The following is a 144,179-nucleotide window of genomic DNA, read 5'->3' as shown; positions in this document are numbered from 1 at the left end:
AGTTGGCAGAGATTGCAACAAATTTGCCAACTCCTTTATGGAACTCATGTCATGGGCACAAAATTCAGAGATTCAGGAAACCCTGACTGATGTTGTACTTCCTATATCTTGAACCACTAAAAATCTTGTATAATAGCACATAATGTTTTTTTAACAGGTCTATGTGTTCTACCATCAGGAAATCATGTCAGATACAGTGAGTACTGCCAATGAACCTCATAAGGAAAAAATGTTCAGGCAGGCATAGAGTTATAGGAGTCCACTGGAGATTCACTCTTCTTTGGATGTGGGAGTTTAGCCAGTTTGGAAGGTTGACAACTATGCTTCAGTATAGTCATCCTGTTCCTATTGCTGACAGATCAATCCTGCCAGCTAAATAGATATAAAGTTTTTGGTCTGCAGGAAGGCTTGTCAAGATGGCAGATCTACCATTGAAATTCTAGTTTTCACAACAGCTGATATACTTTTTGGTTGTGATGTTCTAGAACTAAATCATGATAGTAAAGTGGAATCTTCTTCACAAAAATTAACTTTATTCAATTAAAAAACATTTAATTCCTTTTCTTTCCACCTCCTCCTTCCATGGAAAAGAAGAGGCTGAGAATTCTAAAAAGAATTAACACTCAGCAGATCTGACATTAATAATGTTGACGGGTTGACTGAAAATACTCCAAGTTTTTAAGATGAATGATAATGATGCATTTTTGGGGGACCTAGAGATCTTACCACAAATGTACCATTTCCTTTAAAGATCTTCTTCCCCAACATATAGTTTCTTCCTGCCTTGGTCAATTAATAGAAGCTGTTGCCATCTGGTAAAGATAGCCTCCACAGAAACACAAATGTTTTATTTCCTACAATGAACTATTCATGAAGATCAAAGTAGATTAAAATGTAAAACAAAGAAAACTGTTTCTAGATCTCTAGTAACCAGTGGAATCATTTAAAGTGTTTTCTGCAAGCTGCTATTGTAGGATTTAGTCTACAAGTTGGTAGTTGCCTACTAATGTAGTTCATATATATAAGCATCGTGATATAGAAAGTACTGAGTGAATTTGTTTGTTGTACCTGTAATATAAATATAAATATATATAAAATGAAGACCATCTGCAAAGAATTAAGTCTCCAAAGAAATTCAGGTTATTACCAACTTAAGGCACCATTTTTTATTTATTTTAATTGAAGTTCTTGGTCCAAACTACTAATGAACTCATGGGTTGCTAATCTCCAAGAGACTTATGGATAAGTGTTTCAGAGCTAAACAAATCCATCAGAGCAGGCCCAATAAGTTTGCCAAGTAATCCATGAGATGAGTAAAGCTCTTCCTCTTTTCTTTCTTTCTCCTTCAATTAATTTCAGTATTCAAATATCTTAAAGCATAGTTCTGGGAACAAAGGTAATAAATAGTCTCTTGTTTCCTACTAATCACTGTCCTAGATCACCCAGGAAGCAATAAGAGTTGGTAAAAAAAACATCAGTTATGCATATCAAAGAAGACATCTTTCCTGTATGTAAGAAAAGCAAAATGGAAAAATAAACTTGATAATTCCATACTAACTATTCTTCCAGGGTTACTGTCACACTTGTGAGATCTGTGAGAACACAGCTAGTAAAGACTATACTTAAGATTTATACTAAAAAATCATAAATCCCACTATTTCCATTCTTTGAACAGGTTCAGATGGCTGTGAAAAATATTCATCAATTCACTTCATTCAGTAATGTAAGCTTTATGCATGGGGTGTACTTTTCTCCTTGAATATACTTGCTTACCAAAAAACTAACACATTTAGAGAGCATTTATTGCTAAATAGTAGGAAAAATAAACAGCAAGAATGATTACCATTTCATTTCCAAATACACCCAGGAACCCTAGAATAGAACTACTTCAGCTGGGGATAGGTAAAATAAAAAACTTAAAAGACTTAAAAACTTGAAAATGAAGTTTCAGTACTGCAGAAAAATAGGAACCACAGATCTATCATTGCAGGGATTCTCTAAAGTAGCATGACTTTCACTTTATAGGTATCCATATATGTTTCTTGTAAGGCTATTTCATATCCTAGAAATTTAATATCCTCTGGAACTGACATGTCTCAAATTTAGCATATACTTAGTATTAGTACCTGATAGTCCAGACCCATTCAGCAAGCTATGATAAATCCTTGAAGTAGATTAAGGAAACTCCCATTTCAATAGGTCTTGATATAAATGGAGCTCATAAAACTGAAAACCCACAGGGACATTGCACTAATATAAAACCATAACTTGGCTTCCAAATAGATTATACCAAGTTGAGTATTATCAATGTAGAGTAGAAAGTATTGGACATGGATAATAACTCCTTGCTCTTGTTGACAATAACAGGTTCAAGAAGATAGGGAGGGGGCTTGATGATTCTTCCTGCTTATTCTTTTGAAGAACCCTTGGCCCACTGGATATGTGCCTTCTAGATCACTGGTCCAGACAAAATAGGGAGTCCATCTATTGTTTAACCTATTACAAGGTAAGTATGGGGTTGAAAAAGCCCTGGGACAAAAACCAAGTCCATATTTTGCTTAAATACAACCAACCCCCCAAAAACCTAGTTATAGATAAGTGAATTATCTGAAAGAAATTGATCAGCATAGAGATTATTGGATAAAGGGAAAGAATCAACATCTTTCCCAAGAAGAGCAGGTAGACTAGCACATAAATTACCCCAGTCCTAGGTGATTTTGACCCTGTTCGAGGGATGAGACAATCCTGAAATTTCTCTTGTTCCCCTGTCACACTGCCCAATAATTATTTGAATGTCAGATAATACAAGATGATTGAAGACAGAATTAATGTAATCACCTTATATTGTTGGTTGTGAGTAGGTTAGGAGTTACCTTGCTACACCTGGACTAATTTTTAATGGACAAGTATTAAATCATGGAACAATTTAGCAAAGGTAGCCTACTTGTATGCTATAATTTGCATGCCATGAATCATCTCCATGCTTTTGGGAAGGATATCATCCATACCTAAAATGTTTTTCTCTTTCCATCGATGTCTTGAAACCTCTAATTTTCTTCAAGACTCAGCCAAAATTACACCTCCTCCAATATTTCTTTCTTGATTTGGCTGTCACAACCCTCAATTTCTTGTTATTTATTTTAAATGTTTTTTGTCTTAATTCTCTGTATACATATTGTTTCCCTTCAGTTTAACATAACTCCTTGAAATCAAGGATGATTTTGTTTTTTTCTTTGTATCTTTAGCACTTAACACAGTGGTTGGCACAAAACCACCATGATATGAAGATGCTTGACTTGGTGGGCAGTAAAAGGGTATTCCTCCCCTTTTAATCTAAAGGATTGGTGGGCAGTAAAAGGGGAGGATTAAGACATGGTCTGAGAGAATGGTTAGGCTTAAGGTAACCTTAAGTCAAGTCAAAAAGTCCATAGTTGCTGACAAATCTAGAGCATAAAGCAGAAGCTAATAAATAGAAATCGGTGAAGGGCTAGAGAAGGTAGTATAATGGAGTTGGCGAGATTACACTGTGGAAAATTATATCAGACCTACATGCCTTCCAGGCTCAACCATCTCTCTCATGTACTAAATCCACTGACTTAAAAAAATTTCATATTGATGTCTTTTATTTTTTACAGCATTTATCCCTTAATATCTACCTCTGCTCACCAGAATTCTTCCCTGTAATAAAAAAAGAGTTCAGCAAAAACAACTGGAATAAGTATGTGCTCAATTTTTTAATTGGGAGATAGAAAATATATTTCATTATTTGTCCTCTAAAATCAGTATTGGTAATTTCCTTGAATTTTAAATGAGCTGTCTCTTTACTGAGGTCATTATGTATTTAACCAGGATCTTAGTCCCAGACATTTATAATTCTAACCCAGTGCCTTTCCTCTGAGGAGATTTGAGTGGCCTTCCTTATGACAACAATATTTCATTTCTCTTCTTGGCAGTTATCAAAAAATCCCCCTTAGTGAAGGATGGGTAGAAGAAACTGTAGTTATTGAACCAATTCTCTCTGGAAGCTACATCTAGGCAGACCCATGTGGATGCACACAACAACCTACATGAGCATATCAATACACCTTACATGTATTATTCCCCTGGTTCTGGTTTTTTCCCCCCAAATGGTATTCACCTATCCAATCTTACATATTTTTCATGATTTGCTCATTATTTGGATTTTGATGGCTCTGAGCAAGTTCTGTTCAGGCCAGAAAATCTGAGCATCTTCCCCTCTCACACTGATTCTTTTATGAAAGTACGCTAGGACATCTTTTACTTCAATTTTACTTAGCCTTTAATTACTGAATGGCAATTGGCTCAGACATTGCTTGAGACTTAGGAAAGACCTTAGATTAAAAAGGTCAAGATTTCCACAGCCATTGTCAGTCATCTCGACTTTTGTCCTGACACTGGAGTCCAATGACTCTGGAGGAGAGAATAAAGCTGATGACTTTGTGCAGTCCTAGCTCACTTAAATCCAAATCATTTGCAAGCCAAGACGTCACCCTCCTGATATCAATGGTACTCTTTGAGAACAAAGCACAACCAACAGCATATGATTCTCATATTTGTTTCTTTCTATTCACTTTGACAATGAATTCTTCTTGCAACCACCAATACACATAATCAATACAACATATAATAGCATAAATGTGTGCATAAATCATGTATCTGAAGGATTATGGAAATCAATAATTACTGATGCAATGGTTTTATGCAGTCTAAAATCATAAGGAGCATTCTAAGGGACTCTCTCTCCCAGGGCAATGTGGAGCAAAGCTTCTACTTGCTTCTACCTCTATGTCCCAAAACACCCTGTTCTCTCTATACATCTCTTTTGTAAAACTTTTCCTTCCTCACTTTTTTCTCATTGTGTAGGGGGGCAGTAACTATGGTCCTCTGAATAGCTTAAGGACATCTACAAATGATGAGATTTAAGGTGAATTTCAAAGAAAGAGAGGAAAACCAAACACACTGAGGAAATCAGTGTAGGACAAAGAGGTCAAGAAGAAGGGCATTGCAGGCATAGATGACTGGGATATAGAATATTATATTCAAGGAACAGCAAGTAGCCCAGTATAGCTTTAGATGTGTGGAGGTTAATAAAGTGGGGAAAGGTTAGACAGAAAAGAAGAGGTTGGTTTGTAAAGGGCTTTAAATGCAAAATGATATTTTTATCCTTAATTCTGGAGGTAATAGGGAATCACTGGAATTTTTTTTTTAACATAGAGGAGATGATATTGTCAGAAAACCACTTCTGAATAGAGAAGAGTGGAGTGAAACTATTGAAATTATCCAAGCAGGCAATTAAGGAAGCCAATACAAGGAAGAAAAGGGAATGAATGTAAGTAAGATAGATTGCAAAAGTAAAAATGACAAGATTTAACAACAAATTGAATTGTGAAGAATGTAGAAGTAAGAAATTGAGGATGGTGATAAAGTTTCAAGTCTGAGTAACTAGAATAATGGAAGTGTTCTTGATAACAATAGAAAAAGTTGGGAAGCAACAGGCTTAGAGCAAGAAAGACAATAAATTTTGTTTAGGACATATTGAGCTTGAGATGTCTTTATGGTATCCATTTCTAGATTTCTAAGAAGCAGTTCATGATATGAGACTGGAGTTCCAGAAGGAGAGATCAGGGATGGGTATCTAAATCTGCAAATCAGAGATGGAGATGTGGGAGATGATAAGATTACCAAGCAAGATAGTAGAAAAGGAAAAGATAAAAAGGTCCAAGACAAAACCTTGGGGGACACAGCCAGAAAACATAGGGAAAGGTTTGTAAAGTCTGTCTCTGTGCTTTCCTGTTAGTGCTCTCTGAATCATTCTGTAGATAGCCTCTTTAAACTTCTGAGAGGGCTGATTTGTGCTAATGTTCACTGCTATATCTTCTATTCTTTCTGAACCTTCAGGGTTTTGTCAAAGATAATGAATGGTTGGCTCCTGCACTTGCAACCCAAAGGTTCTTCACCTAGAACCGGAGGCCTGAACTGAAGGCTTAACACTCATTAGTTTTTGTTTGTGGCTTTTTTTTTGTTTTTTATCCCCCTAAACAAGGTCTACCCAGTTCTTTTCTTAGGATCTGATTCCCTTCAACACTTTGGCAGAAATGTTAGTGAAATCAGCTGCCACCTGATTAATTACAACTTCAAGTGCTCCTGATTTAATTACAGCTTCAAATACTTCAGTGCTTTCTTGGGTTGAATACATGGGTGGTCTTTTCTGGACAATGGCTTTTTCAACAGCTGAAGCCTGCTGCACTCGGCAAGATGCAATGGATGTTTGGAATTTTATTTGTAGGAACAAGGCTGAGCATTGAACCATGGTGCTGTGGGAGATTGGTCCATCTATTTCTTATGCCATACTGTCACTACCAATACAACCCCTATTTGGGGCAAACACTAGGAGAAAAAATGTTTGTATTAAGGGTAGTTTTATAACCTCTTTACTTGCTTGTTAACAGTTAATAGGGTTTTTTTTTAGTATATCACAACCTCTTGTAATCTCTTAGCTTGCTTGTTAAAAGTTTAATGGTTATTTTCCCCTCTTGCAATGTTCTTGAGCTCTGTGAGAGTCTCTCTGTGTAAAACCTCCTGCCCCCACCTTCTGCTCTGAAATAACAGTAGTCATCTTCAAGGCCTTTGCTAAGATTAGATAGCCTCATTGAGCAGGTTGTTCACCCTAGACAACAACTACTCACAAAGCCATACCCAAACATAACAAGGTGTGATAAAGTCTTGGCAAACTAAAAAGAAATGGCCAACTGTATTCTAGTCAACCATTGCTCTGTACCTCCCAGACTTCTTACATATAAATCAAATAGAAAAGGATTGTTATTTTTTTATCAAAAAAAGTCTCGTTTCTTTTTAAAACAATGGGGAATTTAGCATTAAAATGTGTTGTTGACCCCTACATATTGGGAGGATCTTTGGGGGCAGGAATTGTCTCATTTTTTCTCTTTGTATTTCCAGACTCTAATACAATCCTTGGGTCAAAGTAGACATTTATAAAATTTTTTCTCAAAATTATTAGATTACATAACATGCAATCCTTCTTAGGTTTTGTGCATGTATGTGTGTGTTTCTAAGAAAAATTTACACCAGAGAGAAGCTCCAAAATGGCAGATTAAAGGCAGCAACCCAAATTCCTTTAAAATCTGCCCCCCTAAAAAATCCAACAACTTTAAAATAATGCCTCAAATCAAGTGATGAGGCAGAAGAACCAACAAAAGATAGTTTGAGGCATTTTTTTCTGCCTAAGACAATTTAGGAGGTCAGCAGAAGAGAACTGTGGCACTGGAATGGAGCCTGTGCCAGTTCACAAACAGTGACAATGCAATCATCATTGGGCAGCTTCAAGAATTCTCAGCCCAGAGACAGTAAGGGATTTAGACAACTGGCCAGAGATTACAAGGGAAACTTTTTCCCTAGTTTGGCAACTGTATTGTCCATACAGAATTCAGAGTCTCAGTTCCAGGCCACAGAGGAGCATTTATGGTAGGTCACAAGAGATTAGGGGGCTGGTCAGAGTTCCAAGGTAGAGAGGAATGTTAGTGCTTGTGGCTGCAGGACTGTAGGGAAACTAGAAACAGACCCAAAAGGAGAATGGAGCTTCCAGCTTCAGGGGAGCCCCTACTGAGTAAAGACCGGAGACCAAACCAGAAAAGTTCTCTCCCCAGATGACAACACTTTGAAAGTACCAAAATCTTGTACACCCAAGAAGTAGTTCTTAAAACAGCAACATAAAAATATCTGACGTTTGAGATAGTTCCTCCCCATCCCAAGGTGAGTGGAATCCAACTTTAAAATAAAACTTAAAGTCAAGAAACAGACTGGGGAAATGAACACAAGCACACGTGCACACATACACACACAAACACACACACACACACAGAATTTCACCATAAAAAAGCTAGTAGGCAGGGAAAACCAAGACACAAACTCAGAAGAAAATGACAATGGGAAAACAATTATTAGTAAAGCCTCAAAATGAAGTGCTAATTGGACTCAAAGATGCAAGAATTCCTGGAAAAGTTAAGGAAAACGATAAGAATGGTAGAGGGAAAATTGGGAAAATAAATTAGAATGATGAGAAAAGAAAGTGTGAAAAGAGAAGTAACTGCTTGGGAAAAGAGGTACAAATAAATACTGAAATAAATAAAACCTCAAAAGACACAATTGGTCAAATTGAAAAAGAGGTACAAAATCTCACTGAAGAAAAATAATTCTTTAAAAGTTAGAATTGGACAAGTAAAAGGTAAAGGCTCCATGAGTTGTCAAGAAAAAAAATTCAAAAGAATGAAAAAATAGAAAAAAAGTGAAATATTTCTATAGAAAAACAATTAACTTAAAAATAAAACAAGAAAAGATATCTTTAAAATTATTGGACTACCTGAAACCCATTATCAAAAAGGAAACATCGTATTTCAATAAATTATCAAGAAAAATGGCCTGATATCTTAGATCCAGAGTGTAAAATAGAAATTGAAATAATCTGCTGATCATCTCTTGAAAGAGATCTCAACATAAAATATCCCAGGAATATTATTGCCAAATTCCAGAGTTTCCATATTAAGGTGAAAATACTTTAACCTGCCAAAAAGAGACCATTAAAATATCATGGAGTCACTGTAAGGGTGACACAAAATTTAGCAGCTTCCACATTAAAGACATGGAAGACTTGCAATATGATATTCTTGAAGGTAAAGAAGTTAGAATAGAATCAAGAATAACCTACCCAGAAAAACTGAGTGTAATCCTTCAAGGAGAAAATGGATATTTAACAAGATATAGGACTTTTAAAGATCAGAGTTAAATAGAGAATTTGCCATTTAAGAGAAGCATAAAGATGTTTTCATGAAAGAGAAATCACAGGAAACTCAATAAAGTTAAACTTTATATTTTATATAGGAAGATAATACATGTAATTCCTGAAATTTTTCTCATTATCAGGGCAGTCTCTATAAACAGACAGCATGAGAGTGAGTCAATTATGTTAGGATGAAATTTTATAAAAAAAACTTTACAGTAAGTTTCTATGATTGAGGTCTCATTTTTCAAATATATAGGGAACTGAGTGAAACATATAAAAATAAGAGCAATTTCCCATTTAGCAAATTGTCAAGAAATATGAACAGCTATCAGAAGATATTAAAGCTATCTATAATTATATGGGGGAAAATGCTCTAAACCACTATTGTTTTGCAAAATATAAATTAAAACTATGAGGTAACACCTCATAACTAGCAGATTGTCTAACATGACAGAAAAAGGAAAATGACAGATATTGGCGGGGATTGGCATATTGTTGATAGAGCTGTGAACTGGTCCAACCATTAGGGAGAACAATTTGGAAGTAGGCCCAAAGCACTATAAGACTGTATTTCCTCTGACCCAGCAACCAACAACAACCAATAACCAACAACCAAAGAGATCAAAGAAAAATCAGAAGGATCTATATGTACCAACATTTTCATAGCAAATCCTTTTATGGTGACGAAGAATTAGAAATTGAGGAAACATTCAGTTGAAGAATAGCTCAACAAACCCTGCTATATGATTGTGGAGTATTATTATACTACAAGAAATGATGACTGATGCAAAGTGAAGTGAACAGAACCAGATCATTGTAAATAGTAACAGCATTAATAAATCAATGCAAATGCCTTTAGCTACTCTCTTCAATAGAATGATTCAAGAAAAATCTAAAGATGTAGGATGAAAACTTCTATTTACCTCCAGAGAAATAACTAATGAACTTGAATACATATTGAAGTAGATTTCTCATTATCTCTCTCTCTGTCTCTTTTTTTTCTTTCTTTCTTTCTTTCTTTCTTTCTTTCTTTCTTTCTTTCTTTCTTTCTTTCTTTCTTTCTTTCTTTCTTTCTTTCTTTCCTTCTTTCTTTCTTTCTTCCTTTCTTCCTTCCTTCCTTCCTTCCTTCCTTCCTTCCTTCCTTCCTTCCTTCCTTCCTTCCTTCCTCCCTCCTTCCCTCCCTTCCTTCCTCTTTCTCTCTCTCTCTCTCTCTCTCTCTCTCTCTCTCTCTCTCTTCTTTACCCAATATAATTAACATAGTTGGGGAAGGTTGCAAAGGAAGAAGAGAATTTGGAGCTCAAAAGATTTTAATGTTAAAAATAATAAATATTAAAAAACCATTTGAATTGAAAAATATCCTCACCAATAAGCTATATAATGTTCAATATATATTGTGATTGTGTGTGAGAATGTTTGTATCTATAACAACAAATAAAAATGAATCTCATAAGCTCATAGTGTTTGTGTACTCATACTACCAAATTCAAAGATCTTTTCCAATATTGAAAAAAATGTCAGAATTTAAATGACACGTGTGGAGGCCAGCACAACTCCATGGGACTGAAACAATTCTGTTTAGGTATACAGCCAAGACAAGCCTCATATTATAGGAGAGTACCTGAACAATCACTATACAATACATTAAAATGGGACAACAGTTAGAAGCTAGTCAAAATAAAGACATTGAGAACCTACTGTATTATTCTCTCTCTTGTGCATTGCAGAAAATACACATTTTCACAGAAAAGCTTCCTTGGCATCACCATGAGTTTTCAATGACTTGTCAGACTCAAAATATGTACTGTCTGCTTTGCTCTCCAGGCAGCAACAGAGCTTGATAAAATGCTAAAGTTGGAAGGGAACTTAGAGAGCAGGGTGATTCTTTGATTACCCCCCTTGCCCCTGTGTTAATACATTTGCTTGGCTTTAGCCCTTTTGCATCCTGAAATGTCTCCATTCCTACTACCTGAAAATGATAAAAAATGTGTTTCCATAGGGCACAGTTTTAGTTTTTCTGCAACTCTCTTTAAAAGGTGCTTTGTCCTAAAGGTCTGATCTGTTCATGCTATATTAACATAAATTCAATTGCTGGAGAATTCTCTCTCAATGTTTTTTTGTCCTCTGGCTATGAAACCACATTTAGAATTGGCATTCTTTGGCAATGGTCTTTTATTGATGTGGCCCTTGAACATTTTGCTGGACATTTTATTCTATTAGACCGTTTTAATGGCTTTTCATTTCCTCAAACTGTGGATGGTCATTTTTACTATCTACTGGGCATTTTCAACTGACAGGTGGAAGCTTCCTTTATTGTGTTGGGAGAAATGATGTGCAACAACTCATATCTTCTTGAATTAATTCATCATCACTTTATTTTTGTATATTATGACCTGGTCCTTCACTCCCTCTTTTTGTTAAAGTGTCCCATGCTGCAGACCAGGCAGAATATGTTGGTCTTTTCCCATTGTATTGATCTAACTTTAGGATCAGTATCTCAGGGTCTTTATCTTTATTTCTTCTCAGGCAGGCCACTTTGATTTTTAAGATGGGGTAAGGAAGTGTGTACTAATTAAGTCTTATTTTTCAACTGAAGTGATTATCTAGTAAGTCATCTTACTGGAGTATTAAGATATTTTTGAACTTGGATAATGCTTCCAATGCTGCCAACGACTTTTAGTTCCTGATTGGTGAACACTCAATTTGCAAACCACTAGTAGGTTAAATTTGAATTTTTCCTGTTGGTTTGATCAGCTTACCTTCCATCAACATAAATTCAATAGTACTTAATCACTCTATCCCTTTATTAATTGTTGTAATATTTTACTAAATCAAGCAGTTGCAAGTTTGTCATTTAAACTCCCATTTGGGGAACTCATTTCACCAACACAGATTGTTATCTATAATGCATAAACTTAGCTGCTTGAAGAAAAAGGATGGGTATCTTATCCCTGGCCATAAAGCTAATGTATTATAAATTTGATTTGAACCAGGTCTTCTTGATTCCAAGTTTATTATTCTTCATCTCTCTTATGAGTATTAATTTTCTCCGCTGTTAGATTGCCATCTATTTGAGTTGAAGAGTCAACCTTGTATTTCCTAAAGAGCCTTATATGGGTTATTGTAGGTAATAGTTATTTTTTTAAGTTTATTGAATTGAAGCGAAGCATATTCTGTAGGTTCTTAATAAATAGTTGTTAAATAAATTAATCATAATAGTATTAATCACAAATTCTTCTTGAACCATTCTTTTTCTCTGATGTAGAAGTGCTATTACAATTTGATGTCTTTCAATTTGTGCATAAATTGGATTTGCGAGGCAAAGTTGCACAAAGTTTTCAACCTTACTCTCTCTTCCAAAACTACTGTCCAGTGGCAGGACAGAGTCAAGACCACTAGTGATGACTCAAGACTCAGCAGATGACTTTGGCATCTTTGATGTCTAACCCAGCACTCCACAACACCTGCTTTACCTGCCTTCATGACCATTGGAACAAATTTTTTTCATCTACCCATTCCGCCAGGGGAAGCTTTTATATGCTTGGGGTAGACACCCCCAATTCACCAGAGGGTTTGAGACCCCTCAGTTATCTTCAACCTAGTTTAGTCCATCTGCCAAAACAGTTTGCTGGGATGTGGTCTCTTGTTTATGCTACAGCTTTTTGGAGCCACGGGCATGGTAGCAAGAATATGTTTATAAATATTTATCAACAGGCTTACCATAAAAAAAAATGTATTTCTGACACACTTTTAAGTTTAATCTACTATAGCAACATTTTCTTCATTTTCTTAAGTCTAGACAATGAACAAAACAATAAACCCAGCCCTAATTTTTAGTGTTTAGTGTAAGTATAAATAGACTCACTGAAAATTAAAAATGGGAGCAGATTAGAACTGTATCTAGCACACTCTTTCTTATATAGGAACTTCGAGGCTGCTCTCTCCTTTCCCACCAAATCTGTAAATTAATTTAGCAAGTATAGTCATTTTATTTGGTACTGATTATAAAACTTAAAAGAAGATCAAACTATATGATTAAAATTCAGATACAAAGGGGGTAATTTCCAATTGATTCATATGGAAAGAAACCCACATGTCCTTGGAGCTCCTATAGAAAGCTGAATTTTCCTCTGAGGGAAATGGCTTGATTTATTTTCTTTTTTTTTTCTTTCCCCTTGTCCTTGTTGTTCCCCCTTTCTTCCCTTTTTTCTTTTCTTTTTTCAAGAATCAAAGGATAACAGAATGTGTCACACTCTCTGGAATTATTTTCCCATATGGCACTAGTAGGCTGGAGTTCCCAAAGAATGCTGACTACTTTCATTCTCAGGAACCTAGGAAAATACTAAAAGGTAAGATTTCTAGCATAATCATGAGCCCCAACTGGTATGCTTGCCTCTAACAAAATTTGTTAGACTTCATTACCTTTGTAGAAAAGGTCTGGGTGGATCTGGGACCCTATCTTCCACAAATATAAATCCTTGGAGTAGTACCCCAAGCAGATAGTAACTTATGATAATTTTGGGAATTATTTACGTTTCTTAAGCTATATTATCACATTTTTGGAAGTATGGAGAGAATGTTAATTTCTTTTTTTGTGTGAATCATCCGTATGATTTTTCTGATATTCTTTAATACACATCAGTAGAGAAAAACATTTTTATTTATTTATTTTTTTGTGTATTTCTCTCTTTTTTTTATTTAATAGCCTTTTATTTACAGGTTATATGTATGGGTAACTTTACAGCATTAACAATTGCCAAACCTCTTGTTCCAATTTTTCACCTCTTACCCCCTACTCCCTTCCCCAGATGGCAGGATGACCAGTAGATGTTAAATATATTAAAATATAAATTAGATACACAATAAGTATACATGACCAAACTGTTATTTTGCTGTACAAAAAGAATCAGACTCTGAAATATTGTACAATTAGCTCGTGAAGGAAATCAAAAATGTAGGTGGGCATAAATATAGGGATTGGGAATTCAATTTAATGGTTTTTAGTCATCTCCCAGAGTTCTTTCTCTGGGCATAGCTGGTTCAGTTCATTACTGCTCCTTTGGAAATGATTTGGTTGATCTCATTGCTGAGGATGGCCAGGTCCATAAGAACTGGTCATCATATAGTATTGTTGTTGAAGTATATAATGATCTCCTGATCCTGCTCGTTTCACTCAGCATCAGTTCATGTAAGTCTCTCCAGACCTCTCTGAAATCATCTTGTTGGTCATTTCTTACAGAACAATAATATTCCATAATATTCATATACCACAATTTATTCAGCCATTCTCCAACTGATGGGCATCCACCCAGTTTCCAGTTTCTGGCCACTACAAAGAGGGCTGCCACAAACATTCGTGCACATACAGGTCCCTTTCCCTTCTTTATAATCTCTTTGGGATATAATCCCAGTAGTAACACTGCTGGATCAAAGGGTATGCACAGTTTGATAACTTTTTGAGCATAGTTCCAAATTGCTCTCCAGAATGGTTGGATTCGTTCACAACTCCACCAACAATGCATCAATGTACCAGTTTTCCCGCATCCCCTCCAACAATCATCATTATTTTTTCCTGTCATCTTAGCCAATCTGACAGGTGTACAGTGGTATCTTAGAGTTGTCTTAATTTGCATTTCTCTGATTAATAATGACTTGGAGCATTTTTCCATATGACTAGAAATAGTTTCAATTTCTTCATCTGAGAATTGTCTGTTCATATCCTTTGACCATTTGAGAAAAACATTTTTAAAAGGACAATTCTATAACCTTTCCAGGTTATTAGAGAGAAATCTAGAAATAAGATTATGGACTTTGACAAAAGCACTCCAGTTTAATTGCAAATAAAAACAAACCTTTTTTGAGAGAAGGATTATAAGTAAGGTCCTACCCCCTACCCTAATTATTATAATTACAGGTGGTTCAGATTCCTAATTGAATCAATTAAAAGTATACACTAAGTATTTATTCAACTGAAAGAATTACAGCTCTGTGACCACTAGAAGACACAAGAAAAATCTTGTGATTGGCTGAAAGCATCAGACACATCTGCTGGATCTGTTTTTAAAAAGCTAGGACACTGGTAGACTCAGAGAAATGATGGAAGTATTCAAGTTTGAAGGATTCTAGTTCAAGAACTAGAGTCAAAACTTTATGAGGGAATTACTCTTAGGGAGAGAGGGAAGAATTTCTCCCCTCCTCTCTCTCTCTCTCTCTCTCTCTCTCTCTCTCTCTCTCTCTCTCTCTCTCTCTCTCCCTCAACCACCCCCTTATAGTCCATAGCGTCAGAAAGAGCTGAAATAGATTGTACATTCATGTGAAACTGAATCAAATAACAGTGTTTTCACTTGGGAGTGATAGTTTTCAAAGGGGAGGCAGCTTTAGGGAGTATGATTCTTCTTTGCCAAGAAAAGTGCTGTCGATGAACTTTGCAAAGGCACTGATACTTGAAGTTGAGAAGAGAACTTTACCTAAGGAGAACATAAGAGAATTTTATGAAGTAGGAAAAAAGTCTAATTAACAAGATTTATGAGTTACTCTTTTGTCAAATGTGTTTTCTCCTCATGTTCCTTACTCATTTTGTACTCTAACTTTGACCCTACTATCTCCAAGAACTCTGTATTTGTGGAAGAGCGGGCCCCAGACTTTTTGGGGGAAATGTTTTTGTAACTACTATCTCTACTATACCAGTTTAGTGAATACCTTTTCTACAAAGGCAATCAAGTCTGACAAATTATTAGAGGCAAACACACCAGTTGAGACTCATGAGTATGCTAAAAATCTAACCTTTCAGTGTTCCCCTAGGTTCCTGAGACTGGAAGTAGTCAGCACTCTTTGGGAATTCCAGTCTACTAGTGCCATATGAGAAAGTAGCTCCAGAGAGAGTGCTGCATTTATTTATCCTATGACTTTTGCTATTTTCCCACCATTTCAAAAATAATGGAAAAGATGGGGCTTTTATACACTATTATATTAGAACCTTGAAGTGCAAAGCCTTCCTTCCAAGGCCTGCCTGTTGAGCAATCAGGAGGGTTAGGCCATTGAGTAGAGAAAAATGTTTCCCTTGGCACCTGAGAAGCTATCGTGTTTAGCAGGTTAATTTAGAAATGACTGCCTTAAAGGAACAATGTTTAATCCAGAGGAGGAGGAAGAGAATTTGTAGTGTTTGAGTGTTGGAATGAAGGGTTGATTTAGTTGTGTTGGAGAGGAACACTACTTACAGCCATTGCATTAAGTTCAAGATGTGACATATCTTCCCTCTTTGATTGGTTGCTCAGACACCCCTGAGTGTCTGATCCAAGGGATCAGTCTAAGGTCCACTTTGGAGGACATTGATATAGTGACTTAAACTGAGAAAAATGTGGGCAAATATCCTGACTCAGACATTTAATGAGCTGCAGGTGACTCTGAGCAAATCATTTAACTTCTCTGATCCCAAAGGTAGCTCCTTTATAAAATGGGGATAATAATAGAACCTGTCTCACAGTGTTGTGGGGAGAACAATGTGATAATACGAGTAAAATGTTTTATAAACCTTAAAACTATAGAAAAATGGGTTAATATTAGATTAACAGACTTGCTGATGCTATTCAAAGGATAGCAGTTACTACTGGATGCAGCAATGACTGTTTTCCTGTGGACTACAGTTCATTCGGTCTCTCAGCCCCCTGTGTCATCATCATCATCAATATTATAAAAATCATTATCCTAATCAACATGTATTACATACATACTATGGGTGAGGCACCATGATAGGCATAAAGTAATCAAGCTCATTGTACTTTAGGCATTTATTCTAATGTAGGATATTATTTATTAGGTCAGTAGCATATTACTTTTTCTCCAGAGTAAAGGGAAAAAAACTTCTAATTTCCAATCTGAATAACACATTGTCTGTCAAATACACAAAGGAACATTTGGATTCATTTTAGGTAGCTATCTTCATGGCCTGATAAGGGGAAATGAATTTAGGTAACTGGCTTTCATAGTCATTAGACCGGATTGTTACACTGAGATAAATTCTTGCCAAGCCCTCCCTATGTTAGAGTGTCTTCCTGAGAGCTTTTGCATGGCACTAATTCCCCTATAGACACTTAATTTCCATTGTTCTATAAGATTTGTTGTTGTCATTATGAAAAGCAATAAAAATCAGTGAAGCTATGAAAATTTGAGGATTTCTGGCTCACTTTGATTTATCTAATCTAGGCTTGATTATCAGAGGTTTGCATAATTGAAGAGTCATTCAATTTGGCCAGTTGAAGCAGGAAAGCAGATTTGTAAAATCTGTTTGTGAAGAAATAATCATTAGATTTGCAATAGTATAGGAAAGACAACTAAATTTCCTTTAGCTCTGGTGGCAGTTAGTCATGTAATCAACAAGCATTTATTGAGTGCTTACCATATGCTGGTCACTGTGCTAAACTCTGGAGATGCAAATGTAACCCTGACTTTTCGGGTACTCATTTCCTGAAGGCCAGATAGGTTCTATTTCACACCCTCTCCAGGATTAACTGATACCTGAAGGAGATGGAATATGTTTGAGGGGTAGGGGAGTGCTAAATTCTTTATATATGGATCGAGATCTTATAAAGCTATTTTCTCAGTTGTAAGGAGAGGTCCCATGAACCCCAGTTCCATTATTCACTCATGGGCTACCTTGACATAAAAATATTTACTTCAAAAGGTATAATCATGAATACACAAACTTACTCTTCCCAACATAAGGGAGATATAACCACCTTCCTTGCCATATATTATAGTTCCTGGCTGAGAGTAAAACATCTCTCAGGCTCAAAAAAAAAATGATGAACAAGCTGATTTTAGAAAGACCTGGAAAGATTTACATGAACTGATGTTCAGTGAAGCAAGCAGAACAAGGAATACAAACAGCCAAATTGTAAGATGATCAACTGTGAAAGACATTTCTCTCAGCAGTTCAGTGATCCAAGGTTGTCCCAATAAACTTTCAGTGGAAAACACTGTCCAGGAGGCAGGGCCAAGATGGAAGAGTAAAGGCAGGAACTTGTCCCATCTCTTCCCCAAACAGCTCCAAATTCCTTTAAATAATGACTGTAAACAAATTTTAGAGCACAGGACATCCAAAAAGATGGAGTAGAACATTTTCCAGAGAAGGCAACTTAGAAACTCAGCAGAAAAAGTCTGTTACACCAGGGTAGGAATCCGGCATGCAACCCAGGACCCAGCCCCAGCCCTTGCCCCAGCCCCAACTTCTGAATTATTGCTCTACCTGAAAGTTATGATAAAAAAAAGATCCTGGAAATCCTCTTTCAAGAAATTATCAAAGAACAAGAATATCAAATCCTGATATTCTAGAACTAGAGAGTAAAATGGAAATTGAAAGAATCTACCGAATACCTCCTGAAAGAGATTCCAAACTAAAAACTCCTAGGAATAGTATAGCCATATTTCAGAAGTCCCACTTCAAGGAGAAAATATTGCAAGCATCCAGAAAGAAACAATTCAATTATAGTGGATTCAGAGTCAGGATAATAAAAAAATCAGCAGCTTCTATATTAAAGGGCTGAAAGTCTTAGAATATGATTTTCTGGAGAGCAATGGAGCTAAGACTACAGACAAGGATCACGTATCCAGCAAAAGTGGGTATAATCCTTCAGAAGAAAAAAAGGTCTCTCAATGAAACAGAAGATTTTCAAGCAATTCATGATGAAAAGATCAGAGCTTAATGAAAAATTTGATTTTCAAATACAGGACTGTGGAGAAGCATAAGGAGGTAATCAGGAAAGGATATTATAAGGGACTCAATAAGACTTATCTGTTTACATTCCTATATGGGAGCATGAAACTTGTAACTGATTAGAACACTCATTATTAGGATACTTAGGAATATATATATAGGCATAGGGCATGGGTGTGAGTTGAATATGAAGGGATAATTTTTTTCTAATTATGAAAAGAGGAATTTACTAGAAGAAAGGGAAAGGGAGAAGTGGAATGGTACAAATTATGTCATAAAAAAGAGGCAGGAAAAATTTTTTATAGTGGTAGGGAAGAGGGAGAGGAAAGGGGAAGTGAGTGAACCTTTCTCTCATCAGAATTGGCTCAAATAAGAAATAACGAACATACTCAATAGGGGTATAGAAATCTATCTTATCTTACAGGAAATTAGGGAGGAGAATGGGATAAGGGATAGGGGGAGGTTGATTAAAAAAAAAGAGGGCATATTGAGGGAGGGAGTGGTCAGTAGCAAAAGACTTTTGAGGAGGGACAGGGTGAAAGGAGAGAGAGAATAAATGGGAGAATACAATAAGCCATAGTAATTGGAAAAAATTTTTGAAGCAAGTTGTTCTGTTGGAATATTATTGTTACCTGGAAAATGATGAGTAGGAGTGTCTCAGGAAAAAACACAGAAACAAAAAAATACCTGGAAATAAGTGAAGTATAGTTTATACAAAATAATAGCAATGTTCTGGAATGACCAGCTATAAATGACTTTGTTATTTTCAGTAGTACAATCATCCATACCTAGTCTGAAGGATTTGTGATAAAAAATCCCATCTATATCTAGAGAACAAACTGATCAAGTCTGAATATAGATTGAAGCATTCTCTATTACTTTCTCTATTTCTCTCTTTATTTTTAACTTAATTTTTGAAGGTTTTTATTTTCATTAGGATGGGAATCTATGTTTTCTTTCACAACTTGACTTTAATGGAAATGTTTTGCCATAACTTCACATGTGGTTTCTTACTTGTGGGTGGGGAGAAGAGAGAAAATCTTAAAAAAGAAATATAAAAAATTGTTTTGAATGTAACTGGGGGAAGTATTAAATAAAATTTTAAAAAAGAAATAGGAAAACACCATCCACATCCAGCGAGAGAACTCTGGAGACTGAATACAATTCAACTCATTTTATGTTGTTTTTTTCCCTTTTTCTTCTGTTTTTTTTGTCTCATGGTTTTTCCCTTTTTTCTGATATTTTCCCCAACATGATTCATAAAGAAATATATATTAAAAATTGCATGTACATGTATAAACAGAAAAAAATTTTTTAAAAAGTCAAGAGAGAGAGGTACTAGAATTTTGAGGGCTAGAATTGACCAGAAGTTAGATAATGAGGAGCAGAATCCCCAGGAATTTAAGAGGTCAGTCCAAATATAGACTCATCTACTCATAAATGACATCAGTTCAATGAGGTTGTAGCATAGAATGTTGCATATGATTGGAAGAGATGAAGAAACAGATACATCTTTGTTGTCTTCCACCCACCCTTCTCCAAAGGAGACTAATTTTTGCTAGAATGGAACAGAAAGAAACTTAACTAATCTGTTCTCCTCAGAGTGAGAGGATATTAGGCAAAATTACATTCTCTCTCTTAAATATCGATAGTCTGGCTGATATAACTTTAAGGTTCATAACTCCCAATTGCTTTTCATTAATGGGAAAAGAGTAGAATGCCCCAAGATTTATAGTCAAGGTTTGATTCCCTGATAAATGCCAATTGCCAAATGTAAATATATCAGTTAAAATAAAGATAATTTCAAGGAAAGGAACTGCGAAAAGTCTCCATAATGAATACATATAACAAAGAAAAACAGTTATCCAAGTCAATTGCAAAACAAATAAGAGAAGTTATACATGTAATAATAATACCAGACAATACAGAGCCAAAGCACTGTCCCACTGAGAATGAGATATCTTAGTTCAACTATGAAAGAGTGTCCTAGTTCTCATCCAATAGGAAATTCCCATATTGTCTCTAGCACTTAGCAAATTAGAGATGGGGAAATAATGGAGAATTTTCATTTCTCTTTCTTCTCAGAATCTTTTCCTCCCTTCAACAACCGAACGTGGATTGGCATTGCATTTTTTTCTCTCTCAAAGCTGGAAACCAGGAGAACCTACAAAAGACTCAAGATAGCAAGTGTCTCTTTTCTTTTGCTCTTGCCAGCCCATTATTGGTTTACAGGGCAAGATGTTACCCACCACCAATGAAGAAAGAATCTCATATGATGCTTGGGCTTTGAGTTACATCAAAGATAGATTTATGTCAGGTTTGTTAGTATATTTGATGAGGTAAATGCTTTGTAGAAACCATACAATCTGAGCCCTCTTTCCCCAGAGCTCAGGTAGCAGAGTGTGCTTCTGGGTACTGAATGGACAGTTGTATTCTGTTTTTACTATAGCATCAAAGTAAAAGCTAGAACAAAACAAACCCAGAAGAGCTTTTCCTCCATGTGGAATGGGTTAGCTCTTTGAAATTAGAAAAATTGCATCCAACAATTCTCCAATTTCTATCAGTTTCCCCTTGACATATTCTCCCATTGCTTGCTGCCTGCCTCTTTCAAGCAATATATCTCACCTGAATTATTCTAATGGCCTTCTAACTGGTCCTGTCACCTCCAGGGTCTCAATTCTATTAGACAAGAAGCTGTGGAGGATGGAGTTGAGAACTAGTTAAGAGTAAAGAGATGCTAAAGTCAAGATGAACTGGTTGGTTACATAAAGAGTAGTTCTCTGAACAGAAATTTGTATAGTCCTGAGATATTGAAGCCCCTCCATATTGCATATATAGGGAACCACAATAATAACAAACATATATTATCTCATTTAGTCTTTATAACAACCTTCTAAAGTAGGGTTTGGAAACAAGGAAAAACACCAGGTCCCAAGGATATCAGTGGACAGATAAAGCATTAGCATGGCAATTACAGGAACATAGCCTTACGGTAGTGAACTTACTTCAGTGGGATGAAGTAGAGGTTCTAGGAAGTATTCATCTATCCTTTATGAACTTTATGAGAAGTGGTGCCATAGAGGAACATGGCACGAGCCTTTAGTCTGAGACTCAGGAAAAGGAGTTCAGATCCAGCTTCCAACAGCAGGCTTAGGCAATTCATTTAATTTCTGTCTGCCTCAGTTCTCTCAACTATAAAATGGGGACAAAGCAGTGCCTACTTCTCAGGATTGTTGTGAGAATCAAATAAGATATTTGTAAAATAATTAGCACATAATAGGTACTTAATATGTGATTATTTATTATTTATTAAGTTCTTAGAAAATTTCAAGTTGCTGCACTCTGTGAAGGAGTTCCTGAAACAAAATAAATCTCAAACCCAAGAACCAACAATGATATGTAAGAGCAAAACTAGACCTTTCTCTTCACAAGTATTATAGGCTCATTTATTTGCATTTTGGAAGTCTGTGGTAAAGAGACTGATTCTTTAACAACTCCCAGTGTTTTTCTCTTAAAGGAGAAACTGTATCCCAGACTCTCCCTGAACTCTTGAAGCCTATCTAGAAGGTACTGCATATATAGGGAACCACAAAAATAATAAATATATATCATCTCATTTAGTTTTCACAAAACCCTATAAAGTAGGTACTATACTTATCTCCATTTTATTGATTAGGAAGGAAAGGCTGAGAGACACTATAGAGCCTGGGGGGTCTATAAAGATCTCAAAAAGATGAATATCTAGAAAAGAGGGAGTGAGATTTATTTGATTTGTGTGTATTCTTTGAGTGTGTATTCTTTCTGTTCTGTGTTTTTTTTTAGCTTACATTAAACTTATCCTACATGTAATATCTTGTTGCATTGTTTTCAGTCATATCCAACTCTTCACAAATCCATTTGAATTTTTCTTAGCAAAGATATGGTAGTGGTTTGCTATTTCCTTCTCCAACTTATTTTACAGATGAGGAAACTATGGCAAATAGTATTAAGTGATTTTCCCAGGATCACAGGGTTTGTTTTTGTGACCAGATTTGAATTCAGGTCTTCCTAACTCTAAGTTTTGCACTCTATCCACTGTAGCAACTAGCCACCATAAGCTTAAATGTTTGTACAATAACTGAGATCTTCTCTTTTGGTTTTGGGATGCTAGGAAAGAACCAAACTTAAGTAGGAGAAGGAGACAAAGAGATTTTTGGAAGTTAAATCCAAGAGTGAATGTGGTCCATGTAAACCAAGAAGCTGGAATTCTGGGCCATGAGTTGCAATGCTAAGCTATTTTATTTTTTACAAAGTGCTTTCAAAATATTGCCTTGATCATACTAATCTTCTCTCTCTCTCTGATTAGTATTTCTCTATGACAAAATGGTGCCTCAGAGGACCATGCCATAAAACTTTGGCCTGGGATGATACTAGTCTTCTCTACATCAAATCCTGGGATATTGTCCATTGATGAGCCTATCTTGCTGTAACTCCCTCCACTCAGTGGCCTGAGTTTACAGGCAAGGGCCTGGAGTTAAGAACTCTGGAGTTCAAATCTGACCTCAGATGCTCATTAGCTATGTGAACTTGGTCAAGAAGCTTAACATTTCTCTTTCTTAGATTCCTCATTTGTAAAAGAAATAATAATAGTATCTATATCCCAGAGTTGTGAAACTTAAATAAGATAATAGTATACAGCATGTTATAGACACTAAAGTAATGCTTATTTCTTTCTTTCATGGGTCCCCTCACCCAGATTTCTTTCTTGCCCTAATTTTGGAAAATATCACAACTCATCTTTTAGGTCTTACTTCAAGGCTTTATAAACACATAATACTGGGAAATATACAACAAAAACAATTATGATCATTGTCATTTATACAAGGCCCTTAAATTATCATGTAAATTCCTTTCTGACCAGCTGTGTTCCCTGTAAGGAGGGTTCTCAGCAGTCATTATACCCTACTAAAATGATATGATAACAAAAATATACTTCTATAAAGACTTACAAAGATGAATTATGACAAACTTAGCCATACAGTAAAGGAGACAAGAAGCACTGCAAGCAAAATCTTGCATGACTTGCCTTTTTGCTTGTCCTGCCACTTTGGACCAATAGTGAGATGCCCTACTATTAGATGTTATATCAACATTTGTACTAGTAGAGGATTTGGATGGGAAAAACAAATGGTTGTTGAAATAAATCTACAAAGTCCCTCTAGGAAAATGTATAGTAGCTTCAGCAATATCATTCCAAATTCATCTTATTCTCGAGAAAACTATATGTACTGTAGAAGGGAAATAGCTCTAATGAAGAACTCAAGTTAGCTATCCAACTTTGAAGACTAGTTACTCCCATCATAAATATCTAAGGAGAAAGTTTAGGTCATTAGAGAGTATCAAAATAATTTAAAGAAATTAAGTAAATTAACTAAAGTAACTTGTTTTCCTGTGGTATGATCTAATGACCATTTTTTTTTTTGGAATCAGAAACAAGAAAGTAGAACAGAATGTGAGAAGAAGGAATAATCAGTGAGAACATTTAGTATAAAAATAAACAAGAAAAAAAAGAAATATTTGGCTGCCAAGGTTTTACATATCAATGGATCCTTGTCCTATGTGGAATTATACATGGAAATTTAGACTTAATCTTTCTAAGTTCTCTCTTTTATCTCTCTTTCTGATTGAGCTCTTTCTTCCAATTTTTTTTTTTTTTTTGCCTTCTAAGTCAGCTCAGTCCAAGTCTGATTGTCCCTTTTAATCTGCCCAGTTAGAATTTCCTGGAAGAAACCTGACTTTTGCAATAGGAAGCTGAATTGTCTTCTTTACTTGCTCTTCAGCTATTCTTCCATCTCACAAGTGTATCCCCAGTTGGATCAATAAGTATTGTCTGGATTTCTCTAAGTAATTTATTTTCAGTCAAGACCTTTCCAGACTGCTAGGATCCAGTTTCTTATTTCTCCATAAAGGCAGCATCAATAGACTTGAAAATAAAGTTTTTGGCAAAAATACTTTTAAGGATCACAGTGGATCTCTAGACACATGAACAACACATCTTTTAAAATACATACATTGTTGCAAATATATAGCTGATATCTCCTAATAGAATATAGTCGAGAGAATTTTTTAAAAAACCTAACAATTAATTTTGTGTACCTGGCCATTACCCAAGTGATTTCTCATTAAAGGGACTACTTTGGGCCATTAAATAAAAGCAATATTACATTAAAAAGATAGTAATATTTAACTTTTCAATAGATTCATTTTGCTCAGTTACTTCAGTGGATCTATGCTCTCTTCATTGTGCATAATCTTTCCATCAATGGAAGTTGCAATCCCCTATTGGCATCCTGTGAGATTCTTGACTAACTTCTTCCATAGATCTCTAATATAGTATATCTCTCTCTCTCTCTCTCTCTCTCTCTCTCTCTCTCTCTCTCTCTCTCTCTCTCTCTCTCTCACACACACACACACACACACACACATATATATCTGATCATACATTTTTTTGTTGATTTCCATTATATCAGTTCTTGAGTGTCAGCAATCATCAGAAATAAGAAAAAGATTCATTGAGGATGATGGTTATTCAAGACTTTTAACCACACAGCACTGGTGAGAGAACAGAGATATTGAAAAGATGAGCCTTTGTGTCAGATAGTAAACTAGAAATATTGCACTATGTAATTTCCAATATAAAATCTAGCCTGCTTTCATTTTCCTATTCAATACTGAGTCTAACTAGGGTATAATAATAGACAATATTCTTGCTTGAGAGTTAGAAAAGAAAATTTGATTCTATTAATTTCAGTGAATTTTATTATTATTTTTCACAATGACTGGCTTAAACAAAGGAATTTTTGAAAAGCCTTCTGGCCTGAGGGAAATAGTACAGTTTGTCTTCTCTTGTTCTTGTGGTAATTCATCATAGGTATCCTGAGCCTCATTTCAACTGTCTCTAGCATTTTTGACCTACTCACTTCTCTCTCGATCACAGAAAGAGATTGTCAGTCTAGCTACACCATGATTCTGGGGCTCATATGACTTATGAGTGGAAAAAAATGCAGGAATTTAGCTAAGCCCAGCTGTCTGAAGCTCAGGATGGAGAACTATCCTTGAAATCTTTCATACCCAGTCTAGCCCTCTGAGATTTCTCCCTCCCCTAGTATTTATTGAATGCAAGTCTCACTTGACTCTTCTCAGAAGTGTTTTTATGTGGTTATTTAACTTTTCAGGTACATCATTTGTAATTTCCTTGATTATGGGAAATGTGCTTTAAAGCTTATTGAATCCCCAGGTCCTCCAACCCTCACCCACTAAGGCATCATAGTGCCATGAGCACAGCAGGCCAGGGGTTGGCTATTTCCCAAAGTAGTATGCCAAGTTCTTTACCCATTTCATTTGGCCTGCCTAGAAAAATGGCAGATGAGGCATGAAAATGTTTCTGAGGGTTAAAGGTGAGGAAGGAAGATATGTGAATTACAATTATAAGTAGAATTATAGAATTAGAGCTAGAAAGGATTTTAGAGGTCACTTGGTTCAACCCTTTCATTTTACAGATAAAGAAACTAAGCCTCATAAAGTTTTAAGTGAGTTGTCAAATTTACATGGCAAAAATCAGTACTTGAACTCAGGTGCTATAATTCTAATTCTTTCATGCTTTCCAGTTTTCCATGTTTATTGATTTTTAAAATCAATTTTAATGCCTTTTCTTCTTTATCTCATAATAATTTCTTGGTCTCCTCACTGCCACTAAACTTTTGCTAATAACAGAAAATAGAAAAGCAAAACCTATAGGCAATGCAATTCCATCTGACAAGATATGTGGAATACCATGTCTGTGGTGCCTTCCTTCTTTATTGAGAGATGTGAAGTATATTTTTAATGATCTCTGACACCACATCTAATTGATCATTGAAATAGTCAGTAGGAGCCCAAATTGTTTCCAGATTTTTTTTAATTTTTAATTTGATTATTTTTATAATAGCTTTTTATTTTCAAAGTACATGTAAAGATAGTTTTCAGCATTCACCCTTGCAAAACATTGTGCTCCAAATTTCTCTTCTTCCCTATCCCCTCCCTCCTCTCCTAGATAGCAAGTAATTCAATATATGTTAAATATGTGCAATTCTATACATATTCCCATATTTATCATGTAGCACAAGAAAAATAAGATCAAAATAAGAAAAAATGAGAAAAAAGCAAGCAAACAACAGTGAAAAGGTGAACATGCTGTGTTATGATCCACATTCAGTCCCCACAGTTCTTTTTCTGGATGCATATAGCTCTCTCCATTATCTATTGGGATTGGCCCAAATCACCTCATTGTTGAAAAGAGCCACTTCCATCAGAGTTGATCATCATACAATTTTGTTGTTGCCGTGTACAATGTTCTTTTGGTTCTATTCACTTTTATTTAGCATCAGTTTGTGGAAGTCTCTCCAGGCCTTTCTGAAATCACCCTGCTGATCATTTCTTATAGACCAATAATATTCCATAACATTCATACACCATAACTTATTCAGTCATTCTTCAACTGATGGGCATCCACTCAGTTTTCAGTTTCTTGCCACTACAAAAAGGGCTGCCACAAACATTTTTGCACATATGGGTCCCTTTCCCTCCTTTATGATCTCATTGGGATATAGGTCCAGTAGAAACACTGCTGGATCAAAGGGTATGCACAGTTTGACAACTTTTTGAGCATGGATCCAAATTGCTCTCCAAAATGGTTGGTTTAATTCACAACTCCAGCAATGTATTAGTATCCTGGGTTTCCCACATTCCCTCCAATATTTATCATTATCTTTTCATGTCATCTTAGCCAATCTAAATCTAATGATTTAGAACATTTTTTTTCATATGACTAGAAATGGCTTTAATTTCTTCATCTGAAAATTGTCTCTTCATATCATTTGAACATTTATCAGTTAGAGAATAGTTTTTATTCTTATAAATTTAAGTCAATTCTCTATGTATTTTAGAAATGAAGTCTTTATCAGGACCCTTGGATATAAATTTTTTTCTCCTTTTTCTGCTTCTCTTCCAATCTTATCTGCATTGGTTTTGTTTGTACAAATATAATCAAAATCATTCTTCATAATGTACTCTAGTTCTTCTTTGCCCATAAATTCCTTCCTTCTTCACAGATCTAAGAGATAGACTGTCCTTTGTTCTTCTAATTTTCTTACAGTATCATTTTTTATATCTAAATCACAAAACCATTTTGAATTTATCTTCATATAGAGTGTTAGGTGTTGATCAATGCCTAATTTCTGCCATATTATTTTCTATTTTTCCCAGCAATTTTCATCAGAATAGTGGGTTTTTATCCCAGAACTCTTTGTGTTTATCAAACACCAGATTTCTACAGTCTGACTACTGTGCCTTGTTAACCTAGCCTATTCCATTGATCAGCTACTCTTATTCTTAACTAATATCAAATGGTTTTAATAATTGCTGTTTTATAATATAGTTTGAGGTCTGGTTATAGCCAGGTCATCTCTATTTGCATTTTTTCATTAATTCCATTGAAATTCTTGACCTTTTGTTCTTCCAGATGACTTTTTATTTTTTTCTAGTTCTATAAAGTAATTCTTCCATATTTTTGCTCCCTCAAGAAATGCTGCTATAAATATAATTTGTCTATATGACACTTTCCTGCCTTTTACCTGCTTTAGGTAAATGCACAATAGGAGGACCAATTGATCAAGTATAAAATTTTTATTAAGAAGCTATTATGTGGGGCAGCTAGGCACAGTGGATTGAGCACCAGCTCTGAAGTTAGGAGGACATGAGTTCAAATCTGGTCTCAGACATTTAACATTTCCTGGCTATATGACCCTGAGTAAGACCCCAATTGTCTCAGCAAAAAAAAGGCTGTTATGTGTTAAGTACTGTGCTAAATGTTGTGATAGAAAAAGAGGCAAAAGACCCTACCCTCAATGAGTTTACAATTTAATGGGAAACACAACCTGTAAACAAATATATTATGAAAAAAAAACTATATAAAGGATAAACAAAAATAATTAAGGCACTAAAAGAGAAGATACTAGAATTGAGAGGAATTAGAGAATGTTTCCTGTAGAGGGATGGATATTGGTTAGAAGAAAAAGGAAACTAGGGAGATTGACAGTTAGATTGGGAAAGGGGGACCATTCCAGGAATAGGATATAGCCAGAGAAAATGCTTGGATTACTGCATCAAAGCTTACGCATAATTTAATAATTTCCCTGACATGATTCCAAATTGTTTTCTAGAATAGCAAAGAATGGAGCGCCCCTAATAGTGTATTAACATACCTGTCTTCATATAACTCTATTAATAATGACTTTTTATCTTTTAAGGAAAGTCATAGACAAAAGTTCTTCATCACGGGGGGGGGCTGGGGGGGAGGATAGATGTCGCATTATCTGATTCATGTGTGCTATTGATAAGCAGACTCATGCCTATAGTAGATGCTCAAAAAGTATTTGTTGAATATATAACTGAATCCCATGATTCAGATTACTCTCAGAATTCATGATTTGAGATATTATGAGAAAAGATAGACCCTACCTTGTTCATTATCAACCAGATAAAAAACTAAAATCCAATCATGGAATTTTTATTACCTCCTGATCTTTGCAAAGCCAAAAGAACACTTGATTTTCTGAATAGAAAATGTCAGCAAGTCAGATTATCTACAAGAAAATTTTATTTTTTGCCTTTTAAACCTAGTCATGTGATGTTTTCTTTCTTTTCTCTTATTTTTGTTACCAGTATCAAACCCAATAGAGAAAAAGTGTGGAAGCTCAGAGAAGTTTTATAATTATTCCCAGTAATTTATATGCCACTTTAATATTCTCAATCATTAGTCGTGTTTCTCAAACTTTTTAAAGGAATGACTGAACTTTTGTCAAAGTGTTTTCCCTTATATATTGTTATTCTACCCTCTAAGCCTCTTGATAGCCTAAATATTAGGAAGTCAAAGAGGTCTTGTCTTTTATAGTACATTGGGAATGTCATTTGCTAATTCGTTGTGTGTGTGTGTGTGTGTGTGTGTGTGTGTGTGTGCCCTACATAGGCAATTAGATGAGGCAATGGATCGAGCTCTGGGTCTGAAGCCAAGAAGATTCATCTTCATGAGTTCCAATCCAATCCCAATCACTTGCTAGCTGTATGACCCTCAGAGAGTCACTTAATTTTGTTAGATTCAGTTTTCTCCAGCTGTAACTTTAGGTAGAGAAGGAAATGACAAACTTCTACAGTGTTGTTATTGTTCTTTTATCAATAAACCCCAAATAGGGTTAGGAAGAGTCAGACATGACTGAAATGCCTGAACAACAATACTACATGTAAAAAGAACATTCTTCTGTAGTAGCATTCTAAATTTTATTATCCCATACTAGTCAAATATAAACAAATACTACAACTCTAATTACAAGGTTATAAATTAATTTAAAATCTTCAAAGGTTTTAAATTTATCAAAATTTTCAGTGTTAAAAGTAAGCATTTATTAAATGACTATTATATATCAGAAGCTTTATCTTTTTTGATTCTCACAACAAACTTGGATTATAGATATTATTATTATCCTTTATTGCTGAGGAAACTGAGGCAGAAAGCCATTAAGTGCCTAGGGTCACCCAACTAATAAATATCTAGGACTTGGTTGAGCTTCAATGCTCTTACCTATGGGCCACCTAGTCATCTATAAGATTGTCTCTTTGATAGATTAGTCATCATATTCCATAATAAATTCTTGGATAGTTTAAACATCTACAAAATAACTGAAGAAGTGGATTAAATTACTTGACAAAGTTGCTTCTTTTTTCTGGTGATAGAAAAGAAGAACTCTTATGAAACTGTGATTAGTAGCCCAGATTTTAAATTTCTCCTACTGTGGTTGCTATTTTAGATAATTTAGTTCATTAAAATAAAGTATTTGTATAATAAAATCTATAATGACTATTCAGGCATAATATATATATTTTCCACAGTATGAGATGTCTTTTATACTTATGGACAAAATGGATAACTTTCTTCTCTTTTCCTCTAGCTTGACTCAGCACTGTGAGCATGTGGAGGAGATGTGGAATATGAGAAGGGAGTGTTATTTATATCACACTAATTTCAATGTCTGAGTTACTTGTATTACAATGAAAAAATGAATAAATGAATGGAAAATCATTTATTAAATGGTTGTTCTGTGCTAATTTTATAGAACACTTTGAATACAGTCCATACCAAGAAAGAATACAGTGGAACTATTACTTTCCTCAATCCAGACACAAGACTTTTTTCAAGATCTAGTAGATCTTTTCACAGCCATCTCTAGTCATCTTGATCTCTATCTAGCCACTCAACACAGATGGCTCTGGGAGGGAAAGTGAGGCAGGTGACCTTGCATAACTCTCCCTCATTCCAATCCAATTCACTTGCATATCATGGAATCAGCTCCCTGATGTCATGGTCCTCTTTTGAGAACAAAGGACAAACACCAACAATCACAACTATATCATACTCATAATGAGTTTTAAGTCTACTAAAAGTCTACTAAAAGCTCCAAGTCAAATGTCATAGACCCGTTAGGTGGATTGATGAAGCCTAGGGATCCCTTCTCAGAATAATGGCTTCAAATACATAAAATATATACAATTATAAATACATAAGATTACACATTATAGAAATATAGTCATCAAAAAATTGTAAAGAAAACAAGTTCTTAAATTCCAGATTAAGAATCCATGTTTTAGCTTTTGACTAAAGTCATTAATTAATATCCATTAGTTTTCTTGATTTTCACAAGTTTGCCAGTGGGGGCATAAATTCAAAAATCTATTTTTTATATTTTAAAAATTATGTTCAAAATCTAAACCTTTTAGAGGAAGGAGTAAATGGAGAGATAGGGGGGACATAGCTGATTAGCCCAGGCTAGAAATGAGTAGATGGAGTCAAGCATCCTGAGGTGGAAATTGTGGGGTGCCAAGATAATTCTGTTCTGTAGAGTAAGCAGCAAATCATTCCAAAGTCAAAGTCATAAAGTTCTGAAGTAATAAATACAAGAGAACAGCAAGTGGCATGAATGTAGTCTGAATCCAGGAGCAAAAGGTCCAAAGCTAGGAAATGAGGAAGTGGAAAACTAATCACACAGAACAAGGACAGCAAACACCATGATGTAGAAAGAAAGCCAAGACTTAACACTACTTTTTACACATAAAACAATCAACTAGAGACATTCGTGGGGCGTGCTAGCCATACCTCTTTCCATTCAACTGAAGGCAAATCTATCCTCTGTTGACTAACACTGGACTCTCTTGATTTTTCTTTTGCCTTGCTAACAGTTTCTTTCCCATCAACTTCATTAATACATGGTCTTTCTCCTGAAAGTTGGCATTATCTAAGCTTCTTCCCTTAAAACAGAATAGAATAGAAGAAATATTTATTATATGACCCATGGCTCAGTATCTTAGCTTACAAGCAGATCTCATTTTAAGAACTGATCAATCAGTCAACAAACAAACATTTTTGAGAATCTTAGGTATTGTGTTGAGTACTGGGGACATAAAGAAGAAAAAGACAGTTCCTGCCTCCAAGGAGTTTTCAATCTAAAAATGGGAAAAAACAAACAAATAGATAGATACAAACAAACTATTTAGCAGCATAAATACAATATGATTAGCAGGGCAAAGGCTCCTAATAGAAGATAAGAAAGAAATCAGGGAAGCCAGTAAGTGGAGTTAAAGGAGGACTCATAGAGCATTTTATTCGTGAAATAGAAAGGAGGCCAGGGTCACTGAAATAAAGAGTATGTTATAGGAAGTAAGAATCCTAAAAAAGTAGGAAGGGGACTAGATTATGAAGGACTTTGAATGCCAAACTCCTGGAGACAATAGGGTCAAGTGTCAATGACTGAGGAAGTCGAGTTATATGAAGATTGAGAAAAGATCATTGGGTTTGGCAATTAAATGATCATTAGTAACTTTGCAGAAAGGATTTTTGGTGGAATAATGATATTGGAAGTTTGACTATAAGGGATTTTAAAAAGTGAGAGGAAAGAAAATGGAGAAAGCTAATGTGCACAGCCTTTTAAAATTTAGCCAGCAGAAAAGCAGAAAGCCTTTATTTCACTCCCCGGGAAATACATACAATGCAAAGGACTCACAGAGGGCCATAAACAAAACCAGAAAATAGACACAGTGGTTCTCCTCAAAAGGAGTGATAATTCACAGTAACAACAAGATTGTGTGATGATATCTCTGAAGAATTTGGCTCTTTTCAACAATGAGGTGATTCAAAGCACTCCAATAAACATCCACATCCAGAGAAAGAACTATGGAGACTGAATGTGAATCAAAGCATAGTATTTTCACCTTTTTTTGCTTGTTGTTTGTTTGTTTGCTTGTTTTTGTTTGTTTATTTGTTTTATTTGTGTTTTTCCCTTTTAATCTGATTTTTTTTTACACAGTATGATGAATTTGGGGATATATTTAGAAGAATTGCAGATGTTTGACCTATTTCAGATTGTTTGCTGTCTTGGGGAAGGAGGAGGGGGGAGAGGGGGAGAAAATTTTGAAACACAAGGTTTTATGAAGGTGAATGCTGAAAACTATCTTTGCATGTATTTGGAAAAATAAAATACTATTTTAAAAAAGGAGTGGTGATTAAGGCTGCTATTAGGGCAAAGCTCTGACTTTGTGGGAAATCCCTAGATCTTCCAAAGAGTGTGTGTATGGATGTATGTGTATATATATATATATATATATATATATATATATATATATATAAATCACATTTATTGCAACAATTCAAGTTCCAAATTCTCTCCCTCTTACCTTCCTCTCCCCCACCCATTAAGAAGGGAAGAGATATAATACTGATTATACATGTGAAATCATTCAAAACATATTTTCAAATTAGCCATGTTGTAAAAAACAATGAAGAAAAGTAAAGGAAGTAAAAATAAATCATACTTTAATCTACACTCCGACTCCCTCAATTCTCTCTCTGGGTGGTGGTAGGGTTGGTAGCGGTAGTGGTGGTTTACAGCATTTTTTTTTATCATAAGTCCTTCAGAATTGTCATTGGTACAATGATCCAATCAGAGTAGCTAAGTCATTCACAGTTGATCATTGTACAACATCACTGATGCTATATACTGTGTTCTCCTGGTTATCTTCACTTTTTCACCAGCTCATATAAGTCTTCCCAGGTTTTTCTGAAACCATCCTGATTGTCATTTATAGCACAATAATACTCCATCACAAGCATATATCACAGTTTATCCAACCATTTTTTCAAATGATGGACATCCCTCATTCTAATTCTTTGCACTACAAAAAGACCTATTATAAGCATTTTTGTATATGTAGATACTATTACTTTTTTCTTTTGTCTCTTTGGGATACAGACCTTGCTAAGGTATTGCTGAGTCAAAGGGTATGCATAGTTTTATAGCTCTTTGGACATAATTCAAAATTGTTCTCCAACCAGCAGTGTTTTTTCATATCCCCTCCAATATTTATCATTTTCCTTTTCTGTCATGTTAGTCAGTCTGATGGGTGTGAAGTAATAGCTCAGAGTTATTTTAGTATGCATTTCTCTAATCAAAAGTGCTGTATTTTTTTCAAATGATTATAGATACCTTTGATTGCTTCTTCTGAAAACTGCCTGTTGATACCTTTTGACTTTTTATCAATTGAGGAATGACTTGTATTTTTATAAATTTGAATCTGTTCCCTATATAATTGAGAAATGAAACTTTTTCAGAGAAACTTGTAAATTCTCCCCTTACCCACCCAATTTCTTGCTTTCGTTTTAATCTTGTCTACTTTGGTTGTGGGATACTTATATGTCTCTCTCTAAAACTTGCAGTATCTCTTGCAGTTTGGATTTGCAGAACACAGGTTTAGGCTTCCAAATTAGCAAACCTCTTCCCATTATACCTGTACTATGCACCCAGTATAGAAAGGAGGGGAAAGGCCTTCTCAATCTTTCTCCTGATACCTTCCAGATGCAGAAACCATGTGGATGATCTTCCTCTTTCTTCAAGAGTTAAAATACTCAAAATGCTTTATTCTCTCTCTAGAAGGTCCAACCCCCGAAATCTCAAATGTAGATTTTCTTTTGAGGCAATTCCCAAGAACAATAGTGCCTCAAGAAGTCTCCTTTTTCAGTTGGTGGGCCACATTTTTAGTATCAGGCTGCCAAAGAAACAAAATCCCTTCTTCCTTATATAGGAAATCAGGATTTAAGGAATATTATTCTGAAGTTCCTATCTCAGATGGAGGGTAGAATCAAGTCTTCTTTGTCTCTGTGCACTTTTTCTACTCTGCCATATGAATCCCAAAGGAACTCTATGATTTCTCTAGCTGCTGCCCTTTCTTTGTCTGGGAAAGTTCATGTTTGGATAAAAGTAGATAGAAAGACTGAAGTTGACCAACAACTTCATATCCAGGAATTCTCCTTTCAGATCACCTGGACATGTACATTATTGTTCATCATGTGCTTCTGCTATAACAAACAAAAAAACCCACCACTATTAATTCTTACTAATGAAGGTAAAAGAGACTCTCTTTCCTCCACTCTACTAAAGACATGTATGCAAGGAAAAGGTGAAAATATGGGAAGGGTCAGGAAAGGATGCTGATTAATCTATTGGCTTTGCAACAGAGAGGTAGCTTCTCTGAAGGAATCTATTCTTCCCCAGAGTCCCTATCCTGGGTGCAGATGGCTTTCTCCATCACAAATGTATTGGAACTGGCCTGAATCACCTCACAGTTGAAAAGAGCCACGTCCATCAGAATTAATCATCATATAGTCTTCTTGTTGCCGTGTATAATGATCTCCTGGTTCTGCTCATGTTACTCAGCATTAGTTCATGTAAGTCTCTCCGGGACTTTCTGAAATCATCTTGCTTATCATTTCTTATAGAACAATAATATTCCATAACATTCATATACTATAACTTATCAGCCATTCTCCAACCGATGGTCATCCACTCAGTTTCCAGTTTCTAGCCACAAATATTTCTACACATGTGGGTCCCCATCCCTCATTTATGATTTCTTTCAGATACAGGCCCAGTAGAAATACTGCTGGATCAAATGAAATCCACAGTTTGATAGCCTTTTGGGCATAGTTCCAACTTAAGAGATGTAGTTGTCATCTTACTAAGGTGCTAGTAAGCAGTCTAATTCTCTATAGGGGGAGAAATATGCTCAAGCACTTGAATGGAAGAACTCTTCTGGGTTACCAACATTATAATATTCCAGTCATTCCAGCATTTCGGTGAGTCCCTCTAAGACTTATACTGCCTCCTGGAACTGCTAGATGAGCATCTCATTCCCCTTAGAATCACAAAATTAAAATAGCTCATAGGGGCATGTAGCAAATCCCAATGTCTTAAACTTTCCCCCAATCCCATCCAGTTCATGCCACTAGTGCCTTTACTAGTACTCTCATGGTTGCAAAAATAACATAAACAATTTTCTTTCTTTCTTTCTTTTTTCAGGAGGTAGGTTGCTCTGGAAATAGTTTTATTTTCTAACAATCCTAATCCTAAACTCTGGAACTTGGTTTTATTACAGAAAAACATCTTAAGACTGATAGTACTATGTAATAAGTCTGCATTCCAGAAAGAAATGATAAAAATATATAATTATTCTATACATCTATACATATATATTTATATACATGTGTGTATAAATATGTATATATATATATATATATCTGTGTATACATATACACATACCTATTTATATTTAATGGCTATTTCTGAGGCAGAGGGGCAAGGAAAAAAGGGGGAAGAATATTTTCAAAATTTGCAGTTTCATGTGCAATCATCTCTTTTATTGTGCTATGTTATGAAAATGCTCATTTTATACCACAAATTTTTTTTTAATTGTCACAATTATGCACCTCTGCACAGGAAATTGTGGCTCAGGCTATGTGTGCACTACTCCTTTCTCAGACCACACCTCCAATCATGTGTTGAAAAAAGATTCTGTTGCTAAAATGCAAAGTATAAGAGACTGAATCCCTGCTAAAATACTGTCATGGCCATTGTATTCTTCGAAGCTGAAAGAATCCTCAGGAACTTTCTTTATAGACTGAGTGGACAAAAATATGCCATTTAATATATATCTCTGCAATAAGTAATCATTAATTGTCCTGTGGGAGTGAAATCACCATCTTTCTTTGCCATATTCAGGATTTCAGGGGACTAAGGGATTCAAGTAGATGAAAATTAAATAAGTATAAAAGACTGAGCAAAGAGAATTGGATTTGAAATCAAATCCTAGATTCAAATCCTGTCTGTTCTACTAACGCCCATGTGATTACTGAGAAGTCACTTCATGTGACTTTCTGCTCTTCACAATCCAGCCAGATTATGCTTCCAAGTAAACTGAATATTTATCCCTTTCATGGATTCTATAGTGCAGCCAAAATTGGTGGTTCTCCACAACCAGCATTTCATATTTGCACAGAATGCTTTGAATATGCTCAGGTCTCATCTCACCTCTGTTCCTTGGAATCTCTGGTTAATTCAAATGCCACCTCCTGCCAGAAAATTCCTTGATGCCCCAGTTATTAGAGCCCTCACTACAAATTGCTTTGCATTTTGTAGAAATATTGTCTTTTTAATATGAATGGGGATATATACAAACACACAACCAGGTCACATATATCTACTTAATATACACATGGGACTCAGAGATATCATCAGCATTCATACATGGTAATTCAGACAGTTGATAGATAAAGGACACCAGTCTATGTTTTTGCCTAGAGAAAGTTCTTCAAGTCTTGCCTTTGCTTCTTGGTAACTCATCCTTTTAATAGAATCTTGTTAGTTTGATGCTTAACCTGTAAAGACAAAGATTGGATGGTTGTACTTCTGCCCTTATTCACAAATCAAGCCTTTAAAATTTGCAGACATATTTTATGGAAGAGTAGAGGCCATAGACAATAGCAACAAAAGACAGATGTGACATTATTCTCACTTTCATAAATGCCTTTCCCAACAAGAAAAATCATGAAAGTCAGTCAAAGAATATGCTTTGAGCAAAGTACTAGTTTGTAGGAAATTGCAAAGGAAAAACAGGAAATTTTTTTAAATTAAATTTTAAAGAGTTTACCACTTATTGTACATGAATAATAAGAAGAAGAATCCCACCTCAATTTTATGACATTTTAAGTTTTTTATTTGTGTTTTACTTGTATTATTTTATTTGATCCTTATAATAATCCACTGAAGTAGAAACTATTATTATTCCCATTTTGCAAAGGAGGAAATTGAGACTCAGATATGTTAATTGTCTTGCCCATGTCCCTACATCTAGTGTCTTCCTGCTTCCAAGTTCCGCACTCTATTCATTTCCCCACTTTGATGAAAACCTTTATAGTGAAATTTATAATCAAATGTAAATATATTATAAATTGAGTGAAGGGCTGATGGAATATATTAGTGTTAAAAATTTTACTCCTGATGGACTTAATGAAAATTAAAGCATATTTTTATTTTTCTTGCTTTTTAAAAAAACAACTTGGCTAATATGGAAATGTTTTACTTGACTTTGTATGGATATCGGTTATCTTATTTCTTACCTTCTCTATGGGTAAAGGACGGGATAGAGGGAAGAAGAGAATTTGTAACTAAAAACAGAAATAGAAATATTTTAAGAGAAATTTTACTCTTCATATTCCATTTTCTTCATCTTTATTTTCCTACATTTTCCCTGATTTACACTTGATAAAAATCTCAAGTCAAAATTGCCTTTGGATAGTAGGGCTGTATTCCTATTGTTTGTTTGTTTACACTAAGTACCATGGACACCATCACTTAACTTTCCTATAAATTCTATTCTTATTATTAGGATGACTGATTTAATGATACAACTGATGTACATCGGAGATAGCCTTATAGCCACAGTGTCCCATTGCCTCAAAACCAAAAGGGAATACATATTTGTATCTAAAAGATGAAATACCACCGTACTCAACGGCAATAAAAGGTAATATTGCATCACAGTGCTTACCTTGGGCATATTTTTGATAGTAATGCCTCATCCTTTTTTGTTCTAAAGGAAACACCACCAAATAGCAAAATTAGTAGAGAGAAGGAGAGGCAGCTCGATGGTACAGTGGCTAGAGTGCCATGCCAGAGTCAAGACTCGGCTTCCTGAGTTCAAATCTTGCTTCAGGCACTTGTTAGCTGTGTGACCCTAGACAAATTACTTGACCTGATTTGCTTCAGTTCCCTAATTTGTAAAATGAGCTAGAAAAGGAAGGTGCAGACTACTCTAGTATCTTTATCAAGAAGATGGGGTCATGAGGACTCATACGTGATTGGACAGAAATATAACAACAAGAGAGAGGGAGAGGAGACAGGAGCAAACATTTAAGAGCCTAATATGTTTCTAGGCTCTTTGCTGGGCATTTTTCGAACATTTGAGCATAGATTTAGAGTTCATGGTTATGTTAAAGGCTATGTATGGTCCAGCCTCTTCATTTTATAGATCAGAGAACTGAGACCCAGACTGTGTAAATGATATGTGCAAGGTTATAAAGGAGGCAAGATCTGATACAGGGCTTCACCCCGACTCCAGATTCAATGCTCATCCCACTGCATTGAAGCTCTTATGTCTCAAAGTCTACAGCAGAAATGAAGGAGCTCTTTGATTCTCTCCTTTGATTAAACATCCTCAGCAACATCATTCATATTCATCAGTCTCACTAAGGCAGTGAAACATTCCTTTCTAAAAAAAAATGCCTGTTTTCACGGCACTCTTTCTTTCTCTTCTGCCCTTTCATTTTCAATGGTCTGAGCTCAGTGTCCACTTTGCAGAGGTGATGGCAGGTGTGGCTGGGGAGAGAGTCCAGGATTGTTACCATTCTTGCTTCGGCGCAGGCAGTCGGCATGTCCTCAGCACCTGATTCTCGTTCATTTTCCCTCATCTCTCATTTTGTTCAAACCCTGCAGTGTTGAACCACCTCATCTCAGCCTCTGTGAAGCAGTCCCTAATTAAAGAGGGTCTGCTTGTGCCCCATTTCTCATGGCATCAAGGACATGCTGTTTCTTGATCTGCAGCAGGAGCATTTCCCTTCATCTCATGTAGGAAGGAGCTCATTGCCTGTTTTCCATAGGTCATCCCATCTGCAAACAACTTGTGGAAGGGGCAGAGAAGGAAGAGGCAAGGATGGAGTCTGCGGGTCCTTCATACACAGAAGCAGTGCCTTTCGGCATGGGTTTCTCTTTACTGTTTCTCCTGATCTCTCTATTCACTCTGCAGACAGCTTTTCAGTCTGTCAAGCATTAACAGAGAAGCTCACCCATCAGTCTATGGATTTCTTTCCTTTTCCTGCAACAATAGGCTTCCTTTCTGGCTGCCTTTGTAACACAGTGCAGCTGTCATCTGATCGTTACAGCAGGTCCTATTCTCTTAAAACAAGGACTCTGTCAGGTATCAGGCAGTAGAAAAAAAGCTGTCTCAATTCCCTGTGTGGGACTATCCTGCAGGGGGTGGGATAGAGGTGTGTTTATCCAGAATGGACTTCATACCAATATTCAGGAACAGTAAAATTAGCAGCAAAGGCTGCTCCAGAGAGAGAAGTCAAGTCCATCATGTCATGAGTGTTGAGACCATGGTAGCCGTCCATTACTGCATGCAAATTCAATTCCCCTCACTTAAGCAAGGTCAAATCAACTGTTTTAAAATACACACACACACACACACACACACACACACACACTCACATATACAAACAGGGGAATGCTACTTGTCTTTTTTTTTTTTTTTTGCAGGAGAAGATTGACAAAGCAGATGGGATAAATTCACCTGTACATAAATTGTTAGAAGGAGTCTCCAGCAGTGACAGGACAAGGCTGCTTCCTTAGTCCCACTCCTCAGAAAAGTACCAAAAATGTTCATTTATCTTTAGCCATTAGAAAGCAATAATTGGGCATATATAAAAAGAATTAAGCAGGAAGCAAGCCAGTAGGAGAGAGGAGTTGGGATGAATGTTATTGTCTGCATATGCACCTGAGAGGCACTGCTGGTAAAACTGGGTGCTGATAGTGATCACCCATATGGAACTTTCTTGGCAAAGATAATGAAGTGGTTGGCCATTTCCCTCTCCAGTCCATTTGTCAGATAAAGAAACTGAGGCAAACATAATTAAGTGACTTGACCAGGGTCACATAGTAGTACGTGTCTGAGGCCAGATTTGGACTTAGGAAGATAAGACTTCTTAGGCCAGATGCTCTGTGCACAATAGTGTCATCTCACTGTTCTATAATAAGTACAATCTGAGATGTATACTGCTTTCTATAACTACCATCCACCATCTCTCTACTGAAATCACAGACGATCTTTAAATTTATCTAAATCCTGAAATCTTTCAAGATTGGTTTCCTTTTCATTATTGAAGAGCACATAATGATGATACAGGGATTCTAAATTTAGTTGCAATTGCATTTTGCTATCTTTAAATCCATCTGTAGCTTTTTCAAAAAGTTTTATTGATGGCTTTTGTTTTTAAAGCACATCCATTTCCTGACAGACACTAACTCCCCTACACATACTCACAAAGGAAGCTTCCTTTGCAATTAAGAAAAAAAATGACCGAGCAATCTTGTCTGTCAGCTTGTGGATTCATACCCTTTAACTTAAGATTCCTTTAATGGACTTATATCCCAAAGAGGTTAAAAAAAACAAGAAAAAAATTTCACATTCTAAATACAATTTGTTGTTGTTGTTGTTGTTGAATTTGCTTCAGTCATACCTGGCTCTTCATGACCTCTTTTGGAGGTTTTCTTGGCAAAGGTACTGGAGTGGCTTGCCATTTTCTTCTCTAGCTCATTTCACAGATGAGGAATCTGAGGGTTAAATGACTTCTGAAATCCCTTCATCCCATCTCTACCGAGAAGAGGAAGTTGTCTTTTATTATCCTTTGGGAAACAATATTGGCCATTGACTTTAATTTGAGTTCAATTGTGTTATTTTAATTCACATCACTCTACACAATTATTAGAGTTCTTCTCCTTTTATTATTATTAGATTTATTATACTTATAAGTATTAGATTCTTCTCCTTTGCTCATTCTATATCAGTATATACAAGTTTTTCATATTTACCTCAATTCTTCAAAATCTCGTTTGCTTAGAGCATCATATACAATGATACTCAACAATATTCATATAGAGTGATCACAAGGCCACACCTGGAAGGTATTTTAGAGGTCATCTAGTCTAACCCCAGCATTCAGAAGAGGAGGAAATTGAGACAGAGAGATTCCCCTACTGCCACAAAAGAAATATTAGAATTGAGATATAAATCCAGGTCCTCTGATTCCCGAGTTAGTGATCTTTCTTTTCTATCATTGACTTCCACACAATGCTTAATTATTTTCAAAAATACTCACCCACTTTCTTCCTAGTGATTCTCTATCATAAAAACACTATTATCATATTTAGAATGGGTGGCACAGTGGATGAAATATTGAATTTGGAATCAAGAAAACTCAATTTTTTTATTATAGTTTTTTATTGACAAAACATGCATGCGTAATTTTTCATCATTGACCCATGCGAAACCTTTTTTTCCAACTTTTCCCTTCCTTCCCCCCACCCCCTCCCCTAGATAGCAAGCAGTCCAATACATGTTAAATATGTTAAAGTATATGTTAAATATTATATATATATATATATATATATATATATTTATACAATTATCTTGCTGCACAAGAAAAATCAGATTTAGGAAGAATGTAAAAATAATCTGAGGAGGAAAATAAAAATGCAAGCAGACAATAACAGATAGAGTGGAAATGCTATGTTGTGGTGCACACTTATTTCCCATAGTTCTTTCTCTGGGTGTAGCTGGTTCTCTTCATTACTTAACAATTGGAACTGATTTAGATCCTCTCATTGTTGAAGATATCCACTTCCATCAGATTTGATCATCATATAGTATTGTTGTTGAAGAGTATAATGATCTCATGGTTCTGCTCATTTCACTCAGCATCAGTTCATGTAAGTCACTCCAAGCCCTTCTGAAATCATCCTACTGGTCATTTCTTACAGAACAATAATATTCCATAACATTCATATACCACAATTTACCCAACCATTCTCCAATTGATGGGCATCCACTCAGTTTCCAATTTCTAACCACTACAAAGAGGGCTGCCACAAACATTTTTGCACATGTGGGTCCCTTTCCTTTTTTTAAGATCTCTTTGGGATATAAGCCCAGTAGCAACGCTGCTGGATAAAAGGGTATGCACAGTTTGATAACTTTTTGAGCAAATTGCTCTCCAGAATGATTGGATCAGTTCACAGTTCCACCAGTAATGTATCAGTGTCCCAGTTTTCCCAATCCCATCCAACATTCATCATTATCTTTTCCTGTCATCTTAGCCATTCTGAGAAGTATATAGTGGTATCTCAGAGTTGTCTTAATTTACATTTTTCTGCTCAACAATGATTTGGAGTACCTTTTCATATGACTAGAAATAGTTTCAATTTCTTCAGCTGAAAATTGTCTATTCATATCCTTTGACCATTTATCAGTTGGAGAATGGCTTGATAAGAAAACTCAGCTTCATGAGTTCAAATCCATTCTCAGATCTTAATAACTGTGTGAACCTGGACAAGTCACTTAACTTTGTCTGCCTCAGTTTCTTTGTTTATAAAATGAGCTAGAAGCAAATGGCAAAGCACTCCAGGATCTTTGCCAAGCCAAAAGGGTAATGAAGAGTTGGGTATGACTGAAACAATTCAACAATAACAACAACAAATTATATTTAGAATATGAGGGGTTTTTTTCTATTTTGACCTTGGGATATACACCCATTAAGAGGATTACTAAGTTAAAAATATGAATAATTTAGTGACTTTCTTTCATAATTTTAAATTGTTTTCCAGATAGGCTAGACCAACTCAGACTTCCACCCACAGTGAAAGAGCCCCTTTTTGCAGTTCCTTCCACATTGACTATTTCTGTCTTAGCTTCTTTACCAATTTACTGAGTGTGACATGGAAACTCAGAGTTACTTTAATTTAAAAGAGTGAGTTAAATTGTTTTCAATGGTTTAAATGGTTTAGTGTACATTTCTATATTTGGAAACTATTTGAATCCTTTAACCATTTATCTCTTGTGGCATCTTAAAAGTTGGAATGATTCATTAAGTTATTCTATCATAAAAATTTTTTGCATAGGTTTTTTTCCTTAATTTTCAGAGGGATCCTCTTATTGCAAGTCGAAAATCTAATCCATTGTGCCACCCAACTGTCAAGCAAAAAAAATAAGAATTTTGAACTATTTCAAATCTGTAGAACGTTTCAAAATTATTATTTTAAGTGAGAAAGAAAAGAAAAATTCAAGTTATAAAACGGAAGAATTCCCTGGTAAAATCTTGTATTTTAATTAATCTAGGAATTAATCTAGATATTCACAACAATATCAGAAAAGATCCTGAAAGGCAAAGTAGAAGCAATAGACTAACGTTTTCCTTAGACATTAGACTTAATATGTTCTACTTCTTATTTCACAATTATTAGTGAACAGAGAAGTACCCAATAAACATTTGTTAATATGATTTATTTATGCCATTTTATACTCAGTGTAAAAAATGAATCTCTGTAATTTTGAAGTAATTTATTAAGGGAGCAAATTTATTGTTACTCATTTTAATCAATAATCTTAATCAGTAACAGTAACAGCAACCAAAACTATATATGATTTGTTCTCTTGCAAAGATAAAATACTAAATTTAACATTTCATTTTGGTGATATCTTCCACATATTTACTTCCACATCACTACTCTTTTCATGATTCTTTTTCTGTTTTTTCTCACTACATTGTGTAAGTTGCACTTTCCCATCTTGAGCATATCCCTAAGCCTATACGACTGGTTCTATTTTCTTTCTCTCCATTCAGGTTTCTTCATTCTCCAGTATGCATCCTTTATACTGCTATCAAAACAATTGAACAAAACTGATTATGTAATTATCTTGCCTAAAAAATATCATTGTTCTCTGCTGCCACAAAATAAACAAACAAGTAAACAAACAAAATTTCAATCTGATATTCAAGGTTCTCCATAAGCTGTTTTCAACTTAACTTTCCAACCTTATTATATACAGTTACCATTCATTCAATCTCTTATAATAATAAACAAATTATGATGATAATGATGATAGCATTTATATAGTACTTTAAGGTTTTCAAAGTCATAATTTTTTTAAAATATAAAAATTGATGCAAAAATTTATTTATAAAATAATTAAATTATTTAATATAAAATTTATATCTAATACATTAATTGTAAAATCTTATAAAATAATATAAAATTATATTTATTAAAATTATAAAGTATTAAAATGTATAAATATGATCTCAGTGCTCACAAAAACTCTGGGAGTTAGATATTTTTATTTCCTTCATTTTACAAATGAGAAAACTAAAGCAGATAATACAAGATTACACAATAATTGTAAGAAGACAAGATTTAAAGTCAGGTTTTCTAGATTCCTGGCCAGGATTCAAATCATGGGGCACCAAACTAATAGTCAGGCCTTGTCATCAATCTACCTTCTTTGCTTCATGCATTTATACACATATTTACTCATCTTTGGGATGGTCAGTATCCTCATTTCCTCTTAATGAAACCTTTCTCATATTTAAAGAGCTGCATAGATATGACTACCTTCATAGGAGTCATCTGCTTTCTTGATCTCCCAGTTAAAGGAACCTCATTCCTTTTAGACAATTATTATGTATTTTTGTCATTTTAATTTCCATTATGTTGGTTTGGGTACATGCCCCATGAGCCCTCCTATTAAATTGTAAGCTTCTTGAGAATTGGAGGTGTATTATTTTTCCTCGTTGTATTCCTATTAGTCACTACTGAACCCTGTCAGAGACACTAATGAAGACTTATAAAATTGAATTTTACCTATTTTTTTTTTTTTTTACCAAATCAAGAGCAGGAATGTGACCCTAATTAAGCCTATGCCCCTGAGTAGGAAGATGTCTAAAACCTTCCCTGAAAATGTTTATAACCATGAATAAACTAACCCACAGAAGGATCAAGTATTTTTTCTTTTTATTCTCTATTAATTGTTTAAAGTCAACCATATAAATTAATAAATTAACCATGTTTTGACATCAAGATAAATGAAAAATATCAGGATTTTTTAGACTTCATATATAAAGATCTCAGACCTCTACCTTGAAGTCTGCTCAAATTATGCTATGTGGTTCTTGGACAGTTAGTTTAGATAAATACATAATTAATTTAAGAAGTCTGTGAAGATTTAAATAATGGGTAAGTACCCATGGATTGAGGCAGCTAGATGACAAAGTGGACAGAGTGCTAGACCTGAGTTTGAATTCAACCTCAGATACTTACCAGCGGCATGACTCTGGGCAAGTCACTTAATCTTATTTCCCTCGGTTTCCTCATCTGTAAAATTAGAAGGGAAGGAAATGGCAAAGTATTTTGATATCTTTGCAAAGAAAACTTGAAATGGGGTCACAAAGAATTGTACATCACTGAAAAATGACTGAACAACAGCACCCATAGAGCAAATGTGATATGAATTTGAATATAAGGACTTGAATTGGAAGCCTGAGACTTAATCTGTCCCACAAGAGCTTACAAAACATCTTTTATGGCTATACACCTCACTACATACCATATATACAAGGACAAATATGAAAATTTATCCCTTCCCTCAAGGATCTTATATTCTTTTAAAGTTTACGATATGCAAACAGGTTTTGCTTAATTTTCAGTGTTACACATTTTCAGTGTCTCTGTCAACAGAAGGATGTTTTTTCTTTGAAATTATCTCTAAAACTCAAGTGATTAAAATATCTTATGCTTTCATAACATAATATAATCCACCCCTAGGTTTTGTAAATGGTTTAAATGTAAATGATTCAATGTAATTTTTAGAAACATGCTAGATAGAATAAGGCTTGCAATTGATGATTCTTAATTTTAGAAAAGACATACATTATTTTGATTGTAATCAGAGCTTTTTGCAAGTACAGTCAGAACACCCTGTGTTATATACAACATTAAAAATTTCTTATTAATGTTCAGCTAAGTTTTCAAGTTATTCTCATTCTTCTTGCAGTTACTGGTACAAGTCAAATGACAACATCATTCATGTACGAAGATGACACTGTTGATACCCACTCTTTGAGGCCTGAGTATGGTTCTTTTTTCATTCATGGTTATTATTTCATTCTGTCATTCATACAATTCCCCATTGTGAGCAAAAGCAAACCTTTATAAGTTTGACATGTAGGCTTAAAAGGGCAGTCTGAAAACATGATATAGAGAAATTGTAGGTTTTGGTTTTGTTATTATTTATTCCGCTATTTCTGTTCCATGTTAATTGGCTTATAATTAAACCTATGACCTTGCTCTCATTAATGCCATGTTCTACCAGCTAGGATGAAAATGTCATTCTACATTATTCAAATAATTGAAAACACTGGATCACAAAGTATTATTTATAATTCCTAAGAAATGGCTTGGATAAAAGACTCGAGTTCTACTGCTTTTTAAATCATTTATTTGTCTCCAAGGCCTCTAAGAACAAATGGTTCAGATTCTGGTAGAACTGGTGGAGCATGAAGTAATCTAGATGAGCTCCGATTAAATTTAATAAGAAAAAAGCACTATTGAGGAATAATAACACTAATGAAAGATAGGGGAAATGATAGAAAAATAAGCCACTTAAGAAGAATATTCCTGGTGTTCTTACTATCTTCAGGGATCCATTCACAAACATATATTTCCAGAATCAAGCCTTCCTTAAGGCTACAAAGAAAGAAAAGAGGAAAAATGCAGAGAAATATAAAAAACCCAGGAAGGAAGAAATGAAAGATTGAAGGGAGAGAAGCAGAATTGGTTACAAGTATTTAATATTCTACTTGAAGACATGGGAAGACAACAGAAGAAATGAGATATAATTGTAAAGTTTCTCAGCATTATTTTGGGAAATCCTACTCCCAAACCTCAACCAAATTTTTAGAACTGGGAAACATGGAGATAAGAGCCATGAAAATTCTACGGGGGACTTTAGCTTTGCAAATGTTTTCGTATATCTTTTTTTTTTCTCCTTCTAAGTTTATGTCTTGGTCTTCCCTGCCACCATAGTAGCTTTTTATGGTCAATTTTTTTTGTTATTTCCTCATTTTCTTAGACTTTGAATTTTATGTGAAACATGAGTTATGCTACTATGGGAGTGGTGTGGTGCACTGCCAAGCTTCAAGATACTTTTTGGTGAGGAACTGATACAAAATAAGTGACCAGGAAAATACTGCTCACAGTAACAATAATAACAATAATGTTGCTTCAACTATGAATGGCTTAACTATTTTCTGTAATACAACAATCCAAGACAACTCAAAATGCTATTCACCTCTAGATAAAGAACTGATTTAAATTTAAATTTAATTTTTTATCTGTTTTCATTCACAATATGATTAATGTGGAAATTTGTTTTATAGAACAGTACATTTATTACTACCTATATTAAATTGCTTGCCATCTTTAGGGGGCAAGTAAGAAGGAGGAAGAGAATTTGGAATTCAAAATTTTTAAAAAATAGTATAATAAACTTTCATGTAATTGGAAAAATATTTAAGAATTTCTTTAAAAGAAGCATCCCACTGTGGGAAAACAGGGACATTAGTACATTGTTGGTGGAATTGTGAATACATCCAACCATTCTGGAGAGAAATTTGGAACTATGCTCAAAAAGTTATCAAACTGTGCATATCCTTTGATCCATCAGTGTTACTACTGGGCTTATATCCCAAAAAGATCTTAAAGAAGGCAAAGGGACCTGTATGTACAAGAATGTTTGTGGCAGCCCTCTTTGTAGTGGCCAGAAACTGGAAACTGAGTGGATGCCCCTCAATTGGAGAATGGCTAAATAAACTGTGGTATATGAATATTATTGTTCGGTAAGAAATGACCAGCAGGATGATTTCAGAAAAGCCTGGACAGACTTACACGAATTGATGCTAAGTGGCATGAGCAGACCAGGAGATCATAATGTATTTCAACAACAATACTATATGATGACCAATTCTGATGGACCTGGCCACCTTCAGCAATGAGATGAAGCAAATCAGTTCCAATGGAGCAGTAATGAACTGAACCAGCTACACCCAGCAAAAGAACTCTGAGAGATGACTAAGAACCATTACATTGAATTCCCAATCCCTATATTTTTGCCTACCTGCATTTTTGATTTCCTTCACAGGCTAATTGTACAATATTTCAGAGTCTGATTCTTTTTTATAGCAAAATAACGGTTTGGTCATGTATACTTATTTTGTATTTAATTTATACTTTAATATATTTAACATGTATTGGTCATCCTTCCATCTAGAGAGGGGGTGGAGGAAAGGAGGGGAAAAATTGGAACAAAAGGTTTGGCAATTGTCAATGCTGTAAAATCACCCATGCATAAATAAAAAGCTATTAAAATTTTTAAAAAATAAAAGGATTCATATACATAAAAAAGAAGCATCCCACAATGATAAAATTTATTTGAAAACAAAAAATCTAGAATTTCAAGGGAAAGTATAAGAAAAAGCATGAATGAAGAGAACATAACAGTAACAGACTTCAAAGTATGTTATAAAACTGTTATAGATTAGCTAAGAAGTAAAAGCCATTAGAAAAGTTGGTCAATATGTGATTAATTCAAGTTTCAATTCATAAATTATTGGAGGAAAGAGTCTTTTTTGTTTTAATGTGCTTGGAAAACTAGAAAAGAATTTGGCAGAAATGGAATTTTAACTAGAATCTTATACTACATATCACAAACTCAGAATGTATGTAGGATATAAAAATAAAAGCTCATATTAAAAAAAAGAACTAAAAAGGAGGTACCTCCCAACTGTGGTAGGAGAAAAAAAAATGTCAACCAAATAAAGAACAAAAAGAAAACTTAAAAGAATTTTTATTCTTGATTTTTTAAATCAATTTGATTATTTTAAATCAATAAATATTTACACAAAATGCAAAAGTGAAAATACAATAAGAGATCATGGAAAAGTGGAATATTTGCATCAAATATCAGATAGGAATTTGATGTCCAAGAGTTATATAGGTAGTTGTTACAAATATGCACCACCAAGATCCATTTTCAATAATTAAATTGTCAAAGCAAATGGTTTTCAAGGTAAGAATTGTATACTACAGATGATGATTTGAAAATATGTTTCAAATTACTAATATTAGGTTTAGATCAAATTAAAACAAATATGAGATCTTACCTTGTACCTTGAAAATTAGCAAAAATGACCAAAAAAGTCAATGTTAGAGAGTGCTTCTCCTCTATTTTTTACCAGAGAAGATATCTTATGAAATGGGTAGCAGGTAGAATAATAATTCTGGAGACCTTAACTTTAGTATTTGTTCTAATATTAACTAACTAAATAATCTAGGGTAAGAATTCTATCCTTATGGGATGAGGTTTTTTACTTGTAAATTAAAGAATTGAAAAAGATGACCTTTAGTACCTTTCATTATTAAAATTTGGTGATTCTTAATTCCTTATATGTCAAGTTAACATTTAAATTTCATTTTCTAAGAGAAACATTATTATTCATGGTAGCTAATGTATATGAGCCCAATTTGATAATCACCAATTTATCATATAAATTTTTGGAATACAACATTTTTATAAACTGAGAACAATTTGTATTTTCAGAAGTCACTTGCATTTTCCCTGCTACAGAGATAGCCACAGAGATGGTGTTGAGCCAGTAAACAGAAAGATTAACCCTTAGACATAAGAAGGAAGCTTCACATTCATATGAAAGCTGTGGATTGAAAAATAGCAAATGGTAAGACAAAACTCAGAAAAGCATGGAGAAATGCTATGGAAACATTTTCTAACTTGAAAACTGTAGGCTGTTTAGTGCTAGAGGTTTACACTATAAATTAATGTGGGCACTGAACTGACTCAGTACAAATAAATCTTGGATTAATGAGATAATATTACAGAAGTATTTTATGGTACATAGTTGAGAGGCAATATATAAATAGCAAAAATAATTATTATAATTGTGCAAAATCCTTATCCTTCATTGTGCCCATATATTTATCATCCATAGGTAGTTCATCTTTCAAGCCAATTGAGATTTTAATGAATGTATTCTTTTTAGATAATAGAATATTTAGTATATTTATTTTGTTTAGCTCAATAAATTAAAATGATTTTAATTTAGATTAAATGTTTGAAAAAGGTTAATACCACAAGTGAGAAGATCCCCTAGAAAACCTACTTGGGCAGCCAAATTATTTTTAGGTCAAATAAGTTTAAGATACACTGCTCCTGCTGATTTGGGAATAGGAGATAATGTCAGAGTCTTCTCCTCTTCTTTTTTTCAAAAGAATTTCATGTCAGTAAATCACATTGTCTCTTTGAGAGTTTTTTTTTTTAATTAATAGGAAAAGTCTTGTAGTCTTATGTTCTAACTTCTAAGATAAAGATTAATACTTAAAAGACAAAAGGATCTTGTGATCTTAATTTTGTCTTTCTTTTCAATTAAAATCCCCAGAGGAGGGCAACAAGTATTTTGGCCCCCTGTTAACATTTAAAAGTGTGAAATGTTACCATATTAATCTAGTTCATCTTAAGAGTTTACCAAAAAAAAAAAATTATGCCTGTGTGACAGGCATCCCAGGCTACAGCTGAATGTTTAGAACAATTATTGTATCAAATAACAGCAAAACAAAGAAGTTCTCCCTGATAAATTCATCTGGATTAATTTCATTTCTTATCATATTATAACCCATGATCTAGACTCAAACAGACTGGGTCTGGGCCCCTGGTCTCTTTGACTTGTTATACCACTAAGATCTTACTTATGTAAGTTTCTGTCATCTCTAGACTACAGGGTTAGGTTCCCAGGAGATGAGCTTTTTCTACAAATAATTATATTGGAGACTATCTTTGGAAATGCTAGTGTGGTATTGTGTATGAGTGTGAAAGAGAGGAGGAAGCAGCGGAGAAGGAAGGGAGAAAGAAGGTGGAATAAGAGGTAGGGAAGAAGAGAAGAGAAGAGAAGAGAAGAGAAGAGAAGAGAAGAGAAGAGAAGAGCAGAGAAGAGAAGAGAAGAGAAGAGAAGAGAAGAGAAGAGAAGAGAAGAGAAGAGAAGAGAAGAGGAAAGAGAGAGAGGAGGGGGGAAACGGACAAAGATAGAGAAACAGACAGAGACAGAAAGACAAAGAGAGAAAGAGAAGGAGGGAGAATTAAATGACCACGATTTAAGTTTTCCTTTCATATTTGGTGCTCAAGAATTTTGGTCAATTGGAGAAAAGTTCAGGCAGCCACTATACCCAGTCCAAACTCCCTGTCCTAGTATCTTCTGCCAGGATTAGAGATGTCCTGTTCCTTGGCCTTTCACTATGGTGGGCAGCAGTACTCAGCCAGCCAACAAGCCTACTATGTGCCAGGCACTTCACAACTATTATCTCATTTGATGCTCACAACTTTGTAAAATACGTATGATTATCCACTTTTAGAGCTGGGGAAAATTAAAACAGTCAGAGGTTAGAGAACTTGCTCAGGATCACAGTTTGAATCTGACTCAAGTCTTTCTGGCTTCAAGACCAGCACTCTATCCTGCCTAAATGTCTTTAAGCAAAGGAAAATAGATAAAGGCTTTTGACAGAAGGTGGAATTTTATCTGGGACTTGAGGGAATTCTCTCTTAAATTGTCTCAGAAACTTTATTATTACTGATCAACAGACTGGTATCTAACAGCCAGCATTGTTTGTGGAACCACAGCAGTTCTGGCTCACTTAAATCCAATTCATACACAAATCAAGTGATCACTCTGTGAAATCATTTGTTCTGTTCAGAATGAATAACAACAAAGGTAGCTCAGAAGCTCAAGAATATACTGAAAATGTGAGGTCATGTCACTTGCAAGGGCTGGCAGAGGACTAGAAGAACCCTGACCTGAAATAAAAGGCAGTGAGAACAGGAAGGACAGGGCTTTACTCTTCCTATATCTAGCACCACTCCTCCCCACTTTCCCATCACTGCCTTTTGGGACTTTCTGGAGTAGCCAAGAGTAATAGAATCTTCATTTTTGGAGGGTATTGACATGTGCCCTCCTCCTATATTTGCTAGGACAATTTGGCATCCTAAATTTCAAGACAAGATCCAACTTGACCCACACTATATTGAGGGAAAGATAATTAACTAGGAGTAAAGAAACAAATGAAGATTTTCAATTATTTTACTTCATACAGGGTAATGTAAAACAGCATATTCTGCTTTGTTTGGGAAAAAAAGTTTCCTAAGTAAAGTGTGCTGCCACCAGCTATGACACAGATTGATGTCTTAAAAGTTCCTGGGAAATCTCTTCTGACAACCACCATTGTTGTTCCCAAGAAGGGGACACCCCACCCCTCCAATAAAATGAAGTGGAAAGAATTATTCAGGGGATGTATTTTTCTTGATGATCCTAGTTAAATGGAAAGGAAAGAGAATATGCTAAAAAAGACAGCTACTGCATAAGTAATTCATCAGGGTATTTTGTTTTGCAAAGATATTTTTCCAGTGAAAAAAGATACATGTTTTAAGAGGATCCACAGTAAGTTAGAAAACACATGTATTCTTTAAATAGGATATTTCTTCCTGGGTACACCCTACCTCCCAAGGTAGTTACTTATGTCAAAGTTCTTTGTAAATCCTAAAGCATCATTATGTGAGTTACTGTCCATTAAGATTCAGAGTCTCTATCCCATAAGGTAGTAATAACTCTACTCATGGATGGGGTAGATGGGTGAGCTGTTCGAGAATTCTAGGGAAATATATTTCTTCAAATATGTCTCTTATTGATCTGATACAGTTAATTTTCACAATTAAAGTATCACTTCTTTAGATTATAAGGCATAATGTTTCCATAAAATCTCCATTAAAATTGAAACTCTTTATAATTATTATCACACATAATTATAAAACCTCAAAGTAGGAAGGAGTCTGAAGGAAGAGATTCAGCCTACAATATACTTGTCAAGAAGTCATTCATCTTCCACTTAAAGAATTTCAACAGAGAGAAACTCCCTATATCAAGTTCATTTTTATCTGGCTCTAATAAGAAAATTATGGAATCAAAAATCTCCCAGGAGGCAGATAGCAGGCATTGTCATGGGGTCTTCTGGAACTGGATCATAAAATTCTGTGTTCTGACTAGGGCAGAATATAGAAGGATAATTAATATTTCCTTAATTCTGAACATTATTCTTCTATTGATGCATATTATGAACACACTAGCTTTTTTTTTTTTTTTTTTTAGTTTCCAATCACACACATTCACACATAAATTCCTATTTAACCTGGGGTTAACCAAAAAATCAACAAACAAATTAAGTGCTTACTATGTATCAGACTAAATGTTCAGGATACCAAGAAAAAATAAAAACAGCAATAAGAACAACAAAAACAACAGTCCTTACTTTCAATAATCTTACAGTCTAATAACAGAGACAACATATGGAAATCAGTATATATAAGATAAATACAGAGCAGATGGAATATAACCTGAAACAATATATCCTTAAAATAACCAAGGTTTAATCTAAGCACCATTGCTGCCAATTCAAATTTCTCCTTATCCTGCACAGTGTATTGCTTTATGCCAATTACAGAACTTTAAATTTATTCTTCTTAAATTCCATTATATTTAATTTTCCCATCAATCTAGCTTTTCAATTTTTTTTTGGATTTCAATTCTGTCATTAAATATGTTAATTCACTAAAAAAGTTAATTCAGCTTCATGTCATTCACAAATTAAAAGTCTTCATCCAAATCATGGGGAAAAAGTTATTGGAATTGGACCATGTCAAGGTTGCTAATACTTCATTAGCAAACAGTCTTTGGGGCTAGTCATTGAACTAATTCCAAATCCTACAGCTGTCCATCTTAAAAACCTCCATTTCGTCTCCAAGAATAGATAAAATCTTGTCAATTTGCTTTTTGAATTCTAGACATAATATGGTTAAGATATTCTATGATTCTGCTTTATCATCCCCATGAGCTTCACAAAAATGCAAATGACAACAGTCTGGCATGTCTTTTCCTTTAAAAAAATTAAATTTTGTTTTTACTTTTTCCATATTACTTTCTCTCCTTTTTGTTTCTCATGCTGAGTCATTCTTTATAACAAAGAATCTAAAAGAACAAAAAGCCCCATTTCATCAAAGGTAACCAACATATCAAAATAAAAGCAAAAACTGACATTATAGTGTATCAAACCCAGTCCTTTACCTCCTATAAAGAAGGGAAGAAAGTGCATTCTTTTCATTTTTTTTTTTGGTTTGTCTATTTGTTTTTTTTTTAAAGCTTTTTATTTTCAAAACATGCACAGATAATTTTTCAACATTGACTCTTGCACAGCCTTGTGTTTCAAATTTTCCCCTTCTTCCCCACCCATTCCTTCCCCTAAATGGGAAACAATCCAATATATGTTATACATGTTAAAATATGTTAAATCCAATATATGTAAACATTTATACAATTCTCTTGCTGCATAAGAAATATCAGATCAAAAAGGAAAGAAAATGAGTAAGAAAACAAAGTGTAAGTGAACAACAAAAAGTGTAAAAATGCTATGTTGCGATCCACACTCGGTTCCCACAGTCTGGGTGTAGATGGTTCTCTTCATCACTGAATAATTGGAACTGGTTTGAATCATCTCATTGTTGAAAAGAGCCCCGTCCATCAGAATTGATCATTATATAGTCTTGTTGTTAATGGGTACAATGATCTCCTGGTTCTCCTCATTTCACTTAGCATCAGTTCATGTAAGTCTCTCCAATTCTCCCTAAAATCATCCTCCTGATCATTTCTTACCGAACAATAATATTTCATAACATTCATATATGACAATTTATTCAGCCATTCTCCAATTGATGGGCATCCACTTAGTTTCCATTTTCTTGCCACTACAAAAAGGGTTACCACAAACATTTGCATATGTGGGTTCCTATCCCTTCTTTAGGATCTCTTTGGCAAGTAGGCCCAGTAGAAGCACTGCTGGATCAAAGGGAAGAAAGTGCATTCTCAAAATTCTTCTTTGGGGCCAAATTTATTCATTATCATTTCAGAGGAATGTGGTTCAAGTGTTTTGTTGATGTTCTTTCAGTGTACATTGTTGTAGTTAGTTTACATAAGTTATCTTGAATCTTATTTCACTTTCCTTAAGTTAATATAAGTTTTTCCATGTTTTTCCACAGTCATACTAATTTTTCTTATAGAGCAATAATATTCTATTATATCCATATTTAATAGCTTGTTTAGCCATTCCTCAATTGACGAGCAACTATTTTTTTCTAGGTTTTTTCTTCTTTATTCTTTTTGTTATATATGTTGTCTTTTTTTTTTAATCATTGATCCTCTTACACTATATGTCCAAATCCCTAGGTCAAATTATACACATATTTCAGTAACTTTCTCCTAATAATTTCAAATTGCTTTCCAAAATAGTTGTACTAGCTTGATCATCAATGTATTAATAGGTCTGTCTTTCTATAGCATTTCCAAAGTAGATTAGTCCCACCTTTTGTAATTTTTGTAAAATAAAACCTCAGACTTGTTTTGCATTTTATTGGTAGTGGTGATTTAATTATCTTTCATATTGTTGTTAATAATGAATAATGCAAGATCTTTAAGAGTGGGGATTGTGTGTGTGAGTGTGTGTGTGTGTGTGTGTGTGTGTGTGTGTGTGTGTTTTGAGGGGGGTGGAAAAGACAAGTTTTTGCTTTATATCCCCAGCACTTAGCCTGATTCATAGAAAGTGCTATTATTTGTTGATTGATTGACTCACCCCAAGCTAAATGCAAAACAATAGTGTGACATGAAACAATCAAACAAGAAAGTTAGTGAAATCTTAATATATATTAATAGAAATATGATATTCAAATTGAGATTCTATGGTTTTAATTCTTTTATCCTTATCAATCATTAATTAAGGCTGATTCCTATTAAGTACAATATATTTCATATTCTGTCAGACATCATTAGTCAATCACTAATCAGCTAGAATGTATTAAATATCTATTATATGCTAGTCACTGTGTACTAGACTCTGGTGGGTACAGAATCAACACTAATAGTCCCTGTCCTCAAGGAGCTTATATTCTATTTGGGGAAAACACATGTTCATCAAGCATTATAACTCAATTTTATCAGAAGTCATTCATTCATTATTAATTCATTCATATTCATTGATGCCACAAGCACTTATTGAGCATCTCATACCATGGAAACTACAAAGGAAAGGCAATAAGGGAACCACAAAGAAAGCAGAGAGACCTTGTCTCAGGTCAGTGAGATGCCACGGATATTGTGCTAGAACTGGAGCTAAGAAAAGCTGAATTTAAATTCTTCCTCACAAACTTACCATCTGTGTGCCTCTAGGCAAGTTGAGCTCTAAAGCTGGTAATAATAGAATCTAACCCAAAGAGTTGTTGTGAGGTTCAAATGAAATAACATATAAAATGATTTGCAAATTAAAAGCTCTATATAAGTACTATTATTCTCATAACTACCATTTCTGATGAGTATTTTATATATATATATATATATATATATATATATATATATATATATATAATAGACTTAAACAGAATGATAAAACTCCCATACAGAAAAAAATTAAAAAACATAAACAAGTATCTGATAATGTAACACAAATTATACACAGGTGATGATTATAATAGAGTTAGTTAGGGTAAAAGCAGCTAGGTAGCTCATTGGGAGGTGTCCTGAGTCTGGAATCAGGAAGACCTGAGTTCATATGCAGTTTCAGACACTTACTTTGGCAAGTCACTTAACCCTGTTTGCTTCAGTTTCCTCATTGGTAAAATGATCTAGGTAAGGAAGTGGCAAATCATTCCACTATCTCTACAAAAAAAAATAATAAAAAGATGGAAATTTTGAAATAACTGAAAATAATATGCAGGATAAACTTCATGGAGGAGGTAAGTTTAAGCCATACTTAAATGATTATGTTTATTCCTATCTTCAAAATCTGAGCAGATGTTGTAGTTTATAGATATGTGCCCTTAATTTTGATTAAGTGTTAGTGTTACTTAGCTACATATTCATCAGTTCACATTATCTAAAATGCTCCCTTTTTCCACTTGGAAATCCTTTAACCAGATTAGAAACCCATGGGTCCCCACATTGAAAATGATTTTCCAGAAAGGATCTAGAGTAATTAGCAATTAGCAGGGTTTAGGGACCAAATGTTTGGCAGTCTGAGACAGTTAATCCATAAGCATGTTAATTGTATTGGGCTATGTGTAGGTAAAGAATGAAAAGCCTGCTGAGTGGGAGAATTACCCATTTCTTCTCATTAGTGGAATTCATGGTGTCGCTATTTAAATGTCTTAAAAGTAAAATATTGTCAAATTAGCCTCTCAGCTTCTGTGTCAGGGAATTCTAGATAGAAGTGAATTGTCTCTCTGAATATTTTCTAAGATAGGTGTATTGATGTACTTAATATAATCCCAATATTTTCTGCTGGGAAATAATCCTAAAAATCAATAGAAACATAAATTACAAAAGACCAGCAATTAGTCTTGTGGATTAGAGCATCTGTCTGTTGGCCAAAGATTTACTGAATTCTTGTTGATTGTAAGCTAGCTGTGCAAAATACCCTGTTGTTAACGCTAATAGTCCAGGGTTTGCTTCTTCTTCTTTTTTTAACACCCCCAAAAGGATTTTTATTAATGGAATAATCATACATTATCCAAAAGATGATGTTATTTTTAAAAAATTTAATGGATTCTCCTCCCCTTTTATTTTTTATACAATAATCATTCCCATGGCCCATTTATTAGGAATTTACTCTTACAACAAAAAGAAAGATAATAAGCTCAAATTGTGCCACTAAATGACCACATCTATCAGTATAGCATTCTGCTCTACTTGTTTCATCACTTCACTAAAAAGAGGAAACTGTTTGCATATCAATTCTCCAGAAACAAAATAGATTGTTATAATTAAAATAATTCTGGATTGGTATGCTAAAAGATACCAATTATGCTATTAATATTTTTCTCTATCTGTCTCTTTCTATCTCTGTCTCCCTCTGTGTTTCTTTGTCTGTCTGTGTCTCTAATTGTATGTCTGATATGTCTTTCTATCTCTCTGTCTCTTTTTGTCTTTCTGTCTCTGTCTCTTTCTCTCTGTCTTTATGTCTGTCTGTTTCTGTCTTTCAATCTCTATCTCTTTCTATCTCTTTCTTTGGGTCTCTTTCCCTCCATCTTTGTCTCTCTCTTCCTCCCTTCCCCATTTCTGTATCTCTCTTTTTTTTAAAGCTAGGAAGAATGTAACAACATTTAGAAGTTATGACTTATCCAAGTTCACAAGGATAGTTAATATTACATTTCTGTCATGCAGCCAAGTAAATAATACAAAATATGAAATTATTTAATAGGTTATGGAGTATAAAGAGTTGTAGACTGAGAGATAGGAAACATAAGTTAGATCCCTATGTCCATAACCAATCGTGATTAGAAGATCTCATTCTAATGAACTCTTTCTAATAAGTTTTGTACTGTGTAATCTTAAGAGTGGTCATTTATTCAAATCATTCAAAAAGCATTTATTAAGCACCTATTAATTCCAGACACTGTGCTGGAATTATAAATATTTAAAACAAAACAAACAAATTAATAATCTCTGCTTTTAAGGAGCTCTTTTTAGTTTAGTTTAGTTTAGTTTATACATATACACTCATTTTAAAATATTTTTATATGGGTTATGGTGGGAGAAAAAAATCAAAATAAAAGGGAAAAACTACAAGAAAGAAAAAAAAAAACAGAATAATATGAAGACACTATGCTTCGATCCACATTCAGTATCCATAGTACTCTGTTGTGAAGACCATGTATTTTAAAATCAGCCAGAGTCAGGAATTCAGGTTAGGGGAAAATCATCAATCTTTTATTCTTAGTAGAGAAGGAGAAAGATTGGAGGTAGAAGGTAATTGGCAATAGCAATGTGTGCAGCTGATTCAAGAAGCTAGCCAGACCAGAAGCCACGAGACCAGCAGCCACCAGAGCAGAACCCAGCCAACAGTCTCTCTCTGCCTCTCTTCCTGTCTCTCTTCCTCCACCCACCAAAATCATCATTTCCTATACAACACATCAGGACTTGCACAGAGAGTGGGTGGGGGCCATTCTTTCTCCAAGCATATCTATTAATAGAGTATGGTCCAATTACTACTATTTAGCCTCATGTGCTTGGGACCTCAGTGCATCAACTCAAGCCTCAGCCCATTACACTCTATCTGGATACAAATGTTATTTTTCATCCTATGTTTATTGGAATTGCCTTGGATGGAGAGGAGCTAATCTGTCATAGCTGATCGTTACACAATCTTATTATTCCTCTGTATAATGTTTTCCTAGTTCTGCTCACTTCACTCAGCATTAGTTTATATAAATCTTTCTAGGCTTTTCAGAAACCAACCTGTTCATCATCTCTTCTAGAACAATAATATTCCATTATTTTAAGATATCATAACTTATTCAGCCATTCCTCAATCGATGGACATCCATTAATTTTCCAGCTCTTTGCTATCACAAATAGAGCTACAAATGTTTTTGGACATGCAGATCCTTTCCCCTCTTTTATGATCTTTCAAAGGATATGCAAAGTCTTACCCTTTGGGCATGGTTTCAAATTGCTTTTTAGAATGGTTAGATCACAACTCCACCAACAATGAATTAGTGTCTCAGTTCTCCACATCCCCTCTAATATGGATCATTACCTTTTCCTGTGACCTGAGGCAATTTGATTGGTGTGGTATCTGAGAGATGTTTTAATTTGCATTTTTCTAATCAATAGTGATTTAGAACATTTTTTCATGTGATTATAAAAGGCTTTAATTTATTCATCTGAAAGTATCTGTTCAAATCTCAAGAGACTCTCTGTGTCTGTAGAATGCCAAATGTGTATCATATTCAAACATGTACATACACTGATACAACAGATATAAGACAACAGAATACAATTCAAAATAGAGAGAAAGGGCCCTAATAGTGAGCAGTATGTGTGTATGGAGGGTGTAGTTCAGAAAAAGTCTCTCACAGAAGGAAGAACTTGAACAGCCTTAAAAGAAGGAAAAATAATAATAATGGTTCTTTCCAGTACCCAGGGTAGGATGTACTGGGACATTCTGGCATGATTTCTCAAAGTTCTATCAGCAAATACAAGAGAAGTTCTAAAACTTAACAAAAGAAAACTGAGGTCTTCAAGGTCAAGCTGGAAAATATCTTAGAACCATTGAGGCCCCCTTGACTATCACTAAGCCCTTTGGGTCAAATTCATGCTCATATTGGTTTCCTGTTCATAACAAATGAATGTGATAAAAGGACTTAAATTAAGATTTGCACTCCGTTACCCAAGGGCCAGGGCTGTGAGAAATGAAGCCAATGTGGTCAGGGAGAAGTATGCATTTTTGCAAGCAAGGTTAAGCCTCATATGCAGCTCACATTTATCTAGTTCTTCCTGTCTAGGCTTCTGGTAAGATAGTGCATGATTGTATTGCCAAATATGGTACAGTGATAACTTTTTTTCTGGCACCTTAGGCATGCAAACCTGATTGCTCAGACACTGATGTAGTCATTAAAGGAAATAGTTTATTATTTAGGTATTCTATTTTGATACATAGGATGTAGATTTAGAGCTACAAGGGACATCAGAGACCTCTAGTGTTACTCCCTTGACAAAATGAGTGACAAAATGGAAATACAAAAAGGTAAAATTATGTGCCCAAACTCACACAGATAATAAATGAAATTTGAATCCCATACATTCATTGTGCCTCCCTTTGCTGAGTTCATTGTATTTTCATTTAATTTAATGTTATTTGGTCAACTTTTAAATGTCTCTCACAAACTGGGATTAAAAAAAAAACACCACACTATTACTTACATTAGTCTTTCTTCTTAGCAGATGTTTGCTTTAGAATTATCACAGATTACATTGGTTGTTGGTAGAATCTTAGGGTAAGAGCTAGAAGAATCCTTAGAGATAATTTTTCTAATGTTCAGGTGAGAAGACAGAGGAACAGAAAACTAAATTAAATTTAATTCAATATTTATTGTTGTTCATCCTTAGAAGAGGCCCTGAGTGATGTCTTCACTTGTACATTATTTGGATTTAAGTGAGGCAGAGTTATACAAAATTTTCAATCTAACTCTCTTAATTTTATGGAGTTAGATTGAAAACTTTGTATAACTCTGCCTCTCTTAATTTTATGGAGGCTATTTTTATTTTTTCATATTTTATATTTGTTTATTATTATATTAAATATTTTATTATATTTATATTTATTTTTTCTCTGATTTCAACCTAACTTCCTGAGTCATCAAAATTCAGTGGCAGGACAAAAGTCAAGACAACCCATGATGGCCCAAGATGCAGTGGATGACCTCTGCTTCTTCGATGCTTAACCAAACTCTAAGTGCTCATAACTGTATTCTCATTTGCCCATTCTACCAGGAAAAGTCTGCATATGCTTCAGATCCTCCTGTCTCATTGATGTGTTTGAGGCCTGTTGGTTATCCTCAACCTGGTTTAACCTATCTGCCTACATGGGTTTATTTGGATATGACTGGGGTGCAGGCTACTGGTTCTTGAAGCCATGGGTGAGATTTGGGAGATGGTTGGACACCAAAGGTACATGAACAAATCTGAAAAGGACACACCAGAGTTGCTAGTCCTCCCTGAAAACCCAAACATCCTTATTATCTATTATGCAATTACGACATACATTTTTAGTGGAAGTCTCTGGGGATAAATTTGAAAAGTGATACAGTCCCTAGTAAGCAGTTTAATAATACAATATGGACTTATATGTTCCATAGTATATTAGAGGAAATACTTGTTTTTTGAGTCAGAGGAAATACTTTTGAATCCTACTGTTTCTTACCTGAGAGGCTGTAGGAAAGTCATTAAACTCTGAATCTTTATTAACTCCATTTCAAAGTCACACAGGACTAAATGATATCTAAGATGGCTTCTGCTTCTAAATCTTATGATCCTTTGTCTATGAAATATTTTTATATTTCAATAGGTTTATGGAATTTCAATATAACTATTCTATTAATAACAATCAGAATTCATTCATGCCTTCTCAATAGGTATAATTATTTTATGGAGGCTATTTTAATAATATTTTATTTCCCCAATTACATGCTAAAACAAATTTTCAAGTTCTGAGTTCTAAATTCTATCCTTTCCTCCCTCCCTTCCTCCCTTCATCAATTCTGAAATAGTAAGCTATCTAATATAGATTATACAGGTGCATGTATATACATGTGCAATTATGTAAAACATTTTCACCAGTCATTTTATAGAATAAAAATTGGCCAAAAAAAGAAAAAAAGTGAAAAATAGAACACTTCAGTCTATATTCAAACAATATCAGTTCTTTTTTGAAGACAGATAGTATGCGCCTTCGTGAGTCCTTTGGGATAGTCTTAGATCATTGTATAGCTATGAATGGCTAAGTTTTTCACATTTCTTCATTATATAATATTGCTGTGACTGATCTGGTTCTGCTCATTTCATTTTACATTCCTGCATTTCTAGGTTTTTCTGAAAAATCCAGCTTGTCCTTAGGTGTAATTCTTTTCCCTGTCCTCCCATAAATGCACCATGGGAGTATATTTGAGGTTTTTTTCTAAGATTTAAAAATCCCATAAGAAATTGCTCAGTACTTGGGTTATCACAGAATTTAAGGAAGGAGTCTCAGTAATCTTCTAATCCAAGCTCCTAACAAATGGACTTGACCTTACAGCAGTCCAGTTAAGAGGTTGTCTGTAGGACAGCCAAGGGCAAAGCTCCTTATACCCTACCTCAGTACCTCCCTTTCCTATCTAACTGTTATTCTGGTAAGGGATAGAGAAAAGGCCATTCATTTTCTGGTGTGGTAAACCTGTTATCAGACTATCCACAGAAAAACAGTTTCCTTTTTCTCCCTCAACAAATTTTCCCCAAGTGAAAAATTTCTATTTATACCCCAGCTCACAAGGCAAAGCAAATGAAAGGAAAATTTTTCCAGCCTAGATATGCAACTAAATAGATAACCTATACAAATAGTTTATTAGCAGCCTAGAATACACAATAGAGTGTTGAGCTTAGAACTAGGAAGACCTGAATTCAAATATAGACTCAGACATTTATTAATTGTGTGATCCTGGCAAAGTCATTTAACTCTCTTTCTATCACAATTTCTTCAACTGTAAATGGGGATCATAATAACATATACCTTGCAGTGTTATTTGAAGAACAACTGAGGTAATATTTGTAAAGTACCTAGCACAGTGTCTGTAGTAGATACTTAAAAATTCTTATTTCCTACTCCCTCCTCCATTTAGTACACATAAACTGGAGAGATACTCCAAATGGATTGAGCCCAGAATTGAATGGAGAAGGGCTATATTACATTTAAGATATTACATTATATCAATTGTGATGGACTTAGCTCTTCTCAACAACATATGATTCAAGGCAATTCCAGTAGACTTGGAATGGAAAATGTCATCTGTATTGAGAGAGAGTGAGAACTATGGAGACCAAATAGTATTTTCAACTTTTTTTTTCTTTCTCTTTTTCTTGTATCTTTTTGATCTGATTTTTCTTACACAAGATGACAAATATTGAAATGTGTTTAAAAGGATTGTATATGTTTAACCTATATCAGAATGTTTGTTGGGGACTTGGGAAGAGAGAGAAGAAAGAAGAGAGAGAGGAAGAAAAATTTAGAACACGAAGTTTTACAAAAATGAATGTTGAAAACTATCTTTACATCTGTTTTGAAAAATAATTAACTATTGAAACTATTGAGAAAAAAAGATACTACATTATGCTTTCAGAGATACCAAGTTTCTTCCTTAAATAAAGATCTGCCTTTCCATCATTAACATTTTTCCACTAATGCTGTGTGGCTACAAATCATAGAAGATCTTAATCTCCAAAAATATCAAGTTTGTGGGTCACTCAAAAGGCAATAGATAAATGCATGGTGGAGGGAAATATTCTCAAGTGGATGGAAATCACCCTCAATTTCAACAATGAATTGTGGTCAATAATCAATGTGAAAAATATTACTAAAAATTGTCTTGAAAGTAAGTGGATTATTGAGAAGTAGCCTGTGTACTACTCTGGTACCTATTTAATATCACAATACCTAGGGGAAAGAATTTACCATGTTGGGTAAAGTTTTCAAGGAAGATTTATGGGAAGACCTGGATGAAAGTTGTTCATGAAAAGAAGAGATGGAAAGATTGTGATCTGCATTATTAGAGGGGATGTAAACATGTTGATGAGATTACAGATGCATTGAAATATTGACTTAAAAATCAACAAGACATAGAAATTGATTGGATTTGAGGGATTAGAAGGGATAAAGCCTGGGGTACTGTGAGTAATTAGATAGAATTGATATCTAAACTCTTTGACGAAAATTTGATATTTTGATATAGCTTCACCCACCTTTTGGTCTTCTGGGATTCAGTCAGCACAAACAGAATATTCGATCCCAAAACATTAGACCCACATAACCCCAAAATGACAAACGAGTCTTTAATGTTAAAGGCAAGAATCTAAAGAGACATAGTGGTAACTTAGATACAAGTTTCTATGCTTTCTTAGCACTATATTTATGATAGTCAAAGGATGCCCCACAAGTGTTAGCCATTGCAGTATTTGAATTATGCCTATTTTCAGTGCTGGAGTATGAGTTAGACCTTATAGTACAGTTCCCAGAAAAGTGATTCTGGGTTCCTATTTAAAAACAGTCATAACTGTGAAAATCTTTCACATTTCTCTAATATGTTTTAATTCAGTTCTAAATTAACAATGTCCAGCTCCTATTTCATGGGCAAATAGAGAAAAAGGTGTTGTATTTCTGGTTAGCTCACATTCCTTCTCTTATGCTATCATTAGGAGATTCAAGGGAGAGGAGACAGACTCGATCAGAAAAAGGTCCAGCCCTTGGGAAAGAGTTAGATCTGAAGACTGGATGTAGTCTAAGCTACATTATTATTAATGTTTTGTTTTCACTGTGTAGTTGCTAATCTGATTTAAACTGTGTTTGAGTCTTGACCATGAATGAAGGGGGATAAAAGAAGGGAAATAAAGGGAAAATAATTTATAGGGTATGGTTAAGTAAATAAAAATTGAGTTAGAGATTAAATTCATCATACCTCTAAGTGAAAATCCAGAGGTAAACAGTACTGTAGCAATGGAATTATTTGTCTATCTGATAGTAATATGGCTATTGAGTTTTTATTCTTTCTAATTGATATCAATAATAGCGAATAAAGATTTATTAAGCACATATTATGTGCCAGACATTCTGCTAAGTGCCAGGGATACAAATAGAAAAGACAGTTCCTACTCTCAAGGTACTTAGAATCTAACAGAACAAAACATTACACAAAGGATGGCTGTAAAGATAGAATGGGGTAGGGAAAAGATAGAGGATTGAGGACGGAATGGTCAATTTAAAGAAGTCCAAAATGAATGAGACCCAGACTGTTATATTTGCTAAAACTAGTTATACTTAAAATCACAACTCAAGAACCTATAATTGTAATTCAGAGGCCATTTAGTTTGACTTGTAACTAAAAAGGGAATTCCTTTTTCAGAAGTGCCAGAAGACATTTATTCAGCTTCTATTTAAAGACTTTAAGTGAAAATGGTAGCACCACTAGCAGAAACAGGCAAGTAGAGAGAAGGACAAATCTGCGAAATGAGGTAATGAATTCTATTTTGAACTTCTTCAGTTTGAGGTAATGGTTTATGAAACTTAAAGATGATAGAATAATAGGATGATAGACTTAGAGCTGGAAGTATCCTTAGATATCATTGAAAATTTAGTCCTCTCATTTTAAATGACAGATCGTAGAGGGGAAACAACTTGCACAGAAATACCTAGCTAAAAAGTTACTAAAGGTGAACCCAGGTGTCTTCCTGACCCCAAATCTAATGCCCTATCCACAATACTATCTCTAATGTCCAGCAGGGAATCAAAAATAAGGGACTGGAACTCAAAGTAGAGATTACCCTTTCACTTTAAGAACTCATTTGTCATTTTAGGCCAAATGGGTCTAATGTTTTGGGATCTCATATCCTGTTTATGCTGACTGGAGCCCAGAAGACCAAAAAGGTGGTCTATATAAGAAGCTATATTAAAATATCAAATTTTTGTCAGTGGACAGAATACATGTTACATCTAATTATTCAACAGTTACTCAGGCCTAAAACCTCAGAGTTAGCAATGAATTAATTTATACCTACTAATTCTCCACACCTAATCAATTACTAGGTCTTATTAATTTTTATGTCAATATTTCAATGCATCTGTGATCGCATCAATATATTTATACCACCTTTAATGATGAAGATCATCACCATCTTTACATCTCTTTTTTTTCATGAACAACTTTCATCTAGGTCTTCCCATAAGTACCTCATATATATAGATATAAAAATCCCTAGAGGTCCTATAACTAATTAGTGGCAGAGCTAGGACTCATTATCACACAGGTCTGCTGACTGAGTCCAGTGCTTTTCCCAGAGTACCATATAATATGTGATTGACTCAGAAAATATTCCTAGTTTTTACACTGCCAGCTCCTCTTCAGAGTCCCACATCCTTCAAAACTTAAGGAGTAAAATTAGGGAGCTCTCTGTCAGTCCTTACCATAGAGATTTTGTGGTCTCAATACGGTTTCAGCATCTGATTTATTTTATCTGTCCAGTAAAAGCTACTTTAAAAAATCAGGTTATCATTTTGCCTTAATTGTCATTGTGTACTTCTAATTTGCAGTTATAAATCTCTGAACTCAGAAATATGTGGGAGATAGATCTTAGTCTATAGCAGTAAGAAAAATAGAAAAATTAAATTATAGAATCACAGAATGTTGAAAATGTATGGAACCTGAGATATTATCTAGTCTGACTCTCTCTTTTGAAAAATGAAAAAAAAAAATAGGATTTAGAGTGACTTGCCAAAATCCTATATTTTATTTCTAAGTATCTAATGACATATCTAAAGGGAAAAACCTACAGACTCCCATTTGTATTTTTTTAATTGGTTGGGACATTGGGGACAATGTCCCAATTGGTTGGGACATCCCAAGCCTTGGACTTGATGGAGTCCATCCTTTGCTCTTGGCTCTATACCTAGAAAACCATTTCTTACATCCCTATCTTCATCTGAGGAAGGAGAGGTAGTATTTATTCTAGAGCTACCTAGTACAGTGCTATTAAGTAGGGAATTTGTGTTCCTTTCACTCTCCTTTTGAATTATCTCTGTCCCCTCCCAATTCCAACCTTTTTTTTTCTTTACCACATGTAGTTTGAATATACACAACACCCCACTGTGACTCCTGTATTCCAATTTGGATGTTTCTTCCATGAAAGAACTGTGTACTCTCTATTTCAGTGTGGACATGACTCCCCTGGAAAAATTAAATATTCTGAATATTTCTATTTGGATATGTCAAAAGGGAGATAACTAATTGACGGTTAAGATTCCATAGAAAATAGAAAGAGGGCAGGAATAATAATCTCAAAAGAATTAAGAAATCACTATTTTAGCAAATCTTCAACTTCCTTCTTTGATGTGCCATAGCCAGAACCTCTTAGCAACACTCACCCTTTAGGTATGTTCATTCAGCATTCCACCTACCATTTGGACCCTTCCTCCTTCTCCCTCCCTGCCTTAACCCTTTTAGAACATAACTTAGAATTTAGAATAATTATGTCCTTTCTGATGATTGAAGGGTCTTTCATAAAGACAATTGGTTTAATTGGCTGTCAGAAATGGTTTTAGGACCCCTCTTGCTCCTGTCATCAAAGCCCCTAAAAGGTTCTTCCCATATCTAGGAAAGGGAATACTAGAGAGGGAGAAATGGGGAGGGGGAACAATTTTATTTCCCAATCAATCATTTATATCCATGAATACATCCTATTGAGTCACCACATCCTATGGGTCACCTCTTGCTTGTGTTTTTCTGTCCTTTACAAAGGGCTTTAGGGAGATCCTAAAAGGCAGCTGGAGGCTTCCTTTGTGCTAGAGCAGCAGGAATCAGGAGGGGGTTAGCTCCAAAATAGGGGCTACTGAAATAAGAGAAATGCTACACAAGCAGAAGCAAGCAGGCGACAAAGGAAGGAGTTGTAAAGCTGGACCAGAGAGGCCATCAGATCAGTTTACCTGTTTGATAAGAAAATGCTAATACAGAAGTGAAATTTTTAAACAACTAATTATCAGCTTTTCAGACAGTGTAACAATGAACTGATTTTTATCTTTATTGCTTTGCATTCCCTTTTCTGTGTAGGAATAAACTACCCGTCCCATACCTGATTTATGTTGATCCATTAGATACCTTTGCTTACCAGGGGAGAAAATTCTAGATCAGAAAAGAGGTAGCTTTGTTCTTTAGGAACCCTAGGCAAGAGTGGAATAAAGTACCAGGGAGTGTCATTCCCAAATTAAGAAGCAATAGCACAAAATGCAGGTACTGCACTGGGGTTGCCACTGGCCAGCCGACTAGCCATGGTGCTAGAATAGTTAGATTCATATTATCAAAATGTTTTTGATTCATTAAATAATTATATTCAATAAAGGGGAAGAAAATTCCCTTCTTGCACTGCAGAGGTAGGAAAATAATGGATCATCTCTTGGCCAGGTTTCCTTGCACCTCTCCCTTTGTTCATTTTATTTTTCCAGGCAATGGGACTGGCAATTTGAAGGAGCATGTTTGACTGGGGAAAATAATAAGGATTATCTTAGGGCATGAGCTCCAAAAAAAGGCACTTTTTGGAAGCTGCCAGCCCACACATAGAAAACAGAATTTGTGAAGCCCCAAACTGAAGCAGGTAGGGGTTTTCATGCCACAGGTCAATTTCCCAAACAACCATATTTGTTTGTTCAGAAGTCTTTTTACCTGAGAAAATGCCCTTTGCCTACCTGGAGCTTTTGTCCTCTTTCAATACTAAAATAAATAATGGCTGGTATTTTTCCTTTAGGCATTTCCTCCCCAAGATAACAAACCTTTAGTTTGTTCCCTTTCCATGATTTCTATTCTGTTTTGCATTGCAGTGACAGAGACTTGCTGTGTCTGATTTGTCTCTCAGCATTCCACTGAATGCAGCCAGAGAAGGTAGCCTCTGACAAGCTAAAAACCATCACAAGTTTCCGCCCGAGGATTCTTCTGAAGTGTTTGGGTGAAAGGTCAAGGCTGGAACGTGTTCTACTAAAGTGTATTTTCTGCAGTAGAAAAGGAAAGAACATTTGATTTTCAGTTTTAAGCAAGAAATTGAGTTTTAAAACCTGAGGTCTAGAAAAATCCTATTGGCCACATCCCAGTGAATCATGAGACTAGAAAAGACTCATTTATTTGAGCCTCATTATGTAAATGGAAAACTAAGACACAAGCCAAAGGATGAAAGAGAAAATATTATGTCAATATTAGTAGCAATTATGTAGATGTGGCCTTTTCTCCAATTCCTAATGTCCTCTGCTTTTTCCATCTTCTGCTTTTCCTTTTTTGTCCTTTCCTTTTCTATTTTTATCTATTCCATTTATTATCCTTATCAATTTTTAACATTTTTCTTCTCATCGTTTGCTCTTTCTTGCCTATACATTTTCTTTGCCTATTTTCCTTTATCTCTTTTTCCCTTTTCTGCAATCTTCTTGACTTTCAGTTAGTCTAATAGATTCCTCTCTCATCTTATTTTAGAAATTCTGCTTTTGTTCTTATTGTTCTTTCTATATCCTCTTTCTCTATTTTATTATATGTTTGTGTGTGAGAGACAGACACAGAGAGGTAGATAGAGATAAGAGCTCAGTCTTTCATTAGTTTGCTCAATTAAAATGATTCATGACATTCTTTTCCCTTCCCACTATCTGACAAGTGATTTTTTCCTAGTGCTTTGTACCTCATAAAATTGTTATGTCTAGCTGTATATTATTCAACCTGTCCCTCTAATGATGACCCTCAAGTCCCCATGTTCTAGGTATTTTGTGGATCAGAATCTTAATTTGATCATAGATCATGAGCCCCCATCAATGTGTTTTTATTAGTCAATCAGCCAGAGAACACATTTAATTCATGGAAAAGGTATTTTATTTGGATAACAATACAATAGCTGCAACAATTGAACACAACCCCCTCCTTATTTTCTGCCATAAATTCTGTGTTCACTGTGTCACAAATACACATAAAATCTAAGTATGAAGATTGAACTTGCATAAATATCACATCTAAATATGGGCAGCAGCAACGGACAGGTTCTATTTAGATAGGGAATAGAAGAATCTCTATTTCAAGGAAGGTCAGATGATTCCCTCACTAAATGCTTTTAATTGTCTCAGGAAGATGCCCCCAACTGCATTACCATCAGTGCAAAGTCTTCCATTATACATGGAAAGAAAAAATGTTTGTATTATAACAGTCCACCTGAGGAAGCTCGGTGATTAGCATCATTACCTCATTCCCACATAGTTTGAAATCCTATCTGTTCCATAACCTAGGAACTTCCTTCTTGAAATTCTGTCTGCTTCATAGGCCTGCTTACTTGGTTTTAATATATCTAGTCCTGGTCATATCCTACCACAGAGCATATTTCTCAGTCCTACTTCTTTCTTCCAACTACCAAAAATGAAAAAGTCATTGAATCTCAGACTTTTTGAAATCTGATCTCACTCCAGCTCATTTTGGCCCTGAATATGACAGTGGAACAAGAAACAAATGATGTTTGAATAGTAGTCACTTAAGCTAGAAGGAAATGCTGACTCTCAGCTCCCTCAGGAAAAAAAGACAGAGCTGCTATTATATTCACCAGATCTTTGCAGCTACTACTTTATGGATTCTGTGAAATGGTGAAGTTATTTATTCTATACCTACTTCTCACTATGAGAATCACATTCTGAGAAGGCTGTATGTCAGGGCTTGATATCTGAAGCAGGAGCCAATCCTCTCAACTGTATGTTTAGTGTCTGATCAGTCTTTCATTCTAGTACTGTTGTTGCTGTGTTATCAAAAAATGTGGCCATCATCAAACTAAAGAGATTTTAGCATGAAGGAAAATACTGTGACTTGTGCTGTCTATGCTGCTTGAGTTACTTAAGATTGACAGTCTATTTATGGTAATAAAAAAAAATCCCTGAAAAACCATTTGCATAGCTTATACTCAAAGGTCTTTAAGATAAATTGTAAAAAAGCTGTCTTAATAGTTGCTATACATAGACATTCTATTGTTTAATTATTTAAATAAGTTATATGTAATTGTTATTCAAATGTAACCCCCCCATAAGTTGGGTTTTTAAGATAGAAAGGGAATTTTAGTTTAATATGGTCTCAAAATAAAATTATGCAATTAAATTCTGATAAATGTCTTATCTAATTAGCTGAGTATTTGAATTTGACGTAGGATGAATATTAACTACTAATGCAGCATTTGACTTTTTGAAAAATGGCAACTCTGTCCGTTCTTAGCTGTCTGAAACAGATAGTTCTTTGTAATTATTCTGTGGACACTTATGGTGAATTCTTACTCTGTCTTGCCTGCATGTGATATCTTTCAGTTCAAGACTTCTTCATTTTTTACACAAAGAACAGAATATATATATATATATATATATATATATATATATATATATATACACACATATATATGTAATAATGTTTTATACAAAAGAATGCTGATGCACACAAAAGAGAATAGCAATCCACAATAAAAATAATAACAGAAAACATTTATAAGTACTTCATGATTTCAAAACACTTTTCATATGTTAGCTCATTTGATCCTTACAACAATTTTGGGAGGTGTTGATCAGTCATTTCAATCTTGTCCAACACTTGTAACCCCATGTTTCTTAGCAGAGATACTAGAATGGTTTGCCATTTCCTTCTCCAGCTCTTTTTATAGATGAGGAAATTGGGGCAAACAGGATTCAGTGATTTGCCCAAGGTCACACAGTTAGGAATTGTCTGAGACCACATTTGAACTCCAATCCAGCTTCAAGTACGGTTCCCTATCCACTGTATACCACTTAGTTGCCCAACCGTGGGTGTTTCTATTTAAAAGATGAAGTAACTGAGACAGGGAAAGATAAATTGCCTGTTCAGTCACACAATTAATAATTGTCTGAAGCAGAATTTGAATGCCAGTCTTTCTGATCCTTAATTTGAAATCCACCATTCCATATATTGCACTAATTGTATCAAACTTAAATAGTGCAGATAATTATAGGCTGCATGTTGACTTAGAAAACCAGAGATTAACATTATTTATGTTGTAGTATATTTTTATTTATTTTGTTAATTATTTCCCAATAATATTTAATTTGATTGTGAGCCTCTGGGTTGTGAGCCTAATGAAGCCATCAGCCCTAGATACACAATTGACCAATATCAAGATCAAGAATTAGTTTTTAGAAATTTCATCTACCTACGAATTGATTTCTGGTTATTTTTTGGCTTTGAATATAGTTTCTGTAATATTTTTTTAAATAGCTATGGTTTGGTAGAGTGTTCCCTCCACTGATTTTCTCTCAATGGTATTTTATTTTTTCAAATCCATGTAAAGACAATTTTGAACATTTATTTTTGTAAGAATTTATGTTCCAAATTTTTCTCCTTTCATCCTTTACTTTCCCCCTTTACAAGACAGCAAGCAATCTGACATAGGTTAAACATGTACAATCCTTCTAAACTTATTTTCATATTTGTTGTGCTGTATAAGAAAAATAAGACCAAAAGGGAAAAAGTCACAAGAAAAAAAAAAGCAAACAAAAGAAAAGGTGAAAACAATATGCTTTGATATATATTCAGTCCCTATAATTCTCTCTCTGGATGCAAATTGCATTTTCCATCCCTAGTCTATAGAAATTGTCTCAAATCACCACATTTCTGAGAAGAGCTAAGTCTATCATAATTGATCATCATATTATTACTGTGAATAATATTCTCCTGGTTCTACTTACTTTATTTAGCATCAGTTCATGTAAATTTTTCCAGGATTTTCTGAAATCAGCCTGCTCATCATTTCATATAGAACAATAACATCCCATTACATTAATATATCATATTTTATTCAGCCATTCCCCAACTGATAGAGATTCATTCAATTTCCAGTTCCTTTCCACTACAAAAAGGCTGCTACAAACATTTTTGGCAACTTGTTTGGTAAAGAATCTTTAATTGCTACAGGGGCCAAAACAAAATCAATGATTTGAATGAATGAAAAAGCATTTAAGTATCAGTACTACCTGCAAAGCCCTGGCTAGGCAGTAAGGTTATCAGTAGAAAACTGTAAAAAGTCCCTATTCTCCAGGAATAATTTGAGCCTAGTAGCCTTCTTTTTAGCAATGAGCTTCTCTCTGTCTATCTTGGTCAGTCCTTGAACAAAAGATGCCATTTGTTTTGTAGAAGACCTATTCTCAAAGCCTTTTTACCTTGGCACCCTTTCATAACTCATCCTCTTCAGTCACCATCTTCAATAACTCTAACCCTAGATCACCTGGACACTTATATTTAAAAAGCAATGCCTGTGAGAAGGCTGACAAAAACAGAGAAGTAAGCAAATGAACAAAAAGTTGGTTATTGATGCACTTTGTAGATTTTTTATAATCCCAGATCTATTCCTCATTACTGGGAGAGACACTTCTAGCAAGAATTAGGAGTAGGTATAAATATTAGAATCATGTATCTGAATGTAGTTGTGGCCACAACCTTGAGTTGGAAGGGAATTTTGAGATTAGCTAGATAACCATATACTAGAGAGGAAAAATTGCCCTAAAAGTCCAGTGAAATTGACTTGCTCACCTTCCAAATCACCCATCTTTCCACACTAAATTTAAACTACAAAAGTGATATCAAGTCTGAGATCCTGCTCAACTTAAGCCCTAAAGCAATAAAAAGGATACGCAGGAAAACTGAATTATGAAAATATTAGTGAGAATAACAGAATAGATCCATATGATATAATGACAGACTGGGGTGAGATTTTAGAAATTATCTGTATTTTAATTTATTTATGTTCTCCCTTTTATTATATGTTATAGTGGATAATATATATTATATATTATAGTGGATAGAGAGCTGTTGTCTTTTAAATCAAGAAAACTTGAGTTCACAACCCTATTCTTTGATACATATTGACTATGTTATGTTGGAAATTCTTGGGGATCTAGGTAGCTTTTCATTACTAGAAGTTGTAGAAAAAGAGTTGACTTGCATGGAAAAAGGGTACTTCTATTTGTTTTCATATCAGTTCCCATACCAGCTGCTCCTTGGATGAATAGATTTTTTTGAAATGAAAGTTTTATTTGAACAGCTCTGGTTACACACCATTGCATGAGATTGTCCATCTTATTTGGGGAGAGTTCTAATTGTTAGATTTTTCTTCCTCGTTGAAACATGCTCTGTCTTTAACAGACTTAGAACTCTTAATAGCAACTGTGATTTGGAGAACTCATAATGTAACATAATCTCATAATCTATCTATTATCTATCTATCACCATCTATATGTATGTGTGTATATATATATATTTTTATATATATATACACATATAGACACACATACAAATACAGAAAATATTTCTCTATTTGTTTGCCTATATATCATTTATATCTCTCTATACAGATATACATAGAAGAAGGGAGAGAGAAAATGTCTACAGTGGTAAATTTTTTTTTTTTTTGCTTGATGATATATAACTCTTTCAAGGATTTTGCTTTTCTTTCTTTTTTCAGTCTGGAAGGTGAGGTGAAAAAGGAAAGAGAAAAGACAGATTTTTGTTAATTGGAAAAATGTATATATACTTTTAAGAAATATAATCTAACTCCTAATAGCTACCTTTCTAGTTCTCTTTTCAATAGCAAGAGAGAATTTCTAACTCTTTTTCCACAGGAGAACCTCCGAATATATATAAAAAAGGAATAACATCCACCCTAAAACTTTCTTTTTCCCAGCTAAATATCTTTAGTTCCTTCAATCAAACTTCACAAGAACATAAATTGCCTCAAGTCCCCCTCATAGAATCTATTTTTTCAATCTGAATAAAAACTAAATATGATTAAAAATAGAATAATTTATGAACACTGAGCTATAATCCAAGGAGTCCGATCATATCAATACTAATTTCTGTTCCAATATGCTTCACATTTATATGGTATTTTCAGTTTTGAAAAACACTTTATGTATATTATCTCACTGATCTTTCAGTATCCCTTTCTGTGCCAACATCTATTATTCCCAATTTACATATGAAGAAAAATTGAGTCAGAAAGACGTTAAGTGACTTGTTTAGAATATAGAATTTACACTAGGTTAGTCTCAGAGGAAAGATTGGACACTGGTCTTCCAAATCCATTGCGCATCACTTCCTGATTCCTGTCATCTTTTCCCCTGAGAATTATAGCCACTGTTATCAAGAATCCACCTTTTCTATAGCTTTCAGAAACTTGTAAAAAGTTTCATATAACTCACTGCAATTCATTTTCCTGAGTGCCTCCATGGAAATTTGAAAGACCAATCCATACTCTTTTTCTGTCAGTTTATAGTGTGGTTCAGTTCCTACCGTCTTCTAAAATGACACCTTGATTATAATGTAATTATCTTTTGTGGTGAATCGAGTGCATAATTTTATTTCCAGATGGGTTTATGTTGCTTATATTTAAACTCATTACTGAAAAGACGACTTTACAGGAGAAAATAAATTAAATAAAAGCAAACAATCATAAATTCCTTAAAGGAAAATAGTTATATGGGGTGTGAACCAGAGAGAAAGAGCTACATTCTATATGGTGTCACACTGCAATATAAATATTTATGTTGGCTTTGTCAAGATCAAGAGACTTGACAGTCAATGGAGACTTTTTTTTTTTTTTTAAGGAAAATAGAAAATTAAGACTACTACCAAAAAAGAAAGCTACTTTCAGCTGACATGACTTGACTGGGAGGAATGAAGCAGGGAAAGCTCACTGACCCAGCAAAGAGTTACAGGTGAGCTGGGATAAATTCCAGATAAATTGAAGATATTTGAGTAACAAAGAAATAAATGAAATAATCATATAATTTATACTGCCTTTTTTTTTTTACTCTCAAGGAGAACAGATTTAGTGTCTCTTCTATATACCTTTACTATATTTTGTCTTCCTAGAGGTGGGAAGAGAAAATTAGCAGTCTAGGATTTGCTAGGAAACAATTATTGGGAGCTCCTCTTTACCCATCATACTGTGTGCTGTCATTACTGCTGCTTAAGTTTTCAAAGATAAGTATTTCTTACTATTGGCATTAATAGGAATACAATTAGGGATTACATAGGATATGTTTTTGAGAGTAATAAGGTTATAGAAAACTACATTAAAAGAATGATGCCCCCAAACTGTGACTTCCAGACATAAAACAGATAAAAATTGAATGATTATGCTTTCAGCTGTTGTAGTTGAAAGAATGTCATAAATTGAGAATTGGAAAGGACCTGTTCCAAGCTTTCCATTTTACAGATGGGGCAACCGAGACACAAAGAAGTCAAAAAATTTTCTCAGGGTCACATAGCTAATATGTGATATACAATTTGAACTCTTGTTTTAGTGCCATTCCAATGTCTTTTCACTATTCTGTGCTGCCTTAAAATGACTCTTGTTGCCATACTTTTGCACTCCTAATCCACATGTCTGGAATGGTCTTTCTCTTCATCTCCCTCTCCAAGAAGCCCTGGTTTCCTTAAAAACTAATTTTAAGTGTCTCCTACACAAGGCTTTCCCTGGTCTCCTCCAGATGCCAGTGTCCTCCCTTCCAAGGTTATCTTCTATCAGCTTTATATGGTTTGTATATAATCATGCAGACAATTTGTGAATGCCTTTGAAAGACCACATTTTCTCTTTGTTAGTATATAAGTTCCTTGAGGGCACAGTGTTTGTGTTGGGTACCCAATAATTGGCATTTATTAAGTGCTTACTTACTTAATTACCATCTGCTTGATCTTGGGTAAATCACTATTTCTTTGGCCAAAGTTTCCTTATTTATAAAATCAAATTTACCAAGTTTGGATAAAATTATCTCTAAATTTCATTGCCAACTATGAGAGGAATGGACTAATCAGATACTCAGAACCTTGCAACTCCTAAAACCTGTGCATTTAATTTTATACAACTCCTTACCACCACTGCCACCACCATGATCCCATGACTGCCTCCTTTTACCAACTAGAGTGATTGGGAATTAATTGAACCCAGTCCGTGGCCTCTGGAGGGCTAGCATAATTTACAAGGCCAGCAGAGGGCAGCAATGTCATTCTGCAAGTACCATGACTGAGTGGTGGCTAGAGAATAAGGAGCAAAGATTTAAAGCCAGAAGGGGCAATCCAGGAATTTAGTGTTCTCAAAAACAGCCGGGATAGGATTTGGTAGAACTGAGGTCAATGAAATATAAATGTAAGATAAATGAACAATGAGGTTCATGCTCTGGAATTAGGCAAAAGGTCAGAAGGGGATGGGATGTGGTCAAGATCTATTAGATCTTAGAGATCATTTAGTCCTGGTCCCTGATTTTATAGATAAAAAACAGACTCAGAGAAGGGTAATGATTCTTAAAATTAATAACTGGTAACGAAAGAAAGATGGAAGGAAGGAAGGAAGGAAGGAAGGAGAAAGAGGAGAAAAGGAGAAAAAGGAGAGAGGGAAGAGAGAAAGAAAGAAGGAAGAAAAGAAGAAAGGAGAAAGGAAGGCAAGAAGAAAGAGAAAGAAACAATAAAAAAGAAGGAAGGAGGAGAGAGAGAAAGGAAGGAAGGAAGGAAGAAAGGAAGGAAGGAAAAAAGAAATGAAAGCTTACTCTAAGACCTCATAAAACACATAAGGGAGTTGATAGATAGGAAGGAGTGTTTTGGTAGCATTGCTTTAATTATTGGTTTTTAACCCAGAATTTCAAAGGGTTACTCATGCAATGTCAGCAGGTAGTATGTTGGGTCTGGGTCTGAATGGGGCTAGATAGGGTGGAGTCTCTATCAGAAGCCCAGTCTCAGAGCCTGAGTTTGAAGGGACAGAAGGACATTTCTGGGAAACATCTAGGTGATTAGAGTCTAAGTCCTACTTAAACAGAGCTCTAAAGAACTTCTATTTAAACAATGGCTGTTGACTCTTTTTTTTCAGGATTCTTTTGCATCACTCTCATTTATTTCCCTAGTTTTTTTTGTACCTCTCATTTTATTTTAAAAATCTTTTTTGAATTCTTCCAGGAAGATTTTTAGGACTTGAGAGCAATACATATTTCTCTTTGAGGCTTCTCATGTAGGTGTTTTGACACTGTTATCCTCTTTTGAGCTTGTGTTTTGATCTTTCCTGACACCATTGTAGCTTTCTATGGTTGGGGCTTTTATTATTGTTGCTTTTCCACCCCATTTCATGACTTTTAAAGTTGAACTCCACTTTTAGGGTACAGTGGTCACTGTCTCAAGTTTTTTGGACTGGGGGCTAAGCAGGCATCATTGAGGGCTGACTGTTCACCCACTGTCAGAGCTAGTCATGTTTGCTGTACTGGGGGGAAATCTGGGGCTGGCAGTTCACTTGCTCAGCTGGGGCTGCAGGTTCCACTTGGTTTGCTGTGGTACTTATCTTTTTGATGCAGAACTGCTGGGGCCTCTAGTACTAATTTGTGCTGAGACTAGGAGCCTATGCTGGATTACTATACACCACCTGCACAGGGCTGTCTTCCCCTTTTACCTAAGTGAGACAGACCTTTCCTGCAGTCCTAAGTTATCTTAGACTCAAAAAATTTCACTCCATCTTTTGATGGGCTTTGTGCCCAGAATTTGTTTTGGGGCTTGATTTAAAGTTGTTTTGAGAGGAACTGTAAAGAGCTCAGTCAACTTCCTGCATTTTCTCTGCCATCTTGACTATGCCCTCTAAATAAAGCTTTAAGTTTTAAAAGAACTCATTTCCATATCATTTGAGCCTCAAAATCCTAGAAAGATTGATACTATTTTTATCCCTCTTTTATTATTGAAGAAACTAAGATTCAGAGAAATGAATATATTTGCTCCTAAGAGTGTTGGGCAAGATTTGAACTTAAGTCCTTCTGACTTCAAATGTAGCACTCTGAGCATTATACCACATTGCCTTTAAATGGAACCAATCATTTGGAACCAATACTCAACTGGATCATGCCTTGGTGAGACTCTAATACTCCATAGAAAAAGAAGTTATCAATTCCTTTTAAGCTTTTCTACTACTTATCATTAAAGTTCTGAACAAGTTGGGACAACTGACTCAGTACCATGGGGACTCATGTCTACTGACATTAATAAGGATAAAAATGATATGGGTAGGGAATAGAACTCAATTTACCTCCCAGTGTTTTTCTTAATTTGATTTTCTAGATCACTTTCCCATTTTCATTCTGACTTGGAGAAAATATCTCAAGGGATAGTCACTGTCTACCAATAGAGATTCTTCAAGGAATTTCAACCAGTTCTAGATAATTGTTGAAAACAAATCCAGCAATTGAGACATAAAGGTATCTATCTCTTTTGGTCTAGAGTTATGGTTTCTTGGGCATGGGGGTCTCTTAGGTAGAAACCTTCCTATCCCACTCAGACAAGCAACTACTCTGTACCTCATAACCTTAGAAGGGATGTTGTGAGGCTTGAATTAGATAATGGATATAAAAGCATTTTGCAAGCCTTAAAGCAGTACATAAATGCCAGTTATTATTATTATTAGCCCACAATCACCAGGCCTTTAGTCTGGTGATAATTTAATTCCCTGAGCTTCTACTGCTGAGCTAAAGCATTATTTATGGAGTAATACAGAAAAAAATGTTTATCAAAGATTCTCTCAAAGAGAAAAAATGCACATATACTTTAAGTATAACTTTCATTATTAATACTTTTTCAATCCTAGACAATAAAATCATAAATCAAAATCTAATTTGTAGCAGTTACTAATTTCTTCAATATAAATATATTGAAAATTTAATAATCAGCTTTTCCATTTGAGCTGCTTCTAGAACACTGCTGTCTTATAGAGTTGCCAGGGGATAATGAGAGATTAACCATCTTGCTCACTGCCATATAAGCAGTCAATATCAGAGTCAAAGACTGAGCCTGTCAACTCTAGAATGTGAACTGTCTAAAGAGAACCACGCATCCCATCACAGGATGTAGCAACACTAGGCTAAAGCACAGCTACATGGTACTCATTCTGCCTTGACAAATAAAGATTATCTCCAACATACTTATTCCAGGACTGATTCTATCTGAATTCTATTGAAAAAGAAGAGAAAATGAAATAATAATAATAATAAACTGGTAATATGTATATTATGAAAAGGACTACTAACTACTATGCTGAATTGAAATCCTAAAAGGAAGATTCTTTTTAGAACAATTAATATCTAAGTGATATGTACTTCTGGAAGGGCAAAATGAACAGCAACAGATCTCAAAAGATATCAAACAAAAATCCATATAATATGAATAAACCACAGGATTCATTGCCCCAAAGTATTGAAGAAAGTTGAATATTTCCAGTGAGCTCAATGATCTTAGAAAAACATGCATGAAGTAATGAAAAATGAAATGAGCAAAACCAAGAGAAAACATTGTTTACAACAATAGCAATATTGTTTTAAGAATGACTTTGAGCCAATAAATTATTCTGAATACCCAGATAACCATAAAGGACACATGAAGAAAGATGTTATCTACATCCAGAACAAGAACTAATAAATAAAAGTTTGTATAGAATAATTACATATATATATATATACATACATATACATCCCTATTTCTTTCTAATGGTAGCCATCTCTAGGTGAGAGGCAGGAAGAAAAAATAAATTTACATGCCAACTTTATTATATGTATTTTTAAAAATAGCAACTTGTACACAATAGATTTATAATTTCAAATGCAATCATTTTTAATTATGCTATATTATGGAAATGCTTTTTTATTTAAATTAAAATTTTAAAATGAGCAAGAAAAAATTGAGAGACATTCTCAGGCAATATACAAATGTACATACACACAAATAGCTTAGAAATTTGTAGTAACTTTTTTTCAAAACACATAGATATGATTTTACAAAGTGATATGAAGGCTAATATTAGGCTTCAGCATTGGATTTGGTAAATGTGGCTTCTCTTCTAACAAAGCCTCTAAAATAGCCAAACTTCAAGAGTAGAATCGCCAACAGTATTTTTAGAAAAGGACAGCTAAGTGGTACAGTGATTCTGAAATCAAGAAAAGAAGTTCAAAAAACAGCCTAAGACACTACCTGTGTAATCCTAGACAAAATGCTTAGCCTCTGTTTGCCTCAACTTCCTTATTTGTAAAATGGGGAATATTGATAGCACCTACATCATATAGTTGTAAGAGACAAATGACAGAAACTTTGTAAAATATTTTGCAAACCTTAAAACAGTATATAAATGTTAGATGTTATTAAAGAAGCATGAGCAAATGACTGAGTCAAGGACATTTGTTGAAATAGAGGGAATGGTTTATATGTCATTTTAGGACTGTATCATTTCCAATGGGAATTATGAAAAAGATAACTATTAAGGAGACTGGATTTATCTAGCAATATAAATTATTAAAGGAAATTATAGAAATTATGCAAAATATTACTGTGAGTGGTAAAAGCTTAACATATAACCAACATCTACAAAGACATGGTCAGTTATCTAGAAGTAAGCATCTGAAACTTACTTTCCTTTTTTTAAAGTAACAAAGTGAAAATCTTCATATTATAAATGAAAATTCCCCATATTTCCTCAAGAATTCAACAATTAAACTGTAATAAGACAGAATATTGTCATATTTAAGTGTTTACAATTACCTGAATATAACATTGATCTTTAAAAATTAACAATAATATTTTAATAACTGTTACCTTACCAAACGTACAAATTCTAAGCCATATGGAGAAAAAAAAGATTTTCAAAATATAGAGACACAGCAAACAAAATTAAAATCATGTAGTAATAAGATGACTTTACATACCATGCCTATTATTCTGTCTGCTACTGAATGTTTTCAGGAAACCATGAAAGATGAATTTCCATCCAACACTGTTATTCAAAAGTTACTTTATCTGTGCAGTAAAACACAGAAAATTAAATATAAAAGAATAATAGCAGAATAGAAACTTGCCTTGAAAATTTCTACTGGAATTCCATTTAAAAAATACATGAGCATAAATGATAAAACAAAAATAAGATCATCTTCATACTTCTGTCTGCTCTTGTTAGCTATTTTATTCACCTATATAAAAGTCTACAAAACATTAATATCAAATATCTTGGAGTATTCAATCAACAAACTGGAAAAGTAGATCATTACCACAGACAGAATTCTTGCTCATAATCATCTAAATATTTCATTATTCCACAAAAATTAAGAACAACAGTACTTTAATAGATACTACCATGTCAAATGTTCATGACCAATAAGTTAGACCTAGCAGATCAAAAACATGGGGTAACAGGGTAAGAATATCATCCCTATTCTGTCTGCTATTGAAGTTATATGGCACTTTCAATGAGACTACAAAGGATTAGTTTACCCAGCAATATTTATTTTTCTCACCTATAGAATAATCTTTATATTAGTAAACAGAAAAGAAAGATACAAGGATGGTGACTTCTTCCCAAACTGTTTCTATCTGAACCAAATTGAAGACAGGAGAATGAGGTGAATGATAATGAAACAACCACTGCGTTTTATGAAATACTTTCACAAATATTATCTCTTTTCATCCTGGTTCATTCTGGTTTGCAACATTCTCATTTGTAAGGAAAAGAATCTTTAAAATTTTCAGTTATTCCAGAAACACTTTACATTAAATACATTTTCCAAATCTCTGAAAGGATCTGCATAGCAAATCCAGGAGTTTCCCTTCCCCAGGTTCTCAGTCCTACTCCATCTCCAAGCCCAATTTGATACATATCCCATCTCATCACATCCATTAGAATTCATCTACTCCTTTGTTCTTTTCCCCTTTCTCCATGTAAATACACAAAAAGAATAGGATGTAAAATCTTTGCCAGAATTACTCATTTGATAGGAAATGAAGAATATGAGTTGATATGAGTGGAGCTGATGTCTTAATATGGGCTTGTCAATACATTGTATTGAAAGAAATGACTTGAGGCTACTGTAGTTTTTATGGTCAGATTTATGTCTAAAACCTTCAGTCATTAATGCAGTCATTTATTCTCCAAAAACATATCTAATTTCATAAAGGTTATATTGGATTGACCTTTCCTTCCCCCCAATCCTTCCCTCCAAAAACCAAAATTGGTCAAAATAATCAGGGGAGAAAATAATTGACAAAATGAATAATATATTTCTTTTGTATGTTTTTGTATAAATGTTCTTTGTGCTTCCTTTAAAAAATCCCCTCTCCCCCAAAATCCCTTTAAAGTTACCAGCAAAAAATTCCAGATATAATGACCCAGGAAAAAACAAAAAATGAAAATATAACACACCAGAAGAAAACTGGACAGTCCATTTTCATATAATTTATAGGTCCTCATTTCTTCAAATAATGAGCTCAAAAGGGTTGGAAACCTAACATCTGTGAGATAATCTGGATAAATTCCAAGTTTTGTGGTCCCAGATGATGTCAGTATAAGAAAGGAATACATGTTAATAAGCATTAAGAGATAAACACATTTGAAAAACTGAGCTGTATTCTTCCAAACTGATTTAGTGACAACTTTGGTTGGAATTACAAGAGCAGGGTGGGGGTGGAGAAGGCAACCAGAATTAGTTTCCTGACTCATTCTGTTTTCAAGCTAGTAAACAGTGACATTTATAAAAATGGTTAAGATTACTAATAGTACTTATCATCTAGACATGCAAAACTCAAAAAAAATCTTTATAAAAGGTTAGTTGTCCTCATTATATGGAGAGAGTAATGGAAGAACAAAGAAGGGGTAACAATTTGCACTTTATTAAATTTATAAAGTTAAGAATAGGGCCCAGATCTACAATCTTGCATTTGGATTCTATAACATCATAAGATAAAAGCTATCTTGCCTAGTGAACTCCAGGGATACCTTAAGTATGAAGGTTGGGGAGGGGGGAGTTTGACAAGGGAGACCACAGGAGGACATAACAATACCCTGCCTCCCCCTAGAATGTCTGCTTAGGGTTCTGCTGCCCAGATTTGTCCCACACCCACCCAGGAGGTGGGAGAGATCCTACAAAGCTTTGTCAGTTGGTGCAATTCTGAAGTCAGCAAGCCACTTGTGTCTCTGAAACTACAATGAAATACGGGACAGGCTCTTCTGCAAATGACCAGCAAATAATCAAGGCCTTTAGAGGAAGTGAGGGTTAGCTTGGAGATTCTCCCACGATTTATGGTGGAAATTTGACTTAACTTCTTTGTCTTTACTCAAGCCATGAAACATTTTCCCTCCTATAAAACTACTTAGTGATAGACAAATTTATAGCATTGTTCCATTCTTATCTTTCCTTTTTTTTAACCCCCATTCCCCAAAAGGGAAGAGGAATCTTAGTAGAGAAATCTTTCAAGTACCAAGTATCATGAGACTCAATTAACAAGGACAGCATGTTCTTGGTCTCAGTAGTATATCCACATTTATATCCCAATGCCTCAGGACTGATGTTAGCCATGAAACTAACTCTTACAGACTAAGACTCTCAAACAGCTGGAAATTCCTGATGTTCAGAGTGCCCCCATTGCATCTCCTGATGTTGGAAATTCACAGCTGAAATTATGTGGAAGGTGAGATATTTCTTAAAAGCCTGCCAATCAGGTAAGAGAAAGGGGATGCTGAGCCACCCCACCTGGCCAAGTGCCTGATTGTTCCACTAAAGTACCCGTGAGTAATGACCACGTTATCATCTTCAAACATGTTATTAACTTATTAAACCACACTACAATTACTCCAGCTAATAAAGTGCCCGTATAAAACATAATAGAAGCCGTAATTGTGTGGCAGGATGATTAAGCAGTAAGCTGTGATAATTATTCTAATCCATCTTTAGAGATGGAGTCAAAGCCCGAACAATCAAATCAATCAATTAGGGAGCTGTCAGGGGAGGGGCAAATGAGGGAAATTGATGCAAAACAAGTTTTCACAACAAAGTGATAAATCAATTCCAAATAATCATGTTGTTTCAGTGGGAGGAATATAGTGAATGACAACAGTAGGCAAGTATGCTTACTTGGATGGCTTTGTTATCTCATAGGTGCTAATATCAATCAATCAATCAACAAACATTTGCTAAATATTTCCTATATTCCAGACCTATGCTGCATACTGGGGATATATAGGAAGACAATAGCCTAGTCACTGCACTCAAGGACTTTATTTTCTATTGGAGGAGGGAACAGCTAATTGACAGACACATACAGAGTAAATGAGAGGTGAACTTGTGAGGGAAGCTGGGGGATTGGGAAAGACTTCTTGAATGTAACATTTGAGCTGAGTCCTGAATAAGGAGGAGATGAGAAGGGAGAGCTTTCCAGGCATGGTACCCACTCAGAGCAAAAGTGAGAGGGGCTCTCAGGTGGGAGGCAAAGTGAGTAGGGCTGGATAACTATAGAGTGTGTGAGTGGAAATAATGTAAGAAGAGTAGAAAGGTAGGAAGAGGACATTGTGAAGAGCATTAAATGCCCAATTAAATTGTTCTGCAAATGGGGAACCACTGGAGTGATACCATGGTCTATCTATGCCTTCTCATTCTGTTCTGTGCTTGTTCATGTTGTTGTTTAGTTGTGTTTTTTTTTCAGTTGTATCCAATTCTTTGTGACCCCATTTGGGGTTTTCTTGGCAAAGAAACTGAAATGGTTTGCCATTTCCTTCTCTAGCTCGTTTTACAGGTGAGAAAATTGAGAGGGTGAAGTGACTTGCTCAGGATCACCCAGCTAGGAAGTGTCTAAGGCCAGATTTGAATTCAGGAAAAGGAATCTTCCTGACCCCATGTCCAGTACTCTATTCACTATACTACCAAGCTGCCCCATGCTTGCCCATGTCCTCCTATAAATCTTCCCCCAGAAATCCACCCAATGCACTGACAAAATTCTAGATCTTCTACATCCAGGACACCAATGTAGCACATGAACTGTATTTGCTTGTCCTTCACTCTTGTCAACTGTATCATCTGAAGATTATTCATTTATGCCATAGACATAGAAATGGGAGGACTTTTAAAAGCCATCAAATTCAGCCCTCTAATTATATAAATAGACTAAGTCATGGAGATGTGATGTGCCCAAAGTCATACAAGTTTTAAGGGAACCAGGATTCAAACTCAGGTCATCTGCCTCCAAACCAGAACTTTTCCCACTGTACCACACACAATTCTCCAGCACAATTTTTCAATGGTCATACGTTGCAGCCTGCTCACACCCTCCATATATATATCTAAATTGCCCTTTGAGAGAACTATAAGTTTCATTCTTCATGATTAACAGTTATATGCATCACTGGGAGACTATTGAGGCTAAAAATCTGGGCCTTTATTTTAGGGAGATGCTTGGGGTCATTGAAAGCAATGGGAAATTTCCCAAATTCAGTCCTCCAATTTTCCTGCTCCTTTTCAATTTGGGGTCCAGATAATTATTCACCCAACTGCTGAGAATAATTACTGCAATCTCCAAGCCAAATCATTGGCTCTACGGTCTGTTTTCCTGCTTAGTGCATGGTGCAGTGGATCCAAATTCTTTTGGGGAAACTGGCATAGTGAAAAGAACATGGGAATTGTAGACAGAATACCTGGATTTTTATCCTGGCACTGACACCTTTTAGCTTTGAGATTGTGGGTAAATCACTTAACAGTTTAAACCATATTTTCTTTAACTGCAAAATGAAAGAAATAATATTGCATTATTTAGTATACTGTATGGTTATTGTGGGAAGACCATGCTAAAAACTTTAATGTATTCTAGAAATGTGAGCTATGAAATGACAGCTAAACCCATTCCTAGAATCTGTTTGGTATTTTTCAAGTATAAGGTCACAAGAGTAGGCTCTGGAGGGAAAGTAAGGCAAGTCCCCTGTCTTATTCAAATCCAATTCACTTACATGTCATGGTATCACCTTCCAGATATCATGGTCCTCTTTGAGAATGAGGGACAAACAACAGCTACTTTTCCAGCCTCCCCATGCAACTGTAAGTTCCTTTTGTATTTATTCAAATGATGATATATCCCTGTTTTATTTTTCCTTTGATTATAACAGTCAATCAGTGGTATGCTTTTTTTTTGCTCTTTAGACCTGAGTTCTCCTGAATGAACGAGGGCTTATCCCCTTCTATTTAAATAAAGGTGAGGTATAGAAAGAATAGGACATCACCAAATTTACCTTTCTTTCCCAGAATCTCAGTGGGGCAGAGAGAGCTAGATCATTTCTGGGGCAGATCCAGGAATCTCATTCAATACCATAATCCCTAAATCCTCTCAAGACAGGCTAAAATAGGCTTAGATTCTGGTATTAATTTAAGATCTGACCAGATTACCCTGAGTTACACTGGATCTTTCATAACTTGCTTTGATCCATCTTTGTATTTCCAGGGATGCCTCCAAATTAACTCATCCTATGTCGTGGATGATTATTTCAGCATACTATAATCTTTAGTTGTGAGTTAGATTCATTCTTCAAGTTGCTTTTATAATGATGATGCAAATAATGTCATTATGTTTACAGAATGAGAAGCAATATGGGAGAGTAGCTAGAGTTAAAGTCACAGTCAAGTAGCTTAAGTCTCTCTGATGTGTAGTAGCTGGTTAATTCTAGGCAAGTCATATAATCACTCAGTGGTCTAGGCAGCTCTCTGAAGGGCAGCCAGGTAGTACAAAGGATAGAGTTTGGAATCTGCAATCAGGAAGACCTGAATTCCAATGTGACCCCAGACATTTATAAACTGTATGACCCTGGACAGATCATTTGGCTCCAGTTTCCTCATCTATGATAATAATAGCATCCATTCCCCAAGGCTGTTGTGAGGATCAAATGAGATATTTGTAAATTCCTTTAGCATAAAACCTGGGTGTATGATAAGCACTACATAAATGTTAGCTATTATTAAGAAGAAAGATTTTATAGTAGATGTCTGTCTATGGTATGAAAGGAGCATCTCGGATGCTGGTGGTCTACAAAACTGAGAGCAGCCTGAAACTAATTAAAATAAAATCAGGAAATGTTTAATAAAATAAATAAAGATGCAATCTATCATAGGTAAAGCTAATTTGTAGTCTTCTCTAAATAAATATTCTACCCATAAGGATCTGTTTCCATTTACATTAGATACCTCTATTATAAAATAGTACTTCACTGTAAATATAGATTAATAAAATCATGAGACTTGTTTACCACACCTCCCCAAATATAATATCATATTATGTTTTTGTAGATTTTTATTGGCAATAGTATTTACTTTACTGATGCACAAACTACAAACCCTCATTTCTCTTATTTCTCATATGTCTTTTCATAAATCCTCCATAGGGTACTCATTCAATGTATGTGAGACCTTTCTCTGATTCTTTTAATATGGCAAAGATACCAGCATATTCTTGGGTCAATATGACTAATCAACCTCCTTTTCTAGTCACATAATACTGTCTTTTATGCCAGATGTCCCATGTGATTTGTCATGAATAACATCCTATGTATCTTGCTATTGATAGCTGGATCATTTGCAATCTTGATTTTCTAGGTTGTGGTATTGCATGATTCAGAGTCATATAGACTTGCAGAAAAACTATTGACATTATAGAAATAAACTTTGTGATAGAGAACTATTGAGATTATTGAAAAAACTGCTGTTTTATAAATGAGGTCCAGTTCAATCTCCTACTCCATTGAATCTATCTTATTTGTCATCTTCAGATAAATGACTCTAACAGGCTGTTCATCCAACTTCATTCATCTGGTAGTCTGGGAAAATATCATTTTCATACTCTTTGTTTTTGATGAACTTATGATTATTTATATCAAATGAAACATAAAGTAAGGAAATATTCACTAAAGTCATGAACCATTTTAATGGGAAAGCAATAGCACTGACCCTATGTCTAAGGGGGATTTCCTGTAGAGCAAGGTTCCTTAACAAGGTCCATGAACTTGTTTTTGTAATGTCTTCTTTCCTGTATTTCAATATAACTAGTTTTTTCTTATAAACCTCTGTTATTTTTAAAAATACATTTAAAAATATGAAGAATGTGTCACCAGATTGCCAAAGGTATCTATAAAACAACAACATAGTTAAGAACACATGCTCTGGGTGAGCATTCCTGTCTGTGAATGACTTTTGTACAGATTGTATCAAATTTCAGAAAATACAGAGACTTCTCAAAATGACCTGTAATAGCTTAGCATTATTTCAGTCTTATCCAACCAGTAAAAGCCATGTGGATCAACCATGCTTATTGGCCAGAGAATGTTCTATAGCTGCATGACTAATTATTGACCTTATCCATCAATAAATATATTTTGGACATATACCATAAATGGATGCTGAGATATCCTGAAATTAAACATGAATGAGGAGTGGGACAGATTTCCTTTAGGAGGCTTCAAACTTCTTATAAATGGTCCTTAGTTTTTTTCTGAAACAAATAGGAAGGAAATAAGCGTTTTTATAATACATACTAAGTTCCAAGCATTTTGCTAAGCATTTATAACAAGTTTTTTTTTTCATTTAATCTTCACAAGACCCTGAAGGAAGTTGCCATTATTTTCCCATTTGACAGTTGAGTAAACTGAGACAAACAGAGGTTGACTTCTCCATGGTTAGATAGCTATTAAGTGTCTGAGGCCAGAATTTAACTCGGCTATTCCTGAATGTAGGCCCAGTGATCAATCTGTAACACATCTAGCTGCCGCAGTTGTCCATCTTTTTGATATTAACATTTTTCTGGGGTTCTTGAAAGAATACAAATTAAAGAATACAACACCCTTCAAAAATTGAAGTTGAAGGTTTCCCCACAAGAGAGAGGTACAGAGTGTATATAAGCAAATGTTAATATATTATGAATAAGACATTTTGCAGAGAAGGTGATATTAAATAAGTTACTAAAGAATTATTTGAACAACAAAAAAAAGAAAATAGACTATTACAGTGAGAATAGTTAAGAAACAATAATAGGCAACCCTATGGCTAAAAGGGAAGATATGTTCAAGAGTTTGAGAGAATGAATGAGTAATTATGGATGGTTTATAATCTATATCATCATAAAGTGTTTTTCCAATGTGAAAAGGAAACTTTTTTGGAAGAGATTATATAACATCTCATATAATATAAATTTTCATAAAAAGTCATTCCCTATTTTTCTGAACATTCTGAAAGTTCATTCTTTCTATGCCAAATCAAAGTTGATGGATATAAACTTTAGTAAAAAAATCATTGAAATATATAATCTCACCTAGCAATTTATAAATTGGAAATTTTATTTTATTGAATCTTATTGAATGATAGAAAGGTGGTTTCATTTATTTTAAAAGACTTAAAATAACCTATTAATATTCTTTTCTTCATTCATTCATTTCAAAATATTTATTAAGAGCCTGTAGTGCTGGTCTTACATTAGGTGCATATGACATGGACCCTGACCTTGAGTAATTTACCATTTAGTAAGGGAGTGAAATCCTATACCCAAATAAATACAATCCAAATTAGAATATTATAAATGCAGATGAGAGAAATAAGAAAAGTACTATAAACATTCCAAGGATTCAGAAATCACTTTTGGCTAAGTATCAGATGATTTCTGGGAAGCTGGGGTATTAAAAGTCAAATCTTGAAAAGTAAGTAGGATTTCAATAGGCAGAGATGGAGTGAGGGCAATTGAAAAGCAATGGGGTGAGCAGAGACATTGAAATGGGAAAGGACAGGATCTGTTAAGAGAATGTTAAGTAATCCAGTAGAATGTGATATACATTATAGCTAGAAATATAATTTGAAGCCAAATAGTGAAGGCTCTTGACTGCCAGACTAAAAATTTCCACTTTGGGGCTGAATGGTGGACTTAGCCTCTCCTGCTTCAAAGACAAGTGGCAAAGGTTCCAAAGAAACACAATGCTTTGGGAGGTGATGGTGTTTAAAAAGAAAGGAAATAATTGACACTTTAGAAAAACTAGTCTATCTAACTCTGCAAGTAGTAGCACTAGGTGGCAGCCCCGGATTAGCCTTTAAAACCTCCTCAAAACTCAAATATGGAGGCGCTGGAGGGTATGAAGAAAAGAACAGACTTGAGGGCATAGAATTCCCTTCATATTGTGGAAATATTTGAAATAAAAAAGAAAAAGTTCTTTTTTTTAAGAAGATTTTTTTTAAAAGAAGAACCCTTGTTAAAGTCACAGAAGAGATCATGATTAAAACCAAACAGAGAACCTGGAAAAAATATAAAAAAGAATTTAAAGATTTCTTGAAAACCATATTTTATTGTGAGAATTTTAAAAACATTCTATTTGTTTTTCTTTTAAAATTAATTTTACTGTGTTTCATGAATGTTTTAACATTCTTCTTTTAATAATATTTCCTTTGTGATTACTTATGTGATCTTAGGCAAATTATCTGACCCCTCTGAGTCTCAGTTTTGCTAACTGCCAAATTCAGTGGATTTAATGATATCCAAGAACCTTTCTTAGCCCTGTTTGTAGAGGCAGGGCACAGGAAGCTAATGAAACTGCAGGAAGCTGGAGATCCTAATAATCAATTGATTGTTATCTTCCATTTTCAAAGAGGACCAAAATGACATCAATATGTTAGGGTCAGACTGTGGCTGATCAGACCAATAGGGTCTTGGAAGACATTATCACAAGTTGGCCACAAATAATTCATATGAACATAGAAATACTGACAAGTACCTTTCTGTGGATGAGGAAAGAGGGTAAATTTTACACTTGATTTCTGTTGAATAATATTGACAAATTAATAACATCGAGGATAAAATATTTATTTAGTGATTCAAGGATTTCTAATTGTCTCATCACAGCAACCCTATGAAGTAGGTAGTACAAGATTCATTTTCATAATGGAGTAAATAGTATAATGTGACTTGAAGTCATGAAGACCCAGTTTCAAACTTTGTCATCTTGAGCAAATCAATTTACATTTACGTGCCTCAGTTTCTTCATCTGTAAAACAAAGGGTTTGAATGTGATTGTCTTTAAGTTATTTTCTAACTCCAAAGATATAGTCCTTGCAGCTTAGATTCTGCTGTATTCTATCTATTCCTTTTCCTTTTGTCATACCTCAGTAATAGATATTACTCTGTTTCTCCACTACCCCCTTTCATTTAAATGCTTTTCTATTTCTGGGTTTGCCTTTTGAAACAACCCATCTTTATCTCTTTAACTCCTACATTCTGGATCTCCTCTATACACCACTAGAGGCCTCTGAGATACTGGCTTATTGTCAAAAAATATTATACTCTGGGCATTCCTGGCTTGAAATTAAGCTCTATGCTTTTATACAATAGAAAACATTATGACATGTTTCTTAAACCTGATTCACAGACCTGAAAATGACATGATTGGCAAGCCTACCATTGTACAATGAACTACTTTATAAAAATGTTTTTAACTTTTTTCTGCTGTGCTGTATTCAAAATACTTTAAAAACATAAATTGTTAGAAGAAGAAAAATATATTTTTGAAGAAAAAATTTTAGATGCAATTGAGAGATGGATTGTCACATGTGAGGAACAGCAAAAAGATTAGTATAAATGGACTATTGAGAATATGGTGGGAAATAAAGTGGAAGAAGACTGCAATGAGAGAGAGAGACTCTCTGTCTCTCTGTCTGTCTGTCTCTCTCTCTCTCTGTCTCTGTCTCTCTCTCTGTCTCTCTCTGTGTCTCTCTCTCTTCTCTCTGTCTCTCTCTGTCTCTCTCTCTCTCTCTCTCTCTGTCTCTCTCTCTCTCTCTCTGTCTCTCTCTCTCTCTCTCTCTCTCTTCTCTCTGTCTCTCTCTTTCTCTCTCTCTTTCTGTCTCTCTCTGTCTCTCTCTCTCTCTTTCTCTCTCTCTCTCTCTCTCACACACACACACACACACACACACACACAAGTATGTAGTTATTTAATTATTTGCATGTTGTTTCCCCTAACAAGACTGTAAGCTCCTTGAAGGTTTCCCTTGTGTCCCCAACACTTAAAACAATGCATGGCACATAGTAAGCACTTGATAAATGCTTAGTGACTGATTGAAATGGTGGCTGTCTGCTGCCATGTTTTATTTAGTGCAAATTGGACTCACAAAAAGAGAAGACAGAAAACAAGACAGAGTTATAGGTTTTTCTCTTCTGGGCACAAGCTGGGAAGCCAGCTTGAGTCTCCTCTAGAGAGGGAATCAAAAGTAGCTCCTACCCCTAAAAGACATGAAGCTAGAGGCATCTGGAGGATTTTTTTTGGTTTGGTTTGATTTTCATTTTTTCCCTCTCAAATCTGATGTCAGCCATAATCTCAAGGAAATAAAAAGTATCTTTTCTCCATTAAAGGCTCAGAGACCCCTTGTTTTAAAATTGACTTATAAGTCCAGGAACTGGGTGTGACAGGAAATATTTCAAACATTGTTAGAAGAGAGATAACAATGAAGTAATCCAGTGAACTATTAATTTTTGTCAGCCTCTCTATTGTAAGGTCAATCCTGATCCAGTTTAATGGCAGTAAATGATGGAAAATACAGAAACACAGCCATAGCATCCATTATTAGCTTTTCTAAATTGATCCAAAAGCAGTGTTAATATAATAATTCCATTTCAAATAAAAATAAATGCCCTTATACTAAGATCTCTAAGGTGATAAAGGTTCTGTAAACTTTCACCATATTCCCAGTGAAAAAAGATCATTCTACTTCTTAAATTATCATTCTGGGAATTGATGTTGAGTGATAGGAGGAATACTATCACACATTTGTAGGAATGATAGACTGACTAGGAATCAGTAAAGACCTGAATTCAAATAATGATTTAGTCTCTCTGATCCTCATCTTCCTCACTTGTACAATAGGAATGCTAGTAATTACACCAGCTTTATCACAGGGATATTTTAGGAAAAGGAATTTGAGTATCATAAAGCTCTATACAAATGCAATCACTATTGCCTTATAAGCTACTAGTGTTACATCAGTCATTTACTCTAGTGTACAGGTCATGTTACAGGAAGCATGATTCTACCAACAAAATAATCCAATTTCCTGTAATAATAAGCCACATTATAATGGAGTTGCACTAGTTTTGGTTCTGTTACTGCAAGATAAATAAGTTAACTTGGCTAACTGTCAGTCAAACAGAATGAACCATTACCCCCAGTGATGAGGAGTTGGCTTCAGTTTGGATGGATAACATTTTCGATGAAAACAGAAAATTGGTAATGAAAATAAAAGACCTAAGGAGCAGGGAATTTCCAATAGACATGTCATGGGAAAGACAGAGGATTAGTAGTCATGGAAACCAGAGCCTTTATTTATCCATGAAGCAATTGTGACATGGTCATGTGTAGCCAGGTTATCCCCCCCCCCAAATATTCTGCCCAATCAAACTCTTAGCGATTGCCAAATCTCAACAACAAATTGGATATTTGATCTGGCACAGTTGTCAGTCAGTTAGTATTTGTCGAGTACTCAAAGGGATGCGGAGTTCTGTATGATACGCTAAAGCCACTAGGGATTATAAACAGATATAACTCTCAATCATTTCTACTTACTCTCTATAATAAGACATTGGGACTCTCACTTAACCTTCCTAGACCTCAGTATATTTATTTATAAAATGAAATATTTGGGGGAAATGATCTTCAAGGTCCCATTGCAAGTAATATAACCCAACAAACAGATATTAATTGTCTTCTATGCTATAAGGCACTATGCTAAACACTGGGGATACAAAGATAAAAATCAAATAGTCCCTGACCTCAAGAAATTGACTATAACTCTATGTAAGAAAGTTAACAGTGGGAAATAAGATATTCTCATATTTATGGTGATATGAATACTTTCTATTATAACTTCCCTATTGAGTAAAGTGAAGTTTTTCCCTCTTTTCCCATATCTTTTGGTCTCTTTGTCTCTCATATTCTTATAGCACTATGCTAAGCTAAAGAATCAGTATAGACCAATATCTGGAAACCAGACATATCTATTAAGATTATAGCTATACATCTACTGTCATTTTATAGTCTCATTGGAACTAAAATCTCAGGTTATAAAAATCCATATAGATTTTTCATCACACAATATGTTCCTTAAAAGTGTCACTTGGTCTAAGACTTCTCAGACTACTCTCTTTGTAATCTCCCTGATATTAGGTTTTCTCCCTAAGAACTGAAAACTTTCTTTATGCTAAAGTATAAATGACTGTTAATTAATGCCCCTTTCTATAGGATTTCAAAAGCATATTTGAAAGAATCAGAGCTTTATTAAGCTTAAAAGGATAAAGTTCTAAGGGTAGACTTGAATGTTTGAGTCCAAAGATGGTAAATGACTGGAGGGAGATATCATGATCCTTCCTAGCACATACAATTTCCATCCTTGAATTCTATTAATGGAACTGCTAGAACCTTTCTCTCTATGTTTATCTTCCATCTACTCTGAATACATCTTGTGTATATAACTGATTGTTTATATATCTCTCAGATTGAAATATAATCTCCTTGAGAGGATAAGGACTGATTTTACCTTTCTTAGTATCTCTGGAACTTAAAACTGGCCTGCTACCAGAGCACATTAATAAATGCTTGTTGACTGATTGGTGATAATGGCATTTCCATGTATGGAGTCACCAGGGAAGGATCACACACATGATTAGTAGAAGATTCTTTTGTTGTTCAGTCATTCTGACTTTTAATGGCCCCATTGGGATTTTCTTGTCAATGATACTGAAGTGGTTTGCCGTTTCCTCCGCCAGCTCATTTTACAGATGAGGAAACTGAGGCAAACAGGTTTAAGTGAATTGCTCAGGATCACATAGCTAGTAAGTGTCCAAGATCAGATTTGAAATCAGGAGTTCAGGATTTCAGGCCTGGTATTCTATCCACTGTGCCACCAAGGTGCCCAAATAGAAAATGGGAGACTATTAAAAAATCCTTGCTTAAACCAAGTGGGTCCTCATAGAATAGCAGTGACAGAACACAAAAAAGATAAGCACTTGACTCAAGACCTGACTTTCTAAGGATTTGCTTTAATATGATGTGAGGCAGAGAGTAGGCAATTAATAAATATTGCATGCATCAAATTGAAGCTCAATTTCTTTGAGCGTCTCCTTCCTGCACATCAGTTGTTCAGGACTGAGAGCCAAACAGAAAGGCTTGTTAGTCTTTGATTAAAATTGAAAAGATAAAAATAATTCCAGAAAAAAACAATAAGTAGTTTACTCAGAATATCAGGTGTAGAAATGCTATTACATTCTGATATTCTGAGGTGGGAGAGGATGTCAAGAAGGGTGTCTTTCAGCTCTTCTGTGCAAATACTGCCTTGCCGTCAAAACAGAAAAGCAAGTAAGGGAGAGCCAATTTCACTGCTTCCCTAAGAGTAATATTTTGAAACTTGACTTGATTTGCATTTTTAATTTACTGTGTTCACTTGATGTTGCCTTTACCTCTGAGTAATTGGATTTTCCTGATGGCAGCCTGTAATTTGCCAAATCTTTTACAAGTGAGATAATTGTATTCATGAGAAAAAGTAAAACCCTGCTAATTATTTTTCTTGTGGTTTCATAGGTTTTGTTGTTGTTGTTGTTTGTTTGTTTTTCCTCCAGGATTTGTGATTTCATCAATATTGGGAACCCCTAATGAGAAATCTCCTTCTACCAAGAGAACTTCTAGTCTTAGTTGCCTAAGCCACTGAAAAGTTATTTGATTTTTCAAGGGTCATAAAACAAGTATGTTTTAATGTGGAGCTTCAACTCAAGTCTTTCTGGTTCTGTTGCCAGGACTCTACCCCACAAGACAAGCTATCCTTTTGTTTTACTTTGTTTTGTTTTTTAATCCATGGTTTCTTGGAGATGCTGTGTTGGTGCCATGTATTTTGAGTTGCTGTCTCTACTAAACTCTTTTTCTTGATCACATGTGTTCAAAGAACAAGGCAGCTGCCTTTTTTTGGTAGCTGGTTAGGGGCCCTTCCCCCTCAGGAAGAAAAGATCAATCACTGTTCTGACAAAAGAGAGGCTCCTAAAGTCCAGGAAAGGCTCCCACCTGTTGGGTTTTGACAAAGCTCTAAAGTGAAGTCATGGGTCCTTGCCTTGGCTCCGTCTATATGGGGAAAGAGGACAAAAAACCCTTGAAGCTCCAGAACAGCTGATCCAACCAGAGTAGTTGCTACTCCAGGGGAAGTGAACAGGTGTGGGCTGATGCACTAGGCAGAAGGATAACTGGGAGCTCTCCTTGTTAGCTTTGATAGGCAAAACCTCAGTACACATGTCTATTCCCCATAGGGATACTAAATGGATTTCTCCACATAGGTCATATATTGTGGAGCATAAGGCACCCTGGGGTCTGGGTCACCCTGAACATCAGCCAGCAGGCACGGCAGAGGCAAATTTCCTTGCCTCCAATAGCTTCCTGCTTCCTTGCTGGTACTGGCACTGATGCCACTGATTGGCAGCAGTATTGCCTTTGCAACAGCAAAAACAATAGGCCACACACAGCTTTCTATCATCTAAACTCCAAACTGCATCTGGGGTCTTTACCCAGAAATTATTTATTTATTCAGAGCATGTTGGCTCACTGTTCAACCCTTTTGGCTAGTCAGCTGCCGCATCTGACCCTTCCTATTTTTCTTTTTTGCCCAGTGATAAGGGGTTGGCATGAAGTTGAGATTTTATTGGACAGGGGAAGGAGAAATCAAGATTTAATAAGTTTCTCGCTTTACTTTTGGGATAGAAGCCAGCAATATTCTGGGGAGGATGATTTCAGACTGAAAGAGCAGATTTGTAAAGACAGCATGGTGCAATGAGAAAGGACACTGAATTTCAAGTCAAATGACCTAGGTTTGATATTTATACCAGACTTACTGCCTCTGTGAATCAGACAAACAATTAATCTCTTTGACTCTATTTCCTCATCTGGAAAATAAGCAGTTGGATTATATATTTAAGTTCCTTGCAGCTCTTAATTCAATGAACTATGACTTATGATATGTGTGATTTTGGTAAAGTCATTTTTCCTGGGACTCCAACACTGAAAAATAATTTTTATTTTTATAGGATCCAGGTCCCTTAATTCTGCATTATAGAAAGGTAACCAATATGGCTAAGGGTCTTGAGGTCATGTTGTATGTGAACTGGTTGAAGGAACTGGTAAAGAAGTGTGTGTGTGTGTGTGTGTGTGTGTGTGTGTGTGTGAAAGAGGGTAATAATGGGAGGAATCTATATTAGTTGTCTATTTATAAAGATGTAAATAGGAGAGGAATTAGACTGGTTTTATGTAGCACTGTGGGAAGAATCAGACAAAAAAAGTGGATAGAAGTTGCAAAGAGACAGATATAAGCTGTTTAAGGTAAGAGGAAAAGTTCCTAGTAAGTTGAATTATCCAAAAATTGAATAGACTGGCTTGGATAGTGGATTTTTCTTATCTGAAAGTCTTGAAGTCAAACAAGATGGCCATTTGTTGCAAACAATCTAGACAGGATTCTTTCAGACTAGACTAAATGTCCTCTGAGTTTTCTTCTAACTCTTAGATTTTGTGACTGAATTTCAAGTGACATCTCAGGGTTTGGGTAGGGAGAAGGGAAATCATTAAAATTCTCTTTATTACAGACTTACAAAAATGAGAGCATCCTATATTACTTGCTCTTTATTGCTGTTCTTGTTCCTTCATGGAAGATCATCAGGGGAGGGAAAAGAAAACATGGTATTCAAGTCAGGAACAAAATTACAGAACCATTTTGTAAAAGAAATAATACATAAGGATACAATGATTCTTCTATGGAATACTATCACTGAAACAGGTTTCTCTCCAAACACCTCTGGAAAATTATGACCTAGGCCTAGATTAGAGAGGGATTGTTAGTGGTCACCGCAAAACAGTGGGGAAAGCATGACAGCACCTTTTCCCTAATCAGCATCAGCACCATTTCCCTAATGATAATTTGCTCTTGGGTACCTGAAGACAAACTTTATCTGAAGATGTTCTTTCCACAGAAATACACAGTATAATACACAAGAACTATGTAGATGTTTGTTCATTTTGTTCCACTAAAGGAAAAGTTGAAAAAATGTTCTAAGGACCCTCTTCCCCTAAGTGAATCAGAGATTAGGAAACAACTACTCCTCTGCTCAGCAGCCCAGCTTCCTTAGGAAAGCCTCCTACTAGTCTTTGACATTGATGCCCAGTATGGACCCATTCTCTTTTTTTAATTTAATTTTTTCCAATTACATGCAAAAAAATTTAAAGTTCATTTTTCTTTTACAATTTTGAGTTTCAAATTCTGTCCCAGCCTCCCAAACTTCCCTCCTCATTGAAAAGGCAAGCAGTTTAATAAAGGTTATAAGTGTCAAGTTATGCAAAAACACAGACCAAAACCAAAACAAAACAAAAAACAAACAAGAAAAATAAAGTTAAAAACCCCAGAATTCTTTGATCTGCATTCAAATTCCATCAATTCTTTCTCTGGAAGTAGACATTGTTTTTCATGATAAGTCCTTCATAATTGTTTTGGATCTTCATATTATAGAGAGTAGCTAAGTCATTCACAATTGATCATTGCATAATATTGTTGTTATCATGTATGATGTTCTCCAGGTTCTACTTTGTTTTACATCAACTCATATAAGTTTTCCAAGGTTTTTCTGAAGCCATATCGTTCATCTTTTTAAAGTACAATAATACTCCATAATAATCATTTACCACAATTTGTTCAGTTATATCCCAATTAATGGGTATTCCCTCAATTTCCAATTCTTTTCCAATGCAAAAAAAAGTTGCTATAAATATTTTACACATATAGGTCCTTTTCTTCTCCTTTTTAAAATCTCTTTGGAATATAGAACTAGCTTTGATATTTCTGGGTCAAAAGGTACACACAGTTTTATAGCCTTTTGGGCATAGTTCCGGAATGATTGGATCAGCCTACAACTTCATTAACAATGCATTATTGTCCCATTTTTCCCATATCCCCCTAACATGTCATTTTCCTTTTCTGTCATATTAGCCAATCTTCTGTGTATAAGGTGGTACCTCATAGTAGTTTTAATCTTAAGTTCTCTTATTAATAGTGATTTAGAATATGTTTTCATATTACTATAAATAGCTTTGATTTCTTCATCTGAAAACTACCTGTTAATATTTTGGAACCATTCTTGATAGCCAACAAAGATGTTGTAGCAGAAATCCAACACTCAATGATAAAGTCTATCATCAGGTCATAGATTGAGAGTTCAGAAGACCTTGAAGATCATCAAATCAAACCTCTCATATTAGAGAGAAGATAACAGGCTCAGAGAGGTTGTGATTTTCTAGAAAGTATCTGAAGTCAGATTATTCCTCACCTACCAAAATCTTCCCCTCTTGCTTGACCATAATTATCTCTAATCAGAGACAATCACAAGGGTCATACACACAGAAACTCACAATCACTGGTGTAATATAATAGACTAGTGATGTATGACAAATGGAATGAGATAACTTGGCAGCAGCTGGACTACTGGAGCTGAACTGGACCACCTGTAACATCCGGGGGGAGAAAAGTACCCTAAATACACTGATGGGACCTCTGTAGGTGGGAGGTCAGGGATCTCCAACAGTGACAGGGGCCAAAAACTGCCTCAGGATAAGCGGAGTCATCCCTCTGCAATTCAAGCCCAAGACAGCATTAATGGAGTGGTTCAGGATGGGTCCCTTATATCACTGACTGATGGTTCTTAGGGGGAAAAAAATCTAAAAATCACTTTTTTCTCCCCTGGGAGCTACCTCCTTAATTCACTATCAAGATTCCTGATTTTCAAAATCAAGTGTGACTGCCCCCTACTTTCCTAAAAACAGTGTGGTGTTTTTCTGATTTCTGATTTTCAAAATTTCTGATGCCTCCATACATACCTTTGAATGGCCCAAGAGATTAATTATACCCATCACATTTCCTTGATGCTGACTTCTAGCCAGAACACTCTAGGGATAATCTAATTTGGAGTACCCCTCTCATCCATGTGTTCCACGATGTCTGATGTCACTGTGTTGGCTGGAAGCCAGCTATGAGAAACACCACCAAGGGCAGTTCTCACTGTGATTTTTTATCCCTTGATTTCTTCATCCCTTTTTCCCTCTGAGGCATAGCTAGATGGCATATTATTTCCACTGGGCCTTGATTCAGGAAGTCTTATCTTCCTGAGTTCAAATATGCCATCAGACATTTACAAGCTATGTGACCCTGGACAAGTCACTTAACTGTGTTTGCCTCTGTTTCCTTATTTGTAAAATGAGCTAGAGATAGAAATGGCAAACCCCTTTGCCCAGAAAACCCCAAATGAGGTCTCAAAGGGTCAGACATGACTGAAAAAACAACTCAACAACAAAATTTTCTTTCTGATCCTTTTTTCTCACTCTATTACATCAACAAATATTCTTGAGCTAGAATAGCTCCCACTGCCATCAAAACTTCCTACACTGGTTGTAGGGTTTTTTTTTCTTTTTGAGAGTTACCCATCCAACTAAATGGGGCTATTCTGAGGGATAAGATCATTCAGTGAAAGTAACACTGACCCTGGACCTGGATTCAAATCCTTTCTCTGATGATCGAAAACTGTGAGATGTTGGATAAGTCACTCAACCTCCTTAAATGTCTATTTCCTCATCTGCAAAATGAAGTGATTAGATTCTATGGCCTACAAAATGTCTTCTGGTTCTAAATCTATAATTATCTTGGGTTTTCCTGTTTGTATTAGTAAAAAGTATCTTAGAGTTTATAAGGTGTTTTTCAGTTTGCAAGTGCTTCCATCACCTCAATCCTATTAGGCATGAAGTACAAATGTAATTATTCCCATTTTATACATAAGATAACTGAGGGTCAGATAAAGTAAATGACTTTGCCTATGGTTACACAATTAATAAGTGGCTGAGCCAAACTACTATCATTATTCAATTAAATTGTTTTGAGCAATGTATAGCATTACCTTTAAAGTAAGGCTCAGATTTGTTCTGACAATTGGAAGAGCTCATATTGTGGGAAAGAAAGCATTATCCCTGGCAGGTCACATGGATGACAGTCAGGTCATTGACTTGTTTCAATGTTAATTGTTAACCCAGCCCATCACTAATTTTGACTTCAGTTATTCTCATTAGAGTATCTTCTACTTAACACCTTTCAGGTCTCTTGGGTGCAGTTCTGTGAATGACCCTTTTCCCTACTCTGCATCATACCCTGGAGCCTGAAAGGTGTTAAGTAAAAGATAATCAAATTAGGACAGCAAAACTAGAGCACCTGGTGAAGCAGCATCCAAGACAGGTCTCCCTCAATATTGTTCAGTTGTTTTTCACGCATGTCAAACTTTTTATGAGCCATTTTTAGATTTCCTAGCAAAGTTATTAGCGGGGTTTGCCATTTTCTTCTCCAGCTCATTTTATAGATGATGAAACTAAAGTCAACAAGTTTAAGGGACTTGCCCAGAATCGCACAGCTTGTGATTGTCTGAGGCTAGACTTGAATTTGGATCCTCCTGACTCCAGGCTGAGCTTTCTATCGATTGCACTACTTCCCTGTTCAACATAAGGCAACTCAGTCTACAGATCTTTGCTAATCCTGCTGCCCTGTAATTGAGAAACAATTACACAGGAAGAACACATTGTTTTTTTTTTTTTCTTCTCATCTCGAATTGTTGTTATTGTTCAATACCTAGGAGAAGGGAGCAACAGACCAAAGGCATTATTGCTGTCTTTTGTACAGGATAACTATAGTCAGAGAACCTGGGTTCAAATGACCCCTTAAAATAACGCTGGGCAAGTGTTGTCTCTGTCCTGTGCTTCAGTTTTTTTTTTTAATTTGTAAACTGAAAGATTGAACTAGACGACTTCTCAAATAATTTTCAGCCCTCAATTGATGATTCTCCCCAAAGTTCAGCTAAGTGATGTACTAACTAGAGTGCTGAACCTACAGGAAGACCTGAATTCAAATGCAGTCCCAAATGATTGCTAGCTGTGTGATCCTGACCAAGTCACTTAACTTCTGTCTGCCTTAATTTCCTTACTGGTAAAATGGGGATAATAATAGTACCTATCTCCCAGGGTTGTAATGATGAAGTGAGATAATAATTGTAAAGTAATTTGCAAATCCTGAAGTGCTGTATAAATAGTAGCTATTATTAATATTAAATTTGTGGTCATAGGACTGGTATTCAACTATGAGCTCTGCTGCTACCTTTGTGACTTTAAATGAGTCACCTGTTTATCTCTCTAAGTTTTAGTTTTCTCTTTATAAAATTAAGGGAAGGGACTGGGAAAGAGGTGGGGTGGTGACAGAATAAGCACTTATATAGCAACTTCAGTATTCTAGATCCTATGCTGAGTGCCTTTTACAAATATTATCTCCTTTGATCTTCATAACAACACTGTTGTGAGGTAGGTGCTTTTGTAATCTCCATTTTATAGTTAAGAAAATTGAAGCAAAAATAGATTAAGTGACTTGACCAGGATCATAAAACCAGTAATTGATTGTCAAAATCAAGGGGCATTTACTTCCCCCCTCTCCCTTTCTCAAAAAAGAACAAGATAGAAAAGAATAAAAATAACACTAAATTTCCTTTTTTTTTTTTTTAAATCAGTGGGCTTCAATCAACCAATTTCACTTTTTTTTTTTTTGTCAGCCTCCCTGTCTAGAAAAAAAAGAATACTCAAAGGTTCTGATAAAGGCCTCATTTCCAAAATATATAGAGAATGAACTCAAATTTATAAGAAATAAAGCCATTCTCCAATTGATAAATGGTCAAAGGATATGAACAATTTTCAGATGAAGAAATTGTCAGAGACAACTCTTAGATTACTACATGCCTCTCAGATTGGCTAAGAAGACAGGAAAAGATAATGATGAATGTTGGAGGGGATGTAGGAAAACTAAGACACTCATACACTGTTGGTAGAGTTATGAATGGATCCAACCATTCTGGAGAGCAATTTGGAACTATGTTTAAAAAGTTATCAAACAGTGTATACCCTTTGATCCAGCAGTGTTACTACTGGGCTTATATCCCAAAGAGATCTTAAAGAAGGGCAAGGGATCCACATGTGCAAAAATGTTTGTGGCAGCCCTTTTTGTAGTAACAAGAAACTGGAAACTGAATGGATACCCATTAATTGGAGAATGGCTGAATAAATTATAATATTAATGTAATTATAATATTATATGTAGTTATAATATTAATGTAATATTATTGTTCTATAAGAAATGATCAGTAGGATGATTTTAGAGAGGTCTGGAGAGACTTACATCAACTGATGCTAAGTGAAATGAGCAGAACCAGGAGATTATTATACAATGATCATTTCTGATAGATATGGCTCTCTTCAACAATGAGTTGATTCAAACCAGTTCCAATTGTCCAGTAATGAAGAGAGCCATCTACACTCAGAGAGAGGACTATGGGGACTAAGTGTGAAACACAATACAGCATTTTCACTCTTTCTATTATTATATGCTTACATTTTTGTTTTTCTTCTCAGGTGTTTTTTTCTTTCTAGATCCTTTTTTTTTTCTTGTGCAGCAAGATAACTGTATAAATATGTATACATATATTGGATTTAACATATAATTTAACATATTTAACATGTATTGTACTATCTGCCATCTAGGAGAGAGGGTAAGGGAAAGGAGGGGAAAATTTGGAACTGAAGGTTTTGCAAGGGTCAATGTTGAAAAAATTACCCATGCATATGTTCTGTAAATAAAAAGATACAATAAAATTACAAAATAAATAAATAAATAAAAGAAAAAAAAGAATACTTATTATCAACATCAAATCTATTTGAACTCAGTCTTACTGTCTGATCCAGAACTCTAACTACTTGTACTATCTCTATTAGAGGTGATTAAATTAGATGAATTTTAAGATCCCTTTCAGTTCTGACCCTATTTCTTCTGCTAGAGATAATACATTTTTGTTTTTTTTTTTCTCTTGAATCAGCTCTAGGAAGGTTGATTTTCAAAAAACAAAATTGATCGACTGAAGCCCATTGAGGGAAAAATGATAAGGAAATATTATGCCATTTTTATTCTTGCTCAACTTCCCCCTGCTTTTTTTTTTTTTTGAGAAAGAGAAAAGCAGAATGAGAAAAAGAAGGAAAGAGAGAGAGAAATGTCATTTGACAAAATAAAAATAAATTAATCATAACACTTCATTCAATATAAACATTATAAGGTTTGTTTAACCTGGATAAAATAGGTGGACACTATGGGTAGGAAGAAGAAAAAAAGCAAAATTAGGGAGAAAGAGAAGAAAAAGGAAAGATGCAGAGAAGAAAGGGGGAAGAGAGAATGAAAAGACAAAACTAAAGCTAGGATAAAGGGATCAATGAAGCTTTTTTTCAGAAAGAGAAAGCTGAATTCATACATATCCAGAGCAGACATGATAAGGGAAGAGAATGGGAAAGTGAGGGAAAAAAGCAAAATGCTGGGTGTGGATGAAAGAATTTTAAAATCTTTTCTTTCCAACTTTGCTTTTCAGGTGAGCTGCAGACTTACCCTACTAAGTTCTCTTAATGCCTCCTGAGAGAGGGAAGCTAGTTCTTCAAAGGAACATAGGGAGACATAGATATCAGTTGGCTTTCCCACTCCCTCTGTGATTTTGACCAAGTCATAACTTATCTGGTGGTAACATGAAGAATCAGACTAAATAAAACATAACCAATTACTTTTTGTTCTAATTTTGCCAAGGAATCAGGCAGACTTAGATTTGTCTTCTTCCTCAATTATTACTATGTAGATATGGACACATTACTTAACTTTGGTGAGCCTCAGTTTTATGGTAAAATATGAGAAATATGCCTTATACATTTTTTGTGAGGATAAAGTGAAATAATATATGTAAGATAATTTGAAAATTTTAAAATACCATATAAAAGTCTGTCATCATCATTAAATAACAAGTAACTGATTACTCATTGTTCACAGCTGCTCTTTGTTATTACCAACCTTTCTTTCTCTTTAAACCTTCAGAAGCTCAGAGAATCATAGGTCACCATGAAAGAAATTGTTCACTTTAGGTAACTGGACAAATATGTTCATATCTACTTGTTTACAACTATCTTACAAATCCAGAGAATACTTTCTTTTTCTATTAAAAACCTTATGGGTTTAGTATCTCATTAAACTGATCAGAAGCTTAATATAAGCCAAAAGTATAATACAGTCCCTAGAGTAGACTGATGTCTGTCATTTCCCAGTTTAAAAATCCTCAGTGGAAATAATATACAAACAAACAAACAAATGAATGAATAAATAAGTAAATAATAAATAAATAAATAAATAAATACTCCTCAGTAGCTCCCTATTACCTTATGGATAAAATGCAAACTCCTCAAACTAGCTCTTAACATCTTCCACAAACTGAAACTAACTTAGCTGCCTAGACATTTCATCATAATTCTCCTCTTCATGCACTGTATTCTCTGTGTAAACCAGTTCATTCTGAACCCTAATTTCCCAAACTTGTATCTTCATCTTTCCATAAGTTTTCCCTCTCTCCCAGAATGATACCTCCTCATCTCTACCCCTCAAAATCTCTTCAAGATACACCTCCAATGTAAAATCACTTGTTTTCTCCAATTTTTAGTATGCTATCTCCTTCCTCCAATTACCTTCCTTTCTTTGGCTTAGTGTATATTTTCCAACTAGACAAAAACTTCTTGAAAGAAGGGGCAATTTCAATTTTGTCTTTGAAATTTTCCAGCATCAAATTGCATCTGACACTTTATTATATAATTATAATATTAATATATTATCTGATGACTATTATAACAATTACAAACCATTATAGTTTATAAAGTGCTTTATAAATACTTTATTTTTATACTCATGACAACCCATTGAGATAGGGCAATTATTAATTGTAGATGAGGAAAGTGAGACAGAGGTTAAATGACCTGACTAGTTCAAATTTAAACTGTTTTGCCTTATCAAATTCAAAAAATTCAAAAAAGAGATTCAAATTAGAGATTCAAAAAAGGAAAATTATTTATCTGTATAAAAATTTTCATAACAGCTCTCTTTTCAGGGTAAAAAAAATTAGAAATTGAAGTGATATCCATCAATTAAAAATCAATAAACTGTGACATGTTTGTGATGTGGTATTATTATTCTATGGGAAATCATGAGCAGGATGCTCTTAGGAAATTAAAAACTCTGGAAAATCCTCCATCAACTCAAGCAATTTGAAATGTACTATATACAAAGTAATAGCAAAGCTCTGGAATGACTAGCTGTAAATGATTTCTCAGTAGTGCAATCATCCACAACTAATCTGAAGGACTTATGATGAAAAATCTGATTCATTCCCAGAGAAAAAATGATTGCATCTGAATACAGATTGAAGCATTCTATCTTTCTCTAATTTTCTTTCTTTCTAACATTTTTTCTTAGGGGTTTTTATTTTCATTAGGATGGGAGATTTATGTTTTCTTTTGACTTTATGGAAACATTTTTATAACTTCACATGTGGTATCTTAATTGTGGGTGAGGATAAGGGAGAGAGCCCAGAACTCAAAAATTTTAAAAATCAATGTTAAAAAAGATTATTTTGAATGTAACTGGAGGAAATATTAAATAAAGAAAAGAAAAAAGAAAAGAATAAGAACTATCTAGATTCTAGATCCAGCACTTTATCCACTGAGCTACCTAGCTGCCTCTAAATAAAATAATAGCTAATATTTAAATAACTTGTATATGTGTGTATGCATATATTTGCATGTATGGATATATACAGAATGTATGTGTGTTCACATATACAAACATAAATATATATTTGTACACACAAATGTACACATATCGTGTATGTGTAAAATCTCTTTTGATCCTCACAACAACCTCCTAAGGTAGGTGCTATTATTAGTTCCATTTTATAGATAAGTAAATTGAAGCTCCAAGTGATTATACTACTAGTCCAGGTTCAGACAGGTAGTAAGTATCTGTTGTTGTTGAGTTGTTCAATTCTTCATGATCCCTTTTGGGATTTTCTTAGCAAAAATACTGGAGTGGTTTGCCATTTCCTTCTGTAGCTCATTTTACAGATGAGGAAACTGAGGGAAATAGGGTTAAGTAACTTGCCCAGGGTTACCCAGCAAGTAAGTGCCTAAAACTGTATTTGAAGTCACCAAGATAAGTCTTCCTGATTCTAAACCTTGGATTCTATCCACTAGACTTCTTACATATCCCCAACAGGTATTTAAGGCAGGATTCAAAATTTGTTTTCCCAACTCAAATTTATCCACTATCAGTTCAAAGATATTCCTGACTGTGAAGATCGCATATTTTAAAATCAGTCGGAGTCAGGAATTCAGGTTAGGGGAAAACCGTCAGTCTTTATTCTCAGTGAAGAAGGATCAGAGGTGGAAGAGAATGGGCAATAGCAATGTGTGTTGCTGAGTCAAGAAGCTAGCTAGACCAGCAGCCACACGACCAGCAGCTAGGAGTATGGAACCCAGGTCCAATCTCCCCCAGCTTCTCTTCCGGTCTCTCTCTCTGCCTCCACCCACCAAAATCATCATTTCCTATACAACACATCAGGACTTGCATGGAGAATGGGCGGGGGCCATTCTTTATCCAATCATGTATATTAATAGAGTATAGCCCAATTGCTATTTAGCCTCACTTACTTGGGACCTCAGTGCATCAACTCAAACCTCAGCCCATTACACCTGACAAAACTGGAGGCAACAAATGTTTGATAATAAATTGAATTGAATGTATTGTTATTGTTCAGTTGTCTCAGTCACATTCAACTCTTCATTACCCCATTTGGGATTTTCTTGGTAAAGACTCTGGAGTATGCTGAACTTTCTTTCTGTAGCTTTTTTATAGATGAAGAAAATAAAGTAAATAATGTTAATTAATTTGCTCAGGGTCACACAACTAATAAGATCTGAGGCTGAGTCTGAACTTGGGTCTTTTTAACTCTAGGCTCTGAGTTCATTCCTCATTGGTAGATAAATCTGATCAAAAAGATAATTCATTCTTTGGCTACATTATTTAAAAAAATAATGTCCAGATGATGAGCCAAAATAGCCCCACTATATTTTTCAACAGACAAATGTCATGTGAAGTTTTGTATTCACTTCTAGATGAAATATTGAGGGACTATACTCCTCTCTAGAAGGAGATAAGCTCTCTAAAAATTATATGGAGAATAGTTTAAAGAACTAAAGATATTAAGGGTGGAGAAGAGAAAGTATAATCATTGTTTTCAAGGATCTAATGGTGTATTTTGTACAAGAGTGAATGGATTACTCCTTTTTTTCCAGTAGAACTATTGCTCAATTTGTGTTTACATATTAGAAGGAAAAGTAGTGGCTCAATCTAAAATTGTTTTGACCTTCAAAATTGATTAACAAACAGGATCAAGAAGTAGTGAACTTCTACTCTTTGGAAGTATTCAATTACAGGTCAAATGAATATCTCTGAGTAATGATGAGCCTTTCTTTCCCTTTCCTGCTCTCTCCCATTTCCCCCTTCCTTCCCCTTCTCCTCTTCCTTTTCCTCTTGTCACTTTTCTCCAGCACACATACACACTTCCCTGGTAAAGGTTAAATAATATAATTGCATTTCCTAGAACATTTGAGGTCACAATTTTGATCATTTCTGACTTATCGCTTATGGCCAATTTAACTTGTCCCAGCCTTCAATGGAAAAATGATTCATATAGTCATCTAAGGCAGAGATAGCAAAAGAGAGGTTAGAATTTTTATCTAAGTTTCCATTTGTCCCTCTATCAATCTGTCTGAGCATAAATATGAGGATCAGACTAACACTGATGATGGTCTTTAATGACTGGTCCTAAAATTACTAAAGTTCTAAAATTACTAAGGGCTGTCTACTTTGTTGAGATATTTCAATAAAAGTGTCAACAGTATAAATAACTATTGGAAGTTCCACAAATGGGATTAGAGATGGAAAGAAAAAATAAGCATTTATCCAGTGCCTATTATGTGTTCAGGTTGTGCTAAGCATTTTATAAATATTATCTGATCAGAGCAAGAGTTATGATTTCATTAGTGTGAGAAACTCCCAGGTGAGAAAACACCCTTTACCAATGCAGGTCAGTACTTCTGAAATCTTAGAGAATTCCCTGAAGCATTAAATGATTTACCCAGAGTCATATAGCCCGAGGCTAGTCTTGAAACAAGTTTTTTTAGCTTCCAGGCAGTTTCCCTATCCACTATACACCCAATGCCTCTCTCCAGTGGAATTATCATTGCTTAATTCATAGTGATAATTTCTTTTTGAAAATTCAGTCATAGCTGTAGAAAACACCAGGAAGACTGCACATGTATAAACTATATCAGATTGTTTACCGTCTCAGGGAGGGAGGGATAGAATTTGAAACTCAAAACTTCAAGAAAAAGTTTTTAAAATTATTTTAACATAATTTCAAAAAAATTAAAAATTAAAAAACACCATGCAAAAAAATAGGAAGGACAATATAAATTGGCCATTTCCTGAATAACATGACTGCAGAGGTGAATAGCATGGTAATGGTGGGGTTTCACATTATTGAAAAATGATGCAGCTATAGTAACTTCTGTGGGATTTGTATGTGATACAAAATCTTCTGAGCCTGATTACTTCACCTGATTTATCTCTGTTACCTTAATTGGAATGCTATATTCTTATAATGATTGCTCCTTTATTCTAATATTGGGGATTTTTCTCTCTTTCTCCCCAGGTATATTAGGAAAATCCCACTAATTTATTCTTGTTCCAGGTTTTCTCTCTTCTTTCTTTTCTTTTTTGGCTACTCCTCCCCAAACTCCCAATATCCTAAGATTTCTGGAGCCTTTCATTGGGGAATTGTCAATAGTCTTAACTCTTCATTTCAATGTATCATCCCCATCAGTTTATGCAGCCTGAGCCTGCTGTTTCTGTACAATCCCCCTCTCCTAGTACATTATGCTCATGTTCATCCCTGATGATACAGATGTCAGAGAATCAATAAATCCCACAGAGCACAGCAGCAGACGGAAGACCAAACTGTCCTTACCCAAACACTTACTCCTAACACTTCTGGCAACTTGCCCAGGAAGAAGAGACAAGGATATGCAAAGCATGTCTTATTGGTGATGTAGAACAGCAGCTGGCTGTCTCACTAATGATACTTTGTATTCATATCTATTCAACCAAGGAGCTCCAAACTCTTAAGAAACTCCTACCTGCTAATCCAAACTATAATCCTGGAAAATGTTAAGGAATCATGACTTATTCTGAGATTGTGGAAAGCACACAGCTTTCTCAAAGCCTCTAGGAAATAAGTTTAGAAGGGAATTGACTCCCATTTTTACAGTTGAAGAACTTGAGATGTATTACATACTCTAGACTTTCTAAATCAGTACTCTAGTCTAGAGTTCCTGACGCCTGATTCTTATCCTATATACTCTTTTTCTGGCCTTCTCTGAAATCGATCTCCCACCAAAGCTTTTACCCATTCCAACCAACAAAGCATTGAAAGGCTATTCAGAGATCATCCAAGCTTTTCTTTTCCATTATGCTTGAGGGGGATGTTATAGAAGATACTGGGCTGTACATAGCAGAATTATCTTTCTGACCCTTAGTAGCTTTGTGACCATGGGCACTCAGTTTCCTCATCTGTAAAGTGATGTTACTTGGTTATTGTGGGGCTCAAATGACAAGGCATGCAAAACACTATGTGTCAGCTACTTTTCAAGATGAACACTATTTCATATAAATATTCTATTGGTGCTGAATGAACATCAGCAGGCTACCAATTTATGAGCTGTGAACATGTGGTTACTTTTACAAACACACACATGCCTAGAGGCCAGCCAGGGGCCTAGAAAACATGGTGAATCCATATTTCTACCAGAAATAACTGTAGTTACATTCCTGTTTCAGTTACTAATGGTCCCTTGGGGGTTCATCACCTTGCTACCATTATAATACTCCAGAGAGCACCTGAACATTCCTTCAATGGGAGGTTGAAATCTTATCTAATCAAGGGAGCATAGAACATCAAGAGCTGCTTTCACTATCTAGTTTAGGAACAGAAACGTGACAATTTTTATAGTAACATCATGTAAAAATGGACAATTTTGGAAACAAGATATTTTTGATCAGTTCATTAACCATCCATAATTCCAATGAATTAATGATAAAGCATGCTAGCACCTAAAGTCAGACAAGTGATAGACTAGAGATGTGTAATAAGAAAAGTTTTTGAAAATGGGTAATATAAGAATTTGTTTTGCCTAACAATATCTAACCATATGAGGATTTTGTTTTTGTTTTCTCCTTTTAGATTAGGGAGAAGAAAATTAGGGAGAAGCAAAGGCAGGAAAGAGAAAAAAAGGAAGAAGGAAGGAATGAAGGAAGTAAGGATGGAAGGAAGAAGAAAAAACAAAAGAGAAAAGAAAATGAGAAAGAAAAAGAAAACTGTCTAGCTGCCAGGTATTCTAGGAGTTTTGCAATGTACTCGCTAGAATTTCCCTCAGAAAAGTATTTACAAGCAGGTAAGCTGATAATCTATCAAACAGATTTCTAGTGGTCCTCTGAGTTATTTGAGGCACATTGTTAAAGGGGAGTTTCCTCATCAGGACCTCCTTATTTCACTGAAATCACAGGTCTGAGATATACACACATACATGTATGTGTTTAAACACTTTTTTGTTGCATAACAAATGCTGATTTTCATTCAGAGGGAATTTCCTCATTGGAAGTTCCCTATGCCAATGAATTTATATGTCTTGCAATCAAAAATAAAAGAGAGAAAGAGAGAGAGGACAGAGAGGGAGGGAGGTAGGAAGGAAGGAAGGAAGGAAGGAAGGAAGGAAGGAAGGAAGGAAGGAAGGAAAAAAAGGGTTAGAAGAGAAATTTTCAGCAAAGTTCAAATTCAGTTTTCTGTCTATTCTAACATATTCTCTCTCAACCTTGCTGGGTAAAAAAATCATTCATTCATTTATTTTACACCATAGTATACTACCTGTTTAGAATATGAGTAGTCTTTAAAAGAGAAGCAAGACATATGAAGTGATTATCCTTGAATTCAGGGAAATAGTCTTTGCCTAGCAAATGCCATTGAAATAAACATCTCTTATCCTTGAGCTTTTAAGGATTACCTTCATACCCAGTTTAGAGAAATTCATTCTTTCCCATTCTAGGGTTCCTTTCCTGTCAGCCAAAGTAGTCATGCTGTGTTAGCATTGTCAACATAGAGAGAAGACTCCTTAAATCCTGACCTTTTCACATCTCTATTCCAATGATGGCCAGCTAATCCTTTCTTAATCCCAAATCATCTCTTCAGCTAAAAGTGGTGTTTTGGTATAAGAATCAGGAACTACAGAGGTAAGGCTTAGATGAAAGCAACTCATTCAATTAAATAGATGTTTAAGGCTCTAGGATAGATAGGGCAAGCTACCATAAATTACAGCCCATTTCATAAGTGGATGGATTTTAACTGACAAATAACATCTTTGAAACTTTCTTCAACTGTTGCCTCAATTGTAATAAAAGATAATTTTACAATACAAAAAGCTTTACAAAGCATTTTCTTTATAATAATCCTATGAAGCAGGAAGTACAAGTATTTTGATGCTCAGTTTAAAGGTTGGAAAACCATTACGTATTTTAAATGACTTATTCATAATGGTTATTGTGAACTGGGTACCCTTCAGTACCTAAAACCCATCTTTTATTTCTAATAACAGTACTTTTCTGCCACACTGCCCCATGGGAGATCTCTTAGTTTATCTAGTTTCTGATTGGTACAAAGAAATTGTAGTTCATGGAAGCTGTTTAATATTTTATTGTGCACTATATTTGCATAATGACCTCCAAAAACTCTTAAAAATAAAATTAAGAACAATCAAGTTGGCCTAGCAGCCATTGGAGGTCCAAATTATGATATTTTGGGAAATGAGGCTCTACTTTCTTCTTAGGAGTATTGAAAAGAGTTCTCCTTTAAAACATGAGATCCTACAAAGTTAAGGGCAAAGTCATTTCATTTTGAATAATTGACAATGACATCTGCTTCCTCAGTCAATCACAGAACTAATAGGAGTTGGGTTTTATTATTATTATTATTCTTAGATTTCCTGGAAGTAGTTGCTCTGGGTTTTCTAAGTAAATTGGGATTAAGAAAAAAAGAGGAGAACATGGGAAAGTACAGAGAGGTGTAGAGAAAGAAAGAAGAAATCTAGAAACAGGATTTCTAGGGAGAAAAGGTAGAAAGAATGAGAAAAAGCAGTAAAATGGAAGGTAAATGGATGATATTAAAGGCCATGTAATACAAAATTTAAATTTTGGTCAAAGTAAAGAGGCATATAGCCCAGTGGAAAGAACACTGGCTCTAGAGTCGGAAGAAGTAGACTCAAATTTTACCTCTGGTATTTATTATTTGTGCAAGCCTAGACAAGTTCCTTCATTTTTCTGGTCCCAGTCTTCTCATCCAGACAACAAGAAGGTCTCCTACAAATAAAAATATAATATCTTATCTATTTATTTATTTATTTATCTATTTATTTGGTTTGAATCTGAAAACTGTTACTATTTTTGGCAAATCCTTTCATTCCTCTGGAACTGTTTCCACATCTATAAAATGAGTAGGTTGGACAATGTGATTTCCAAATCCCATCTAACTTTAATGACTTATGGATCATTGCAATAAATAGCATCAGGAAGAGAAGTCCCTGTCCCAAATCTTTTATAGAAAGAACAGTATTCTCTGTTGAAAGAAAAAGATTCTAGATCATTAGAGTTGCTTATAACTATCTTATAAATTTAAAGCATTTTAGCACTTAAATGCTGAATGGTGGCTATGTCATTATTCTCACATAATATGACTGGCAGTTTCAAAAGTTAAATCTCCTGCCTATGATCACCCAACTATTTAAAGTAAGGCCTGAAATTTAAATCCAATTCTTTTAAGATCAAAAGCTATAACAGCATAATGGGGAAATAGTAGACACCTTCCCAACAAGATCAGGGGTAAAGTAAGAATGCCTATTGTCTTAACTATTTTTAATATGATAGCAGAAAGCATAGCTATAGAAATAAGAAAAGAAAAAGAAATCAAGAGAATAAATGTTACTTGTGAAACTTACTTTTTGCAAATTAATGTTCTATCTAGAGAAACCAAAAAAATCAACTCAAACTAATTGGGAAAATAATTATGAAACTTAAGAACATAAAATAAATCTACATAAATAATTAATATCCTTAAATTAGCAAAAAAAAAAAAAAAGCTAGCAGCAAGAAACAGAGTGTTTATTCAAAATAAACTACATAAAATTCTTGGGAGTCTATCCATCAAGGCACGCATAGAAACTATGTGAATATAAATACCTTTATATAGAAATGAAGAGACTTAATTAACTGAAAAAATATTAATTACATGGTAGTTCATGTCAATATAATAACAATGACCATGCTACCTAAATTATTTACCTGTTTAATATCCTTACCACAGGATTATTTATAGAATTAGGAAAAAAATAGCAAAATTCATTTGAAGAAAAAAATCAAGAATTTTGAGAGAAATAATAAAAAAGTAGAAAATAAGGAGGTGATCAGCATCAAACTTCAAACTATACTATAGTAATCATCAAAATAATTTTAAATTGGAAAATTGAGAGGTTGATCAGTGGAACATATAAGATACATACAATGAAGAAGGAAATGGAAAAATAAGATAGTATTTGAAACATGCAAAGACTTCAACTCATGTGGTAATATTTGACAGAAATTTTTGGGAAACATAAAAACCATTCAGGTAGAAGTTAAGTGCAAGTATAGACCAATATCTCATACCATCTACTATGGGGAAAAATTTGCAGAAAGTTTTTCTTATAAAGGTGTTATATCCAAGATATGTTAGGAGCCAAATCCTATTTATATGAATGAGAACCATTTTCTAGAATTGACAAATGGTCAAAGGAAATGAATAGTAAATTTTCAGAGAAACAAATCCAAGTTATTAATCTTCAAATCATTATAATAATTAGAGAAATGTAAATTAAACAACTTTAAGCTCCCACTTCACTTTCCTGAAACTGGCAAAATTGGCAAAAGAAAAAAAAAGGAAAATGACTTATTTGAGAGAAGCTTTAGGAAAATAGGTACACTGATGCACTCTTGGTGGAACTTTAGTTATTCCAAAAGCAGTTTAGCATTCTGCCTTGAAAGTTACTAAATTATGCATAGTCTTTGACCCAGAGCCATATATCTAAAAAGGACTAAAAAAGTAAAGGGAAAAAATGTATAAGATATACAAGTGTTTTATAAAGAGAATACTCTTCATTTGAAGAATGGCTGGATATATTAAGACATACTAACATAATAAAAGATTACTGTGCCATAAGAAATGATAAAAAAGGAAGTTTTCAGGAAAAGATATAGATGTGTATAAACCAAAGGAGAATAAAGTGAGCAGAATCAGGATAACAATTTGTAGACAAACAGCACTGAAAAGACAAAAAACTTTGTAAGACTTAGGAACACTTACTAATACAAGACCAACCTTCCAGAGAAATGACTGAATGAATAAATAAATGCATGAATGAATGAATGATAATGAATGAAAAGTAATGGACTCAAAATATATAGTGAAACATACATTTTGGACAGAACTATTGTAGGATTTTGTTTTGTTCAGTAATACGCCTTTCTTATAAAAATGATGCTCTTTTTTCTCACTGAGAGGCAAGTGGTGGGGAAGAAATAAGAAACTAGGTGTAAAGAAAAAAGGGAGAAAGAGAGAGGGATGGAGGAAGGAAGGAAGGAAGGAATAAAAGGAGGGAAGGAGAAAAGGAGGGAGGGAGGGAACAAAAGAGGGTGGGACAGCAGGAGAGAGGGAAGAAGGGAGGAAAAAAGGAAGAAAAAAGAGATGAAAAAGAGGGAGAAAGAGAAGAAACAAAGAAAGAGTCAAAAAAGTAGGATAGCTTTAGAAGTAATTTATGAAATTGATTACATACATAAAAGGAAAACAACATAATAGAGATGGCCATTTTCATGTATTATTATTCATTCTTTTTTTTCTATTGCATATAATGAAATATTTGCTTTAATTGATAATTGTTTAGTTAGAAGTTTTTTTACATGGAAGTGAGGGGGATAGAAAGAGTGCAGAACATTTGGGACATTTGACTTCTGCTCCAGCTCTTCCAGCAATCTTCTGTGTATATCCTTCCACTTTCCTAGGTCTCAGTGTCCCTATCTATGGAAAAGTAAAGATAGAAAAGTACCAGACTTCCTAATTAAAACAATCAATCAAAAGTATAAAACAGATGTGTCATTAACAAATCATTAATTAGTTTGGGAAGAGTGAAGTATTTAACTAACTGGGGGAAAAAATTAGATGTTACCACATAGGAAATACATCGAAATTGGTTGAAAGAATCAGACACATTTCTGGGTATATGTATAATTCAGCAAGTGATTTCCCTTAATAAATCCCATAAGCAGCAAGTCAATGGTAGTTAAGGACCTTGTGGGTGAGGAAAATTGAATTTTTCTCTTCCCTGCCCCATTGACCAGGTGATAGCCTTGTGAACTCAAAAAAAAAAAAAAAATCGAAAAATCTGGAGTTACAATTGGTATCCCTTAGATCCATTAGCAGTATTCTCAGGTGAAAAAAAAATTCTCATTAAAACTCTACCTAGAAATGATTTGGAGTACTTCAAAGAAGAGAAAGTCACAGTGAAGGAGGATTGGACTGATATCATTGCTGATATTAGATAGTGCTTTTATTTAAAATTTCTTTGCTTGTCTTGGGACCAAATTGTTACAAATGAGAAACACCAGGCAGACAAGCTTATAATTTTGTTTAGTGTAGTATAATGTACTGGATGACCAAAAAATAATCCCAGATCACTACATTATATCAAGTATATTGTTTCTCTTTTACACATAGAAAAAAAAAAAACAAAATAAAGAAATGTGAAATTATTCTCAAAACTGAGAAGCAAGTAAGTTAAGGATCTTGAGGATGTGAAAATCCCTAATGACATCTAGCATATTGCTTTATCCATTGAGTCACAGTGCCCCCAATCTATTGGAAGTTGTAGTAATAACTGCACATTTGAATGAATTAAGTTTAATGAAACACTGATTAAATATTCTAAGCTCTAGGGATTCAAATAGGAAACTAATAGTTTCTTCTATTAAGAAACTCACATTCTAATGGGGAAAACAATATAAATGGAAGATTTCAACTGCAATTAAGACGGAAAGGGTCCATAGTCTTTAGGTTACAATGACAAAGCATATGGTAGTTCATCTTCTTTAATGTCACTATACTATTAAAATTATATAACTTGAATATTATATATTTGATAGTGACAAAGACTCTGATGGCAAGAACATTCTTTCTGGGTCTTCAACAGATGTGGCTATAGTATCTGTAGGAGCAGTTGCCACACTGAATTTCTTTAAGGATTGCTTCCCAGAATGATGGCTAAGGGTACAGAATTGGAAGCATTGCCATTTCCAAGGCTCTTGGGTTCAAGTTCCTAACATAAAATGTATCATTTGAAATAATATAGAGATTATAGCATTTTAGAGCTTCCAAGATATTTATTTTCCTCATCATTTCTTTTGTATTTAGGAAATACAAATGTTATTATTTTCATTGTACAAATGACATCCCTCTACCTTCCATAATATCAACTATTTCCAAAGGTCATTATGTACTCTAAACAATCTGACCTGGTAGACATTTTGGAGTTACAAGTATTCTACTTTATCTGAACTTAATATTTCTTTTCCTTTCAAGTATATGCTGAATAACAGACTTAAATTAGAATAAAAAGACAGAAATCAGCTTGCTAAATACTCCAGAAATACTTCTGTTTTTCCTTCTAGAGTTTAGCGTAGAGGCAAGTATTAAAATAACAAGATTGAGAAGAGGCTGGTAAAATTCTCTTTAATGTTTTTTTGGGTCGGAATTTTTAAAAAGAGAGATCTTACTTCAGAAATTTCAGGCATCTGTGTCTATGCACAAGAAAGAGCCAAGGAAAAGAGTTAAGACCACTCACTTTTAGGAAGATGAAAGAAAGTGAGACAAAAGGTTTTACTTCTTTCCTAACAGTCAACCTTTTCTCCATTGGAGAAAAGAGGAAGATACAGTTGGTCTATAAAATTTCAAAATCTTCATTCATAAAAGAATTTCATATTGATAATAAGAGCATAAATTTTGAACTAGAAGGGATCTCTGAGGTAATCTAGTCCAATCCCCTTATGTTCCCTGTAATGAACCTTAATTGCCCAATCTTTATTGAGGTAACAATATGACACCATGCCCCAAAAGAGGTATAAAGATGATAGCATGAAGAAAGACTGAGATAGAAACTCTGATAAAAAGTGGAGGATAAAGGACATGATATAATTCAATCTCAATTGAAATTACTTAGAGTGAGCATCTCTCACACTCATTATCCCATTCCTAATATGCTTCATATTCTGTTGCTAAAACTATATTTTCTTGCAATATGTATATGCCATATTTACATTCAATGTGAAAATGTGTTTTTAGGAAGCTTAAAAGTAAAAACACAGAAGCTAAAACACATGGTGATTCCCTAAGCTGTCTGAGTCTTCCAAGGGGAATAATAATTTAGAAAAACACTTACCCTAAGATGTTGTTATAGCAGTTGTATGGTACAGTAGAGGGTCTTGAAGAATCAAACAAAACTAAAGCAACTGAACAGCAAATAGGAGTAGAGAGAATCCATTCAGCATGGAGCCAAAGGACCTAATGCAGTGGGGAAAGCACTTACTGGGGAGTTAAAGGATTTGATTATTCTTTCTACTTCTGTGTCACCTTTCTAGGCCCCATTTTCCTTAAAATGAAAGGGTCGACTAAATGTCCTTTAATGTCTCTTCAAGCTTGAGATCTATGATTTCTATGTTCTATATGATCTCTCTGTCCTTCAATAAGTCAATAAGTATTAATAACAGAGGCAACTAGATGGTATAGTGAATTGCGAGATGAGAGAGTGAATTGAGAGAGTATCATGTTCAGCTTCAGATACTTACTAGCTATGTGACCCTGAGCAAGTCAAAGCTGTTGTCTGCTTTAATTTCTTCAACTCTAAAAAAAAGGAGTAATAATAATAGCACCTACTCCCAGAGTTATTGTGAGGATCCAATGAGATATCTGTAAAATTCTTAGCACAAAAAGTACCTGACAAATAGGCACTTAAATGCTTGTTTCTTTTCTCCCTTCCTTCCTCTTTCCTTCTTCCCTTCCCTCCTTCCTCATTTCCTCCACTTCCTTGCTCTCTTCCTTCTTTCTTTACTCTCTCCCTTCCTTCTTCCTTCCCTTTGTTCCTTCCTTCCTTCCTGCATCTATCCTTCAATTTCTTCCTCTACTTCTTCCTTCCTTCTTTTTTTTCCTTCTTTCCTTTTAACCTTCCTTCTTTCTCATTAAGCACTTACTACATGCCAAACACTACTCTAAGCACTGGAAATACAAATATAAACAGAAAATTCCTGACCTCAAGTCGTTTACCATCTAAGATCTTGTGATTAAATTTTTCCCCCATTATGTAACTAATGTCAAATTATCTTAACTTATTTGAAGCCTCTGTTACATTTTTGGGCATCTCTGTTACATTTTCACACATCTGTAAAATGGGTTTGATCATTTCAGACAGCACAGTGGGTGGAGGCAGACAGACCTGACTTCAAATTCAGCCTCAGAAACTTACTACCTGTGTCACCCTGGACATCACTTAATTCTCCCTCAGTTTCTTCATATGTGTAAAATGAGCTGGAGATAGAAATGACAAATCATTTCAATATCTTTGTGAGAAAAACCTAAATGGCATCACGAAGAGTCAAACATAAATGAAATAACTGAACAACAAGAACTTAACTGATAAAAGTGTTGGGAAGAAAATACTTTCTGAACCTCTACAGAGCTACATAAAAGAGAGCTCTTATTATAAAGTAAAATGATCATGCTATCCAAGCATCTTAGAAATGATAGAAGATGAGTGATTGAAAAGGTGATTTCTACCAAAAGGAAAGGAGACTAAAATGCTAATAATAAGAAAACAACTAAGGAGAACTAATTTCATGTACTTTGAAGATATTACAAGGGAAAGTATTATCAGGATATAAATAAGAATAAATTGGCCTGGAGTTTGTGCTCACTGGAGAAGGGACCTTGAACTGTGACCTAATAGAAATTTTCAAAATAGTAAAACAAATCAATAGAATTTGAGAGTGATAAATGGTTCATATGAGTGAAGAATTTAAAAAAAAAACCCACTAAGGACTATTATCCAAAAAATAAGAAACTAGAACACCAAGAATTTTCAGCAGACCTATTTCACACAAAAGGTAATAAACATATGGAGTGTGGAAGTAGAGAAGCTAACTGAAATAGGAAGTCAGAAAGAGTTTTGAAAGGCATCCAGATTAGTTTTTGCAAAAGAAAAAATTGAAGACAGAAGTGGTGACCTTAAGAACCAAGTATATCTGTGCCCAACTTTGTTGCTTAGCAACAACCACATGGATTAATATTCCCACCTCTCCCAGAATTTTCCCACTAACTCTCCCCTTACATAGCTTCACTTTCTGTTATTAACTATACACAAAATGTAAAAAATAGGACCTTAGCTACTGTCAACAGTCTCATCCACTTAGAATATAAGCTTTTGAGAGTAGAGACTGTCTTGCTTTTCTATTTATATCCCCAGAATGTAGCACAGGGGAAAAGGGATAGGGTCTGGTCCTCTGATTTCATTTGTAAAAGGACCTCTCAAATGAGGAAACTCTGATTACCAAGACAGATCAGTAGCACTTTATGTGCAATTTAGAATAGTAGAGTTACTTAAAATTATGATATCAAACTCAGGCAGGAACTTGCTGTTGCAAATTCACTCAGAAAAACACAAATTAACATTAGGTTGTATTATATTTTTATTTACTTTGTTAAACATTTCCCTTTTAATTGCCTTTTAATATGATGTAGTACCCAGGAGTTTGGGACTACTTTGTCACCTCTGACTCAAGCATTGGTAGGTTGTAGCTAGTCTCCCAGAGTCACACAGCCAATGTGTGTTAAGAATTTAAATGTTAGCTCAAATTGTCCTTGATCCTCTGTCAGGGAGCTATGTATTAAACCATATATTTTCTACATAGTGTGTTCTTAATAAATACGTTTATATTCACTATCTATCTAGTTTTACTTCTTTATTTTATAGAAGAAGAGAATGAGGCACTGAAAGACTGATTAATTGAAGGGTTATACAGCTAATAAATGACAGAGGTGAGGTACAAGGAGAAGTCTTCTGATCCAAAGATTAGTATTTCTTAATATTACTACCGATAGATATAACACTATGGTCTTCTCTTGCCAAAGTATCATTGTGGTACTCTAGAAATATTGTCACTTTGGTGGTCTAGCTTCATTTATGGGAACGATATTTATCTTCAATCTCAAAAGATAGGCCCTGTAGAGGCAAATATCTTGATTTACCCTTCCCTTTTGGTATAATTGTCTTCTACCTCCTCTTCATAAGTATTTAGTGCTTTCGTGTTGATTTCTGGATGCCCAGATGTTTCCCAAGTCCTTTCTTCTCAAAGTAATGTTATATACTCAAAATTAGCCTTCCCTCCTCCAGTATAATAATTCCCATTCTCCTTAGTGTGATATATCAGCAAACTATTAGGAAGAAAGCAACACATAAATATTTTTTAATGAAAGTAAAGAAGTCTTTTTCATACTATAGAATGATTGCTTCTCTAGAAATAATTTTTATCATAAAACAGGATGCTTGTTAACTCAGCAAGTTTTTCTAATGATGAAATTCCAGACAGTCTCAGAAATTGCTAAGGTATATTTTGGGGACAAGAGGGAGATTTTTTTTCTTGTTCTTCAAATCACTTCAATAATATGATGAGAATTAAAAGAGAGAAATAATCCAGTCCGAACTCCAACTCCATTGGTTTCCAGTATATAACAGAATTTTCAGAACTTTGGATTTTAAATTAATACTTCTTTTTTTTTTATTAAAGCTTTTTATTTTCAAAACATATAGACAGATAATTTTTCAACATTGACTCCTCCTTCCACATTTTCCTTTCCTTCCCCCATGCCCTTCCCTAGATGGCAAGCAATCCAATATGTTATACATGTTAAAATGTATGTTAAATCCAATATATGTAAACATATTTATTCTATTCAATTCTCTTGCTGTACAAGAAAAATCAGATCAAAAAGGGAAGAAAATGAATAAGAAAACAAAATGCAAGTGAACAACAACAACAAAAAGAGTGAGAATGGTATGTTGTGGTCCACACTCAGTTCTCACCATCCGCTCTCTACCTCACAAGATCACTGGAACGGGCCTGAATCATTTCATTATTGGAGTCCTGCCCATAAAAACTGGATCATCTATAATCTTGCTGTCACCGTGTATAATCATTTCCTGGTTCTGCTCATTTCACTTAGCATCAGTTCATGTAGGTCTCTCCAGGCCTTTCTAGATCAAAGGGTATGCACAGTTTGATAACTTTTTGAGCATAGTTCCAAATTGTTCTCCAGACTGATTGGATACATTCCCAATCCCACCAACAATGTATCAGTGTCCCAGTTTTCCCACATCCCCTCCAACATTCTGCATTATTTTTTCTTGTCATTTTAGTCAATCTGACAGGTCTGTAGTGGTATCTCAGAGTTGTCAATTAAGGCTTCTTTGAACTAAATTAAATCTGGAATAGCATAGTTAACTTGAATTTACTCCAAATAAATTCAAGGTACAAAGTAAGAATGAACTTACCTGACCATCAAAAAAGGGATTGTCTAAATAAAATTATTTTAAGGGCTATAAAGTGCTATCAACAATTCCCTTTTGCTGTCTTTGCCCAAATATCTGGGCTGTAATTAAGAACAATATATCATTTACATAAGTATATTATTTATATGTATATATAAGTATTTATATAAGTAGGTGGCAGCTCCTTGGAGAATGGGCTTACCTATGTACAGTTCTCTTCCTGCCTCTTTGAGGTAGGAAAAGTGATTTCATATTTAGGAAGCAAATAAAAGTGTTAACTGCATAAGATCATATGATTATTTCTCCTTTCCATTAAACAGCACAATAGGGACGAAATTTTTTTACTAGCTTTGTTTAGTACTCTCCAACCGTATTCTCTTTTTCCTGGTTAAAACGGTAGGGTATTATCTCCCTATACCTATCTCAGTCATATTTGTTGCCTGTAAGGTAGATAGTAATGTACTAAGTTGGGCCAGAACTACACAATTAAGAAAAAGGTCTGAGTTATTTTCAAGAAATCCTCATTCCACACAATTCCCTTCCACAAATATTTCAAAAAAAAAAATTCCCAAAGAGTGATAGCTTCCTACAAGGTCATTCTCAGTATAGTTACTATTTGAGGTAAGCCATCAAGACACCGATAGAATTAGAATTCCATGGCAAGTGGTGGCTTACAGATTAGACATGCATGGGAAATGAACAGGAAGAATAAGTGGACTTAGAAACAGAGTTAGCTCTTCATTGAAGTCTCAGAAGGCAGGAAGGAAGACAGGAAGGAAGGAAAGAGGACAGGAAGGAAGGAGGGAAGGAGGGAAGGAGGGAAGGAAGGAAGGAGGGAAGGAAGGGAGGGAGGGAGGTAGAAAAAAAGTAGAGGAAGATATTAAAGAATGGATGAAGAAATGAAAGAAGGAGTAAAGCAAAGGAAGAAGGAAGGGAGGGAGTAAAGAAGGACAAAAGGAAGGAAGAGAAGAAGTGAGGAAGAAGGAGAGGGAAGAAGGAAGAAAAGAATATAATTTAGCTATAAGGCAAGGCTGAAACCATGAGTCACTTTAATACAGCATGAATCTGTGGAAAAGAATAATTTCAAAAGCTACTTTAATATAAGGTTGGAAGAAAGAAAAGGAATTGGAAAGACTTTGTATTCATTTGGGAACATAGCTAATATTATTTTCTATCCCAATTAAGTGTTTTGACATTTCAGTGTTGTTCCTTGCCTCTTTATTAGTATGGTGAGCAACTTGAATAACCAGATAGGAATTGATTTCACATATGTCCAGATGTTTGTTTGTCGTTTTTTCAAACTGGTGGCAGGAAAGTGAGCCAAAGTATGTAAATTGACATAAAAAAAAAAAAAAACATACAAATTAAAGGGGCAACCCTAGATCATCCCTTAAAGGGCATTTATCTATCAAGGTATCAGTGTGTGATTCAAGTACTCCAAATGGAGCCATGTCTTTTAAAATGCTTATCTACAAATAGTAAAGACAGTGAAACAGAATTATTACTGAATTTTAAAGCATATTTATGGCTGAACATAAAGAATCATTTCATTTCAATTAAGACTGAAAATCCCATCTCTGGGATTGTATTTGCTAGCTGATGAATACAGGTGTTAAGAGAGGCCCAAACACTATAGCAAATATCAGGACAGCCCAGCCCAAAATAGCACTAAAAGCAATCCTGCCAAAACTTAGCAAGACACTCAGGACTTCCAGTTACTGAGATTGTCATCAGTAAGTCAACCTTTCTCTTTGAAGGGAAAGACACTACTAGGTGGAGTGCCCAGACACAGGGTTTAATTAGTGCTTCAATTATCATTTAAATGTTTGCAAGTCAAGTTCAATAAAGATCAGGCAGATGAATTTTGAGACAAGTGGCTGTGTCATCTATAATTTCCCCTGAGATAGCTTATCTGAAGGTTAACAATTCAAGCAGAGGGCTCTAAAAAGCAGTTAATTGGTGTAAATACTTTTGGCTGGAGAAATTAGCCTTGTGAACAAGTGACTAACTCCTTTGATCTTAATGAACTAAGATGTTTTTCATGCATCATAGCTACAGGTTTTGCCCTAAACTGCAGTTATCAAGTGCACAGAGGTCGTATCCCTCTAAACAATCTTTTGTGTTGACTAAATTGTAATTACTCTGTACAAAATTAGTCTCAGGCTCACTAGAATAACTTTATTGCTAAGGATTTTTTTTAATAATGCATGCAATAAAACATAAAAATGTTTTAGTAGTTAAATCAGCTTCCTGATAAACAAGAAAAGGTATAACTATCAGAAAATGAAGGAGAACTGGAGGGCATTTCAAATCAAATCAGTCATTAATAATGCTTTGTTTATTCACTGAATGAAAGATAACTTTGGAAATTGTTGACTATAATCAAGAAGAATGTAAGAAAGTAAAGTGGAAATGGGGGAGAGGAAGAATAATCCCAAGAATGTGATTAACCAAATGACTTAATTAAGATAAAAAAAAAATATCACTAAGCAAGGCAAAGAATAGTTGGATACTCGTTGAAATTAGTGCCCAAGTTTAGAACTGTGACCTAGACTGATACTATTTCCCAAGCCTCGGTTTCTTTATCTATAAAATGAGAGTATTAGACTAGATGGTCTCTGGGGTAACATCCATTCTTACAGCTATGATTTTACATTTTAGTAGTGTAACAAGGAAAAGGCTTTGGGCTTATAGTCAGCCAATAAACATTTAATTGAGCACCTTCCATGTGCCATTGTACTAGGTGATGAGAGTGCAAATAAAAGAAAGAGAGAAAGATAGTCTCTACCCTCAAGGAGCTCATATTCTGTTAGAAGAGACACCATGTTAAGCACATGAATCCTTTACAATTATTATCTCATTTGATCCTCACAGTCGTGGGATGTAGGTACCATTACTATCCTTATTTTTACATAAAAGGAAACTGAGGCAAAGAGAAATTAAATGACTTGGCTAGGGACCCAAAAGTAGTATCTGAGACTACATTTGAACTCAGATCTTTCTGACTCTGGCTTGGTGTTTAATCTACTGAATCACCTATAATATACATAGATGTATAGCGCCTAGAGAGGTAGTAATCTCAGAGGAAAGGAAATCTCTGAGTTCCCTCAGAGGAGGAAACTGGGATAAACCTATTGCAGAAAGTAAGATTTTAATCAGGGGAACTAGAAGGTTCTGGGTTTGTGGATCAACTTCCTTAGTGACTCTGCCTGGGACAAAAATTAAGAGAACTTAGATAAATCACTTCATCTTTCTAAAACTTAGTTCCTTCATCAGCAAAACGAGAAAGATGGACTAGATTATCTCTAAATCATACATTCAGAGGCAGCAAAATCTTTAGGCATTATCCAACCCCAAACTTGCTCAAGATCACTATAAAAATGGCAGTCATCAAAACCATTTGGTATTGGCTAAGAAATAGAGTAGTGGATCAGTGGAACAGGTTAGGTTCACAAGATACAATAGTCAATAACTAGAATAATTTGGTGTTTGAAAAACCTAAAGACTCCAGCCTTTGGCATAAGAATATACTATTTGATAAAAATTGCTGGGAAAACTGGAAAATAGTATGGCAGAAATTGGCATTGACCAAAATCTAATGCCCGATACCAAGTTAAGGTCAAAATGGATTTATGTTTTAGACATAAAGAGTGATAACTATAAGATTAGGAGAATAAGGGTTAGTTTACTTTTCAGAACTACAGAGAAGGGAGAATTTATGACCAAAGAAAAATTAGAGAATACTATTAAATGCAAAATGGATGATTTTGATATCATAAATTAAAAAAGGTTTTACAAAAACAAAACCAACGAAGCCAAGATTAGAAGAAAAAGAAATCTAGGGGAAAATTTTACATCCAGTGTTTCTGATAAGGCGTGATTTCTAAAATATATAGAGAATTGATTCAAATTTATAAGAATATGTCATTCCCCAGTTGATAAATGATGAAAGGATATGAACAGACAACTCTCAGATGAAGAAATTAAAGCCATTTTTAGTCATATGAAAAAAATGCTCTAAATCACTATCAATTAGAGAAATGCAAATTAAGACAGTTGAAGTACAATTATAATTCTCAAATTGGCTAAGATAGGAAAAGATAATGATAAATGTTGGAGGGGATGTGGGAAAACTGAGTCACTAACACATTGTTGGTGGAACTGTGAATTGATCTAACCATTTCAAAAAACAATTTGGAACTATGCTCAAAGAAGCATCAAACTGTGCATATCCTTTGATCCAGCAGTCTCTTTACTAACTCTGTATCCCAAAGAGATCATAAAAGAGGAAAAGGGAGCTAGATGTGCAAAAATGTTCACAGCAGCCCTTTTTGTAGTAGGAACTGGAAACTAAATGGATGTCCATCAGGTGGATAATGGCTAAATAAGTTATGGTATATGAATGTTATGGAATATTATTGTTCTATAAGAAACAATCAGCAGGATGATTTCAAAAAAGTCTGGAGAGACTTACATGAATTGATGATGAGTAAAGTGAGCAGAACCACAGAATTGACAGAAATAACAATATCATGTGATAATCAACTGTGATAGACTTGGCTCACAATGAGGTGATTCAAGCCAATTCCAATAGACTTGTGATGAAAGATGCTATTCACATCCAGAGAGGAAACTATGGAAATTGAATGTGGATCCAAGCACAGTATTTTTCACTTTTTTTGTTATGGTTGTTATTTGCTTTTTTTTTCTTTCTCATGTTTTTCCCTTTTGATCTGATTTTTCTTGCACAACATGATCAATATGAAAAACCACTTAGAAGAATTTCACATGTTTAATCTGTATTAGATTGCTTGCTGTCAGGGTCGGGGAAAGGAGAAAAACTTGGAGCACAGGGTTTGGCAAAGTGAATAGTGAAAATGATCTTTGTATGTATTTGGAAAAAATAAAATACTATTCCTTTTTTGTTAAAAGATCATGTACTATAGATAATTAGAAGAAGTAACATTTATTGCTATTAGCCCATGATATTAGATACAGCTCTTAGAATATTATAAAGGTGGGCTGGCTAAGATCTCCAAATTCTGGCTTACACTCTAATTATGGTAATATTGTTTATCATGATAATTCTATGAGCTATATGCAATTTAGATACATTTGTTTATCTTTGATCTAGTTAGGCCATGTGTTAAGTATGTGGAATTGTTAGGCTAGGTTTTTGGATTCAGTCACCACATAAGTAAAATCTTTTTGTGGACACAAAATGTTCAAGGTAGTGGTGCAAATTCTAAATGCTAACTAGTGAATCTTATGATATTGTGGGAAGAATTCAAAAGACCAGAACTATATTCCTAGAGTTATAAACAGGGTACATGGCTTTAGGTTAGTCATCATTTTTCTAGGTCTCTCTTTCCTTATTTGGAAAATAAGGAGTGGGGCCTAAATGATCACCTGAATGTCTTTCAGCTCTAAAAGTCCAAGATTAGGATAATAAATAAGAAGCAAAAATTTCTTGGAATAGTGAGATTATTGTACTTAGCTCTACTGAAACAGAATCTGGAACATTGTGCTCAATTCTGTGTATTACATTTTAGGACAAGCAGAAGAACATTAAAGGAGAACAACCAAGATAGCAAAGGGTCTCAGGTTCATATCGTTTGAGAGCTTGATGAAGAAACTGGAGAATGAAAGATTTGAAGTGAGAGAAATATAATACTTGAAGGAATATTGTATGAAAAAAAAGATTACTTCCTAATAATCTTAGCTGAAAAAATTAGCAACAATTAATGGAAGTTATGAAGGGATAAATTTAGCCTTCTTATAGAGAGAAATAATTATTAATAACCAATGATTTGGGAAGATCCAGAGTTTCCCTGTTTTCTTTGGTCCTCATTTCAAAGTTTATATCTTGAAGGACATTGAATTAACTCTCCTCAATCTTGGTTAGATTCCACAAAACCTTAGAAAGAATTTAATCCCATTGTGTTCTATTCAGCTTTGGGTGAGGATAAATTCTTTAATTAGATTATCCAAGTAATTTGGAAGTAAATGACATAATCAAAGTTAATTAGCCTAGTAGCTCCTCATTGTAATATTTATTTTCTATTAATTGTGAACCAATCAGAGTTAATTGTCACCCCTAGGAACACCCCTCTTCCAAGGGCATATAAACCATGAGCCATTCACCATGATTGTCTTTGAGATGAAAAAATATCACTGACCTCTTTTTTATGAAACATGATAGCTATATTAATAAAATGATTAAATTACCCAGAAATTCTCTCTTGAACTTTTTAAAGATCATCATATCAATGCAATCTTTTAGCAATTACCAGTGATCAGAGACTTTGTCAACAGAGTATCACTTTTTAAAGCTAGAAATATATGCATTTTTCTGAGTTTCTGTTTCTCTTGCTCTTAGAAGGACTTGTTGGCAAGAATTTTTTGCAGGGTGCTAGAAGGAAGAGGAAGGAAAAGCCATCCCAACCTCTATATTTGTGCTGCCATAAAGCCAGAAATGTATCAAGAATGAACTTTCTAGTTGCTATGATCAATGTTGAAAGCTGAGTAGGGAGTTAAATTCTGTGAGGATTTAATGGAATTGTCAGATACATGAAGCATGGATAAAGATGTCAAAAACTCCAATAAGAAAAAAAGGGGAAAGGACCCATATCTATGAAGTTATTTATAGCATCTTTTTCTGATATCAAAGAATTGGAAACTAAAGGAGACACCATTAGTTGAGAGACAATTGAATAAAATAAAGTGTATGAATAATAATAGTATATTAACATGCTATTGGAAATGATAAAAGGGACTGTTTCAGAGAAATTTTGGAAATCTTGTGTGAATCAATGAAGAATAAAGTAGAACCAGGAGAACAATGCATATTGTAACAACATTGCAGAGATAAATAACTTTGAAATATTTATGAACTCATTTCAATGCAATTATTAAATATGATTTCATGAAGAAATGATAAGGAAACATACCATCCAACCCCTACAACAAGATGATGGACTTAGCATACAAATTGAGACCTTTTTTTTTTTTTTGATATGGCTAATGTGGGCATGCCTTGCTTGCTATTAAAGTTTATTTGGAGGGGTTTTTTGGGTTTTGTTTTGTTTTGTTTTTAATGGAAGAGAGAGGAACTCAGAGAGAAAGAAATTAGATTTGTGTTATTTAAAAATAAAATGAAAATTATTTTAATAAGCCAAATTGAAATGAATGGTTTTATAAAATTGCAAGAAATAGCATAACAAAATCAAAAGATGAAAAGCTATTCAATGAATAAATATTTATTAAATCTTTACCATATGGGAGATGTTGTGTTGAGAGACAGGGATATAAAGAAAGGTATAAGATGATCATAGTCTCAAATATAAGAGATGTCATATAAAAAACTGACCTGGAAATCAAATAAAGCAGAAATAACATGAGTCATTGGACTCCATGAAAATGACCTTTTAAAAAATTGCCTATATCCACAAAAATCAGAAAGCAAAGTCAGGGTGGAAAAAATTCACTAATAATTTACTAAAAAATTCCAAAATTAAAAATCCCAGGAATGTAATAGCCAAAATGTATAGATTCCATACCAAAAAATTTTTTTAATGCTGCAAGCATCCAGAAAGGAGCAGATCAAATACTAAGCAACCCCTCAGAATCACACAAGACCTTTCAGCTTCTATTACAAATGCAAATGAGAGAAGATGTTGAAATATGATGGGATATAAAAGGTGAAAACTATAGGCTTACAAATAAAAACAACTTCTTTGATAAATTCAGTATAATTCTACTTGGGAGTAGAGATTGGGGGGAATGGACTTATAATGAAATAGAAGATTTTCAATCATTTATGATAAAATGACAAGGACTACATCAGGACTTTGAAATACAAAAGTCAAAATAAAACTAAAAAAGATACATTTGTTGAGCAACTGGAAGAGACTATGTGATGATACAATGCTAACATTTTCATGGAGAAGAAGAAATGATTGATCCTGAATAATCTTAGTGTTTTCAAAGCCTAATGATATAAATGTATATAAATGGTTTAGAATATTGTTGTCATAAATAAATGTTCTGATTTCAGAGAAGCTTGAGAAGTATGACCTAATGCACAGTGAATTAAGTACAACTAAGAAATTAACTTACACAAGAACAATTATAACAAATGGGAGGAACACTTTTAAAGACTTAAGAACACCGATCAATTCAATAACCAATATGTCTTTAGAAACCCAGTGAAGAATAGAGAGATAATGAACTCAAGCAGAATAGGATCTATCTGTACAAAATATTAATATTAGGTGATGATTTTTTTAGTCTCAACCACACATAAATCTATCTAATAAGATGGCTATGAAATATTATACCTTCATTGATTCAAAGGGAGCAAGATCACACTGATAAAATAGTAGATCCTTTAAAGAGAAGATAATTTAAAATAATGTTGACAGAAACAGAATCTTTCAGTTTTAAACAGTGGAGAAAAATCATTTCCCTCCAAATTCCTGTATGTGCTTTAGTTCAAACTTGGACTGTGTTGCTTACTTATCTTAAGGAGACAAGGAAGGGCTTGTGCATCAGGAAGACTTCTATCTGTCTCATATGGCCTTAAAAAGTGTGCTCTGCTCTTTCTTTTCAGGGTTCACTAAAACTTTTCTCTGAATTCTTATTTCTGTAAAACTAATTTGAGTCTCAACTTCATATTTAGACTTTTCCCCCATCAATGTACTACTTATTCATTTCATTTATCTTTGTTTTTCCTTCCCTTCAAGCTGTTCAGTTTAAAGCATTCCTAAATTTTTCAGAATAATTTTTGATAAAAAGTACATTTGTTGATTTTGAACATTCCAATACTTATATTTGAAAAATGAGGAAACAGAAACACAAAGAGACATATTAACCTGACACATAGAACACAGATATTTGTGACCAATTTGGAACAATAAGCTAAGTCTACAGACTTCAAGGGCAGTATTATTTTTGCCTCATTGAATCCCAAGCAATTAATTATCTATGGCTGCTACTATCAGAACCTTAGTGTAACTTGCATCTGAAAGAAATGTATTTTTCCTTTTTATTTTCACAGACTGCACAAGACACTGTAGAGGTAAAAGTGTCCCCCATTCCAGAGGGCATGAATGAAAGTTAAGAAACAATCATATAATTATGTTTCCCAAGGGACATAATTGATACATATGTCATGGACTCTATCAGAGGAAATAGCCTTGGTCCACATTTCACATACTATTTCCGGCTACACTGTGATAATGCAGAGTTCATGCTGCTTTCCCTATGTGAGTGCCTATCTAATTTCTCCATAAATATATATTCCATTGCAACCAGCATTGCTGCCTCTGAAAGAATAAATTTCATGCATTAATTATCCTCTCTGGAAAGGCATCTGGTAGCCAGGGAATTTGGGGGGAGGTTCAAAGATACATCTCTATGAGGCTGAATGCCCCCTTCTACAGGATGGACTTCCTGATCAGAAAGATTATAGTGGGACCATATATTTATATATACCCTGCCCCCCACATCCCATAATCTTCTTAAAGGAAAAAGCATACCCGACTAAACTAGATTATGTTTCAGAGAAGAATAGCTTTTGAAGTGTGTCAAGCATGAAAAGAAGTTAAAGTGGAACATTTTCAATTTTCAGCCCTGGTTCATACAAAATGAGTTTTCCTCATCTAATCTGTGTAGCTGCATGTAGCAATAGCTCTGTTACCACCTTTGACTCAGGATCAGAGTGATGATTGGAAGGTAGCATCAGTTAGTTTAGTTGTTACAAGGTATACAGGAGTATTTCAGTGGTCCAGTTGCTTTGCCTTACTGAGGTAGCCTGCTGGCTCCATTGCTAAAGTTCACCTATCATCTAAGGATGTCGAAGAACATTCTTAGAGAGTTAAATGATGATCTGCACACAGATTTGGAACAATCTATAATAAAAAAAGAAAATCACACTAAAGAGTGGAAAGGTGATAAAGGTTTACATAATGCCTATGATGTATCAAACACTTTTACAAATATTTCATTTACTCTTCACTGACAACCTTGTGAAAATAGGTGCTACTATTATTTCATTTTACTGGTGAGAAAATTGAGGTAAATAAAGGTAAGTGATTTATTTGTTCAGACCAACTCAACTAGTGTTTATAAGTTAGATTGGCACTCATTTTCCTGACTTCAGTTCCAACATTCTATCCACTCTGCCACCAACTATTCCATAGTGGATCTATTATTCTTTCAGAGTTCCTTGAAGTCAATCTTTCAACAGAGAAAGGAAATAATTCTAAAATAATGCGGTATCACTATGTTCAAGATGGAAAGAAACTTAAAGATCATCTAATTCAAAATTTTTAGGTTCCTCTTTTTCCTTAAACTCCCATTTTCATTCATCCATTCATTCATCCATTTATCAAGAATTTGTTGATGAGTTATCAAACCTTAATGAGCATTCTGTCACCACATTTTCTCCAGGTTGGTATTTAAAACTTTATTTTCCCACAGTCACAGTGGAAAATTCCTAGCCTGGGATTTCAAATCTTCATACCTATCTTACTATGACTTAGCCATTGACTTAGCCATTGCCATTGCTATCCAACAGTCTAAGATTGATGTCTATTGCCTAAGTCAAAATTTAACATCTAAATGTTTAAGCTCTTCTATCAGTTATCCATCATTCAGATTATATCCCACTATTCTATAACATGAAGACACTATTGGTTTCAGCTAGATTAGAAGTACCAAACACACCAAACTTCTGTTGACAGTGGTTCACAACACTCCTGAGAAAGATGGAACTGGAATAAATATAATTGGAAAATATTTAACAAAAAATAAAAATTCAATAAGACATAGATAATGTTAATATCTGTTTTTCCTAATTCAATATGCATCCCACTCTGATCCCTCTTTTCTATTTTGGCGACATGGAACTAGACTACTTTATAAACCCTATATGTCCTTAAATATCAGACTGAAGACTTAATATTTTATGCTAAAAAAGAATCTTTGAAGCCTTTGAGAAGAGTAGTATGGTTAGATATTTATTTTAATAATATCATTTTAGCAGCCATGTGGAAGATGAGTTGGAGAGAGGAGAGACTGCAAGCATGGAGATCAAATAGGAGGTTATCACAATAGTCTAGGTGATACTGCATAAACTAGGGAATAGTTTGTTTGTGTAGAGAGAAGGGAACAGATGATGGAGATATGGAGGCAGAGCTAAAAAGATCTCAGCTCATTAGATACACACAAATGAACAAAGTGGAAGAATCAAGTAAATTTAGTTCTTTTTATAGATCACAATTTTTTAAAAATATGGGGGCAGCAAAAGGTTATCAAACTGCATATCTTATGACTCAACAGTGTCTCTACTGGGCCTGTATCCCAAAGAGATCATAAAAAAGGGAAAGGATCCACATGTGCAAACATGTTTGTGGTGGCCCTTTTTATTATGGCAAGGAACTGGAAACTGAGTGGATGCTCATCAGTTAAAGAATGGCTGAATAAGTTATTGTATAGGAATGTTATGGAATATTATTGTTCTATAGTAAATAATCAGCAGGATGATTTCAGCGAATCCTGGAGAGACTTACATGAACTGGTACTTAGTGAAGTGAGTAGAACCAAGAGAACATTGCAAACAGCAACAACAAGATTTAAGGATGACCAACTCTGATGGACATGGCTCTTTTGAACAATGAGGTGATTTGGGACAATTCTAAATGACTTATGATGGAGATTCTGCATCCAGAAAGAAGACTGTGGGATGGAATGTGTATCATAACATAGTATTTTCAACTTTTTGTTGTTGTTTGCTTGTGTTTTTTCTCATTTTTCCCCTTTTGATCTGATTTTTCTTACGTAGCATGATAAATGTGGAAATATGTATGGAAGAATTGTACATGGCTAACATATTGAATAACTTGCTATCTAGATAGAGTAGGAAGTAAGGGGAAAGAAAGAAAAATTTGGAACACAAGGTTTCACAAGGATGAATGTTGAAAACTATCTTTATATTATTTTGAAAATAAAAAAGCTATTATTTTTTTTTAAAATGAAGGCAGCTATCATGCCTTCTATCCTTACAACTTATCCAAAAGCCTTCTTTTCTTCAGGCTATTCAATTTATCCTCATATGATATGGTCGTCATGACATTGAACATTCTAATTGCTCTTTTTTGGATGCTTGCTTGCTAGTTGATATTATTTCTAAAATGTGGCATCCCAAACAGAATACTAGAGTTTAGATATTTGGACTATGCTCCAAAGATAAAGGTAAAAGGAAATCCATATTATAGTTGTTTCTCTTATTGTCTTATCTTCCTAACTACACTGCAAAACTTATGCCTCATCTGAACTTTATTAACCCTAAAAGTCCTCAGGGTGAGCTTCACAGAGTAGGTATTCAATAATTATTAAGCCATTTCAGAATTGAATTGATGCTACCAATGACTTCATGATTATAAAATGCCTTCCTAGAGAGACCAGGTCAGGGCAATGATTTCTGAAGCATTCCTAAAGACACAGCTTAAAGAGACAGTCAGAGAAAAAGATAGATAGAATATAGAAGTCAGAAACAAAACTAATTCAATTTAAGTGGTTTTTGCTCAAGAAACCTCCCCAAAATGAAAGTTGGTCTAATATATGAATTATCTCTATAAAAATAAGTTCTAATGCATATATAATTATTTCATACCTTGACTTCTTAACACTTTGTTTACTGCCAAATGATATCCTATTCTTTATACTTCAGAGGATGCTTTTATGCTCTACTATAGGTGTTAAAAAAAAAGATTTGTCTCTTCCTCCCTTTAAGTCTTACCACCCTCCTCAAAAAGGATTGCTGAGCCCAGGAAATGTGAAGGACTCTCATCTCTCCCCCTCCTTTCTTCCACTTCTCATTTAAATTTCTAATTCCCCAAAGCTTAAAAAAGGAGATGCCTCTAGACATGCTGAATGGAGATGCCAAAGTGAATAGTAATAAGAGGTTCAATTACATCCAATGCTTTCCCCTTATCTGTGTGACAAACACCCTAGCACAGTTTGATGCTTTGCACCCATTTTACCTTGAAAGTGATTAGGGTCTTAATATATTTTTTAAAAGAACAGCATCTTCCAGTATTCTGCATAGATCATCTACTAAACTGGGCTGAAAGGGTAAAATTCACTTCAAAGAGAGACATAAAAGTATCTTTTCTATAGCTAAGATATCAAAACTGGAGCAGAGACACGAAAGGTACAGCTCATCAGATGTTCAGGATGTTGAGCTGCATGCCATTAAAGAAGATATTTTTCTTTTCCTCAAATAATTTCTGGGTAGATTGTGGAGAAAAGTACATATGTAATAAAAACTTAATTTTTACTTAACAAGGCAGAAGATCACAAAGGAAACAGCCAATGAGCTGGACTGTTTATCACAAGGCTCCCATTAAATAAGGTGGTGGGAGGGAAAGCATTGCCCAACTCAGTAGACAATTCTCTGTTGACTTGGACTCTGTTTAAGAGTCACTCTGGAAGCTGCAGAAATTAAGCTTTCTTATTTTCAAATTGTAGCCTGGTTGACTTTGCACCAGGTCGATGCAATGATCTGTATAATTGCAAACTCTTCCCTATTACTAGAGCCTGTCACTTTGGAAAGTGATGTCTGGGCTCCTGTCCAGAGTTTATTCTCACCTTAGTTTGGATTTTTTTTTAGGATGTCTTTCTCAATATATGGAAGTGCATTGTGGTAAGGGAAAGAAATTATATTTATATGTATATTGGGGCTGATAGGAAGCAAATGAGTGTTAGAGTATATTGAGAAAAAGTAAAACTTTTGAACTTCCAGTGCCAAGATAACAGAGTAAGGAATGAACCCTCTGAAGCCATCCCAAATTCCCTTCCAAAAAAACAAATAACAAAAAATTGATTTAGCAACAGAGAAGCAGTTTACCAGCATGATAGGAAAGGTCTGTCTCATTGGAATGGGATGGGAGGGAAGTGAGGTTAAAGAACACCAGGATCAACAGTCTCATATCAAGGGACCTGTAACAGGGATTGAATCCACCACACAGGCCATGCCCTCCTTTTAACCAGAAACCACCTAGGCAAGTGAGTAGTCTGTGTAGCACAGCAAAAAAAAAAAAAAAAATTATCCCACCACATAAAAGAGGCAGGAAAGAGAAATTATAATAAAGAGGAAAATGGGGCTGGATAGGGAGGCAGGCAAAGCTTAAACCCTATTCTCATCAGAATTGGCTCAAATAGAGAATAACATACACACTCTAGGATACAGAAGTCATTGTTACTCAATAAGGAAGTAAAAAGTGAGGGGGCTAATAGAAGGGGGAGGAGAGATTGATCAAAAGTAGAGTAGATCGGGGAAGTGGTGATTAGAAGTAAAATACTTTTGAGAAGAGAAAAGGTGGGTAAAAGAGAAAAAGAAATATGGGAAAATTGCATGGAGGAACATGCATAGCTAATTATCAAAATTATAAATGTGAATGGAATAAACTCACCCATAAAAGAGAAGCAGATAGCAGAATGGATTAAAAAGTAGAATCGTGCAATATGTTGTTTACAAGAAACACAAATGAGGGATAGCAATATACACAGAGTAAAGGTAAGGAACTGGAGCTCAATTTATTATTGTTCTTTAGCCAAAGCAAAGAGAGCAGGGATAGCAATCATGATTTCAGACAAAGCAAAAGCAAAAATATATACAATTAAAAGACATAAGAAAAAAGACATTTTAATGAAAGGTAACTTAAATAATGAATTCATATCAATACTGAATATATATATATATATACACACACACACACACACACATATATAATAAAATTATTCTGGTGAGAGGACCTCCTATTTTCCTTCTCAGAACAGATAAATGTAACCAAAAGTAAACAAGAAAGAAATTAAGTAGGTGAATAAAATTCTGGAAAAGTTAAATTAATAGATCTCTGGAGAAACATGAATAGGAGTTGAAAGGACCATACCTTTTTCTATGAAGTACATAGTACCTACACAAAAAACTGACCTTGTATTAAAATATGAAAATCTTACAATCAAATATAGAAAGTATAAATAGTAAATGCTTTCTTTTTAGATCACAATGCAATAAAAATTACATTCAATAATGAACAATGAAAGGATAGATTAAAATTAATTGGAAATTAAATAATCTAATCGAAAAAATAAGTGAGTCAAAACAAATCATAGAAACAATTGATAATTTCATTAGAGAAAATGACAACAATAAAATAACATACCAAAATTTATGGGATGTAGTCAAAGTGGTACTTGGAGAAAATTTTTATATGTCTAATTGCTTACATCAATAAAATAGACAAAGCAGATCAATGAATTGGACATACAACTGGGGAAAAAAAACTAGGAAAACAATAAATTAAAAATCCCCAATTAAACACTAAATTGAAAAATCCTGAAAACTAAAAGAGATGAATACAATTAAAAGTGACAAAACTATTGAACTAAAAAAATAAAACTAGAAACTGGTTTTATGGAGGGGGAAAACTAATAAAGTAGATAAACTATTGCTTAACTTAATTGTTTTACAATGAAAGAAGAAAACCAAATTACTAGTATCAGAAATGAAAAGGATTGAATTCACTGAATGAGGAGAAGATTAAGGTAATTCTTAGAACCTGTTTTATTCAATTACATGCCAATAAATTTGACAGTCTATATGAAATGGATGAACAGATATAAAAATATAAATTATCCAGATTAACAGAAGATGAAATAAAATACTTAAATAATCCAGTCTTAGAAAAAAGAAATTAAATAAATCATCGATGAACTTCCTCAGAAAAAATCCTCAGGAGTATATGGATTCACAGGCGAATTCTATCAAACATTTAAAGAATAATTAATGCCAATAATATATAAACTATTTGGAAAAATAAGTGAATAAAGAATCCTACCAAACTCCTTTTATGACACAAATATGATGTTGATACCTTAATCTGGAAAATCAAAAATAGAGAAAGAAAATTATAGACCAGTTTTCCTAATGTATATTGATGCAAAAAAATTTAAATAAAATATTAGCAAAAACATTACTGCAATATATCATAAGAATCATATAGTATGACCAGATGGGATTTATACCAGGAATACAAGACTGGTTCAGTATTAGGAAGATTATCAGCATAACTAACCATAAAAATAAAACAATCAACAAGAATCATATGATTATCTCAGCATATGCAGAAAAAGACCTTGACAAAATACAGCATATGCAGAAAAAGACCTTGACAAAATACACCACCCAGTCCTATTTAATACTAGAGAGAGTAATTATCATGATATCATGCAAATTAAAGCTAAAATAAATGTAATCAAAAGAGAAAAATAGGGAAACCACTATATGTCAGCTATATTAATCAATATTGCTTTAGACTATTTAAAATAGTCATTATAAGATCAGAATATTGCTTTAGTGTTAGGAAATGATAGATTGGTAGAGTTAGATAAATAATAAAAGTCTTGAATTTTTGAAGGAAGTTGTTATCCATCTCAGTACAGTCTTACATATATATATATATGTAAGATAGATACAGTATACATATATATGTATATATGTATGTTTACATATGTATGCATATATATTTGTGTGTGTATATGTATGTAAATAATCACAGGTCAAATGGATAAATAGCAAGATAGATATTTATGCTTAAGTATAACTTTCTTAGGGAGGGAGGGTAGAAAAAAAGAGAAAAGAAAGAATAAAGTAAAAAAGAAGCAAAGAGAAGACTAGTATTTATTATATAGGCTTTTTTGAAATGGAAATTTATTACTTGATATTTTGAATTCTCTCTTATGATCTGCTTTGCACATGTTTATGCTTTTCCTCTATTTTATATTTAAGTTTAAAATAAAAGAAAATAAAAACACTATATAGCATGGTGTAAAGGGCTGAAACTCTTGAGTCAATGCACTGAGGTCAGGATAGCAGAGCACTTGAGGCTAACTACCAATTGGACAATACTCTATGGCTATATGCTTGGAAAATGGCCCTTCCCACTATCCTGTCCTGGTTTGATGATTGGTGCATACAGAGGATTGTAGGAGGGACTAGGGGGTAGAGTAAGATGAGCCAGAGGCACTTTGGCAGTGGACCAGGAAAAAGGCAATTTTGTAAATCCTACTTCCATCCCCTTCACTTCTACCCCTAAAGACCAAGAATAAAGACTAAGGACTTTTGCTTATCATGACTCCAGCTGATTCTAAGGTATCCTAGGTGCTAATGCGATCGTCACAACATGGGAATAAATGGAACTTACCTTAAAATGATAAGTAATGTTTAATTAAAACTATCAGCAATCATTATGTAATGGGAATAATTTAAAAGTCTTCCCATTATAATCAGGGGTGCAGCAAAAATACCCATTATCACCTCTCTTATTTAATATTGTAGTAGAAATGTTAGCTATGGCAATAAGAGAAGGAAAAAAAGTAAAGGAATTAGAATAGGCAATGAGAAGCAAAGCTATCATTCTTTGCTGATAATGAGATAATATACTGAGAAAATTCTAGAGAATCAACTAAAAACTACTTTAAATTATTAACAACTTTAGCAGAATTGCACAATATAAAACAAATCCACATAAATCATCAGCATTTCTGCATTGCCAACAAAGCCCACCAGAAAAAGATAAAAGAGAAATTCCATTTAAAATAACTTTAAACAATATAAAATTCTTGGGAGTCTATCTGCCAAGACAATCCAAGAAACTATTTGACCAATCTATAGAATACTTTTCACACAAATAAAGTCAGATCTAAACTAATGGAAAAAAAATTAATTGTTCATATAATTAATATAAGTTAATTGTTAATGAGTAGGCCAAGCCAATATGATAAAAATGACCATTTTACCTAGATTAATCTATTTATTCAGTGTCATACCAATCAAAATATCAAAAAGTAATTTTATACGACTAGGAAAAAACAACAAAATTCATTTGGAAAAACAAAACTTCAAGGATATCAAGAAAATCAATGGGGAAAAAAAAGGTGATCTAGCTGTACCAGATCACACACCATATTATTAAGTGATAACTATCACATAATCTGATACTGACAGAGTAATGGATCATGGAAATATACTAGGTACAAACCACATTTTAGTACATTACTAAAAAAATCTACTATGTGAAAACCCAAAGATACAAGTTCTTTTAGACAAAATTTTGACAAAAACTACTGGGAAAACTGGAAAACAGTATGGTAGAAACAGAGTATAGACCAACATCTCATGCCATATTTCAAGATAAGGTCAAAATGAGTTCATGATTTACATATAAAGGGTGATATCAAAAGATAATTGAGAGATCATGGAATAGAAGAATTTAGAACCAAAGAAAATATTTAGAACATTTCAAAATGTAAAATAAATAATTTTAATTATATAAAATTGAAAAGTTTTTGCACAAACAAAACCAATGCAATCAAAATTATAAGGAGAGCCGAAAATAGCAGAATGGGGATTTTGCAATAAATATCTCTGATGAAGGTCTCACTTCTCAAACATATAGAGAATTGAGCCCAATTTTTAAAAATGTAATTCATTCCCCAATTGATAAATAGTTCAAGGATATGAACAGAAAGTTTTTAGATAAAGAAATGTTCTAAAATGAAAATGCTCTAAATCACTATTAACTAGGGAAATGCAAATTAAAACATCTCTGAGGCATCACCACATAACTAGAAACTTGTCTAATGCGATAAAAACTGGAAAATATTAAATGTTGGGAGAGATGTAGGAAAACTGGGTTATTATATGTCCTTTGTTCTAGAAGAGGACCATGACATCAGGGAGGTGAGGCCATGGCATGCAAATGAATTGAACTTAAATGAGAGAGAGCTGTGGAAGATCACCTGTTTCACTTTCCCCACATAGCCATCTGGGTCCAGTGGCAAGATATAAATTAAAATGATTGAAGATGGTGATGAAAGAAAAGAAAAGGAAAAAAATGGGACAACTTGATCATTTTAAGCTAAGGTCTTCAAGGACTATAGTACTGGTGGAATTATGAACTGATTCAAATATTCTGGAGAGCAATTTGGAATTATCCCAAAGATCTCTAAAACTCTACATATCCTTTGATCCATCAATGCAATGGCATTGGATAGAAATCCAGGTTTCTATCCCAAAGACAACTAAAAACTGAGGAAAGACTTTGTACAAAAATATTTGTAAAAGTTCTTTTTGTAGTGGCTAAAAATTGGAAATGGAAAGGATGCACCTTAATTAGGAAATGGCTAAATAAGCTGTGATATATAATTGCCATGGAATGTTATTATACTATAAGAAATAATAAGCAGGTTGATTTCAAAAAAATCTGGAAAGATTAACATAAACTGATGCATAGTGAAGTGAAAGAATAAGGAAATATTCTACATGATAACAGCAATATTGTTCAATGGTGAATTGTGAATGACTTAACTATTCTCATAAATACAAGACAATTTCAAAGAACTAATGATGAAGCATACTATATACCTCCAGAGAAAGAACTGATATTGTTTGAATATAGACTGAAGCATACCATTTTTTTGCCTATTTTCATTTGTTTTCTTTTATTTGAATCTTCTTACAAAAAAGACTAATGGAACTGTTTTACATAATTGAACATGTATAACTTATATTTGATTGAATATGTCTGAAGGAGGGGGCAGGGGATTAAGGAAGGGATAGA

This window comes from Sarcophilus harrisii, chromosome 3 (genome assembly GCF_902635505.1).
Source record: "Sarcophilus harrisii chromosome 3, mSarHar1.11, whole genome shotgun sequence".
NCBI lineage: Eukaryota > Metazoa > Chordata > Mammalia > Dasyuromorphia > Dasyuridae > Sarcophilus > Sarcophilus harrisii.
This window is presented reverse-complemented; position numbering follows the sequence as displayed.